Source organism: Trachurus japonicus, chromosome 7, assembly GCF_045865225.1.
Source record: "Trachurus japonicus isolate A0001 chromosome 7, Traja_1.0".
NCBI classification, from domain to species: Eukaryota; Metazoa; Chordata; class Actinopteri; order Carangiformes; family Carangidae; genus Trachurus; species Trachurus japonicus.
In genome coordinates, this window is record NC_140913.1 from 6576054 (window position 1) to 6719377 (window position 143324).

The window sequence follows — 143324 nt, forward strand, 5'->3', positions numbered from 1 at the left end:
GGGCCTGTGGTTGTTGTGATGATGTGAATAACAGGGTGTAAACAGGCTGACACCTGAGCAGTATTGAGCCATCTGACTGTGGCCAAATCTGATTCAAGGACTCTCACAGGAAATTTGAAGATTTACCATCTGGAAATAATCCCCAGGAGCAGCCACGGGTTACCCATCCTCACTGACCCCCCCCCTCCTCCTCTTCCCCCTCCTCCTCTTTACTGAAGTGCTTCAGACTCTTTGCAGTGGCATGTAGCTGTAGCGCACACGCTCTGGCCGGTGCTCCGTCATAGCTGCTGTCTGTGCTGTGTGAGCAGAGCTAGATGAACAAAATATGTGAAGACGGTACTGTACTGTAGATGGTTTACATGTCCCACACTCAGACAGATTGTAGCTTTCACCCTCCAGCACAGACCAGAGGAATGACCAGCACCTGCCTGTGGTTTCACAGCACTGTGCAGCATTCAGGTTGCGTTCAATGACTTGGCAGTAGATGTCGATTTCAGTCTCGAAAAACATCCCCCCTCTCTCTCTCTCTCTCGTCTTATTTTCTGATACTTCGCTTGAGTGGGAAAATACTTTTTTATCTGAACCGCCCTCCGACTGACTTTTACTTAACGTCAGGTAACGTAGAGCTGTTTCCTTTACACTGACCACATCTGTTGCACCTGTTAACATCTGTATTAGAGAGCCAGTCCTGCCCCACCTCCAGACTACATTCATATTGTTGTTATTTCTGCAACTACAGCTCCCAGCGGGTCGTAAAAGTCTAAAAGTGTCTTACCTGAAGCCTCAGCGAGTGCAAGCAGACTGGGGCTGATATTCATAATATTTAATGTGCGTGGTAACTTTTATAATTATTGAAAACTATTTTTTCTTTTTTAAAATGCAGTTTTTGCACAATCTGCCCTCTTAGCCTCATTTCATTGTACATTGTATGTTGGCATTTGACAAATACAATAATACAATTATGTATATCATTAAAAAACAACAACTGAAACATACAGTACCATAATGTGATTGTACATACAACTGGATCAGTGTGTGAATTCAGGAGGAGCTGCTTCCTAATGTTTCAGTTTGATTCAGTAACAGTCGCTGAGCCTGAAGGAGCTGTAGTTGTCGAATGACGGTGTTTTTTTTTTTTGTTTTTTTTTCTTTGTGTTAAAGGACGAATGTCGCACATAGAAAGTCTGTTATTTTCCTCCTGGGATGTTGAATCTCAGCAGTGTTCATGTTCAACCTACCTGTTTGTTTAGGAGTTTAAGCTAAGCATGGAGTGTGGCGTTGCCGTGTTGATAGAGCATAAGATACCCGAGGATCTCTACAGTCATCGTCACTAACCTTAGTCGTCCACTCCTCCGCTGTTACTGTGTTTCTGTACGAGCCGTTGATTTAGCTCTCTTCAGTCTAGTGAAGACTCCACTTGAAAACACTTTACACTATGCAAAATGTTTCACTGCCTCACTGTAAACACCGTACAGAGCCCACGCTCCCCTCTCCAACAGCTGGGTGTAATATCTCAAACTGTTATTTTTTTCTTAGTGCATATTTCCAGTGTGTACAGAGAAGCTTATTTCAAATGTGTTTAATAAGAACTGTTTTTGTTAATGAAGCTGACAGGAGCCATTAGATGTTTGAGGAAGCATCACACAATCATGTTATTTTTTTGCTGTAAATATGTTTGTCAACTTTTCTTGGAATAAATGATCAAAACTATATGATCTGGATCAGACTATTATGTGTGTGTGTGTTGGTGTGTGCATGTGTGCGAGTGTTTTAATCCAATCAAAACATTTTCCCTTAGCATTTAGTGCGTGGGATGAAATCATTTTGAAAAAAAGAAAGAAAAAAGAATTAACTGATGATTAGAAATGACTTCAGTATAAATAGAAAGTAAATTATGATCAAATAATTATTAAAATCAGTCTATTGCCACAATCACTGACTCATCCCACTGACGTTGTTATTCTAAAAAAAGAAACACTTGGCATAGTAGTATGAAAAATTATTATTTTTAATGTTGTTTTTTTTCTTGTTGAAACATCCCGAGAACGACGAATATTTGGTTGTTAATTAAAAAGATAATTATAAAATTATTGATATGTAATGTTTTTATAGGAGTTGATTACAGTACTTCAGAACAATGGTACTAAAATATTGTTTTCAGTTTTCATTCTAGGCTACGCACGTCTCAGGCCTGTTTCTGTACAGGACACAGAGAACAAACTGATATTGATTTTTCCATCTGGGTGCATCAAACCACAGTGTCTGGTGTCTCTTCACAGGGTGCACAGACAGGAAGCTGATGGCTGCAGTATGTCAGTATTTTATGATCAGATGTTACTGACCTATCTGCAAGAGCTGTTTGTCCTGTGTGTTTGATTCAATAGGCGATGCCCAGATTTTCCTCTGGTATGGTGATGGACATGTCATTGTTTGAGTTCTGTGGCCACGATCCAGACAGCATCTATGGGAAGTTGTTTTTCCCACAGTTGCCACTAATCCCCTGGATCCGGATCCTTCCACAGGGTTTGTTTCATCAGACCAGAATCACCAGACAGGCTCCGAGCTTTGATCACCACCCAAACAACAACCTACCTACTGGTGCTGGGTTGGAGGGAGGACTGTTACTAGGCCTACATCAATCACATAGCTCTGAATGCTGTAGGAAAGGTAGGACCAAACACAGTTAATTTCTTTCTAATTATAATTAAACAGTAATAACAGGGTATGTGTGTTTAAATAATAAATACATTTTGCATTAAAGGGATTGTTTAACATTATGGCAAATTGACCCATTGCCATAATCCCTACAGCAGTAGGTTTGTTACCTTTAATTGTCGGTGCAAGCTGCTCAGAGCTACGGAGGCTCATGGGATTTCTTGGTTTCCCTCATCAAACTACACGATCCAACAACCCCAAAACGCTCTCGTGGACAAGTTGTGACCTGCACATTCACCACGCTATGAGATAATACTCTGCTCCGCCATTCTAAAAATAGCTTGCACCGACAATTAAAGGTAACAAACCTACTGCTATGTATGTATGACTATAGGGATTATGGCCCTACACACCAACGCACAGTAGCTACAGGTATGGATGTCCTCATAGATGTCACATCACATCATCTGAATGAGTCAGTCGACAGTGAGTTGATGGACATGATGTCTGTTCGTCATGAGTTCCAGTGTTAAACTTATAATTATAAAATGATCATCAGCAACGTTTCCTGCACAAGTGCCACCCTTCATGCTGCAGCAGTGTACACTGTACACGTCACCTTTTTGCTGGTGGGACTTTTCAGTGTGACATAATAACAGTTGTCACAGCCTGGCTCAGTGAATGTGACAAGGAAGGAGACCACACAAAGTTAAACTAAAAGCGAACAATTTATCATACATAAGCAAATACACAATGAGGTGTGGAGGTCTGCAAGTTTCATCATTAATGCAGATGAGTGTTATGTGTGCTATATAGGTGTTGGATGTGCAAAAGCAAAAACCAAAAGGACATCACCAGATGGAAGGGAAGAAAATGAGCACATGGCCAAGTGTTTATAGTGTGGAAGGCCCAGGTGAGCAGCATCAGCTGACGACCCTCACGTCTGACGTTACTCTATTACTAATGTCTACGTATCTGTCAGTCTGCCCTCAGAGGTTGCCATGGTGATTTCACTCGCTTAGTTTTTACTAGCGTGCTGGAATAAGAAAACTACACCTTGCTTCCTGTTGACAACCTAGTTAGCAGAGAGAGGAGAATGTGAGAGAATTGCATTGAAATAAAATAGAAAAAAAAATACTCCAAGATGTCAAAAACAGCAACCAGGAAATGCAGGAATCTAAAAATAGCGCCAGAAGTTTGTTTACGTCCCTCGATAATCTGATTGGTTTGGATTCTGAACCAATAGAATATAGGCTACACGCAATAAAATCATCACGCTGCATATCAGGACACTTTCACGCAAGATTTCATCGCTGGTTAGCTCGCTCGCTGTATGTCAGGATGCGGTGGCCAACTTTCCACTTGACTACTGGGTGATGTTACTCTAGTTTTTACTAAATGAGTAAATATCCTAACTGTTATCACAAAGTTACCTGTGTGTGTCTCTGTGTGTGTCTGGTTGTTTCTCAGAGACTACCTATGGGAGAATGGAATCAGTGTAATACACGGTTGCCCAATAAGTTGGAATAATTTTCAGACACATTTCTCTTTTAATTCCTATTATAAAGGTTAATTGTGGTTTAATTTTCACAGTGATATGTTTGGAGGAGATTGACCAATTCTATCTATAAAGAATAAATCACATTGTCACAATCATTTCATAAGAAGAGGTTAAAAAAGACCATTTTATTCCAACTTTATGGGCAACTGTGTAGTTGATAAACTGCAGAGATATCAGAGGGTTGTCTAATTAATGAATGGGTCTCAGATGCGGCTCTGGCCTGAAGCTCAGACGTTGCCACGGTAACTCGAGGGGTTTGCTTTTTTGAGCACATTCTAAGAGATATGATAAGTTTGTCTGCAACTGTGTAAAACAGTCATGTGTGTATAGTTTAATTTGTGGCCGGGAGCAGTGTGTGAAGAGAAACTACTCCAACTAGTCCAACCCGTCCAACTAGTGCGGACTAGTGAGACTTGTTGCGTACGAACTGATGAAGCCCCTTGGATAAGAGGCGAAGCGTCTTCCCAGACAAATACAAGTCCAGTTGCCTAAGATTCAATTTGCCCAGAAAAGAATGTGAAGAGAAACGCTCTCCTTCTTAGCTGATGATGTCACCCACTCAGCTCAAACATTACACGCAATACACACCCATTATAATCTCAGCATTTATCCAAAAATGATCACAATCTTTGAACACTGATCAAAAACTATAAGACCTATCAAAACGTGCAAGTAGACTAGTCTTTTGTCTACATTTTAAAGTTTTAGTAAGAACAAAAACACGCACATCCCAAAAACGTGAGGCTAGGTGCAGGTCCACAAAAGGAGATACAGGTAGAGAAAGAAGAAGACCGCACACTAGTTTTTGCTCCCGTGACAATTTATCGTCACACACCAAGTGGTAACGTTTCGGGCATCTCAGCCCTTCATCAGACATGAAGACAGTAATTAACACACCTGCTTAAATAAATGCACAGGTCACCTGACATGTCATGTGATGATAGGAAAAAAACAGAAGAATAGAGGAGCTATATACACACACTGGGACTGAACAAACAGTCTACATTATACAAACAAATCACCAAATAGCACATGTCCACTAGAAAAATCACATGGCAGAAGCATCAGGCATCACCGTCATAATGCAATGTAATTTAAAGTAGAAAACAAATGTAAAAACAAGGAGGTGCCTAAACCATCCTGAAAGTGGTGACAAAAAATATAATGAATCAGGTATCCACAGCAATAAACAATAGAAAAAACAATAGAAAAAAATAGAAAATATATGTTTTTTTCTATTGTTTATTGCTGTGGATACCTGATTAATTATATATTTTTTGTCACCACTGTCAGGATGGTTTAGGCACCTCCTTGTTTTTACATTTGTTTTCTACTTTAAATTACATTGCATTATGACGGTGATGCCTGATGCTTCTGCCATGTGATTTTTCTAGTGGACATGTGCTATTTGGTGATTTGTTTGTATAATGTAGACTGTTTGTTCAGTCCCAGTGTGTGTATATAGCTCCTCTATTCTTCTGTTTTTTTCCTATCATCACATGACATGTCAGGTGACCTGTGCATTTATTTAAGCAGGTGTGTTAATTACTGTCTTCATGTCTGATGAAGGGCTGAGATGCCCGAAACGTTACCACTTGGTGTGTGACAATAAATTGTCATGGGAGCAAAAACTAGTGTGCGGTCTTCTTCTTTCTCTACATTTTAAAGTTTAAAAGGAATGTCTACAGTATGTGAAAGTATGTCTCCCATTCATTCTCAATGGGAAATTTAACAATGCGAAAAATGTATATTTTACCAAGAAAATGAATAGTTCTCCGATCCTGATCAATGTTTTGATATATATATTGCATGGGTTCTCTCAAAACTGATAGGAGGAGTAGCAAAAATCGAAAATTGGTACAGGAGATGAATAATAAAAAGAAGAAGAAAGAGAAGAATTAAAAGAAACAGGCAGGATAACAATAGAGCCTCGGAGCGGAGCGCCATGGCGCTAACAACAGTGCTACTGATCCTATTGACTGAGAGAAAGTGGGATACCCCCTGCAGTGATAAGTAAGCATGGAGCTGTAAACAACCCAGCGATCAGTGCTGCTCCCTCACAGTCGTGGTCCAGAGACAAAACCCTGCTCCGCTCTGATTAGCCTGCTGAATTCTAGGGAATGTGTAGATTAATGCTGAGTGGGGGTCAGGGAAGCCCCCACCGATACATCCAACAGTGTAAAGATGTTCATGCAGTGCCTCACACACACATGCGCACACACACGCACACAGCAGACAACAATATGTCAGTGTTCTGTGCTCCTTATGTTGAGCTGGGTACACAGTGTACTGAGAGCGGAGGAGCAGGGAGGGGGGAGGGGAGGGAGGGGACGACGGGAGCAGCAGCCATAGTCAGTAAAATGCATCTAAAAGAGGGGGGGGGGGGGTTAGGGAAGATGGAAACAGCTGTGACATGAGCACTGAGCGGCCAATCAGAGCGCAAGAGCCCTCGAATGCCAGACAAGACTGTCAAAGATCAGACTGCAAGAGTCAATACTCTATTATTTAGTATTGCTCACTGTGTGTGTGTGGTTTCATAATGACAGTGATAATGATGGATAATAAAAGAATAGTGTGTGTGTGTGTGTGTGTGTGTGTGTGTGTGTGTGTGTGTGTGTGTGTGTTAATTGAGGGTTATGGTAAAGGTTGGGGGGTAGGTTTATATACATATACATATAAATATAAATATAATGTATACATATATGTATACATTATACATACATGTATATTCCTCCCATCAATGTTTTGTTTTAACTCAGTTTTGTACTTTAAGTGTGATTCTTCTGACATAAACAGACAGGTTTTTTTGTTTTTTTTAATTCTTACTTGGTTTGACAAACTAAAATAAACACGTGTTTTTACCTGCCATCTGCTCCGTCAGGCCACAGAAGGTAAGTAACTGTAAGTGTCAGTTGAGTTCAGTGGGATCTGAGACATTTAAGACTTCACAGTCTGAGGACATGTTGACTGTGTTTTCAGGCGGGCTGCCAAAGAACAACATGTTCCTGAACATATAGAAGAACAGAAGCACAAGGCTCAGCCCACACGACCACGCCAACACACACACACACACACACACACACACTGTGGCAGTGGTGCCAAAACATAAGGCGGCATGTCTCTGACATGTTAGAACAGCTGACTATCTATATAAGGTTGTATAGTTGTATTCAGTTTTGCCATGTTCACTTTCTTAAAGGAGAATTCCACAATTTTTTCCCCCCATCAGTATGTACTCTTTTGTAGACATTGGACTTGTGTGAGCCTTTAGTCCCAGAGGGAGCTGTGTGAGGACTGATAAATGTCCCCACTGAGGACACTTGAGTCAGTGTCACTGGGTCTGAACACTGGAGGGGGAGGGGAAACCATGACCCCAATCCTGACCCCAACCCTTTTACTGAGGTAAAGATCTGAATGCTTTACACAGATTCTAAATGTAGTATATATTTACAACAGGGAGAGGGCGGGGTACTCCCTGGGCAGGTCACCGGTCTATTGCAGGGCCACATAGAGACAAACAACGTACACACACTCACATTCACACAATATGGGCAACATGCCTTTAACTGCATTACTGTGGGTTTTAGCCGTCTAGAAAATCTAAATGTATGTCATACTTATCATACCATCATTGCGTCCTCACAGCTTTGTTTAAAATCACTCGACTACTTGTAGCTGGATGTTCTTACACCACAGTTTCCTGTTTGCAACGGGAAATGTAGAATGTGCACAATCAGCTTTAGTCCCCCACTAAAATACAGCAGACTGCCGGGCCAACACAAGTATTTTTGGGGCCCATCTAAGGAAACCTATAACCCTAACCCTTTACCCTGGCCCTAACCCGGACCCTAACCCTCAGTTGAATATTATTAGCCAGGTGACAACCCTGTTTGACACCCTTGTTTAGCTGTTGGGTTGTCATGTGATTTCAGTTCTTGTGTTCAACTGGTTATTACTGTAATGTATTGTATTATTTGTTCACTGACCTGGACTGATTCAGACAGCTCTGAAATCACTGTCTTTTAGCTGATCACATATTTGTTGGTGGATATTAAGAAAAGTGACAGAAATTTGCAGGAATAATTTTTAAAAAACAATAGGTTATCATGTGCCTGGTTTTATTTTGTAGCTCCATCAGATCTAATAAGACTGGACTCAACAGAGTAATTGCTGAGATCTGGAGACAGGACAGGAAACATGTTGCCACACCTACGATGTTGATGTTAATCTCTGAGAGCAGATGAAATGTATCAGTGTACAGTAATAGCTGGACCAGGAAGTAGCTCCGTAAATTGCGATGGATATCAACAGCAGACAACCTCTGGTTCACCTTTAGCTTCTTAAGCTGATCGTGGCCTGTGGCTGCTTGTGAATTCACAAATTATCTTTAAAAATAAAAACTGAAAATGATGCTGGTGATGCAATTACTAAAAACAAAACGTATAATTATCAATTATGTATAGGTAATTACACAATCAACTCATGCACATTGATCCACTGCAGGACTAAATGTCAGTTTAAAAACATCATACTTGGTTGTTCATCATTCATGTGAAGCCATAAACTGTCACAGCATCAAATGATTTCTTGATCCTCAAGTACTCCATTAGGTCCTCTACTTTCAATTTCACCCCCTGATTTTCTGCTCAGTCTGGTCTCCAAAGCCAGAACGATGCTCTTAGTGTGCTGTTTGATGTAGTTGACAGGATAATTAATGGACCTTAATGGCTTCTCTCTTTCTATTCAGGCCACATCTCTTCATAAAAGAAGTATTGATCCAAACTGATGTCTTAAAACATATTCAAACAAAGCGTCATGGAGCCTGATGACAGCATCAGGGTGTCTAAATGACCTTTTTATGAGTCATTTTGTGAAAAGAGCCATTTGAGGGTTTTGTACATGAAAAACAGCTGAGTTCACATATGGATCCTTTATATCAACTTGAGTGTGGTAATATTTCCTAAAACCTATAGAAAATCAATAGAACTGCTACAAATGAAGGTGCTGGTCACCTTTCATTCGTAATACAAACTTCTGCTCAAATGTTACTGTACAATCAATAACATTTCATAACAACAGAGAAAATCAGAAATTTCAATAAATTATCTTAAAGCAGAAGTAAGTGATATATTTGTGTTAATATAAGTCTTAAATAGTTATATCTTCCGACAGCAATCACTTACATAGAGTGTTTGGACTGAAACACGGGTCTGTCAGTCACTCTGCTCTGCTCTGAGCCGAAGAGAAAACATTTATCGTATCCTACAGTTTTTATCCAATGAGGAGAGAGAACGGCATGCAGGGCTGTGTGTGCAGCCAAGGAACGCCGTGAATGTGGCGACGTAGGGACGAGGACTGTTATGGTGCGTTCAAGGAAACTCGTATTTTTCCGACCGTGAAGTGGTACCAGTTCGATCTGGTACGAGTTCACCGGTCGGAAGTTACGAGTGGCCGTTATAGTGACTTTCACCGGTAAAACAGGTCGGAAAAACACGAGTGGGTTGCCTGAAACGCTACAAAGTCGTAAGTTGTGACTTGAGGCTGTAATTTACGATTTCAAAAGCCTGCCTGGAACGCAGCATTAGCGAAAACGGCCGGACCACTTACTTCTGCTTTAACAGATAAAATGTTATTGATGTGTGCAAAAGGAGAAGAAAAATGAGGGACTTTGGTGATTAGACAACATCAAGATATCATCACTGTGAAAAGGGGGTGAGGCCGTATAAAGTACAGGAAAATCCTCAACCCTGCTGGTGGTCTGATAGAGAACTGGTCATGATGACGTCTATATGAAGAGTGGAGGTGGAAGAAGGAAAGTTTCACCTGGATAAGAAGACTTCAAGTCAAAGAGGAGGTCACAGCTCACAGCAGGAGAGAGGAGAGCATATTTCTGATCATGACAGACGGACAGATGGAAAAATCTGAATAAATGTGAATTGTCCATTGTCCAAAGCACAATGCAAGCTTCTTTGCTGACACAGTTGTCATTTTTCTGTCCAGCGCCCACCTTGTTTAAATAGAAAATACACTAACACCCATCTCAGCACCCACTGCTGTGTTGGTCTTGAAAGAATCACATTGTTGACGTATTATCTGAGCTCTTTAGAGGCAGCAGGAAGTGACCGACACACAATAACAAAGGCACATTATCCAGAGAGTGTGTCTACACAGTCGGATGCACAATGTGCCCGTTATGTAGTGCTGTGGTACTTGAGACTGGTCTTGGTCTCAAGACCGGCCTTGAGACCACATCTTGGTCTTGGTCTTGTCTCGGAATCGACTACGTTTTTACTCAGTCTTGTCTCGGTCTCGTTCGAGCTGGACTCTGGATTCTCAAGACCAGTCACACAAAATGTCTCTTTGTCACTTGCTCACTTTGGTTTATGTAATGTAAATCAATAATTTTAAGATTAAAAAATAGTTCCATTGTTCCAAATGTTACCATTTGAAAAACTTGGTTGCACCAGTGTCAAAAGTGGGAGATTTCAGCTAGTTCTGTGCTGTGTTATTCTGTTCAATCCAAACTTTGTTTAAATAAAATGTGGTATAATCTTCCATAAAATCATCTTTTCTTTTTAGCTGAGGAATAATGTAAATCAAGCCACATGATTATTATGAGCAATGGTACTGAATACAGTAATGGTCTTGCATTGGTTTGGTCTCGGTTCTGGACTTGGTCTCAAACTCCTCAAAGTCTTGGTCTTGGTATGCTCTGGTCTTGGTCTTGACTCGGTCTTGGTTTGGGGTAGGTGGTATTGACCACAGCGTTAATGTTATGTACAAGCAAAACATTAGACTATGGATGTGACTGGATCCATGAATGTGTTGAACAACCCAGGTCACCAGTACCCTGTCCTATTGGCTCCAGTTCTACCGCAGTCCTGCACAGGTAAGCTCTATAGCTAATGGATGGATGGATGGATGGATGGATGGATGGACGGACGGACGGACGGACGGACGGACGGACGGACGGACGGACGAATGGATGGATGGATGGATAGATGGACGGACGAATGGATGGACGGATGGATGGATGGACAGATGGATGGATAGATGGATGGACGGACAGATGAATGGATGGACGGACGAATGGATAGACGGACGAATGGATGGATGGATGGATAGATGGACGGACGAATGGATGGACGGATGGATGGATAGATGGATGGACGGACGGACGGACAGATGAATGGATGGATGGAAGAATGGATGGACGGACGGACGGATGGAGGAATGGATGGATGGATCGATGGATTGACGGATGGATGGCTGGTAGGAAACACCTTGGTCTCAGTGATTTGAAGTAAGTCGTTAACTTTTCAGGCCCAGGACTTTTATATTTGTCCCGCCACTGTTTGACCTGCTGCAGTCCAGAATTCTGGAGGGCTCAAGCACTAAAATGAAGCAATTTTGGACACACAGAAGCACTGTACTTCTTTGGCAGTGAGGTAGTCGAGTATACAGATACAGAGTGACAGAAAACACAGACTGAATCCAAAAATATCTGCACCCACACAGAGGCACAGACACATGGGTCAAACAAACAGGCTGCAGTGAGCTGCTGTCTCTCTCAGACCAGGCTGACCCACTTCCTCTGTGGTGCTGCCTTGTTTCAGGGCAGCACGTGGAGGACGCACACAGACAAACACAACACACACAGACACACAAACACACACTTAACACACACGGCTGAGCTCTGCCTTCTGTTCATCCAAATCTGCTGCATCCAAATCTGTGTGGCTCCTCCCTGTCTGACAGAAAAGTAGAAATCAGATGTTCTGTTTTAACATCAACGTGTCACTGGATGTCAGCTGTTCTGGTCTCTTCTGTTTCAGCTTTATTGTCACAAACTCTGATGGTGTTTCTAATGTGTGATATGTGAACTACGCTGCGCTCAGAGAACGTATGAATGTGCCCTTGCTCTTGTTTTCTATGTAAACAGCTCCAAAACAACTTTATTCACATCTTATTTCCTCTTCATTGAACAGATGTACAGTATATCCACCATGGCAACTCTCTGACACTATTAGGCTCTCATCCAGACAATATGAACAGTAGCCTACAACCCATTATAACAGGTTGTGCACAGAAACGTAACCAAAACATTATTATTAGCCCTATTGTTATGTCATCCTTTTTGGTTGCCTTGAAATAATTGTTTCTTTGTCTTATGAGCACATGATTGGCGGGACACGAAAAAAGAAGTGATGCAACTGCAAAGAAACACTCGATTGAGACATGACGGAGATGGAAATTCAAGTTAAACTGGATAGTTACCATGGTTACTAAGCAGAACTCTGACTTAACAAAATATGACAAGTGTTTACTTTATCTGGCTGGATGGAGCAGATTTGTGTCAAACCACTCTGCCTGGATGAGATGATCATTAATCACCAGTTTTATCATCCTTAGCAATAAAAGAGAGAAAAGCTGGATGATGTCAGTCTTCAGATTTGACCCTGAGTTGCCTCCCCACTTGCTGCAGACTGTGACCTCCGTCCTCTGACCAGGTCACTGCTTTATTTCCAACACTCTCTTCACTTCCTGACCTGGCTCTGTCCCACCAGCACCCAGGCTGGAAGTGTGCGCAGGTAAACATAGATTTGACTAATCCTAATCCACAGGTCTGTAATCTGCTGTGAGAACAGGCCGCAGACGCACTCGGCCTCAACATAGCCCGGGCCGGCCTGACCCGGCCTGGATGATGGGCCTCTGTAATCTTTCTGCAGAGGATGACGCAGCAGGAAAAAGGAGTCAGCACAGAGAGAGAGGACAGCTCAGACTCCACAGCCCTCCCTGCCATGCCGTCCACATGTTCTCTGTTGTTTACTGCTTTATTTTTAGACACACACAGCTTCATTTCTATTGTGTTGTCTTTTCCCTGTCTCTATTGTGTTGTTTTTCACGACATCACAGTTCTACTTGTCGTGTTCATTCAGCGTCACTCGTGCATTTTCATTGGTGCAAATGATTTAGCCCAGTTTACAATGACAAAAAAAAAATCTATTTCTTCTCATTCTGTCTTCAAAATCTCATTGCCAACAGCATAAAACAATCATTCCTATAATAATAATAATACATTTATTTGTATAGCACCTTTCACAGAAGTGTTCCACAAGAGATACATTTCAAAGAGCACTATACAAACAGATCCCACGCAATGACGACAATGTTAACAACAGTCAACAACCTCACCATATACCACAAGTAGTATTGAAAAGAACACCCACTTTCAAATCAAAGAGGACTGAATGTTTAAATACATAAAATCTGTATTTTCACAACTAAACTCTAAAAAATGGGTATTTGCCTTGACAGAAATCAGTATTTTGTATTCAACATTCAACCCTATTCATCGACATCTGTTTATTCAGCAGCAGTGGTGTTGCAGTCCCTTTTCCTTTATGTTCACAGTGAGAATCAGCTTCTGGTTAAACTACATCAGCTCCAGCAGTAAAATGCTGTTCATCTGCTGACTCATCAGTATCAACCATCTCATGATAAAGGTGGTGATAGGGTTAGGGTTAGGTTTTGCTGCACTGATGCTTTGAAGGCAACCCTGAAATTTTGACAGCAGTGTTTATTTAGACAGCGGGCAATACTACATTGACTTTGAGAGATCCATTGTGCCAGGTTTTAGTAAAATTAACATTCCCAACCTGTAGTACCTGAGCAGGTGGAGCAATGAATAAATGATAGAATCAAATATAAATGGAGAACAAAACACCAGCTCAGACAATTATACAAATCCCCGTGCCCCATGCCTCCTGATCACAATAATTCACAAATCTGTTGAATATAATATATCTATTGATGCCAATATCAGTTGCCTTGGAGACACAGCCTCTGTAAGAGCACATTGGGATTATCTAATGACTTCACTCAAATATTGATAGTTACATCTATTAAGGGACATGTGCTTACCATCCATATCCAAGCCTACAGCCTTCCTATAGACAAAGAGAGGAAAGAAGATTCTTCAGCAGAGACCATGGCTTTCTCTTTAGTCCATGTTTGAAGTCTTATAGATTAATAAAGATTCCTTTGATTTTGAATGTTGTCTGTTAACCACAATCTAAAAAAGAAAAGAAAAGAAATGGACAAAACCACACTCTTCTGTTGATTCAACCTTGTTTTCAAGTCCATTCAATTTTTATGGTAGGATAGAATACAAATCAAATACAATATGATATGATATATGATATGATACGAAACATTATGACACGATACAATACAATATGATGCGATATGATACGATACAAAATGATACTATGTGATACAATACAGTACAAAGTATCGTAACCCTTTAATTTACAGGCCGCTAATTACGTGATAATGTCAAGAAATAGCCAAGAAATAATGGCCAAGTAAAGTCATGTTTTTCATAAGGGCAAGAGATTAGTACACATGCTTTTCATGCTTTGAATTTTTTGGGAAAGGCCAGAATTTTCTCCACCAAGTCCTTACAATTGACCGATATTTCTGGGCTATTTCTATGCCATCAGTTGTTATTTCTTGGCTATATTTCTCAATTACTATGTAATTGACCATTATTTCTAGGCTATTTATAGACATTATGATGCAATTACTTGGTATTTCTTGGCTATTTCTTGACATTATCACTTAGCGGCCTGTCAATTAAAGGGTTACCCAAAGTACTTTATTAATCCCCTTGGGAGGAAACTGAATGGCACCAGTGTGGGACAGTCAGGACAGTGGAATGGGCAGGATAGCAGCATAAACAATACATAAAAACAATAAACAACAGAAGGTAGTAACCGTCAATGAGACTCAAGGATATAGTTTATATTAGTGATTGTTTCAGAGTCTTTTATGTGTTTAATTTTTAGGCATGAAAAAATAAAGATGTTCTTGTGAATTCTATACTGAATAGTAACGTCCGCTGGAGTCGTTTTCGACCACCAGGATCTGTGACAACTCATACAGTCACATAAAATCAACAGGATGAGTATCACCAGTGTGAGGAGAACATCTCAGGTCTCCATTCATAATAATCCTACTAAACCTAATAATGAGGGCTGAGGCCTACACATACTTAAAGCGTCAAGTACTTTCACATGAGGACGTCTCAGCTTTGAAGGAATAGTTCAACATTTTGGCAAACTGGCCCATTGCCATAATCCCTAGTCTAGTAGGTTTGTTACCTTTAATTGTCGGTACAAGCTGTTTTTAGAACAGCAGAGCAGAGCTGCTCAGAACTACGCTACAGAGGCTCATGGAATTTCTTGGTTTCCCTCATCAAACTCATCAAATACACAATCCAACAACTCCAAAACGCTCTGGTGGACAAGTTGTGACCTGCACATTCACCACGCTATGAGATAATAACAGAACGTTATGAGACAGAGTTGTTTTCAAGGTAAATTCATGCAAAACCTCTGATGCGCGTTCCTGTCGGGAGCAGTTTCTCGGGCAAGCAGTCTCTGCATTTGCCTAGAAAACAACTCCGTCTCTTATGGCAATGGGCCAATTTGCCAAAATGTTGAACTATCCCTTTAAGTTGTAATCCAGTACACATTCTGTTGTGAGACAGTTTTATGGTCTAATGATCTCTGCTGTGTATTTGTATTGTTGCTGAACTGTGTCCCGGCCCCAAAAATGAGCTAAAACTCAGTCCAAACCTCCTCGGCCTCAGGGTTTCATTACCACAGCGGCCGCGGCCTCTGTCGCATCGGTCGCCTTCCATCATCGAAAACAGTCAACATGAACATTTTCAGATACAGAAGCATGGGTTTTGAAGAAGTGTCACACAAAGCTGAAGTGGAAATAAAAACTCATGCATCAACAAAAACAAAATGTGACAAAATGCAATACACACACTTACTGTAATGAATAAACAATGACATCACACCACCTGTTCATCTGAATGAACCAACTCCTATTAGTCACACACTGGAAACTCACACTATTACGTCTTTCTCACAGCTTCATTTCAAACGCCATTATAAATATGCTTTAAAATGCAATGAAACCAAATGTGGGGTTGTGTTTCTGAGCATTTCTGAAATAGAAACGACTTTCCATATTTTGCACATTCTGTGACATAAACTGTAAACTGTTTTCTTGTCTGTATACAACATCTATTGCACGTCTGTCCGTCCTGGGTGAGGGATCCCTCCTCTGTTGCTCACCCTGAGGTTTCTCTGATTTTTCCCTGTTAAAAGGGTTTCCTGGAGTTTTTCCTCAGTCGATGTGATGGTCTAAGGACAGAGGATGTTGTTGTGATGCCATGTAAAGCCCTTTGAGACAAACTGTTTGTAAAAACGGGCTATACAAATAAAATTGCCTTGCCTTACATCTCTTCTCTGATTTAATCCCAGCTCATGTTTGTAGAGTAATATTATCTGCTGTAGTACAGTATGATGATCACCAACTCACACATGACAACAAATACATGTTTCAAAGGAAACTCAAGCACAAAAAAAACAAAAAAACTACACAAATACAAAGTGTGGAAAACCAACCGCAAAATATTAAATAGATATAAAATAAACATATTTCCAATGATAAATTACAGAAAATTGAACATAATGTTCAGTGAGTGAATATGACAACTGACTGGATTCCTTAAGTGCAGACACTCTCACGTGACAGCAGTCTGTCAGTCTTTGTGTGTGTGTTGTGTCGCCTGAGCACACAGCGTTCAGTACACAATGTCCCAGCACATTCACAGCTCTGCGTCCGCAGCCTCGAAACTGATGACTATGAATCTGTATGAAAGCTCAGCTCAGTTCAGCAGCGTGTGAGGAGCAGTGCTGCCCCCTGTCTGTCAGGGCAGGGAGGACCACGCCCCCACCCACCGGGCTGCTGCTCCTACTGTAAAACCCTCACTCAACATTTTATTGGCAGCTCCATATGAACGTTAAAGTGACATGAAAACCTAATGTGCTCACGACACAAACACTTATTCCCTGTGACCTTGATGGAATTGGTTGAATGACATAATTATTGCTTATTGTTTCCTCCGTAACTTATCTCTTGTTTTTGAATTTCATTGCTCCTGTTGTAACTATTATTATCAGTAGTTTTTATGTTATGTCAACTTCAATTCAATTTATAGTCAACAGGCCAATAAGCCACATTGCTCAAATTACAAAAAAAAAAAAAGAGTAAAAACATGCATTCAATTATTTATACATTAATCCACCTTAAATATTTAATGTGTATAATATGGTTGAAAATGGTTTGATGTGAAGCTCAGTGAGAGAAATTGTGCACCATGTATAGGCTGTTGTACTTGAACTTGTGAAAAATATCTACTACTTTTATGTTTCATTGCTCTTGATGTATGATGAGAGGGTGAGGATGTGTGTGTGTTGCTCTCTGTCAGTCTTACACAGGCTGCTGTTCATCTCCGTGCCCCTCAGTTCAGTAACCAGATGTTCCTAAAAGTGGTTAATAAGGAGGATCAGCCCCTCTGTGTTCTTTCAAAGAGTCCTCATAGAACAAACTGTTTCACCCACATGCCATTTGAGGCAGGGACACTGAATTACTCTGATAACCTGTCAGGAAAGACAAGAGCAGCTCAGTGGCACCAGAACCTCAGGTATACTGTGACACAGAGCAAACTTTAAAGGGATAGTTCACCCAAAATTCAAATTTCACTCATTATCTACTGCTGGGAGAAGTTTCAGAGTCCTCCGTGGCTTCTCTGAGTTACAGCGGGGCTCCGTGCAGCACTGCATGTCCATATGACGGTAGCGAACGGAGCTCACTTTTCTTCGTCCAAAAAGACACACCAAAAAACATCCAAATACCTCCATAGTGCTCGTCTGTAATGCCCCTCTTGTATTGAAGCCCCGACATGAGAAATTGTACCGAAAAAAATTAAATAAGTCTATGTTTTAAGCTTGTTTGTAGCGGAAGCTCCCAGTGTTGCTCTGCCGGAATCTCGCGCGATTTGCGGAGCCGTGAACTTTTTGTTTTGTTTATTATATGGATCACCATTAGCTGCGGCAAAGCCACAGCTATTCTTCCTGGGGTCCAGGAACTGGGTGTCAAATCGCGCGAGATTTGCACAGACACAGGCAAAGCAGTGAACTGAGACACTGGGAGGTTCCGCTACAAACAAGCTTAAAACATAGACTTATTTAATTTTTTATGGAACAATTCCTCATGTTGGGGCTTCAATACAAGAGGGACATTACAGACGAGCAATATGGAGGTATTTGGATGTTTTTTGGTGTGTCTTTTTGGACGAAGAAAAGTGAACTCCGTTCACTACCGTCATATGGACATGCAGTGCTGCACGGAGCCCCACTGTAACTCAGAGAAGGCACGGAGGACTCTGAAACTTCTCCCAGCCCTTAGTCCACATGAGGGTGAGTATAGATAATGAGTGAAATTTGAATTTTGGGTGAACTATCCCTTTAATGGAGGAACAACATGTTTAGAGTCAGTTCCCAGGTATTATATTGTTACTGAAGTGTCACTGATGAGCAGCAGACTTTCACATACAGGAAAGTTTTCAGTGCTCCCACAAAAACCATCATTATTTCCTATAATCTATCATGTATTTATATGAGCCCACAATAATATACAGACTTCCTCAACCCTAAACCTTAGCCTAACGCTGGCCTTAGGTTAGATAAGGAACTGCCTGACCTGTTTTCTAATGAAGTTATCCTTATTAATTTTTTTTCTTTTACATCTTGCATCTTTAATTTATACCAATAAATTCATGTAGGCTAATTTTAAAGATATTTTTTCTATGTTTTTCTATTTAATAAGAAACAAGTGCTATAAGAAAAAAGTATAGTTGCAGTGTTAATTGTTTGCATGTTTTTATGTTTGTTGTTCTGCATGTTTAATTTTTTTATATGCCTATGTATATGTGCTGCATTCTATATTGATATAAACATTTTTTTAATAAAAATCCAAGTATTAACATTTTTCTATATACATATTTTATGGTGTTTTATTATCCTGATTAATTATTCATATTAATATCCCTTACCTATTTTAACTGAGCACCGATGATAGGATGATGGGGAAAGCATTTTATAATAAATAAAACTCTCACTGCCTAAACTTTGTCTGGGTTCTGCTTTTAATTTATTTATTCTTGCGGCTTCTTTAGAGCTTACTATTTTGATTTATTTTACTCACAAAGGGGATTTTAACCAACACGTTTGGTTTTAATGAAGGACTCTAATGATCCGACCTTCTGTCGTACCTGTTGGTGACACACTGCCCCCTGGTGGCTAATGATCATCAGCCATCAGACAATCACTGCACATTGACCAGTCTGATGGATCAATAAGTGATTAAAAGGAACTTGTTGACCTCTGACCTCTGGTCATCGTCACTCGCAGGCATTTGCCCTGATGTCTGCTTCACTGACAGATCACCATCACTACCAGCTGTAAATCACGACTGTGCTGCACACGTTTAAATGATGAGACTGATGCCCAGTTCAATCAAAGTCGGAGTCACTGAAGCAGCTTATTTATGCAAATATTGTCATGACAACATTATTGTTATGTTTTCATGTTGTATTGTGAATGAAAGATGGTGTTGGCTCTTCCTGCATCTGACCATCTCCTCAAATTCTCCTCGACTCCTCTATGAGCTGGTGTTATATATTACTAATGCATATGTTGGTATCTCAGTTCAGTTCTGAGTGCATGATGTTATTTCAGATTCAGATTCAGATTCAGACAACTTTATTTATCCCCGAGGGAGTTATTTCTTAAGCAGAGAAAAACAATTGAAACCTCTATCAGTACAGTAAATGTTGTACTGTCATCTAGCGAAGGAAGAAAAAAGCAGTCGCTCAACTCGTAGCCTTGATGTAGAAAAAATATATATAATTTATTAAAAAAGGACCGACGTTTCGACCTGTGTGAGGTCGAAACGTCGGTCCTTTTTTAATAAATTATATATTTTTTTTCTACATCAAGGCTACGAGTTGAGCGACTGCTTTTTTCTTCCTTCACTGTCTTTGTTCCGGCTGTCAGCTCCTCTTCAATTCTGGTGTGCGCTCCTACCACGTTTTTTTTTTACTGTCATCTAGCAACAGTACCCTCAGCAAATAGAAATTCATCATTTGCATCATAATGAATTTGCTGCTGCTAGACTTTAGTTAAATTTTAGAAACGGTCCTGAAAAAGCTTGGTTTGAAGGTCTGTTTCCCTCCATCTAAGCCCCACCGTGTTCATCCAACAGGGAATCGGAACACCCCTACGCCCAAAATGGAGAGGGAAGAATAGGGACTGGTCCTGGGTGTGAATGTAAACCAATGCCAATTTCTGACAAAAATATTAACCAGTGCAGCTTTAATTGATCACCAAATATTGCATAAACATCCACAACATGTGCCACTACTCAGTGGTTATAATGCAAAAAATACATCAGATCCAGACGTGTAGTCCTGCCCTGTACTGAGCTCTTTAATAGGTGATAATACTCCCCTTCTATAGTCATTCTAACCTCCATATGGTTCATATACATGATAATAGAACAGTCATGGAGGCGTCCATTAATGAGAATTTCAGAATTGGTGGTTTAATCACCTCCCGGACAGGAATCCTGTGTTGGAGCGGTGTGTGTAAACAGACCTTTATGGATGTTATTTATTTACTGAGCTCAAGCAGGAAGTGGCGGTGGAAAAGAGTATTTTATAGGCCTGTATAAATTGGACAGAGCTGAGTCTTCCTGTTCTAATCCTGCCTGTATTGGCCTTTATCTCCAGAGCAAATTAAAACAATGCTTCAGACTGATCTGGAGAGACTAGGAGTCGGTTTGATTTAGGATGTGGCTAATCCCTGCAACAGCTCCCACTGCTGGATCTGTTTTACCCCTGAGCCAGGGGATATAAGGAAATGAATCTAGCATATGTTTTTGACATTATACTCTCCCAATTGGATTTACTCTCAGTTTGAAGTAGTTCATATGAATCCTATGTAATTCGAGACGTAATCATGTGTTTTCCCAACTCTTCATACAGATGGTGCTCACAGTGACCTCATACACTTATGCACGGTGACACTGGCAACCGCTCTTAACTTTCCTCATGGGACCTTACGTGATATTACGCTGTCAAGCTACAGCTGCTCCACTCGGCGTCTCTGCTCCACAGTCGAGGAGTTCAACAGGATTAAAGCTAAACAGATCGATGCAGCATGCATGGACCAAAAAACCAAAGCTCCAACACAACACACAACTCTCAGTCAGAGGCAGGCTTAGGCAAAGATAACAGACTTATTGAAAGTGTTAGCGTGGACTGTCATCTGAAGCATCCTCCTGATGAGCTGACATTGAGCAGGACATGAGCTTCCTTCTTCTGTCATTGTGTATGTGGAAATGAGAATAAAACCAAAACTTACAAACAGCCAATTGGTTATTTCAATCAGAAGAGACTAAAGGGAACAAGAGAGTATGAGACATATTGTAAGTGAAATTTATTGTTAATAGGGGGAGTAAACTTTGGCACTTGGACCCTGGGTGTCCGACGTGGGTCACCATGGAAACAGTCCATAGGTTTATAGGAATCTTCCCCTGGAGTGTAGACGCTGATTGGTGATATGGGATGGAGCTGTAGGATGGGACATCTTTATGTGCGGAACTTCTGATTGGATGGTTTGATTGGAGTTGGTCTGGTCACCATGGTAGCAGTGGAGGAGAGATGAAGGGGGGCCACAGACTCTTCACTGTACTAGTAAAACCATTTTAAAGTTTGACAGCTTACAGGTTGTTTGTAATCAGGGCATCATTGGAAAAGAGAACTTGCTCTCAATTGGCCCTCCCTGAATAAATAAAGGTAAAAGAAAGAAAGAACGGATGATTGGCTGAAGATTCCCGTCGGGGGCAGTTTTTCAGCAAGCAGTCTCTGCATTTGCCTCGAAAACAACTCTTAATGGTCTCGTAACGTTCCGTTATTGTCTCATATTTCATGGTGAATGCGCAAGTCACAACTTGTCCACAAGAGCGTTTTGGAGTTGTTGGATTGTGTATTTGATGAGTTTGATGAGGGAAACCAAGAAATTCCTCTGCTCCGCCGACAGATAAAGGTAACGAACCTACTCCTAAAACTATAGGGATAATGGCAATGGGCCAATTTGCCAAAATGTTGAACTATGCCTTTAAACTGGAAACGCATTTCACTTCATTACTAAAAAGCACTTTCCTTATTTCAAACCATTATCAGAGTTTACTAATTTCTAGACTAGAACCAGCCCATCTTAAGAATTCTTGTCAAGTTAAGTGATCTTGCTACATTGACAGATAATTTCACTACTAGACATTAGATCATTTAAAGTTTTGTGTTTCGTTTTTTGGGGGTATTTCTACTATGTGTTTAAAGACACAGGACTGGCAGATTGCGTTCTCATGTTGCAATGATGTGCTTGATGACATGTGTTATTGTTGTAACAAATACTCTACATGGTTCTGGTAGCTTTAAGTCTCTTCATAAAAAAATGAGAAAAAAACACCTGCACAGTCAGTTGCAATGTCCCTCTGATATCAAATAATTCTTCATTTGTTCACGAAGTGGAAACCAGAGGTGAATAGAATGTGATATTGTGTGTGTTGTCTAACTGTGACTGTTTGTCCAACTTTACACACATGTTATTAGGATTAACAGTCCTCCTGACCTGTCTGTGTATCACGGACACCGTGGACTGACGATCAACATCAAATGTCTGTTGCCACACTTCCTGTGTGTGTGTGTAGCTTTCAGGCCTCAGCTGTTAATGAATTTGTCTCATCTCACAGTGGAGGGCACCTTTACTAATTAACTTAAGCAAACGTCCTCCGTCCTTGTCAGCGCTTGAGAGTGCTGAGCTGTAGATTCACGGCCCTGACTGCGAGCGGGGCCACAGTCTCATCAGCCAGTCTGCTCAGGACATGAGAGGGACATTTAAATGGCCTGATAAGAACAGACCACTAGAACAAAGGCATGCTGGGAGTGAAATGATTGCAGCACGGAGGACAAAAACAGACGTTCAGGGCTGATGGATTATATCGTGATTGAGAGCAAGCTGAATATATTTAGGTGAATGAAGCCAGTGATTAAGGCTGCTGTCCATTCACTGATGTTCTTATTGAAGAGGCCAAATATAATTTAGATCACTGAGGGTGAAATGAGTCACATTTTACATGGCTTGGAAAGGAGGCTGATCTGTGAAAGCAGAGCAGGATGCACTGTTACTGCTGCTCATCAAGATGTAAAAGAGAAAAAATATGATTTTTTTTTTTTTTTAAGTACACACTTTAAAGATGTAAGTTTTTGTTTCATTTAGTGTCATCAAATGAGAGATGAATAAGAGACTTCTTTCTTGTGTTTCTGTTTCTGTTTGTTGTTTATTGAGAGCGAGCCAAACCATCCCCAGGACAGCAGAGAGCAAGGTGGGTGTGTGTGTGAATGTGTGTGTTTGTATCTGACACTTTTGGGGACTATAATTCCGACTAAAAACCAGAGAATTGGGGACATTTTGTGCAACTGGGGACAATTTCCCCAAATGGGAAAAAGAGTTTTATGTCAATGCTAAGGGTGAGAGTTAAGGTTAAAGTAAGGGTTAAAATCAAGTTAGGGCTCTCAGTATGTCATGAGGGATGTGAGATAGGCCTGGGAAAAACCTGTCATTTACTATGAATTGGATTTTTTCTCTGAAGTCTGGTGGATGTTGTTCGACACTGGTCTTGGTGGGGGTCTGTGCTCTGAGTGCTTGTTATTCTTATAGTCTTTACTTATAGAGCACTGCTGGGAAGAGCAGGGCCTGGTCCCACAGAGGTCATAATATTGATGAATGCGAACCCCTCTGTCTGCCTGCAGCATCGCCCTGGGCTTCCTGCTCACAGTTGTTTGTCTCAATCAGATGTGAGTTCATTTGTTGCTGAAAACTGTGTTAATTATTGTGATCAGAATAAATCATGAAGTCATGTAAGTGTCTTGATGTTATAGCTCAAATAGAACAGACGTGTGCTAACAATGAAACAGACCTCAGACCAATAGAATCAATTAAAATTTTACAATACAATAATAAAATAAAAGCTGTGAAACTGACGACAAATTAGCTTCTGAACTTATTATTCATATATGTAAATGTGCGCGTGTGTGTGTGTGTGTTTAATACACAGTCTAAACCTTACACTGACTCACAGACTGGATGGAATAAAATATGAAAGCGTGAATTGTGTAAATGTCAACAGGCCCCTTTAATTTACATATAATCTGATGTCATTGTTTGTTTGTGTCATCATCACAGTGTCATTCATGGGAAACCATAACACACTTCATATGCAAGCTTAAAGCATAATGTCACACTGGAAAGCCAGATGTGAAGTGTCTGGAATAAACAATATGATTGGTAGAGGAGTTCATAACACACACCAGGCAGTCTCTGTGGGTCGGCTGATTTACAGTCATTACGACAGATGCTGGTTTCAGCCCACTGACCGTTTCCCTTCACACTCTCAGACAGATGGATACATCAGTTATTTCAAAGTGCTGCTGTCTGAGCTGTGATGCAGTGGTTGTAAAAACGAGGCTTTAAGAATCAATCCTTTCTTCCATCACAACAGCCCCTCCTCATGTATCTCTCTCCTGTCTGACACTGCTTATTACACTGTAACGTCTGCTATGAAATCATGTCAGAGACATGTGTGTTAATGTGATGTTCTCTTTAGCTCTTTTTTTTTTTTTTTTTTAGTTTCTTTCCGCTCATTGTTTTGGTTTGTAAGGCAGCTACCTTCCTCTGTTTAGGTTCTGTCGTCATCCTGGTTTTTGCAGCAGTAGCAGCAGCAGCTGTAGGCTACTACACCACCTGCTCAGCACCAGACAGACAGAGACAACCTGCTGAACACAGTGGCACACACACACATACGGTGTACAGATGTGTGAAAAACAACTGTTTGCCACAGACGAGATGTCTGGAGATATAAATACACTTGGATATATAAATATTCTGAGTCATAAACAGTGACGCTGCTACATATTGTTTTTATATCACATTTCTTTATTTATTCTGAACATCATCAACTAAGTTGTGAAAGTTTTGACCTTTGTGATAAATGAGTTGGGCTGGAACTTGAAATACTGTTGCAATTAGTTTAAAATGAAGACAGATTAAATTTAAACCTCCCCATAAAGTCAATTTAGTTAAAAAAAAAAAAAGTAAACCAAGATTAAATTGTGCCAAAACTTTAAATTCCAATTGATCTACAGTTGGAGCTGGACAGGAGGACTCAGCCAACTGTTCAACATGACAGCCAATGAAGTTTCTCCCAAAGGAGGATACATTTGATCTCCTCTGTCGAATCATCACATGACACTTGTTTCAGAAAACCAGATAAATGTCAAGTCAGGTCATCAGTCACTGATGTGAAAATAGAAAATGACTCTTTTTGATTGTTGGCCTTTTGATCATTATGTAAGAAGATAGTTAATTCATTCAAAGGTTCAAAGGTTGATCACAGACGCTTTTCCATTTTAAAGCAATGAGACATTTCTCTTGTAACAGGCTCATTGGGAGAACACAGATCTCTGGGTGCAGGGATTTCTTTGTGAATGATGTTGGACATTGTGTTGATTACACCTTTCAAAAGGTTCATGTATTTTACACCTTCTCATGCAATGGACTCAGTGTAATATTAAAAAATAATCTACTATGTTTTTTAGAAGTTAGGCCAATTTTATTGGATTGAGTTAAATCTTCTGTGGGTCAGTGAAAAGAAAAAAGCTTGTCTCATGTAAAAACTATTATCTGTAGCTGTTATTGAGGAAAGAGCCCTCAGAGCATTTGAATAAAGGCTGAGGAAATCCCAATGAGTGTGAAAAACAGAGGTGCGAATTTGCTGCCGAATTTCACTTTGAATTAAATCTTTGCGTCTGTCATCTGATCGTAAATTTAAATGATGGAGTCTCTGCTGCTCGTTCATACCAGAGCTGGGTCACCCAGATCAGCTTAATTAAAAGCAAACTTCTCTTTATCTTTTATTGATTTCAGGGACATAATTTTTCTGCACTCTCACCTACTCACACAGCGTCTGTGTTTTATGAACTGGTTCTTATACACAGTTTGGATGGATTGGCGCTTCATGGATTCCAGCCTGCATGAGGTCAGTGGGGTGGTCGGCAGGTTTAAATAGGGTCAGGTTTGACCAGATGATGATGAGGGTAGCAACCAAAAACGTAATAACGGCCAATAACGTAATAACAGCCAATAATGTAATAATTTTAGCCGTAGTCCAACAAGGGTAAAAAAGTTGAGTTGATCAAGTGTTTTCTGACTTGCAACGAAAAACATGATTTATTCCTAAAAGCCAATAATGTAATAACGTGCCAATAATGTAATAAAACTTTTGAGGCAATAACGTAATAACTTTTTGCCAATAATGTAATAAGTTATTACATTATTGGCTGGTAATAACTGGTGTCGATAATGTAATAATACATAAATATGACTGCAGTTCTTGGAAATAAAAGGTTTTTTTTGCAGTTTTTGTGCAGTTTGCTAATCAAAAATAGGTATAGTGGATGACATAGTCGTCATATTTATTCATCCAAGATGTACTATCTTTCACCTCTCTCTCTCTCTCTCTCTCTCTTCTACCGTGCTTAATGATATGTTTGCAAACGGAATAAGTAAGCATTGTAGGCTATCAACAACCTCCAAAACATAACCAAACTTGTGTATTGAATGGTGTCTGCCAGCCAGTTTATGTTTCAGTCATGTATAACTTCCTGCCTCAGACAAACCATGTGAAATGTGATAATCCCAGCATGGCTCGGAGGAGCAATGGAGTTGATTTGGTTTTACCATTCTCTTTCTATTTGAATTTTTTTTTTTCAACACGTTGATCTTAAAGGTGTTGAATAAACTGACATGTTGATGGTTTTTTTTTGTTGTTGTTGTCTTTGTTTTTTACAGTGATAATAAAGCAGCTTGAGGTTCTATACTGTGAAAGTATAAAGGTAGTTTTTTCATTCACAAATGTAAAAAAAACAAAAAAACTACCTTTATACTGTATGGGGCAATACAAACATCTACCTTTAGACTTTCACAGTATTAATATAGAACCTAAAGCTGCTTTATCATCACTGTAGAAAAAACAAAAAACAATGAAATGCCACTTTATCCAAATGGGACCTTTAAGCTCAACGTTTTGATGTAGTTTTTAATTTTCAAACATGAAAATCAAAGTTAGACGTATGAAACCTGCAGAGATTTCATTTTAGATCTCCAACAGCTGGTTTCAGTAGTGATCTATTTGTTGATTGGTGCTGCAAAAGAAAACATCACTTGAGAAAGAGATTTCTGAATGTGTACAATTGTGCTGCCACTTCATTTGGAACTTCATTTGGGTGTTCTGGAGATAACGCTAACCAAGTTGGACAAATGATGGCTAAATATGTTAATAAAAAAAAAAAATCAATGGTAAAATCAAATCAACGCCATTGCTCCTCCGAGCCATGCTGGGATTATCACATTTAACATTACCTATTCCCAATGGTTTGTCTGAGGCAGGAAGTTATACATGACTGAAACATAAACTGGCTGGCAGACACCATTCAATACACAAGTTTGGTTATGTTTTGGAGGTTGTTGATAGCCTACAATGCTTACTTCTTCCGTTTGCAAACATATCATTAAGCATGGTAGAAGTGAGAGAGAGAGAGAGAGAGAGAGAGGTGAAAGATAGTACATCTTGGATGAATAAATATGACGACTATGTCATCCACTATACCTATTTTTGATTAGCAAACTGCACAAAACTGCCTTTTATTTCCAAGAACTGCAGTCATTATTACTTTATCGGCACCAGTTATTACATTGTCAAAGGTTTTTTTAATACTAGGCCAATAACGTAATAACCAGCCAATAATGTAATAACTTGTTACATTATTGGCAAAATGTTATTACGTTATTGGCTCAAAAGTTTTATTACATTATTGGCATGTTATTACATTATTGGCTTTATTACATTTAAAAGTATTACGTTATTGGCTGTTATTACGTTTTTGGCCGTTATTACGTTTTTGGTTGCTACAGGGTCATTTGTTGATGTAGTCCTATAGGCAGAGCTTGTGTGGTCGGTCACTCTAACAGCACAGCCCAGAGATAAAAAAGCATTTCGGTGTAAGAGGAGGACCCTGGACATTACAGTTCCATCATCAGGGTCCGAGCTGCGTGAAATGAAAAAGTCTGAAGTGCAAATTGATATAAAGCACCTTGAGGAGCTGCCCATCATGGTCCTGAACGCACATTTTTCAAAAGAAAATATTTTGTCCGAACATGTAGGCCTATAACGAAATAAAGTAAAGAAAGCACATATATTCGTGTTTGATGTTTAATAGAAACTGAGAAGCACTGAAACATAGAGCATCAGTTTTATCTCATGATGCATTACTTTCAGGCAAACACATAATGAAGCTCTGCTCGAAAAATCCCCGTCCTAACCTTCAAGACTTCCCTTCACACTAGATGAGGTGAGACTCTCACCGTGAGAGCCTCAGAGCTGGAGGGGAGGAAGAGTCAAAACTGGGGACTCTTTTTTCTCTCTCAGATCTGGCAACACATCCAAATGTAAACCCAGCCAACAGGTGTAGTGGCTGACAGCCTGGTTTAAAACCCCCCAGTCACCACCAGCCATAGATTCATTCAGTAATGAGCCTGCTCAGCTTTTGTTCCTGGGTTACATCACTGAATCATGGCCACAAGTGTTTGTCTCTGCAAAACCCAGAAGTTACAGCTCACCCTCTCCACGCCACTCGATAACAAACTGAAGAGGGAAAGGCAGCAATTCAATCTGAATATGATGCTGAAGACAAAAAAATAATGTGACCCACATCTACAATAGATAGGCTACCATTGGTTTTTTAATGTCCTCATAGTGGCTGTGTGTGGTTGTTTGAATGGAGACTACAGTAGACCAAACACACACACACACACACACACACACACACACACACACACACACACACACACACACACACACACACACACACACGAGTTGCAACACAAGACCATTATCGGTCTAATAGCGCCACCTGCTGGATCTCCAGATTATTGTGTGGCGACAGTAACAGGGACAAAATGAAAAGTTTGATGCTGCGGGATCTTTGTTCTATGTCATGGTGGTTTGTCATCTTTTCATCTATATTTTTCCTCCATTGTCATTTGACTATGTTCAAACCATATACAGTCATATATGGTTCAAACAGAGATGTTTTTTTCTCTTAAAAGCTCAATATCATCACTGAGTTGTATTTGTCCGTTTGACAAACTAAACTAAACTATATTTTCTTTTTTTTTCTTCTTGCTTAAAATTGTTTCTATTATGATCTGTTATGGTTTTAAATGGGAATTTCTGTAGCCTATTATTAAAAACTGTCAAAAAAAAAAAGTCCGTCATAAGATGGCACGAGCTAAGCCCCGCCCACATGTTTTGGTTCAGCGGCACGTGACAGATAAGAGACTGCCAGGTTTTATCCAGAATACGTTTTGAAATCATAATAACAATCTCCGTGCTCCTGTTGGGTCACATAAACGAGTATGACTCATTATCACTCATCATCATAACTGAGTTTATTCGCTAGAACAGTTTCTACTCACCTCGCCTCCGAAGCAGGAATCTTATTTTGAAAGGCCAAAGCGGAAGTGGGTGTTTTTCCTCGGGTCGTGTCTGACTCAGAGCTTCAGACCGGTGGTGATGAACCGTCTCGCTCCTTCACGGTAACTAACTAACCATGGACTCGCCAGAGAACCTGCCCGGCCAGGAGGTCGGTGTGGAGCCGGACGCTGCACCGACCTCCGTGGACGTGGACACCGCGGTGCTGCTGCTGGGGGCCGGCGTGACGGCGGCCACGCACCCGCTGCTCTACGTCAAGCTGCTGATACAGGTAGAGCTGCTGCTGCTGGAGCTGCTGGAGCTAGCAGGCTAACAGTAGCCACAACAGCTTCCACTCATGTCTGCACCGTATTTACAATAACAAGTAACGCAGAGACACGGCAGACATGTTGTCAGCTCTGACTGAGAGGACAGATGTGTCCACCTCTGGCCCTGAGCTGCTCTGTGTGGTGGACCGTGGTGAGGAGAGGACAGGTCGATGCTGCTGCTGCTGCTGCACACTGTCAGTCATTAGATTCACATTACAGTGTGTGTGCACGTTTACATGGTTATCTATGTATCATTTTAACTTTAAAATGTAAAATTGATGTTGTGATGTTTGTTGGCTCTAACCTTACCAACAGACATTAGGATTTTGACTGCATTGCGATTAGTTGTGCAGCCTAACACACACACACACACACACACACACACACACACACACACACACACACACACACACACTTGAATAGTCGATGTACTCATTTCAGACTATAAAAAATGTATTATGTCTTCATTTAGCATGCCTCTTATAGCTTCAGCAACCACTACTTTGGGTGGATGAGTACAGTTGCGTGCGACCTGTGTGTGCAGGCTGTTGTATCTGTTTTTCCACAATTCATTTATAATAGCAGTGTAATGTTATTACAGATTTTTCCTATCTCCAAGAAATCACAGTTCCTGTGATTTGGACATTGCTTTTTACTATTTTGCAGTTTCAATGTCATTCTTTCAAAATTCTGTCAGATTATCTAATTGTGAGGAAAGACCAACGCTGCTTCAGTGTCTACTAGAAACGCCTTTTCTAATCCCAGTTGTTGTTGTTGTTTCCAGGTGGGACATGAACCTCTCCCCCCGACTGTTGGCACAACGATGTTTGGAAGAAGAGTCTTATACTTACCTGGTTTCTTCTCTTATGGTGAGTGAACTGTGGTTATTCTGTGCCTGGTCGTCTCAGTGGTCCTGAGTGCAGAGCAGGTGACAGGTGATGATGGGGTTTTGTTTTCCAGCACAGCACATTGTGAAAGTGGACGGAAAGAGGGGACTCTTCCGCGGCCTCTCACCTCGTATCATTTCCAGTGCCATCTCCACCATGGTCAGGAGCAAAGTGAAACAGGTGAGGACCCTGATGCCAGTATAGTTTAGCACTGATGAACACGGGCTGTGTCAAAGTTATATGTTACATCTCAGAACTTGACTCGGCCTTGAACCAGGGTGAGTGAAGCAGAAAATAGAAACATGCATTACAGATCAGATTTATAAAATCATCTGTACAGACTGTAAATTGTAGAATCCTCTACCAGCATAACTGTGAAACTCGAAGAAACCACTTTATCTAAATGTCCCATATTTTACGCTTTTGGGTTTTGTCTGAAGTGCTGATGCATAAGAAGATATATTTATAGTGTAAGAACCAAAAACCATCTCAGTGTAGCTTTACATCTCCTCTGTCAGGCCTCTCTCTAGTAACAACAGGTCAGTGTCAGCCAATCAGAGGAGAGGGGGCTCTGAGGCACTGCTGTCTGAACAAGCAAATAAAAATAGAGCAGATTTCAGGTAAAACATTTGGAGAAACCACGGGGGTCCAGGTGGGCGGAGAGCACGACTGCTCTGTTGTGACATCGCAAAGTCACAGGAAGTCCTGATAGGCTGTTTTAATGCTCAGTTTCTGAAGACTGTGTGCATATCTTTCTGGACTGAGGCTTTGATACTTTAACTGTGTTAATATTACATTGATTCTTTAACTGTGTTAATATAGAACCTAGAGCTGATTTGTAATGAAAAATACACTTGGAAGGCTCACTTTAAAAAGACCTTTAACAGTGGAAACATTTATTTATCATAGGCTTTAAGAGGAACTATGCAGGATTTGTAGCTTAACTATGCTACATCTTTACCTTAATTAAACAGTTTTGGTGTAATTGTGATGGTTTAAAGGGACAATGAGGAGTTTCTATTCGGTTATAAAAAAGTCTCACGTTAATGGATGAATCTCCGCTACCCACACTTGTTAATGGGCCCATTTTCGATAAATATATCGTTTTGTCTCTATCGTTATTTTGTTATTATTAGTGGTGGTGGAAATGCTGGTCGAGCCGACCAGCATTTCCTTACTTTCGGTTTCGCGGCGAGTTATAACGCCGCCGAATCCCCGTCTATGGTCGGAACTACGATGGTATGTGATCGTCTTCGAACCTCTGACTTTAATTATTGATGAATGAAAACATGAGTCCGTCTCGGAGGCTAATAAATGTAGTGTGAAAACGCTTCGCTTTTCCAAAACTCCTCGTTGTCCCTTTAATAAATGACTTGTAACTTGTTACAGGGAGAATGGAGTCTCTCTGCCTTTCACGTGCGTGTCACTTATTGCGTTTCTGGGCTGAAAAACAACCTTGCGAAATCAGTGCCGTCGCCCCGGTGTCCCAGCTCTCGTCTCTGCGGCACCACGAAACACACGCGCCCCGTAACTCGAAACGTCTTGTTTATGACAGATAAGACTACACAAATATACAGGTTGTAACATCCTATATGATATATAACGTTACATACCGCTCTATTGATTGATTTCTCACCAGCTTCCTTATAAACAAATGCACATGGCCCAGAGGAGGGTTAGCAAAACAACGGAAAAGCGACTGGACTTGCATAGTTCCTCTTTAAATTAGTTGCTCAAAACGTCAGGACATTTAATTACAAAGTCAAACTATTTCTGGTCACCGGTTCTCTTAATGTGGTGTGTAGGTGTGTAATTATTACCAGAAGAAAATGTCTTTGGGTGAAAGGTTGTCACAGTAATTGTAGTCATTTATTCAGCAGGTGGAGCTTCTGTCCAAGAAAGACGAGCTGCAGACCTCGCTCAGGAGAGTGGTCAAAGAGGTGAGACGTCAGCTGAGCAACACAAACCCCAGGACTCAAGACTAGAGATGAAAATGGGACCTGTGCATTTCCTGACAGTTAGTTTGAACATTTCAGGTTTTATATATCACCATGCTCAGGGTAAATACAAACTGTGTTCATTTAAACAACAATAATAATTCCAAGCTTATTGTGGATTTTATCATAATTTTCTCTTCTGCGTTTATATAAAAAATAATCTTTATTGTGATACTGAACATTTTAATTTATTGTTTCTATATCTTTTCATCTCTTTCTCCACATTGTATCTGCAGACCACACATGAGATGATCATCCAGTGCCTGTCCAGAGTCGCCACTCATCCCTTCCACGGTACGTCCTCTTCCACAATTATGGCTGCGACTAAATATTAATGCTCCTTGCTTACTTTAAAAAGCTTTTTTTATGGATCCTTTAGTCTGTGTCATATCACACATTCAGGACTCCAGTCATGTGCTGAAATGCTGTATACTGTTGTGTTTTCCTTTGGCAGTCATGTCAGTGCGGTGTATGGCCCAGTTTATTGGCAGAGAGGTCAAGTACGGGTAAGAATTAAAAAAAAGCTCAGCATCATAGTTGAGCCATTTAAAGGAATCAAATGTTTTGTCTCTGAGAACTTGGTGTGTGTGTTGATGGAGCTGTTTGACCTTTCAGAGGGATGTTCGGCTGCATCGTCAGGATTTTTAAGGAGGAGGGAGTGTCTGGATTCTATGTGTGAGTCACGTGTTAACGTCATTCATTAGCCGCAGTCATACTCGCATGTTCACCTCGACCTTTGACCTCCAGCATCTTGAGCTCGAGTGTTTTGTGTGTTTGCAGTGGTCTCCTCCCTCACGTGCTGGGAGAGGTGCTCTTCCTGTGGTGCTGTAACCTCCTGGCTCACTTTATTAACACCTACGCCGTAGACGAGAGTGTAAGTGCAGTGTGACTGCAACAGGCTGTTGTCCTATATTTACACAATCATCTAATTACTATTTTAAAAACACTCAATGATAACAAATGGGAACATCTGCCTACAGACAGGTCGTCAGTCCACACCTCCTCCACAGACACCAGAGGCTTTAATTAAAGGGTGTGACGCAATGACGTCAGTTTTGTCTTGATACTTCCTACCTGTTTGTTTTTGTCCTGTTTGACTTTGTTTGTATTAGTTTTATTGATTATGAATGTATTAGTGAAAAACATCTGCAAATTTGACTGAGTAATCTGGTTCATTAAAGGGATAGTTCAACATTTTGGCAAATTTGTCTATAGTCATAGGAGTAGGTTCACTAACCTTTAATTATCGGTGCATGTTGTTTTAAGATCAGCGGGGCAGAGACGTGAGCTGCTCAGTGAACACAATGGAGATGAATGGTACAGGTCCCGTTTCCCTCATCAAACTCAACACAACACAATCCAACAACTCCAAAACACTCTCGTTGTGAAGTTGTGACCTGCACATTCACCACGCAAATAATCATGTATAATTATGTAACATTATGACACATGAAGCAAATACTCAGAACTACTTGTGCTTTTGCAATCACTCCGCCCAGCAGCCATGTCTGAAATGTAGTTCCAGCTGCATTTGCCTCAAAAACAACTCTGTCTCGTAATGTTACATGATTATCTCATAGTGTGGTGAATGTGCAGGTCATAACTTGTCCACAAGAGCGTTTTGGAGTTGTTGGATTGTGTATTTGATGAGTTTGATGAGGGACAGGGGACCTGTACCATTCACCTCCACTGTGTTCACTGAGCAGCTCACGTCTCTGCCCCGCTTATCTCAAAACAACATGCACCGATAATTAAAGGTAATGCTGCTATGACTATAATGATAGGTGTATTTGCCAAAATTTTGAACCATCCCTTTAATGAACAGCCACTGCCTCGCTGAGACAAACACACACATACGGTAGTCTGTATAAGAAGTGTTCTGTGTCTGTGTTGCAGTTCAGTCAGGCCTCAGCAGTGAGGAGCTACACTAAGTTTGTGATGGGAGTAAGTCCAACACTCACACTCTGTTTGAAAACATGTCTCCTGTGTTGTCACTCCTGCGCGTCGCTGATGCTGTGTGTTTTGTTTTTTCCCTGCAGATCGCAGTGAGTGTCCTGACGTATCCCTTCATGCTGGTGGCCGATCTGATGGCCGTCAACAACTGCGGGTGAGCCACACTTTGAAACGTCATACTCACATTCAAAGCTTTGCTGTTGGGGAGCAACATTTACAGGAAATAAACTTTCAGAACAGGGGTATGTGTTTGTGAAATCGTGGCTGCAGCCTTGATGCTTCATTCTGATTGGTTGTGTTTGTGCTGTCAGTCTGGCTGCAGGTCTTCCTCCTCACTGTCCCGTCTTCAAGTCCTGGCTGCACTGCTGGAATCACCTGAGCAGAAAGGTACGCCTCCCTGACGGAGGTTCAGCACAGTCTGGAATCTCTCTTTGTAAACCTGCCTCTTAGAGCCTGAGCCTGACACTGGTCATTAACAGTCAGCCACTCTTATAATAATAATAACAATTATAATAATGGTAATAATAAACTTTTGCTGTCAAAGTCAAAGTCAAAAATTGCACTTAAAGCAGAAGTAAGTGATATATTTGTGTTAATATAAGTCTTAAATAGTTATATCTTCCGACAGCAATCACTTACATAGAGTGTTTGGTCTGAAACACGGGTCTGTCAGTCCCTCTGCTCTGCTCTGAGCCGAGGAGAAAACATTTATCGTATCCTACAGTTTTTATCCAATGTGGAGAGAGAACGGCATGCAGGGCTGTGTGTGCAGCCAAGGAACACCGTGAATGTGGCGACGTAGGGACGAGGGCTGTTATGGTGCGTTCAAGGCAACTCGTAACTCCTGTTTTTCGGAACTGTGAAGTTGTACCAGTTTGATCTGGTACGACTTCACGGGTCGGAAGTTACGAGTGGCCGTTATAGTGACTTTCACAGGTAAAACAGGTCGGAAAAACACGAGTGGGTTGCCTGGAACGCTACAAAGTCGTAAGTTGTGACTTGAAGCTGTAATTTACGATTTCAAAAGCCTGCCTGGAACGCAGCATTAGCGAAAACGACCGGATCGCTTACTTCTGCTTTAATCATAAAGACTTGGGTTTTGTTGTCAGGTCATAAGAAATGTGCCTTTCAAGCTGATTTTGATGGTGTTGATGGTTTCAGTGGAAATCTGTTCTTCACAGCAGTGAATCTGAGTTTAAAGTTTGAAAAGTTAAAGGGATAGTTCAACATTTTGGCAAACTGGCCCATTGCCACAATCCCTATAGTTTTAGGAGTAGGTTCATTACTTTTAATTGTCAGTGCAAACTAATGGAATTTCTTGGTTTCCCCCATCCAAAACACTCTAATGGACAAGTTGTGACCTGCACATTCACCACACTATGAGATAATAATGGAACGTTATGAGACTGAGTTGTTTTCGAGGTGAATTAATGCAAAACCACTGATGCGCGTTCCCGTCGGGGGCAGTTTTTCGGCAAGCAGTCTCTGCATTTGCCTCGAAAACAACTCTGTCTCGTAACGTTCCGTTATTATCTCATAGCGTGGTGAATGTGCAGGTCACAACTTGTCCACCAGAGTGTTTTGGAGTTGTTGGATTGTGTATTTGATGAGTTTGATGAGGGAAACCAAGAAATCCCAGCTTCAAAACTCAACAGGCTGCATCTGAATGACACTTCACACCAGTCAACATCTCCATGATCATGCAGCTGAATCACAGACTGAGTTAAACCTCTCGATACTGTAGAGAAAATGAATGAAGGTCTGGTGAGTGAATGGTCTGGTCTTTGAAGGGTTAAAATTATGCTCGTCAACACTGAATCAATCAACATCACTGATGACATCATCACTGACCAGGTGACCAACTTCATAGCTCTGAGCAGCTCACGGCTCTGCTCCGCCGCTCTAAAAATAGCTTGCACCGACAATTAAAGGTAGCGAACCTATGGCAACGGGCCAATTTGCCAAAAATGTTGAACTATCCCTTTAAAACAACATTAAACAGTAGTGTTGGAATTAAAATCTACTTCTTTGTGTTGATTCTATATTAATTCTGTCTTTTTTATGTAATCATGATTAATCACAGTAAATTGTATGATGCTCTTCCTCCTCCTCTTCCTCTCAGGGTCACCTCTTCAGAGGATCCAGCTTCTTCTTCCGCCGGGTGCCTGTGACCTCCCTACCCTCCATCGAGGACTGACATTGTCATCATCGCCATCATCATCTTCACTTTCTGGGATGTTAGTCTTCCTCCTGCTTGGATACCTTTTCCCACCCCTCCCTCCCTCGCCAGCCTCTGATGTAGCAGGAGCGGTGGAGACCGGTGGCGGCTCAGCTCACGGTGCCAACAAACTTTTGGTTACAGGAGCTTTGGTTCAGTTTAGGATGAGGGAGGAAGGTTGTTACAGTGTTTTGTTCTCGACAGCTCTGATTTCATTACTTTGTTTCCATAGCAACAGCTGCTGAGACCCCTGGGTACTGCAGTAACTGATGCTGTCAAACGCACCACATACATGATAATTCCTGTTGACCTTATCGACCTCATGCAGCTACCATGATGATAGTCGTGATGTGATGGGCGGTGTCGGAGCTCTTCCTGTCTCTGAAGCTCACCTGGTCAGTGATGATGTCATCAGTGATGTTGATTGATTCAGTGTTGACGAGCATAATTTTAACCCTTCAAAGACCAGACCATTCACTCACCAGACCTTCATTCATTTTCTCTACAGTATCGAGAGGTTTAACTCAGTCTGTGATTCAGCTGCATGATCATGGAGATGTTGACTGGTGTGAAGTGTCATTCAGATGCAGCCTGTTGAGTTTTGAAGCTGCATGTTTGGATCAAACAGGAAAAACTGAAGCCTTCACTGTTTCTGCAAAGCGTTGTCTGTTTTAAAGTGTTGCTATTTTTTTAAGCTTAGCGATGATTTAAGATAATATATCTCGTTAAGAACCCTTTGTGTATGTACACATCCATATATATATTTATATGAATGTATGTGCGTATATATATGTGTATATATACATACAGATGTAGTTTATTTCTTAGATTTCACACCCTAAAATGTAAAGTTTTTGTTTTTCTAACATTTTTAATGTTATAAACTATTTTTTCTTCCATGACCATTGAACAGTGTGTGTTATTTACATGTCTGGTGTAAAACCTGCAGGTGCTCCATTGGACGTCTTTGTGTTCGCCCCAACAGCCAATCACATGCATGTTCATGTTCTGACTCCAGGCTTGTGGTTTGTGTTGTGTTTGCTCTGCCCACTCATTCTTCCTCAGTTGTTAAGAGTTGAATCTTTCCTTCTTCTCTCTGTTCTTTCTTTTTTACCAACATTGACATTAGCTTTTTTTGCGGTAGCATAAAATTACTTCCAGTTGTGTAGCATTGGAACATATTTAAAATGTGGGTTTCAGAGGCTGTGATTCAGTTGGTAAATCATTGTCATTACACTTCTTCCTCATTAAATATGTTGTATTTGTTATCATACCCGTCACTGTCCTTTTCTTTTGTGCTTGGAGGTAAATGTGGTTAATAGGTCTGGAGGTGGTGAAGTAAACCAGTCCTGACTCACTGTGACTGAGTGCTGCAGGTCCAGCCTCCTCCTCCAGGGGGCAGACCATTCAAAAAGACACAACACAGTAAGTGCAGAGTAATTCATTGTCAAATAGCAAAAAAAAAACAATACAACAGCCACACGCTACAAAGAGAACAGTGGTTTAAATAATGCACACACACCTTCCCAGAAACCCCTTCACCGCTGACTCTTAGGTCACATGTGGTGTGCGATGACACAAACACACATTCACTCACTCACATTTGAGCATTATCTATAGAAAACAACCATACAGATCTTCAAGCAGTTCAACATTGCATTGTTGTTACTGAGCATGATCACGACCTCACCCACACACACAAACCAATCAATCATCAATAAATCCATTCCACGTGCTCTATTGCTTTACACTGACTCGTCTGCTGGTCGGCAGAAACATGCGGCGCAGGAGCGACAGCAGACAAGTTTGTTTTAAAAAAAAAAGAAAAGAAAAAAAAAATTGACCCCTCCATAGAAAAAAGCTCCACTGTGTGCTTTAACTACAACATGTTACAATGTGCTGAGCTTCATCTACACACTACCTGAATACACTGAGTTTATATGACAGAGACAAAACCTTCAGACTGAACTGTGACATGTGGAGGCCCATTCCTCCCAGAAACAGATGAAATGAAGAAGTTAAAAGAGGGATTTTAAAAAAACAAAGCTGGTTTTCAAAGTTACAATCATAAAATATTTTTGAAATTCCACATTCAAGTCAAAATTGTGTATGTCGTACATAAACTAATGTGATCTAAAGTATGGTTTCAGTTTAAATAATTACTGTACGAAAATATTGATAAACCAATAACTCAAATTCTGTCCAAATTATGCTGCAAGTCTAAATGTTTGTCAAATGTAATCTTATGTTTCATTCTCAACTTTAATTTAGACCAAAAGGGCAAATTACAATACTGTAAAAGCCTAAATTTGAACCAAATCTAAATTATTTAACTTAACATGCCAATACTGTATATAATGAATCAGAATTTCAACATCTGTTCCTTTACTGTCACAAATGGGCTTCCATAGTTTTTACGTCACACGCAAAGATAAGAAATAAAAAGGTTCAGGCTACATTCACACAAACAGCATTTTGGAATTATTGTGGCAAAAAAGGAAAGAAAAACAAATCTCTGTGACTCGGTAAAACTTAATTTACATTCATTTTAAAATGACAGCATTTTGGATATTGTGTTCACTGGAAATCTTTTAGCCCTGTGCTTCCACACTGGATCACACTGCTGCGTCGTGGAGTTAGACTTCATGATACAGAGCGAGTGTCTGAGGAGAAAATAAAATAAACACACACACACACACACACAGAGGGACAACGAAGCAATGCTAAAAGCTGAAATTAACCTCAAAACATCTTGACCTCAGGAATGAACCACCACACTGTTCAACGTAACACACGCGCACGCACACACACACACACAAATCAATGGTCTCTTGAGTTTATCACCCAAACAAATCCAATGTGTTGTGATGATTTAAACAAACAAAAATAACCATCAGAATTGAAACAAAGTTTTATGTCCCCGTTCATCATGTGTGGCCGTTTATGTTGTTAAACGAAAATCTGTCACATCACATTCAGACTCAAACTGACATTTAAACAACTGCGCTGCGACACATCTCCCCCCCGCTCTCCTTGGTAACCCAACAACAGATATAATATGTTTTCAAGAGGAACGATTATCTACACCAGGTTCTCAGTTCTTCAGCTGGAACAAGCTGATGAGCCAAACAGAGCAGAGAGAGGCTGTTCACTAAGTCTAGACACTGCTGGTCAGCCTGATGTCAGCAGCTGCTGAGACAGCATCAGTTTAAGTCTGAATGTGAAGACGTTAATGTTAAAGGGATAGTTCAACATTTTGGCAAATTGGCCCATTGCCATGATCCCTATAATCATAGCAGTAGATTGTTACCTTTATTTGTTGGTGCAAGCTATTTTTAGAACGGTGGAGCAGAACCGCGAGCTGCTCAGAGCTACGCTACGGAGGCTCATGGAATTTCTTTGTTTCCCTCATCAAACTCATCAAATACACAATCCAACAAGTCCAAAACGAGAGTTGTTTTCAAGGTAAATTCATGCAAAACCGCTGATGCGTGTTCCTGTCAGGGACAGTTTTTTGGCAAGCGGTCTCTGCATTTGCCTCAAAAACAACTCTGTCTCGTTCCGTTATCTCATATCGTGGTGAATGTGCAGGTCACAACTTGTCCACCAGAGCGTTTTGGAGTTGTTGGATTGTGTATTTGATGAGAGAACCCAAGGAATCCCATTAGCCTCCTTAGCGTAGCTCTGAGCAGCTTGCGGCTCTGCTCCGCCGTTCTAAAAATAGCTTGCACCGACAATTAAAGGTAACTAACCTACTCCTTAAACTATAGGGATTATGGCAATGGGCCAATTTGACAAAATGTTGAACCATCCCTTTAAATGTGAGAAACGGTGACCTCGGTCTCTCTGTTACACCCACGACTCCACGTCTTTCCAGTCTAATAAAAACACCCAATCCTAACACAAACAGCTGGAGGCTGGCCCAAACATCACATTAAGGTGCTGAACGTCAAGTGGGTCATTGAGAAAATGTAACAAGACTCTTGTGTGTGTTCCACAAAAAAAAAAAGAAAAAAAGCATCATTCTCATATATTCACGCTTTTCGACGAGCAGAGCTGCTAATTTCAGTCTATAAAAAGGACAACTGTACGATACAAGATGAGACGTGACGGAGAGATCAAGCAGAAACATTCAGCTCACAGTCTTTGGTTGGGTCATCTGAAGAGGCCAGCAGCACTGTGGAGAAGCCTCAGAGTGAGCTCGCTTAGGAAAACGACAGGAAAACATTTGGACAGAATCCCTGAAGAGCACCTGATTCACTTCAAGTGACGACTTAATGCAAAGTTTGAGTTGAGAAGTCAACATTAAAACGGTGAGAGGAGTGGATGTTAGGTCCACAGACTGGTGCTGGTTTGTAGAGAGGGAATGTAGATGATGCTGGTGTCAGGAGTGAAGACGTCCCACCGTGGAGAACCACGACCACTTTAATCCCAGTTCGGTCCTGAAGTAGAAAGGTACCCTCGGAAGTGTCAGAGAAAAGTGAAGACCTGCAGAAGTGAAGGCAGCGGTTCCTATGGTGGAAAGCAACGGGTGAAAATAAATGAAGCCCCTTTTATTATTTGCAAAGTCCTGCGTGATGAGAATCCTCATCGGTCAGGCAGCAGAGAACAGGCGGCGTTCTCCGTTCAGGGCCCAAGTTCTTCAGACAGCAGGGGGTTTGGACGACTCGTTCAGGTTTCATGGTGCTGTTGCATAGAAGCCAGTCTGAAGGCGCTCATCTCTTCCCGGACTTCATGTAGGACGGTATCGCTCCCCGGGCCGTCAGGCCTTCGAAGCGTTTGTAGGTGTAGTTGATGAAGACCCAGTCCTTGTTCTTCAGGTCGGCCTCGGTGTGGTTGGACACCTGGGTGGCTGGAGGAGGAGGAGGAGAGGAGGAAGATGGGGTTTTAAGCATTTCACAACTGGTTCACAGTTCAAGTTAAACTCAGCTACAACATCCTGAACATCATAATCTGACACCTACATATTTTTTCAACCAACTACTAAATACCAGAGACAGACATAACCATTACAGCTCTGAATATCTGGTACCTCCAACTCTGAGAACAAATCTACTCAAACACTCAGTTATCTACCGTTCAGTAATGTCCTGGAACTCTTTACCTCCTCACATGTCTCGCTCACAAAACAAATTAACTTTTAAAAAATTACTTAAGGCTCATCTAATGCAGCAGACCATATGACTGGGAATGTATTACTGATAGTATCATTATAGTGTTATTAATATATTGTGATGTATATATAATTGATGTGTGTGTACATGTATGTGTATTATTGTTGTTATACGTGTAGTTATGCTAGGAATGTATGACTATGTATTTATTTTATGTCCTGGATGTTATCATTTATGTTATATATTTTATGTACTTTATGGACCCCAGAAAGATTAGTGGTCGCCAAGGCGGCAGCTAATGGGGATCCATCCAATTAACAATAAACAACAGCGGAGGCACAAAACATGGGAGGTGTTGATGGAAGGTGGGAGTGGGGTACCTGCTGGCGTGAGGATATCCGAGTCGGGGAACTCGTCGAAGTTGGAGGTGTCGTCGATGCTTTTGATCTCGATGGGGATGGCAGCAGGTCTCTCCCTGGACAACACAATAGTGACGTTACACAACACGGCCAGTCATGTCAGCCTGACAGCAGAGGTGGTCTCCATAGAGACGGACGTGTGGGTCGAAGGAGCTCATGAACTGAACCAGGATTTTAGCCACGCGCATATCACAGACTACATCAAATACCCAACTTTACAACAAAGTAGTGACAACCAGCACCTGTACGCACCAGAGGAGGTGCAGCAGAAGCTTCAGCAACCTTCAAGTATCAGTGAGATCACTTACTTCAGTCTTTGAAGGTCAATTACTATTATTATTCATTCATTTCTCTCTTTGTTACTGCTATCAGCACCATTGATATTATACATTATACCTGAATTGCACACACTGACGCACACTCTCTCACACACACCTTGTGTGTATATTTACTCTGTCTCACCATCTGACATAAAGTAGAAATATCACTGTCGTATCTGTTCATCATGTTCTGTTGACTGACTTTGTTTGACCTGGGAACACTGTAGGACAGTGGTCCCCAACCACCGGGCCGCGGACCGGTACCGGTCCGTGGATCATTTGGTACCGGGCCGCAGAAAGATGAAATGAAAATGAAAAAAAAAAAGAAACTGTTTGTTTCGTCTATTTCACACTTCCGGTCGTTTTATTTTGAAAATGTTGCCACTTCCGTTTGTGCATCTTCCCGGTGCTGCGCAATTGACAGGCAATTGACAGGCAGGCACAAACGTAAAAGAGTGAAAAACACACGTCGCCGGGCCGGGAAAAACTCAATAATGAGACGACAGAAGACCCGACGCTTTCCAACAAGAAGAAAGCTGTTCTAAAAGAAAAAGCACAAGTCCTGTTTAAATACGGGTTCATTGCAACAGGTGATTCACATGCTCCAAGCTCCGCAATGTGTGTGCGGGACCGGCTCTCTGCCGCTTCATCACTTCACAGAAAACTTATCTCCCTGCGTTCTGGATTTAAGCAGAATATCCTGAGATCGCCACAAAAGCACGGAAAACCTGCTTCCATTACAAACATATTACGTTTGTGAAACGGAGTTTTTTGCAGCTTCAGCAGCAAAACGAGATGACAGAGTAGACAGGAACCGAGATGACAGACGGAGCATCACCCTCAGATGACTGATATTATTATTGTGATAGCCTACTATATTATGGTGAGTTGTAACAAAGAACGTAAACGTAAGAGAAAACTAGGCTATGTGAACGTGTAGTCCTGTTAATACAGTAGGCCTACATGTAATGTAAACAGGAGAACGTACGCTACCCTCTGTACCTGATATGGTCGTAGTCCACCCCCTCAAAGAAAGGGTTGGACTTGATCTCCTCCACTCCTACAGCCCCGATCCTGTGCTCCTCCTCACAGCAGAACCTGAAGAACCATAAAAACAGAAAAAACAACACGCGCACTGTGAGTAAGGACACACGGTGACTCAGCGGCTGCTGTGTGAGCTCCGTGTGAGCGCGACATGTTCGTGCCTGAGGATGAGGTCTTTGGCCTTCTCTGAGATGGGGACTTCCGGAGGAAAGATGAGCGTCTCTCGCCAGTTCATCACCTTCCTGTATGTCTCCTGGGGCGTCTCCGAGCAGAAGGGAGGGTAACCTGCGCCAAGCAAAGACCAACCAGCGTTAAAACCAAATCGGCCCGGTCCAGACTGGTCTGGTCTGAAGTCCTGTCATGTCTCATGAGTCATTACCTATCAGCATCTCATACATGATGACGCCCAGGCTCCACCAGTCGCATAGTTTGTTGTATCCGTTCTGCATGAAGACCTCTGGGGCGATGTAGTCTGGGGTGCCCACTGTGGAGAAGGCCTGACAGGGAGGGAGCAACATGAAGTTAGTGAAACTTAAAGGGATAGTTCAACATTTTGGCAAATTGGCCCATTGACATAATGCCTATAGTTTTAGCAGTAGGTTCGCTACCTTTAATTGTCGGTGCAAGCTATTTTTAGAACGGCGGAGCAGAGCCGCCAGCTGCTCAGAGCTACGCTACGGAGGCTAATGGGATTTCTTGGTTTCTCATCAAATACACAATCCAACAACTCCAAAACGCTCTTGTGGAGCGTGACCTGCACATTCACCACGCTATGAGATAATAATGGAACGTTATGAGACAGAGTTGTTTTTGAGGCAAATGCAGAGACTGCTTGCTGAAAAATTGCCCCCGACGGGCACGCGAATCAGCGGTTTTGCATGAATTTACCTTGAAAACAACTCTGTCTCGTAACGTTCCGTTATTATCTCATAGTGTGGTGAATGTGCAGATCACAACTTGTCCACTAGAGCTTTTTGGAGTTGTTGGATTGTGTATTTGATGAGTTTGATGAGGGAAACCAAGAAATCCCATTAGCCTCCGTAGCGTAGCTCTATGCAGCTCGCGGCTCTGCTCCGCCGTTCTAAAAATAGCTTGCACCGACAACTATAGGGATTATGGAAATGGGCCAATTTGCCAACATGTTGAACTATCCCTTTAAACATAACAGAGATATTTAAATCTTGAAACCATGTTTGAGTTTTTAGAGTGTACTCATATTATATAAACAATTTGCACTTGCTTATTACTCTGCAGTGAGGTTAAGGTAAGATTTTGGTATTTCTGCCCATATAATATGTATTAAATTTCTAATAATTATCTGATTTATTGCATAATTTCTGTATGGGAGAATCCTGTGATCAAGAAACCTATTGTTTATTGTACCATCTGTATTCATATGTTCTATACATGATATTAATAAAAGCAGGACAAAAAATCCAGCTCTGATCACATGAAGTCAAAGTGTGACTGCACGTGGTTGACGTGTAGACCTACCAGCTGTCTCCTGTTCCTCTTCCAGGTCTCTGCTTTCCTCTTGGAGTTCATGTTCTGGAAAGCTGTGGAGACAGGACGGCTCAGGGTTAACAGACCATAATGTAACAAGCAGACTGAATTTCAAGCAATATGGAAAACGCTGCTGGTTTTACAGTAATCTATTATCAGCGAATATAAAGATGGCAGATTGGTGCTTTAGTAAAATGAGTCATAAACCATGAATAAATACGTTGCATGCAAACTGCAATGGAAATAAATAGAAAGGGTTGCCTGACTTTGCTTACTGAGGTCACTGGGCAGGCTGTGGTTCAGGTTTTTGTAGAACTCGGTGCGGTGAGCCCTCTTCAGCCCGGTGCACAGACCAAAGTCCGACAGCTTCACGTGCCCCTGGAAACACAAGACACGCTCTTCTAACTTCTGAAGTCTGCGGCACAGTCCAGGCCCACGCTGCACATCAGAACTGAAGCGTTTAACATATTTAACTGGTTTTCCTAGCAGTATGGTAGCTGTATTCCTCCTGTTTGCACCATGGCACTTTTTCGATGTTCTGAATGGACAAAGACCCTTCCCATCTACCAGAGCCCTTAGGATAGGCACGGTGGCAGCCAGAAAAATAATACTGTTAAATTGGAAATCCCCGGCCACACCATGTTTCAAAAGATGGCTCAATGAGATGCTTTCTGTTGCTAGAATGGAGCAGATTCACTATAGCAAAAATAACTCTCAAACATCCTTCCAGAGGATCTGGAAGCCATTTTTGGCAATGCTAGACCAGACGTCTTAAATAATTTCTCCATCTAGAAGAGTTGTTACTATGTTAAACCTATGCTTACACATATACTATATCTAAGTTGGAACTATGTTGATGGACTGCCCCCCTACAATTTGTTTTTTTTCTTTCTTTCTTTGTTTTTCTGTTCTGTTTTGTAACCATGAATTACTCTCTTACCAGGTAAAGATACCCTTACTTTTTCTCTTTTTTCTGTAAAGTCTTTGGAACTTTACATTTTGATGGTATGTTCTCTAGTTGACTCATACCTGCCAGGAAGGGCAATTTGTTTTTTTTTTAACTATAGCTACGGTTAAGAAGCTGAACATTTTTGAACACAGCTCACCCTGGAGTCCAGCAGCAGGTTGTCTGGTTTGATGTCCCGGTGGATGAAGCCCAGCTGATGGATGGAGTCGATGGCCAGCACCGTCTCCGCGATGTAGAACTGAGTGGCCTCCTCTGTCAGGGTGTCTTTCTTCATCAGCAAGGTCATCATGTCTCCTGCAGCACAACAGAAACCACAGAGAGTTAATGGAGCTTTCTGGGGAAGTGCAGCCGAGGGGGGGGGGTCTCCTTGTCTCGCCAGATACTGCGCTGTGGGGTGAGAGGGTCGTATGCACCTCCAGGCAGGAACTCCATGATGAGGTAGAGGTTCATCTTATCCTGGAAGCTGTAGAACATTTTGACCACCCACAGGCTGTCTGCCTCCACCAGGATGTCCCGCTCAGCTCGGATGTGACCCACCTGACAGACGGAGACACACAACAACACACCAACACGGTCAAAGGTGTTCACCAGCATGACTGCAGGTGGATGCATTAATATCTCTCATGACTAAACGTAGAGGAGAGGCTAAATTGAAATCCAATCCTGTCAGTTACGCAAAATTGAACACAGCAGCACACCTTTCTGTAGAACAACTAGTATGTACAGCTTTCTGTCATGTGTGTCATGCATGTATGAGCACTGGTCGTACAAACTGTTGAGATCTGTCTTTAATGGCACTTGTTCTGTTTGGATATACTCATCATCATCAGCAGCAGCAAAAGCAGATTTTTTTTCACGCTAAAGAAATGTGAATCTCTCTTTGATCTATAATATTCAAATAATGAATACATATATTTAAATGCTACTTTGATTTTGGTACTTTCTATTGTCTACATTTTCTTATTATTGTGCATTTCTGACAGAGTCACTATTATTTGATTTTAATAACTGTTTTATTTGTTGTTTGTGTGCGTGTGGACAGCAGAGAGACTAGCAGCATTGTGTGGAAGCTGATGAGGATCAATATAAAGAAAGACATTTGTGTGTCTGCATGTTCTGCTGCTTCACCTGCTCTTTCTCCAGCATGTCGGCTTTACGGAGGATCTTCATGGCGTAGACGTGACCAGTGTCTTTCTTCTGCACCAGACGGACCTGGAGGCAAACACAACATGGATCAAATCATGCAACCTGGCACAGGCTCAGTCTGAAGTAGCGCTGAAATACAGTCATGCTGGATTTTCAGGTTCAAATAGACTCGAGTGAGAAAGAGCTCCTCTGCTTTAATATGGTGAGAGAAACTTTACAACACACCTGCGCACAGGACCAATGATTGAGGTTTATAAGGTAAAACGTCTTTACCTCTCCAAAAGCTCCTCGGCCAATCACCTTCAGGGACTCAAAGTCCTCCAGACCCAGTCTGGTCCTTTTCAGACGCAGAAACTCTGTCTCTTTCCTCGCGTGCTGAGAACGCCGAATACGTTTCTGCAGAGAACAAACCCCACATTAAAACACACACACAATCTGCACAACACTTACACCTCAACATCATCCTTAACTGTACATTTTCAAAACATTAGATCCACTCCTTTACAGTCTGTTTTACAGCTCACAGTTCATCCTGAAAACATATTGAACTGGGATAATTAACTTTTTTTTTCTCATGTTTTCACTGTACAGAAATATTCAGGAGACTGTTGAACTCCCATGTAGAGCTGCCCCTGACCATAGATAAAGAGGAACTGTGTAAGTTTGGTCGCTTTTCCGCTGTTTTGCTAAACCTCCTCCCGGCCATGTGCATTTGTTTACAACGAAGCTGGCAAGAAATCAATCAATAGAGCGATAGATAACATTATATATCATTTACAATGTTAAGACGTGTATATTTGTGTAGTCTTATCTGTCATAAACAAGAGATTACGGGTTATGGGGCATGTTTGTGTGGCGGTGCACAGAGGCGAGAGCTGGGACACCGGGGCGGTGGCAATGATCTTGTTTTTCAGCCAAGAGACGCAGTAAGTGACACGCATTTGGAAAGCAGAGAGCCTCCTTTCTCCCTCGTAACAAGTTGAGTCATTTATTAAGCCGACGCAATTACTCCAAAGCTGTTTAATTAAGGTAAAAATGTAGCAGAGTTAAGCTACAAATCCTGCGTAGTTCCTCTTTAACTCATTTTCATTTCTGTGTCATGCCAGTGTGGCCCATCTCACATGGGATTACATCACCATCACACTGCAGAACATGCGTCATCTTCTGGTTTTACAAATAAAGGAAGATGCAAAACAGTGCATCACCAATTTTCTCACAAGAAGAAAAGAAAACATGTCAAATAAACAGAAGCTTCTCCTAGCTTGTTTTCTCATCTCCCATGCTTTCTCCAGACAATGAGCTAGTCTAAATGTTTATTGTTTGTTTCAATGTGTCTCATGGAAATAGCCAACTTCAACTTTGTGCATTATCTATATGCAATAAATCAATATCTGCTTATTATCTATGTTGTCTGTCTCAGGCTACGGTCTGGCTGAATTTCACCCCAAACAAACTTCAAAGTGTTCCACTCCAGGATGAGCATCAGGCTCTCAAAGAAAACTATTACTTAAAGGGATAGTTCAATATTTTGGCAAAGATTGCCATAATCCCTAACCCTAACCCATCAAACTCATCAGATACACAATCCAACAACTCCAAAACGCTCTTGTGGACAAGTTGTGACCTGCACATTCACCACGCTATGAGATAATAACACAACGTTACCAGACAGTTGTTCTAGGGGCAAATGCAGAGACTGCTTGCCGAAAAACTGCCCCCGATAATGGGAACATGCATCAGTGGTTTTGTATGAATTTACCTCGAAAACAACTCCGACTTGTAACATTCTGTTATTATCTCATAGCGTGGTGAATGTGCAGGTCACAACTTGTCCACGAGAGCGTTTTGGAGTTGTTGGATTGTGTATTAGATGAGTTTGATGAAGGAAACTCTGTTCCACAGGCTCAAAAACCTCACACAATGCTGGGACACGACTGAAAAAACCTCAGCTCCTTAGAGGGAATTTTCCATTGCATTGCATGCTGGGAAAACACAGCAGATGTGCATTCGTCACTCACCTCTTCATCAGCCAAGCCTTCCTGATCCATCACTTTCTCCAGCTTCTGCTGCCTGAAAAGACAATTTGACTGTTACTAATAACACTGTCACTGAACATTGTTTAAGTTTCTAATAACATGTGCTCTCACTCAAAACTAAGGATAAAATAAAATAAACGAAGAACCCAACCTCCAATATAATCAGGAGAGTGCTGAATATACATGATGTTACAAGAGGAAGTGGTCTTCCCTCGAATGAACTCTTGACATAAACCACACCTTTCACACGAAAAATACGGTTTATCTGATTATGTGTGCAGCAGAAGAACTCGTTTTTCGGTTTCAGAATGAGTTTCGTGTCTAACCAATAATTAAAACACCAAAGTCATCAACGTGTCAGTGGAAATGGCTGAAGTGAAATCTTCTATGACTGGATCTGAGACTTGGGTGTGTGTTTGGTTACCTCATCTCTCTCTCCTCATGCTGGGCGATGAGGTTGCTGTAGAAGTTCTCCAGGGTCACTTTGGCCATGGTGACCCGCTCCTTAGTGTGGTTACTCATGGAGGAGCACGAGCTCTGGCCGGTCATCGCCATGCTTTACCTGAAAACACAAAGAGTCCACACAATGAGGTGAGAACATTGTACACTGTTGCCGTCAGTCCACACCAGTGGACATCCAAGTCCATTTAGACCGCGGAGCAAAAAAAACACAACAAGGAAACAGTCGGAGGGCCTGAAGGAATCAAAGTGCAAAGTACATTTATAAAATGAACCTTGTCGTTATTCCAACAACAGATAATACAGAGTTGAGTTGAATACTTAAAACTGGAGCTGTGAAATAACAGAAGATAAAGAGGAAGGAAAGCTGCTGGCTCTGCTGCCGGAGCACAGCCACGTTGATTAACACTGTGACAGCGCGGTTATGAAGAAACCCTGACGAAATCTGATTTGTGCAAGCAAAGCGATGATGTTTGAGTATTTCTGTGACCTGGATGAGGCTGTGAGAAAAGAAAAGAGAGAGAAAATGAAAAGCTACTGCAGCCCAGGTGAATTTGTACCTGCAGCCTGCGTGGTTTGACTAACAACTGCTTTAAGTTTCACTTTCATTTTGCAACAATTTGGTGGGAGAGTGAGGAGGGTTTCATTCTGAGTTTGAATGAAGTTCACACGTCACTGCACAACTAAATCCAAAGGAGGACGGTGCTTTTGATTTCACACTGCAGTGATGATGGTACGTAGAACAAGTGGAGTAACTGTGGAAACTTTGCCCGGCTGAAGAAGAAGAGAGAATGCGACAAAAAAATCCAGCTCTGTCGACTTGGTCCTGCCTCATTGATTGTTTTTCTCTGTCAGCGGTCCCTCCACATCCTGCTCCAAACCAACATCCAGTTAATGCCATTTCTCCTTCATCGAAAAAGAAACAAAATCTGCAGACAGATTAATACCACTGGGTGTTTTACTGCCTTCCTATGTCAACTGAGGATTCCTCCATTTACTTCTTGCGGTGGACGGCACTACCGCTGGCAACACAAATTGATTTATTGATTTATTGTTTGCTTGAGAAAAATAATAAAAGCATTGTTCCAGGCGGCACAATGAGCGAAGCTTACTACATTCTTCTTTGTTTTCAGGTGTATCTTTGAAAAAAAAGACTGAATAAAACCAGCGAACCAAAGATTTAGTGGTGTTTACACAAAGGCAGAGTGAAAAAGTGAACGTCTCCACAGCCTTCCAGCTATGTGAACATTTGCCAGCGGGTACAGTGCCAAAAAAAGTGTGTGTATTGACCTGTTTTTACAACTCAATGTTAAACTGGCAAGCAGAGTCCACTCTGAGCACAGGTGATCTGTATGAAAACACTGTGTGTGTAGGGGAGAAGCAAACAGATACAGAGCTGAAACCAGTTGATAAATCACCTATGACCAGATCTAGACTCAGACCTGGTCTAAGTACATGAGTAGGTAGCTTCAGACATCTCTTTTATACATGCTACTGGATGTACAATAATAACACAGCTGTACACCATATGATGAGGTCACCGAAAATGATGTCATCTGTGTCATTTACAAAAAGTTCCTTTGTGAGTCCGTAAATAGACACCAATCGGGCACATTTAGACTTGTTACTGCAACTGTGTCTTGACACCATGTCTGTGGTGTGTTTTTCTTTGTTAGCAGTGTGTGTGGTTGTGAAATATGCGGTTAGACTGATACAAAACAGCGCAGAGCAGCTTCACGCGAAGCCTGGGAAAAGCAGCAGTTTTAGCTGAAAAGGATCACGACATGTGATTGGATGAGGAGGAGATACCGTCAAAAACAGACAACAGCAACCTTTTGATGACTGATGATGAACATATAGCTGATGATGATGTGTCTGGCGTTTGGGAGAAATGTTTCGTTAACGCTAACTTACGTTTGCAAAAGAATCAAACAACCATCGCTGTTATTATCGTGTCATTCTCCAAAAGTGAAAATAAACGAGAAACACAGTGTTGACGGTCACTCACTGAACACGACTGATTGACTTTGTCCGAGTTTCAGTGAGCTGTTGTCAGAAGCTGTCTCGCCCTGTCACTGTCAACAACACGTCGTCTGAAAAGTTCTTCGTCTCGGCTGCAACGTAGCCATCCATGCCATCAATTATCCACAGAGCAAAAGACTGGGTCTGGAGAGCACTTTAACTCCACACTTGGCGTATTTTAACGTAATATTGGTTTAGTTATACTTACAGTGTGAAGTTTGTGTAGTTTCCGTTAACCTAAAGCCTCAAAAATAAAAACTTTAACCCGCTAACATTAGTTAGCTTGCTAGTTAGCTATTAAAGTTCCTGGATGCGTAGAGCCAGAAAACAAAGTAAGCACAACACCGGAAGCTCATTTCAAAATAAAAGCATTCCGTCTAAGGATACGCTGTTTTCGTTCGTTCGTCACTCTCGTACATTTTATTTTGAGGGTTTTCATCGGAAGCTCTCGATTCTGCTTTCACAAACCTGACAACCCGAAGTTAACCAAACCAGATAGCGAAGGGAAAGTTAGCTAGTCAACGTTAGCTACTTATCTGCTAAAATACCTTGAGTCGGTTATTTCTAAACTCCGCAGTGTGACACAGAGTGCGTTGTCGGTTCAGTTACTAGGGTCATTTGTAAAGAAAACGTCCAACTAGATGCCTTTTGACCTTTCGGTTGTGTATTTCTGTAGTTGGTCTTTGTTCGCTTACCTTGGTCGAAGGTGCGGTGTCTGCCGTCTCTTCCTCTGCGTGCGTCAGCCACCGCTGCGTCACCGTCAGTCAGAGCTCAGCAGGACACCTAGTGGTCCAACTCACAGGTGCTGGTCTGGTGCTGGTGCTCCTCTTCCTCCTCTTCAGTTCCCGGTGTTGTCCGGTACCAGAGGCCCGCTGCCTCCCGCTGTTTGTGATGAGATGCACTTCATTCTATCAGATTTAATGCCCAGACGTGATATTGCAGCATACTGACTTTTATTCCAATCCACATATCCCACCTTCATAGGCCCACCCATGACAGTTCACAGTACCCCAGTCCCAGCCTTGACCTTTGTCTTCTTTCCCCCTGCATAACAATGTCCTTTGTCCACAATTCACTGTACAGCAAGTGATGAGGCTACTTCCTTTCATTTCCCACTATTCCTGGGTAATATGGGATATTGTACATTTGGAGGGAGCAATTTTGTTGCTTCTGTCTTTCTATTTTGGATCCGTTTATTTATCTGAAAGGAATTTTCTACATATTCATAGAGCGGTTTTACAGTTTTTCAATTAACTGGCCTGTATCTCAAAATCTGGAATAACTAGCTATCCCTTGTCATTTTTGAGCTGCTGCTGAAAATCTCTTGTGTGCATGGTTCTTAAATTATCAGAAAGAACAAATATATATTTAAAAGAACATAAGTCAGCAGAACTCCCAGCTCCCACCTTTCTTTTTAATTCTGATGTGGTCTAGGTCTAAACGAGGAAAAATAAAACAAAACAAAAAACTATGAAAGGAGTCTTTAAACATTTTAATCTTTTTGCCATTTTACAACATTTTAAACATTATTTCTATACAGTGTATATATGCATATGTTCTACAATCACATCTTTTCACCAAAATTGTACCATTTTGCCAGCCCCTTGCAATACCCTCACAACCCACCAGTGGGCCCCAGTCTACAACTTGGAAACCACTGATATATCCTCTGCGAGAGAACTGGACTGCTCAGCTACATTTCCTACATTTTTGTTGATTAAAAAGAACTTTGGTTACTTGTCAGTCACAAATAAATAAACAGAGTGGTAATCAGAAAGTATGAAAAGAAACCTCGACAGAGACGTGGATAGAAACCAACGCACATAAGAGGCGACCAGTCATCTAAAAATCAAGAGACTGCAGGTACGTAGACTTAAAAAACTAGTCTTTATTTGAAATGATTCTCCTGCTCATCAGCGACACATTCTGGCCACAGGCTGAGGACCAACACGTGGAACTGAAGTCTGTCGATCTGCCAGTGTTTCACAGAGTAGCAGCAAGATAGCCATACAGTAAGTCACACATTGCTACACATAATATTTAAAACCACACTGACACAGGACATAAAATACACAACATTCACATCTTGTCCTATGCACACCTCTATATACACCCACAGTCCCTGAGAGCTAGTGTTTCTTTGTCTTTTCCCTTTTCTTCTTCTCTTGGTATTCCAGGATCTTTTTCTGAAATATTCCTGCAGAGGACAGAAACATCAGTCAGTGCAACACACACACACACACGTTCATTTGTTTCAACAGATTCATGTGCACAACATGGGTCAGAATGTAGTGACATTCATTGTGTATTAACCAGACTTCAGAGCTGATTAGTTTTTATAATTTTACACATTTCACATTACACAAGCCCACAGCTTTGTGTTTGTTTCCCAGGAGTCCGGTAATGTTCTGTGAATAATAAAGCTACAAACCTCCCTGACAGGAAATGATGCAACACTGCTTCACCAATTTCAGCGAGCGCTGAACAACCAAATTGTTTATTATGGCATTTAATCAATGATTGATTTTTTTCCCCAGCAGTGAACAGACCCTCCAGCTCAACTGCTTAATATTCGGCATGCACTTTATGTCATTGTTTTTCCAATGTGAACACTTATCAATTATAACAATTATATTTTTATGAAGATATACAATAGAACATTTTTGAACTGATTCTTGGGTTGATGATCCGCATTAAAAAAAAAAAAACTGAGATACTGTGTAAAATCTTATCGCTGGATAGAAATGTGACTGCAGAATCTGGACCCAATAATCCAACTTTTAAAAATGTTTATTCATTCAAATTCAAATAGTGCATTCATGTGTGTTTGTGTGTGTGTGATCACCTGTCGGCTGTCGTCCTGGCTGCTGCTGCTCCACCTCCTGGATAAACAGGTCAAACATCTGTGTCTGGATGAAATTCTTGACATAGTGTCGAGTGGTCTTGGACTCGATGGCCTTGTAGAACTTCCTCTTCTCAAACAGCCCCTGACCCTCTTCTTTACTGTATTTCACATACGAGCCGTAATGGCCGACTGTTTTTACAAAGAAATGCAGGAAGGCCTCTGACACCACCCTGTTGAGCTCCTCCACGTCTGAAAGAAAGGGCAGAAAACACTTGTGGTGATGGAACTGAATGACAGTTTGTACCAATTCACACTTGTTTGGATGCAATTCACTCACTTGATGTCTTTTGTCTTGTACTTAGCGCCTCTAGTATTTCAGTCTGGAGCTTTGGAGGCAGAATAGAGCCTTCGTCGCCAATCTGAAAAATACGATTTTATACATACGTTGATTTCCTGTGAAGTTCAACATCACAAGTGATAACCAAAGGATTCACTTCATTTTCATACAGCACTTACTGAAACAATGAAAGTCTCCTTTTTATCCTCAGACAAGTCGACTACCAGCAACTGTGTGACAGAGAGAAGAAGGAGGCAGAGTGAGGACGTCATTCACTAACAAAGTAATTCAAACACAATGTTATTGTTGCTTTTAAGATGAGATTTGCTGTCGACGCTGACGTACATCACTCTGGTCAGTGACCTGGTCCAGCAGGCGTTTCTGAACTCCTAGCAGGTAGGGCGTGGGTGCCATCACTACATCGATCAGGATCTCTGGAACAATGGAGATAAAGGTGTGCTGCCAGGTGAAGGGGTAGAGCAGCGCTGCTACTGCGTGAATGACCTGGGATAACGTGCTGCAGAGAGACAAGAGAGCAGGAATTACAACTGATTATAAACAAGTTGTTCAGGTTTGATGAGCCTGTCTGACTGATCGTAAAAAGTCGTTACACTTCTTCTATATGTGCTCAAGAATTTAGGCTGCTAATTGATTATGAGCACGGGCTCATTCAATGCTGCCAACGGGCCAGAGAATTACATATTTTTAATTTAATTTAATTAATTTATTCGCACATGAGAGAAAAATATGTATAAAACAGCATGATAAAAGAGTTGAACAACAACAACAAAAAAAATAGATACAACATATCACAAATGTGCAGGAGAAACTAAAAGAACCCTTAAGGGCTTGTCAAGTGGTCCTCCTAGAGACAAACATTCAACATAAAAATAAACTGTCACCAGATCAGCCAGTCCCTTGTGCATGAAATCTGTAATAAAAGTCAGTATTTAAATAGTGACCATGTTTCCAATGAGAGGGGCTGATACAACATTCACAGGGGTTGGTTAACTGTGCTATAAGATAAATTAACTTTGCATAACAGTTATTCCACCAGTGCAACAGCACCCATGTCTCATTCATCAGTGAACTGGAAACAGTTTCTCTTTTTAACCATGAATGCTGCTTTCAATTTCACCTGCTTCTATTTTGCCCGTTCATTGGGCAAATTAAATGATGGTACTTGAGCCAATCAGGGTAGAGCTGCAAACCAACTCATCGGAATACAACTACCAAGCATCTCACAGAGAACTACAAACCAAATGCAGTTATAAACCAACTAATTCAGTGATATAATTGATTTTATTCATGAACAAACCAGAAGATATTAGTTTTTCAGGGCGAATGGTGACTGTGTCTTGTTTGCCAAACTTAGCTTTTTGGAAAATGCTTGGAACCATTGTCAATGTCGAATAACTGCCATCACTCATTAGGATCATGGTTTCCTATGATGTCAACATTGATGTCATTTATAAAATGACCATTTTCCCCCCAAAAAGCCCAGAGGAGTAAGTTCCGGTAAGACTGCATTAGTTGTTTATTGAATGATCCTGAGTATGACTCAGTGTGTGAGTAACTCCGGATTACCCCAGTTCATCAGCGATGAAAACGATCCGTCTCTCCAGCACTGCGGCAGCAAACACCACTAACACCTCCTTATCCGTCAGGCAGTCGAACAGCGTGGCGAAGTTGACGTGTTCCAGCCAGGAGTCCAGCGGACGGGTCAGACTGATGATCTGGAGGAGGAGAGCCAATATAATACTGTCAGACAAGTATGTCAACAGAGGTACCAGCAGGTCACGTCACTGACTTTCAGCTCTGACAACACAACACTGAGTGTGTGGAGGCACTCTGGACTTGTTGAACTCTAGTTTAGAGGTTAGTTTTGGTGCCTTTTCCTCTTCTACACATTATTGTAGGTACCTTTACTATCATTGTGAAAAATACTCTTCACAGTCAGTGCGTAGCGCAAACAATGGCCAGAACCAGTGAATACCTGAGATGACTGTGAGCTGTTGAAACATGGTATGTGGCCTGATGGGAGAGGTGAGGTAAAGGTTGGGTAAGACAGGACAGGTTTAGACACAGCTCCACACAAACACACCCACCTGGAGGATCTCACATGTCAGTGGGCTGCTCTGTGCTGGGCCGAGGTTTGTGTGGGTATTTGTTGTGCTCTTTTACTTTCTTCACAACCTCTCAGAGATTTGGCGGCAAATGAGTAATTCCATGTACGCTTATCAGCTGAGTCAGACGAGCTGGGGAACTTTCCAACTTCGCACTTCTTTGGAACCGGGTCCCTTCTACGGTTATTACTCTAATTTCATTGGCTCAATGTTTTCCTGTTGTGTCACCCAATGTAGTCATACTTCCTTACTGCAGCTTGGCTCAAGTCCCAGCTGACGGTCAGTGTGTGGAAACCCTCCAAATTAATGAGGAGGAAGTAATCCCATTTTCACTCTCTGGTTTCCTGTATGTATCAGGCCCACACATTTCTTCATACCGACAGTTGCACTGGCCCCAGTATGTATACTTTTTAAAAATATATATATTTCTTGCACTTTCCAATCATTAATTACACTATAACTATAATTACATTGATCTGCAAAACCTTACTTTAAAACTTTAATTATTGTTACAGTTTTTATTTATTCTTAATGTTTTTTTTGTTGTGGTGGTTGTTTTGTTTCTTGCCCCTCTCTCTCTCTCTCTTTTTTTTTTACTGGATTGGAGTGTTTATGTTTCCTGAGACTTTCATGGAAGCTTGATATTAGTTTTCTTGTATCTTAGACCACTGGCTCGGCTACACTGTAGAATGAGATGTCTACCCAATGGTATTCACAAGTGAAAATAAGGTTATATACATATATATATATATATATATATATATATATATATATATATATATATACACACATATTATACATATACACACACACATATACAGTATATATAAAAACAAGTGTCATGTCAAAGCAGTGTTGGGTGATAATTTTACAGTTTATCATATTCTCTTCCAGATAAGTTTGACCAAGTTTGCAAATGATTGAGTGCAAGACAGCGTTTCCTCGATGTCTCTAAAATACAGTGTTCTAAAATTATTGTGTGAATGCGTATGTATGTGTGTCTCCCAATATGAGTTCCCTATGTTCCTTGTTTTTATCATGTGAAGCACTTTGAGCTGCCGTGGGCGTGAAAAGTGCTATACAAATAAAGCCTGATTGATTGATTGACCAACCTGGAGGTTTGTTTCTAACCTGTCAACTGCTTTTGGGCCGAATAAGTTTGTGAGAAGAATGTGACTGAAACTGACTGTAAACTACAGTTAAACTGGGCTATTCCGATTTAAACCACATCAAATCCTGTTAAGCTGCCACCAACACAAGAAGACACATTTCTCCGTGCATCTGCGTAGCTTTTACTATGACAAAGAAGCTTTAAGTGGACAGTTGGGAGCATGAAGAAGGGGTTTTAGTCTGACCTCAGTGCCCGACTCAGGAATGAAGCTCTTAATCTCCACAGTGTTTCCCGGAGCTGGGAATGGGGCCTCCCGCAGCTTCTGCATGAATGGGTAGATCATGGCCATGGAGATCTGCCGCCGCTTCTCCACCTCATCGAATATCTGCACACACAGCAGAGGACACACTCATGATGTAGCATCAACAAATACCAATGATCCAACATGAGCTTTATAAAATCTCAAAACCCCAAAACTCTATAAGGATCTTTTCTTTCTAAATGTCCACTGATTATTCTCACAAGCAGTAGAGTAATGTGATCCTTTCTTTATTTTACCATGAGCTCCACAGTAAAATAGCAAGTGTTCAAGTAAGATTGAGTAAACAGTGGGAGGTGGTGCTACAAGTACAGCAACCATTTATTTCCACACCACTAACTCCGTCATACAGCAACAGTCTGCTGAAAACAGTCGCCCTACAAGCTGCTGGTGGAAGGTGTGTTACAATTACAACAATCTGAGCAATTTGTAATAGAGGTATGTGTAATAAAAGGGTTTAACTTCAGCTTTTGTTCTTTACTGTCGGACTGTTGTGAAGTAGCTCAGATAATGGCAGGTCCATTTTATTTATCCAATTCACTCTTCAGTCATAATTTTATATCCACCAGTGCCAGGAATAAAGTCACGGTGGAGAAATACATTAATACATATTTGTGGTTAAATATTCATCATAATTATTTATTCAAACATTTAATCAACAAGTTGCTGCCATGGAGCTCCAGGCTGCGTTCAAACAGGTGACTCACACCACTGAACAAACAGAAGAACACCTGATACAGGTGTGTCTAGTTAGTAGCCAGCAGGTAAGACGCCTTTGACACACTTATAGCTGTGTTAATATTCAGTGACCACAGGGCTCCTCTTTCATACAAAACTGTACATTAAAATCAATACAAATGTCGGCAGTGCAGCTGTACGGACAATGGAAGAAGAGAACTAAAGGACTATATTTACTGTGCAGGAAGGAGGGGCTGTGGCAGGTTCTCCCGGATGTCTGGACAGACCCACCTGACGACTTCAGCTCCTACGGCTGTTGGTAGCTGCACACCTGCCCGGCAGCTACACCATGTTCATATTAATGCTTCATGCCTGCTCTCTGGTTACAGCTCAACAGCATTTAGTTAAACCAAAACACAAAGCCTGCTGCTGATGCTGATGACACTAACTGACTTAAAGGGATAGTTCAACATTTTGGCAATTGGCCCATTGCCGCGAGCTGCTCTACGCTACGGAGGCTAATGGAATTTCTTGGTTTCCCTCATCAAACTCATCAAATACACAATCCAACAACTCCAAAACGCTCTGGTGGACAAGTTGTGACCTGCACATTCACCACTAACTGAACGTTACGAGACAGAGTCGTTTTCGAGGCAAATTCAGAGAAAAACTATCCCTGAAGGCAACGCGCATCAGCTGTTTTGCATGAATTTACCTTGAAAACAACTCAGTCTCGTAACGTTCCATTATTATCTCATAGCGTGGTGAATGTGCAGGTCACAACTTGTCCACCAGAGTGTTTTGGAGTTGTTGGATTGTATATTTGATGAGGGAAACCAAGAAATCCCATTAGCCTAACTCTGAGCAGCTCATGGCTCTGCTCCACCATTCTAAAAACAGCTTGCACTGACAATTAAAGGTAACGAACCTACTTCTAAAACTATCCACCTTTTTCCGAACGTCAAAAACGTAGCCTGTTTTGCCGGTTTTGGAATGTTATGTTTACGTTTCCATGGTTTCAGTAGCCGCGGTAAATGCGTGGATTTTTTTTTTTTTTCCCCCAATGAAAATCTGTAAAACGCATGGATCATCACAGCAGCTTTTAACAGTGGATATCACACAAATTGACATCTGTGTTAAAAGCCAGCGTTAATAGATCCATGCGTTTACCACAACTATGACAACGCCTGAAAACCATGGAAACGTAAACGTAAAATTCCACCAAACCGGCAAACCGGAAGCCAGTTTTGACCATAGATGACGTTCGGAAACTTGTGGATAGGGATTATGGCAATGGGCCAATTTGCCAAAATGTTGAACTATCCCTTTAATGACTCTTGTAATGCAGAATAAGCTTTTCTTCTCCCATTCCTCTTTATTATATTGATGTATACATATGAGATTGTTTCATCGAGACTGACTGTGTATCCCTCAGATCCTAAAGAGCTCACAAGCAAAACAAAGTCAGTGAATCAACACTGGAACTGTCTTTCTTCTACACAACGCAGAGACTGCAACTGTTCTGTTGAAAAAGAAATTCAACAGGCTACTGTAAAGCGTGTATTGAGCAGCAGACTGAACCCTGTTTCATCATAATATGAAGGATTGTTTAAGATAAACAATGTAATTTTGTAACATCAACTGGCTGGTTAAAAAACGCTGGCATTTATTTCCTCTTTCACATGCAGAATGGGAAGGACTGTGTATGAAAACAATACTGAACATATAGATATTCCAACGAACATGCATAGGGTGTGAAGCACAAAGAATGTAAAGGGCACGTCTGAGCAACAAAGCCCAGGCATGTACAGTACGGTGTACTGTCTGTGGCCTGTGACTTCACTAAACTCATCCCAACAAGTGGGTGAATGTTTCCTGTTAAACTGTCGCCTCCTCAACCACTTGTTTCTACGCTGCACAACACGCAGAAAACAGAGCTGACCGGCCTGCACCATGCAGCGTGGAACCTGTGTGGGTGACACAGCTAAGTTATTTTGATACAACTTATTTAATGACCTGGATCATGAGCACACGCTGAGCCGAGGGGGTTGTCGGATAAAAGTTCAAGATGGGAGAGAGTCTTCTCACTCACACAACACAAACTACTTTAATGTTTCAGCTGAAGTCCCCTCAGGATGACACAGCTTGAACCTACAGGGGACTGGGGAGGGAGCCCACAGACAGATGGTGTCTCCGCTCACTTCTTCTCACTAGTCTGCTGGAATCTAAACATAGTCACTAGGGCTGTCAAAGTAAAAGCATGTCAATGCAAATTCTTTTTTTTTGACATGATTCATGCACTTTCTGTTACTGAGAGTTTGAATCCGTTGCCAGAAATGAATCAGCTCAACCCGAGTGAAACCGTTGCCCACAGTTACCTCTCTGATGGTGCCATAGCTACAAAGTCCTGTTAGATGAGTCTGTCAGCAAAACTGTTATTGTGAAATACACTGATCAGGCCTAACATCCAGATATGAGATTTTTTTTTAAATATAAAATCTGACACCACATAAAAAATAGTAATGCAATGAAATCAATGTTGGTGCTAATTTTTGACATGTCCAAGACTCTAACAATTAGCAATGCCCCAACCCCCCACTATTCATAAAAAAAAAACAACATGCAACATGTCTTCAAACTGGCATTTAAAGGGTTAAAATCCCCAAAAATGAATGAACATTTGGTAGTTTTGAGCAGAGCTGAAGTGGTTTAAGAGATTTATGCAAAAAAAGCAGAAAAAAATATTGAATTATGATGATTTTATAGCAGTTCTTTTGAAGATCCATTTTTGGACACGAGGGACGGATGAAGGATGAAAATTGGAGGGATCAAGATCAGAACGATGATAAATCTGAACTGGTTTTGCTGACATCTGAACCAGCCTTTGACAAAATGCGCCTCTGTATTTAGAGAAGCGCAGCGGAGCGGAGCCATGTTAAGAAATAAACCGACACTAGCAGTGTTTCCCTCTTTCAGAAACGTCCGGTTGACTCACCTTGGAGAAGAGGCCGAAACACGCCAGACTGCTGATGATGCAGTACGCCTCAGGTGGGCGAGCTCCTTTCCCTCCAGGCTGCAGGAGGACAGAGGGATGAAAACAAGTGAATATTTAATGAGCCTGAGAAAATGATGACTGAGATACTGTGAAGGTTTCAGAGTAAACACTGACCAGTAACCTCCTGCAGTATCCGTTTCTTCTGCTGCCGTCAATCTCAGTCAGAACAAAGGAGAAGGTCTCGCTGTGGACAGAAGAGGAAAACTTGAAACAAGAGATCCACACTGATGTAAAGTTGACTATCAACTTTTGGGTTTCCCTAAGCAAATTATGTGGATTTTTTAAATGAATGTAAATGAAGTAAGTGAATCTCCTGCATGATGCTAACTGCTATATAAAAGATATCAAACCCTTCCAGCTTGAAATTTCCACTGTCTGACATGTCATTAGGTTAAGGAGACCTGTGGAAGTGAAGACGAGATAAAGCCCGAGTGGTTTTGGAACAAAGTGCCGTGTAGGCACAATCACCAAAGCGGAAACAGATAAGCGTAGAGAGAAGAATGGATTCCACTGAATATCAGCAAATATCCCACAGTCAGTGGAGAAACTGAAAATGAAATCCACTGTGAAGAACTTTAAGAAAAACAACAAGCGCCGCTCCTGAAACGACCCCCACAGTCTCCTGACCTGAACCAGCTTGTGATAACATGTTAGACCTGCCGTGTGAGCTGCAGCCTGAGGGGATCTACAGGAACACACTGAAAACCCCTCTGTGTGTGATGTTTAGTCCCCACTGAGTTAAGACACGGCACAATAACTGATTAACAATCCCCTAATGTTTTGTTTTTTTGCACTTTTCTATTGCATTCAATTTTCACCTGTATTATTGTAATTATCCTCTTTGAGAGTTTGCATCTTCAATTACTCAATAAAACAAAAAAAGGGGGGGGCAGGTACTGATTACTTATTACTACGGACCATTAACATTTGAGAAAAGGCTCATGTCATGTGCCTCAATATCTTCTGCAGGGCACACGGGTTCAATTCTTTTCATTTCAGCTCAACAATATGGAATTTGCCCTGGGATCAAACAAACCTGTGGTATTCTGTCAGAGGAGCCCAGCTGATGCCCTCTGGGAAACAGAACAGAGTGATTGCCTTCAGCGTCTTCTCCTCCTCCTCCCTCTGAGATCTCGCCATGCCATCTCTCTGAAAGTGTACATGCAAATTATTAGACCGACGAACTGAGAGTTAGGTTATTGTTTGAATGAGTAATGGTGCATTAAATTAAAGGGATAGTTCAACATTTTGGCAAAATGGCCCATTGCCATAATCCCTATAGTCGGTAGGTTTGTTACCTTTATTTGTCGGTGCAAGCTATTTTTAGAACGGCGGAGCAGAGCCGTGAGCTGCTCAGAGTTACGCTACGGAGGCTCATGGGATTTCTTGGTTTCCCTCATCAAACTCATCAAATACACAATCCAATAACTCCAAAACGCTCTGGTGGACAAGTTGTGACCTGCACATTCACCACGCTATGAGATAATAACACAACGTTACCAGACAGAGTTGTTTTAGAGGTAAATTCATGCAAAACCGCTGATGTGTGTTGCCTTCAGAGGCAGTTTTTCAGCAAGCAGTCTCCGCATTTTCCTCGAAAACCACTCTGTCTCATAACGTTCCGTTATTATCTCATAGCGTGGTGAATAGAGGATGACACGGGAGTGGATTTGGACTCCCGCATCTTCCCACTCCCACAGAAAAAAGCCCAGTCCTGCCCAATCCTGCGAGAGGGTTTCAAAATCAATCCCACTCCCTCTCACTCCCACAGAAAATAATCCCATCCTGTCCCAATCCCAAACCAAACCTTTAACACAATCCCACTCCCATCACGCACATGCGCATTGCAGTTTTCACTGTCATTACAGCAGTGGTTCCCACACTTTCTCTGCTGGGCCCCCCTTTGGCTGATAAAAAATGTATTTGTATTTTCAAGCACCTGAACAGTGTAATTTATTTTTTTATTTTTTTTATTTTACATTTATATGTGTTACAATATTCAACCTGACCGTCCCTGCTGCTCCTACTGTAACATAGCCTACAGTTCGTAGTGATTCCATCAACATCAGGACTAGGGCTGACCCAAAAGAATCGAAGCTTCGAAGCTTCGTTCGTTGCCATGGTAATCGATCATGAAGTCCGTGATCGATTTTTTTTTTTTCTCCCTTTTTTTCCTTTTTGACACCGGTTCTCATCGGCAATTGTTACATTAAAATGAGTAGGCGACTTGGCATCCTGGAAACCTGCCTGATTTTGGAGATGTGCAGTGTTTGTTTGCCATTACTTTCATTATTTCCGCTACTATCGCTTGCACCGACAATTAAAGGTAATGAACCTACTGCTATGACTATAGGGATTATGGCAATGTTGAACTATCCCTTTAAAGTGATGGTTTACTCTGACAGGCAGACTTCCTGAGTGTAGAGGGTGACTGACCTTGGGAAACTGGTAGGTGATCTGAGGTTCATAGTTGCTGCCATCCTTGGTCTTCTTCAGACTGACCACCACCAGGTACTCAAAGAAGTACTGACCGCTGACGTAGCGGTGCTGCCTGGATGAGTTGTCTGCCGCTGCTGGGCCGGGCGGCTCTGCAGGCTCAGACTCTTTGTCTTCTACAGAGAAATAGAGAGATTTAGGCTGTGTTTACACTACAGGCCTTGATGCCCAGTTCCCATTTGTTGCCTATATCCACTTTTTTTCGTCTATCTGTTTACATGTTCTATCTGATATCTGCATCTGCGTTGGCTGTGCGATACCGAAGAATTATATATTATATAATTATATTTTTTTATTTATTTGATTAGGACAATGCACATTAATCAACATGTCAGCAAAAAGCATTAATACAAAAATGCAGGAGTTAGCACAGTTGCTACAGTAAATTTCATCCGTTGTCCTAAGGCAGGTATCATAAAAAGGAAACATACAGACATTACACCATGAAAATTAGATAAAACATGTAGAAATCTTACACAAAAAATAAGTCCCGCTTCACATCAAGGTTAAAAGTCCATATGAAAAATAGAAAAGACGAAGAGGTTACCCATGAGAGCAGGTCTGGGTCGTTTTCAACCACTGTTTAAGGGTCTTTTTAAAAGGCGGTTTAATTGTCACAGTTTCTAACATGAGCTAGCAGTGTGTTCCAAGACTGTGTTCCTCTGATGGACACCACCATTTGGCCAAATTTAGTCCTGCGCCGGAGCATATCACAGTCTCCCCTAGTCAGTGCTCTGGTGTTTACTCTAGAGGATTTTTTCTTTATTAAGTCCTGTAATAGTGGAGGGGCTAGATGACATACGATTTCACTGCCAGGGAATATCCAATCTGTCTTTTTAGACTGCGTTGGCGCGGATATCGAATTTGTATCTGATTTATTTCCACATATAACGTGGGGCCTGAATCCGTTCTGGCAATATCCGGTATGTGTTTTTTTCCCCCCGTTTACACGTTCATGTTACAGATCCGATTTGTGTCACTTGAGAGGAAAAAATCAGAATTGGGCCATTTGAACCATGTAGTGTAAAATAAAGACAGCCTTATTGTCCTTTAGCATGGAGGGCTGCTTACTATAGTCCAGGCATAAAGGTTTAGAAGCCTTCTCTAGATCCACACTCTGTCCCTGACCCTGTGACGGCTCATATATCACAACAGTGCTGATGCCTTCAAGCACTGACTCACCGCAGGTCTGCGGCCTCACACAGAAAAGACAAGAAACACTGATCACTCCTGTGATAAACATCTCAGAGATGATCAGGACAAATGGGAACAAGAACCTGAGATAAATTCAAATGTCACAGCAGAGCATCTGAATACTTTTATCAATATGACACTTCAGTTTTCCCTCTTTAATAAATTACCAAAACTATCTAAAATGCTGTTTTAGCTTTGTCATTGCGGGGCACTGGGGTACTCTACCTTAGCACTCTGCTGCTCTGTTCAGAGACAGATCCTGTCTCCTTCACAGTCTGCCAGTCTGCTCGTGTGTTCTCTGCTGCATTCCTCCCTTTTTGTTTCAAATAAAAGCCCAGCAGCACACAGCTTTTTCTTATTTTGACAGCCTCTGTCCTCTGTGTGTTGTTGGTGCAACCAACTGGTGCAACCCCGACCTCACTTTATATGCACACAGACTTGATGTCGACTAATGTTTTTCTGACAATTATTAGACTTCCTTGGCCTCACAAAGGGTTTGGATTCGTTCCACCTGAAAAACTTGTTTCCCTGAAGGTGGTACCTAATACCCAGCTCACTACAAAAGCCTGTTCATTGAAAACACTGAAGAACTACAGCTGAAGCTTTTACAACAATCTGTTCCGCGATTTTTGATATGTCAGCTTCAGTTACTGTTATTCTAAATCACAATAAACAAAATGACGTTGACTGCTGAAAGGTTTTGAGGTGGCTTATTTGTCTCCATGAGCTGTAGGAGGCTGCGGCTGCTTTGACTGTGCTGATAAGCAGCCAAATTAGCAGTGAAATCACAACATCTGACTTCCTGTCGTTTTCACAACACCTACATCCACCTGTCCCTTAGACTTCATGCATGTCTCTCCTTCCTCGAACAATCCTGCACCTCACACTTTTCTAAAACATCTGCACTAGATTAAAAAAAACAAGAAATTTAACCAGCACTTCCTGTGATTCGTCAGTGAGGAGGAGGAGGAGGAAGCACAAATAAGACAAACAAGAAGCTGTGACGAGAGCAACCAGTGTGCACTCAACAGATCACGCAAGCAGAATCTGTTCACAGCAGAAAAAAAAAAGAAAAAAAAGTGACCTGTGACCACAGCCTCACCACCAACTGAACCATCTGTCTGCACGGTAATGCAGGTACTCACTATCTCTTCTGCCTTTGCGGAAGGAGGACCACATAGCGCTGAACCTCTTGAGGGCCCCCTGTTGTTCATCTTCATCTTCCCCCGAGGGGATGGCACCTGAAAAACAAAACAGCAGCAGTTCATTACTGAAACCTTCACAAGACAACATCAGCTTCCCCATACACTGTTTCTCTGCTGGTGTGAATGCGCTGCAGGACTCTGCTCCATGTCGCCAGCACCCAAACATCAACAATGGGCCTCCAGAAAGGTTTTAATATATTCTTTGACTAAGATGAACCATTGGAGGCTGCAAACGTTAAATGCATGTTTCAAGCCTATGGGTAATAGGACAGGACAGAGTTTTCTCCTGGACTGATTAGATGTAAAACAAAAACCCTGCATTTGACTCTCTAGTTTTAAACCTGTAAAGAAAGAAAGTTGTATCTTCTAGGCCAAAAGGAAATTGTGAATTGGAGAAAAACGTTGTAATCCAGTGAGTGTACTCACTATGTTTCTCAGCCACGTCAGAAATGAGGTCACCTTTGGGCTGCTCACCTGGACAACACAGAGAGAGTTTCTGATGAATAAACAGCTCTGAAACAAGGTCTCTGTCTATTCCTGGTTCACCGAAAGGGCTTTGAAGTAGGGCTGCATGATACTGGAGAAAACTAACATTGCGATTTTTTTTAATGCAATATAATTGAGATATTAAATAAGAAATACAATACATTATACATGTTTACATGACTTCCAATTGTAGAAATGAAACTGAAAACTAAAGCTTTAAGCCTCTGTGAAAGCATCCTAAATCTGACACATATTCTTTTGTGTGTCTGTGTCTATGTGTCTGTCCATAGATTGTTTTTAGATTGTGCCTGTTTTTAGTTTTTAGATTTGTTTACCTTTTATCTTTAATGATGTACTCTGGGCTGGGACCTAAGTACAAGTTTTGTTCTGTCATGTGCAACATGAAGTAGAATGACAATAAATGGAATCTTGAACCTTGAACCTTGTGTGCATGGGGCCAGATTCAGGCCGAAAATATATACAAATGACTCAGGTCGGGTTGGGCCTCCTTCATTTGGGGGGCAGGTTCAGGCCGAGAACTAATGCTGGTTTCAACACCAGCAGGTCGGGCCGGGTTGGCTTCTAATTTTCAAAATTGAGAACACTAAACGGAGCAATAAGCTGGTTCAGAGATGCTTTTCTGAAACAAAACAAAAGTTGGCGATGCTCAAACGATATATGGTGCAGCCCTCCTTTGAAGATCATTCACCAGCAGAGCTTTCACCATGGCTGCCATTGTGATACGGCACCATAATATCAGAACATCACATGGAGCACTGCTTAAAGGGGAACTATGTAAGTCTAATTTCTTTTTCCTCTGTTTTGCTAACCCTCCTCTCGGCCATGTGCATTTGTTTTCAACAAAGCCGGCGAAAAATCAATCCATGGAGCGGTGGACAACTATATTTTTCATATACAATGTTACGATTTGTGTAGTCTTATCTGTCATAAACAAGAGATTACAGGCGCGTTTGTGACTCTGTGCCGCAGAGACGAGAGCTGGGACACCGGGTCGGAGGCTCTGATCTTACATGGTTGGCATTCGGCCAAGAGACGCTAGGTGGACGGCAGAGAGCCTCCATTCTACCTGGAACTAGTTACACGTAATTTATTTAACCATCACAATTACTCCGAAGCTGTTTAATTAAGGTAAAATTGAAGCATAGTTAAGGTAAAAATCTTGCATAGTTCCTCTTTAAACCGTCAACATGAGGGTTACAACACTGACGGTGGGATGGAGTTTGAGATCAACAGGCAGTGACACATAACCAGTGTTGCTGGACCGCTGTGGTGAAGAAAGAACTGAGCCCTCGATTGGCTGAGAGATCTTCACCCTGTACCTCTCCTGTGGTCACCAGCTCTGGGTACTAGTGATCGAAAGAATGTGGCTAAAATGAGTTTCCTGTGTAAAGGGTGTCTGGGCTCAGCCGTGAAAGAAGGGTAAGAGGCGAGGACTGGGAGGAGCCTGTTGAGGTGGTTTAAAGGAGCTGTATGTAAAACTGTGGCCAAAACTGTTGCTGCAGTTGAATTCAAAAGCACATTGTTTCCCCTCCCCCCTCGCCCCCAGACACGAGCCAGATAGCCACACGCTATAACCTCTGCCCTGCTCCAGCTTTGTGGTTATGGTGCCCCGAGACTCACTCGCACAGTCTCAAAGTTAAGATGAGCATGCCTCTCTATGTTAGACTGCATTAGTTACTATGAAGCAGCAGCACATCTACGTCTGTTATCATCGTAAAATATCTCCCATGTATTTGTGTTTCTGTAGTTTGTGCAGGTTGTTGATGAATAATTAGCTTTTTACTCTGTTTTCTTGCTCTGACTCACAGAGCCGAGTTCACGTCAACTCAGGTGATCTGCAGGACCAGGTTATTGTTTATTGTGACACACACAGACACACACATTGTTACCCTGCATCTACAGGAGCCTTAGCGCATGTTCTTCACGCCGTAGATGAGCCAACATGTGAGATGTGTTACCGCAATCTCATTTGGAGGACGTTTTATCTCCCAGCCGCAAAATAAAAATGTTTAAATGCAAATATTCTGGCTGTACTATTGTTGTCAGTGAGATCAGTAATTCAAATTAACATGATTCCTTAGTCTCCAGTGAAATATGGGGTGGATTTTATGATGACTTGCCATGTATTTCTTACATATAGCCCCTTTAAACATCTGATTAGGATGCATCTTGGGTGTCTTCTATTGGGGTCTTCCAAACATGTTAAAGATGCAGGATGACTCGGGGTTGACTCAGAACACAGTGGAGGGATTCGAACACTTGGGGATCTTCTTAGGGGAGGAGGAAAATGGTGCTGGGGAGAAGGATGTCTGGACTACTTTGCTTGAACTCCTGCCAGTGCGACCCAACCTCCAGTAAGTGGAAGAAAATACATGGATGGATGAAAAATATTCAAGCTTGAGAATGAGAACTATGCAAAGAGGTTGGGAAATTAAAAAAAAGAATAAATGCAGCAGAATCACAGACTCCAGAACACAATGATCATGAATTGTTGAAGAATTTGAGGCTCTGACTATGAAAACCAAAGGTTTGTCACAACCCTGGTTGGGGTAAGAGACAGAAGTGATTCTGATATTGATTGAAAATAATTTTAATCTTCTACACACTAAAGCTAAATATAGTTTTTTGCCATTATGTGACACAATAAAGCTCATAGGGTGGAAATACTGTTTAAATGCCACCTGGGTGTCACATTTCTTTATATTAGTTTTGCTTACAATGACACTGGTAGCGGTCCACGTAATGGTGAGAATACTACATAATACTGTGGTGTCCTCACAGCCAGGCTGTTGCCATGAGTTACTTATTAGCAGTCAAATAGGCCAAAAGCAAATATTTACACAGCATTCGGGAAAACGGAGAGAGCAGGCTGGAAAAGTGGGCAGATACTTGAAAATGATAACGGTCTAAAGTTTGAACATGTCGTTAGTAGGGACTGAAACTGAAATTAAACTGCACAAAAGGTCATTTGAGGGACTACTTGCGATGAACTTAAGTTTAGAGTTCATTGTTTCAGTCCTGCAGGTTTTTTTGTAATGCTGGTCTGAGCCGCAGCGAAGCCTGAAAACCAGCCTGACCAGGACCAGACGTGTCTGGAAGACACCTTTAGACCTGCTTTGTGAAACACAGGCTTGAGTTAGCAGGCTTACTTCAGTTATCGTGCTCTCATAATCACACCTCAGATACGCAAATATGATAATGACCACCAACAGCACTCAACCAGCAGAGAGACGACGACGACTCCCAAGGCTCTCACACTGAAGCTGCTCCAGCACACACTGCTGTACAATATAAGCTGATGTATTTAGATTGCTAATCACAAAGTACTAAAGCAACCATCAATAACTTCCCCCTGTTGTCTGACAGTCCAATGGTACGCTGAATCATTTGTTTACTTCAGACTCTGAGGAAAGAATTTTCACAGTTGTGCTGCGTTCAGGCCATGTGGGATAAAACAGGTTCATACAGGAGAATCTGTCCATCCTTCATCTTACAGAAGGTAAATATACAGCAGTTGTGAAAAATATGGTAAATACTACTCAGAAATTTAATTTCAGTGTAACTATGTAAGTTCTCCTTCATTTTCAGACACTTCGTCTTGCTTGGGATCTCGGACTTTAGTGATGAACTGGTACTACAAACAAGGAAATACCACAGTCCCAACTGTCACTGCAGAGAGAGAGAAAAAAGCCAGAAAATGAGAAAAATACCTGTCTGGAATCTGGGACATAGAAAAGTGAAAGTGAACAGATCCAGTGTTACTCAGAATGGTTGAGATGTCTCATATTTGAGGCTCAAAAGTAAAAGTAAGTCGTCAATATAGAAAATCCCCATGCACATTTTTTCCACACTTAAGGGGGTAATCTTTCTGAAGCCAGACATTTAATAGAAAGTAACAGACCAGGTCTAATTGGTGACAACACAAAACCACCTAATCAATTTTTCAGTTCATTTTCTTAGGATGACAATAGTGTGTGTTTAAGTATAGAAAGATAGAAACAGGAAGTCAGAATCAAACACAGAGGAGATACCCAGTCCTGAGCCTTACTTACTAACAATGTTTGCGCAATATTATCTGGTAAAAAAAACAAACTTGTATTGGCTGCTCCAATAATATTAAACCTGTTCGATATTAAAATATGGACAATTATGATTTTAGCCGTGTCCGCATCTAGTGGCAGCATCCTTTGTAGTCATAACTGTGACAGTGAACAGTCAACTGAAATAAGATGGTCCATCCGCCGCCACCCCTGTTGCCTAGCAACCTTGACAACATGTATGTTTTTTTCCACAAAAAGTCCCCTTCGGGCATCTCTATCAGTGTGGTGAGCTGTGGTATTACTTTCTTTACTAGTAAGTCTTCGGATACGTTGGGGCACCAAGCATCTAGTAACTGATGGTGCATTCATGGCCGAGGTAAAGAGGGCCGCAGTCTTCTATCAAACTGTGAAAGCCTGATAATTAACACAACATCCAATTCGTTAAATCCTCAAAAAAGAAGAAAAGAGAAAGAAAAGAAACTGTGCTGCGTTCACAAGACTTCATGTTTATCATGTCAGGACTATATAAGACTAGATGACTCACCTGACGCTGCTGCCCAATGACACGGTGTCGCTACACGACCGCCATCTTGGCTCAGTCGACTCGCTCCCTCAGAGCATTAAGCCTATGGTTCATGGTCTACTAAAATAACCAGAACCTTTCAATTATTTTAATCATGTACTTTTCTATGAAAGTAACACTAAAGTAACATTATGCAAATAGTTAAATAGCTATATACGGACAGAATTTCACATACCCATCTGCTGCAGCCAGAGTCAGAGCAAGTTGCCTGACCCAATATGGCTGCCTGTGAGTTACATATGCGTGTAGTCTGATCCACCCCATTGACTATACTAGGCTACTGTAGGTGTGATCTGAAGCTAGATAGCCAGATAACCTAAACTAGCTACTGTTGTAAAATGGCACATGTGCAACTCACAACATCAAATATTTTGGGCTTATGATAGGTTTACCATTGCAATGGAGTAAGAACCAGTGAGAGATCAGCTTTAGATTGTTTTTAAAGAAAAACTACAGTGACAGAAAAGAAGACCATGGGTCAGAGAAAGGTAGCCTAATGTTACCTGGGAAAAAAATGTAATCTACAACAAATGTTGTTTTTGGTTTAAGTTCTAACTAACATGTGTCTTTGCTCTTCCCCTGTCTTCTGTCCAGTTCATCTTATTGTGGCTGATCATCTTGCTATGAACCCTGTCTAACCAGTCTGTCTCCCTTTTCTTCTTCCCTTTTTCTCTCCACTGACAGCTGTAAACAGTCCTACTTCCTGCTGCACAGTGTTGACCTGATGATGCATCAGAGGGTGTAACACACTCCGTTCACCTACTTTGTGTAGTCATCAACAAAAAAGTTAGGGCATCGACTTCTGTGATTGGTCCTGTAAGAACTGGTAAATTGTAAACACACTGCACTCTGTTTCTAGTCTAACTGACCACATTCACCCACTTACTCACACATTCATACAGAGCTTGTTCTGTTAGACACACAATCACAATCACATGCCAATGATACATCAGCAGCAATTTGGGGTTTAATATATTGCCCAAGGACCATAGGAGCAGGGGATCAAAACACTGACAGTCCGATTAGTGGGCGACGTGCTCTCCCCGCTGAGCCATAGACAAAAGCTTTCATTGCTAAAAGAAAACTGTAATTTTTTAACTTCCTGAAACAGACCTGTTTTCTATGTGTTTGCATGACATTTAGATTTTGGTGACCTAACCTTTTTTTTTTCTTACCTTGCACTGTTTACCATTTAAAGGGATAGTTCAACATTTTGGCAAAATTGGCCCATTGCCATAATCCCTATAGTGATAGCAGTAGGTTCGTTACCTTTAATTGTCGGTGCAAGCTGTTTTTAGAACGGCGGAGCAGAGCCGCAAGCTGCTCAGAGCCACGCTACGGAGGCTAATGGGATTTCTTGGTTTCCCTCATCAAACTCATCAAATACACAATCCAAAAACTCCAAAACTCTCTTGTGGACAAGTTGTGACCTGCACATTCACCATGCTATGAGATAATAACAGAACGTTATGAGACTGAGTTGTTTTGGAGGTAAATTCTGCATGTTCCCGTAGGGAGCAGTTTTTCGGCAAGCAGTCTCTGCATTGCCTCGAAAACAACTCCTTCTCGTAACATTTGGATCTCATAGCGTGGTGAATGTGCAGGTCACAACTTGTCCACCAGAGCGTTTTGGAGTTGTTGGATTGTGTATTTGATGAGTTTGATGAGGGAAACCAAGAAATGCCATTAGGCCATTAGCCTCTGTAGCGTAGCTCTGAGCAGCTCTGCTCCGCCGTTCTAAAAATAGCTTGCACCGACAATTAAAGGTAACAAACCTAGGGATTATGGCAATGGGCCAATTTGCCAAAATGTTGAACTATCCCTTTAAGGTTTTCCATTGACACAGGACTATAATCTCAAGAAAGACAATTTCCAAAAGTGTAGCCCCAGTCACGTACAGTGTATGTTAAGTTGAAACAGTGAGTGAGCACGTACAGAACACAGAGTGATTTCCACTGATGACCTACAGCTGGAGCAGACCAATAAAAAAAAGAGAGGAAAAAAACCCCCACTCTGCACATTGCCCTGGTTTCACTTTAAGTCTGACTCCCGACAAGAGCCCTACATCTAAACCGCAACTCATAACTCTGTTGACACTCCACAGTGTTTGCACCCAGCCGATAGCAACAGATGTGGTTCTCCACCTTGCAGTTGCACAACTTCACAACCAATTATGTGCTGTGAAGCACAAAAGCCGTACATGAACATCTATATTCTAGATTGTAAAGCCACTTTTACCTTTTGTCATGCACGATTACAGAGCCCACTTTTCCTTTGCTTACATGCTGGTAGTGCATGCTGCTGCACAGCACTGGTGTGGGTGTAAACAACAGTCCTGTTAAACAACTTTACACCCTGAGGCTCATGAACATGTTTCAACACTATGCTGACAAATAGGCAAAGGAATGACACAGTCACTGTAGCTCAGCTAAAACTATCTGAATCCTGTTAAGTTTCCTTTTAAATTCACGTAGGCTACACATGAAATCTGATTATCTAAAATAAAATATCTTCCTTGTGTGGATCCGGTTGTTCAGGTTTATCCAATCTACAGCAGTTTTTTTTTCTCTCTAACTTCTAATTCTTCAATTTAAGATGGCTTGGTCACACCAGTGATTTTCAAACTGACATTTTGTCATTTCCAACTTTTTACTAGGCTACCAACTTGTACAACTGAATCCATTCAAAAGACAAAAGTTAAAAGATTTAGATCTAAAGACAGGGTGTAAGTTCAGGAAACATGCTTTGATTTTGGATGATGTGCTGCTAAAGTGCTGATTCACTGGGGAATAACACCAGCTTCACTCTCACTTCATTACACAACATGAACTGAAAACCGAAAGCTGTATCTTATTCAGCTTTACATAACAAATCACTGCCTTATTCAGTTCACCATGCTTATAATTTAACCAACAGCACGATGATGATAGGGTATTCAATTCCCCATATTAGACCTAACCGGAAAAAAATATATAAAAATAAGATTAGCCCTTATAGGGCTGCGGTGGTGCAGCTGACCGTCCTGGACAAACAGGTGGGCGCACGTTTAGACAGGTAGGCTACACAACCGTTTGTTAGGCTATTGGTAAAAACAACCAACGATAAGACAACAAACAGTTTTTAATCCACGTGTACCGCACTGACTGCTGCTGTCTCCCGGCTTCAGATGCGCGTGTCAGGTGAGGTGAACTCCTTCGGTAATAAACGCTGTGAGCTCCTACTTACTCCATCTGTTCTTGAAAAGTCCCTTTCTCCTCTTCGTCACCGCTTCACTCATCGCTGCTTTAACTCCACAGACTGGCCGCGGTCCTCTCAACACACACACTCACTGACTCTGTGGCTCCGGACCTCCGTCGGCCCCATTTCGGCACGTAAACTTCATCCTGGCTCGCCTCGCGCTCACCGCTGCTCCGCGTGCATCTCGAGCTCAACAGCTTGTGCCGCTGCCGACAGCGAACCACAGCGCAGCGCTCCTCTGCCGCGTTCAAAGTCCGCTGCGTAAAAACCAGCTCTAACCGCTGTGTCGGAAGCTCGCTGCCTATTGTGCGCTGTAATAGAGAACGTGTCGCTGCCAGTAAACAGAAACGAGTCAGTCACGTTATGTTAAAAAAGAAAAGAAAACAATTAGACAGGCTCAGCAGACTTCCCTGTAAGCTCTCCAAGTTCCTATAGCTGTGTTTATCTGAAAAGTTCTCTCAGAGGACGATAACAGCCAAAACAGGGCTGAGTTGTGAGTTGGACACAAACGTTTTCATCTTCCTAGGAACCTGTTAAATGTCAGAGGGCTGAATCAGACTCGCCGGTACTTTAACTTTCCCTTCCAGTCTGACAAACTACTCCATGGGAGCTGATGATAACGGTAAACAGACTTCATTTGATTTCCAAGAAACACACGGCTCAACATCACATTGAAATCAAGTCATTTATGGGAGAGTTGGATTTGCGGGAACACCTCCATAGCCCAAATTGGTTTTACTGTAATAACTGAGCTCTGTTGTATTTATAATTACATTTTATTGTACTAGCAGCTAAATCCTTGAAGGTTTGGGATTGTCCAAGTCAATCATCAAGTGTATGAGGGCTCTCTAGTAGGTATTTTAAGTCCCTTATGCACTTTCTTTTTTACCCTAGAGATCTATGTTGTAGGCTACATGGCCTTACTATGGTAAAAAAGCGGAAGCTTCTATATGTCAAAAACAACAGCATAAAATGGAGAGGAAAAACACTGAACAAACAAGTCCCTAGAGCTTCTCACACTCCGTCACTTACAAGTTGAGGTCAGATAGATATATCTGATTGTTCTGTAGCGCCTGACTGATGGCAGGAGCTGAAACAGATGGTGGTCTGGTCTGGATGTGTAGCAGTTTTAGCCCCTCTGATGCACCAGTGCTGTGGGGATGTTCAAGTTGTTCAAGCTCAGGATGTTTTAGTCTGTGAGGGTTCAGGGCTCGGTGGATTTGGGAAGTGATAGTGGAACATGAATGAAGCAGCAAATCCAAAGTTTCAATTTCAGTGTTGCCCCTTAGGAAATAACATGGACCATTTAGTTTGCTGCGCTTTGCCTCATCCAATTAATGTTCACAGTACCTTGTTGCATACCAGTTCTCTTCAGCCGGTCCCGAGTCCTGTGTAGTTGTGAGGGACCGGCGTCATCTTGGGCCCACTCTACAATTACAAGGCAAAAGCAAAATGAACATGCAATGAGGTGTGCAATGAAAACAACATATCTGTAGTGGTTGTTGTCATCACCTTGGTACAATGACCAAAGCTGACAGAAGAGATTTATGAAAGTATTGCATCACCCTTTCTTGATGTCTCTCGGACTGATGAAAATGACAGCAAACCTCTCCGCCTCTGAAATCCAGTCTCCTCACAACTGTTGTGCCTCTCTGCAGGAAATCCACATTAGAAATAAGTGATGAAAAAGTTATCTACAACCTGTGTGTGTGTTATGTTGTTGGTCATCTTACTTTTGATACGGAAAGACGAGAAGCTAAAACTCCTCCTTGTGTTTTGAGGCAGTCGTTGCTCCAGATTCTGAGGGAAAGGAGAATAAAGATACATTTTCATAAAATATAATAAGAAAACATAGAAATCAATGTGTTGGCTGAGGAGAAATATTAGTATACAATTATAATTTTCTGTCTCAACAGCAAAAGAAATAAACTTGTTTGTCAACTCAGAAACGCTCTTTGTGGCCAATATGCATCAAACCACTGGCCCATGTTTGGAGGTAATAGGACTGTGAATGAGTACAAGTTTTTCCTTTATCCCAACACGGCCCTGTTACTCAGACTGTTATTGCAACGATATATTTGTCTTGAGTTTATCAGACCGTTCAACTCTTTCTTTGCCTTAATAGCTTGTTTACTCTGCTGTGACCTTTGAAATTCATGTCAGTGTCAAACCTCAAACTCAAAGCCGATATTAGATAGTAATGTGATACACTACTTCTGTTAATTCTGACTCATCTGCAATGAAAGTTATAGCCACTATTTATAGCCAGATGAAAAGACAGAACATGATGATTCCCTTCTTGGGAAACTCCACAGCAATTCGAGGCACCAGTGTTCACGATGAGAGTGGATCCAGGCAGGATTAGTAGAGCATAATGAAGTGTGTGTAAAATTATTTGTTATTAATTAGTAGTAAAACTGTTTGCTTTGTGTTTCTTGTCATGAGTGGGAGTTCCATTTCAGTTTCAGTTTCTGAAAGTTTTGAAGTTTTCTACAGGGTTAGTCATTATCTTCCCAACAAGAAAACATATCCTCTACAGGAAGTGATGACTTTCATGCATCTCATTTGTTTTGAATGCATTAAAGAGAAACACAGATGTGAGAATGTGCAGAGGAAGAAACTAGGCAAAAAGCGCCACCTACAGTGGTTTCAGACTAAGCCAAAGCTCCAGAACAGAAGATCCCACTGTTTCTGTCAGACCATTAGACTTTATTCTATAAAGACTTCACACAGATTGGTACGACAAAAACCGATTGTTTTAAGTTGTTAAAAAGTAAACATAGCCTACCTATGAATAGTCAGTTATGTTAACTTCACAGCCACTTGTTAAGTTACTTGAAATGTAATTGTTTACGAAGATGCTCTAACGTAAAATGTTTTTAAGTGTAGTGCTACACCACTTGTACTGGCTCTTCTGCAGTTCTTGTTTTTCTCCCTTGTCTTGCCCTTTGTTTCCTTGTTCTCCCTCATGTCCCCTCCTCTCCTTTTGTGTGTGTGTGTGTGTGTGTGTGTGTGTGTGTGTGTGTGTGTCTCACTCCTGACTTCACTCCACACCTGCGACCAATCATCTCATCCAGCTCCGGCTCAAGAACACGCCTCCTCCTCCACGTCTTCCCCAGGTTGTTCAGCTCTGATCTTGTTTCCAGACTAAAGTTGTGTTGTGCTGATCAGTGTCTGCCTCCACTTAGCCTTCACTCCCCACGCTGCAAACCTGTCAGCCTTCTCCCCTCCCTTCATCTCCAGCCAGCCATTCCCTTCTTTACCACCTCTGTCAGCAGACAGCTTCACCTTCACATTTGCTTTTACCCTGAAATACCTCACACACACATTGTCTATGTCTGCTTCCAAGTCCAAACACACCCGGCTCTTTTGCTTTATTACTAAGATCTGTTTTTCTGCTCACACACCAAAATATAGAAGTGACAGTGTGTTTGATTGTTTGTTTTTATTAGTATTCCCATTAGTCACTGCATAGCTGCCTGCAACTATTCTTCCTGGGGTCCGAAAAAGCATTAAAATACACCAAGAATACAAAACCTAACAACATAATTCAAAGAAATCACATAAATACACACATATACTCAGACGTAGGACACACATGCGTGCATGCACACACCCATACACACATTCATGCTGATTTACATGCATGATCTACATATATCTACGCACACTACCTATATATTCACCTACCACAACATTAGTAAGAATTAACACTGAATCATGAATCTATGTACGCACATTAGTTACAATTATGTACACATACACACACCCATACACATATATAGACACCTCTACATATACACTCTAGTTATTTAGTCAGGAATTGTATTTATAGTTATGTATCCCTGATATTTGTTCAGGAAATCCATTTTTATTAGTGACCTTAATTGATCTGTATCTGTAATGTGAGTTCTATTCCTTCATGGTTCTATAGATACTGTTCTTTTGATATTGTTTGTTCTCACTATTGGCAGTGTAAAATTTCCCTCTGTAGCCAGTCTCGTTCTGAACTGAAGGAGAGATTCTCAAACAGAATATGATTTTATTGAGAGAGATAGTCATATTAGACAACAGTTTCCATCCACTCATTAACATTGGAGTCTAATCCTGAACAGATTTTAAAAGGTGATGTGAAAAAATACTTTAGTTTTTAAAGACATCTGAGCTGATGACCAAGGCAGTGTGAATGTAGTCATTATCATTCTTACATTGTTTTACATTGTGTGTGTGTGTGTTTTTTTTTTTTTTTTTTTACATTGTCATACTTTCTGTAAATAATGTGATGCTTCAGGAGCGTTAGGCTTCCTGCTTTCAGACATCCTGACTCCAACTCTGCACAACTCAAGTATATCCCCAAAATGTTCAGCTACACCTTTAAAGCCAATATGTGTAGAGTCAGGTTTGGGCCTCTACACTGGTATAAATAGACACCATGTCAGACATCAATGCACACTACACACTATCACCTTCCAGATCCCAAATCAGACAATATCATTCAAATTAAACTGTAACCACACCCAAACTGCATTTATAGAAGACTGAAATGAAACCAGATCTACTGTTGTGTTCAAAACAGCACATCAGACCATTGATGTTATTTGAAGCCTCAGGTCAGTGGTTGCTGAGATGCTTTGAGGCCTGTACACACATGTCCTGCCTCTGGCTAATAATTCACTTCAAACAGCAGATGGCCTCAGGCAGTTACAGTGACCACGCCTGTGTACACACACCGAGTGTCTCTGAATGTGCCCACGAGGGCAGAAGAGACGGAGCATGAACACACCACGGTGGCACTATAACAAGGTGTGGTTCAGATAGTGCAGAGAGACAGGAAGCTACAGAATAGGAAACATTGAGAAACAAATCAATAGCGTAATTCATGACTATGTTGAAATATATGAAAATCTGTTCCCACCCAAACACCCAGACTTAAGCAGAGGGATGCAGTGAACACAGTGCACAGACAACAAAAACAAAACAACCACTTCATGGAATTTAGAAATATTTCTTTAGACATTGCATGTTATTAGAGGAGAAAGAGAAGGCTACAGGTGTCCATTCTGTTATTGATGGCCGTTACTAATGACAACCATGAAGGCCTCAGTCGTTTAAGGTCACATCATGCACAGGTGAGGTAAAAGGTGGGTCAGGCCCAGGCCCAGGCTCTTTTTTCCATCAGCTCATTCCTGTTCATCACCAGTCAAGTTGACCATTGGAAGTGACCAAGTATTTATATGCATCTCTGAACAAATTGCATTAAAAAAAAAAAAAATTGAGATATTCTTATAAGATCTTTTTATCCATAAATTTGCAGATAAAAAGAAAAAAAAACAGCAAAATATGTAAATTAACTGTTTGCAGCTGCTGTTTGAAACCAGAATAGTTAGTGACACATCCTGTGTGTCACTACTCAGGATATTAACATTATGCTGAGCTTGATAACATGATCATGACTTTACTCACTACTACATGTGCAGAAGAAAGTGAAAGTGGTAGAAGAACTGGTCGAGCTGCACCTGTTCTGATGCCCATGTGTTTCAATAGCAAACAATAAACTATGATACAATCGTACTGTGTGTTTTTATTTCATTTACGCAGCGATCTGGAAGGGCAAAGTGTCTGATGTAAATAATGAACAGACCCTGGTGAGTAGGAAAGCTTTTAAAATGAAGTGATAGAACTTGTTTTTAACAGTTTTCAAAGTGTGTTATCACTTTCAGACAACAACTGACATGTCATTGCAGAAAGACTTGTTTAGCTGAGGCAGGTGCAAAGGAAGTGATGGGGGCTGTGAGTTAAAGTAGTTCCACCACTGTTACAGGATGCTCAAAAAAAAATTTGGGTTTGTTTTGACATGTACCCCACAACCCAGACCCCACACCCCACCCAGAACAACTTCACTCTGGTGTGCACTTGTAATCCTCACCACAGGAAGTAAAAGTGAAGCTGTCAAGATCAAAGTTCTCCATTCCTCCTGTCATGTGATATTCACAGGAAATGTCAGTTTCTGTAGTGTTTTCCATGTGATCTCCTTTACATCTCACTCTGTTGTTCTGGTAAACTAATGACCGCCGTTGTAATGCACCTTCATCCTCTGGCCGCCTCAAATTAAGGCAAGTCTTTTGCAAAGACTTGCCTTAATTCGAGTGTAAAAGTGTGAAAGTGTCATGACGTGAACATATTCAAAGCATCAAACTCAAAACTCAAAGAACACACTCACCACCTGTGCCTGCTGGGCCATCTTGTCCAATTGTCTTGACTGAACCGGTGAAAGAAGTGGATCCACTCTCAGTGTGCTGGTTTTGTCATCACTTTTGATTTTCTTCCTGCGAATCCTCAGTGAATGCAGACTAAAGATTCTCACAGAAAATGCAGTCACCGCGTGCAGCTGTATTTAGTAACGGTGAAACAGCAAATGTGCATGAATGAGGAAGTGTACGTCTTGAAGTGTAGAGGATGGACTTCAGTCTCAGGCTGGGATTTCCTCTTTCAATGCTAAACCAAAGTACGGTGACGCAGATGACCACAATGTGGGTGGGTGTGCATGTGTGTGTGGGTGTGTGTATGTGTGAGAGTGAGTGTATGTGTGTCTGCATATTGTGTGTACAGTCAAACCTGTTCAACCATATATTACATAATATTGTATCATATTCACTCTATAAACCTGTGTTAGCAGCCTAATGCTTACTTTGCTAGGTAATTTAAGACTGCTGACTCATGTCAAGTTTATTGGGACATGACTGTTATACATAAACATATATTGAGTTAGGGGGGTGGGAATTACTTTAATTGAATGCATTAATGCTTTTGTAAACGGACAGTTCAACATTTTGGCAAATTCACCTTTTGCTATAATCCCTATAGGAGTAGGTTAATTTCCTTTAATTATCGGTGCATGTTGTTTTGAGATCAGCAGGGCAGAGACGTGAGCTGCTCAGTGAACACAATGGAGGTGAATGGTACAGGTCCCCTGTCCCTCATCAAACTCATCAAATACACAATCCAACAACGCTCTTGTGGACACATTCACCACGCTATGAAATAATCATTTATAATTATGTAACATTACGACACATGAAGCAAATACTCTGACTACTTGCGCTTTTGAAATCGCTCCGCCCAGCAGCCGTGTCTGGAATGTAGTTCCAGCTCGTGTCTCTGCTCCGCGGATCTCAAAACAACATGCACAGGTAACTCCTATGACTATGGAGATTATGACAGTAGGCGAATTTGCTAAAATTTTAAACTATCCCTTTAAAGACCATTTTGTTTCATATACCTGGAAATGTTTCACAATAAAAGCCGTGTAAAGGAATGAAACCCTGTAAGGTCTTTAATTTGAAAGATTAGTTTAGTTAGATGTAATTGCTGTGACATGTACAGGGCAACTGGTAGCAGATCAAAAGTATCCTGTTGTAACTTTTTTTTAAATGACATGTCAGTCAGAGTGAATAAGAAATAAAGACCTGCCTCTAATAAAAGCCTGTTACCTTCAGCTGATGTCCCCCATGAACTATACTACATATTTGATGGAGTGATGTACCACCAAAGGAGGCCAGTGAATGACACCAAACTTTGACAGTTTGTGCATGGGGAAAGTGGGGAAAACAGGAGCAAGAATCCTCTGATACAGGAAGAAAGACAGAAAAGACTCTTTCCAGGTCCCGTTCCATCCCCGTCCACAAAGCCAGGTTTGTTTTCTTTGGTTTAATGTAAAAGACCCTAATGTCAACTGTCTGCTCTTCTGCTGCTTTCAGTTTTTACACCTGTTAAAAAGAGGAACTGAATCATCTCCTACAGTTTGTACTGCAGAGTTTTCTGCTTTTGTTATGGACAAGTTCCTTGTTTGGTTTCAAACTTAGCAAGAAATTGGTTGTGGGCAGCTATTGGAGGGACTCTATTGTTCCCCATTTAAAAGATGGGGACTTTGCAAACTGCAGATGTGACAAAATAATACTCTTTTCCAAGGAGAATTGTGCTTTTTGTTTGAATTTATAGTACATTGCTATGCCAGATGTGTGTTGTTATTGAATGTTGAGACAGTTTTTCCTGATTAAAACTATACATTATAATCATTAATTGATAAAACATAAGATGCTAATTATCAATATGTTGTAGTAAACACATCATAAACAGAACACCAACTCCTTTGGGTTCAGTCTCCAGAACATCAGCAAACAATATTCCTTAATTATCAGACATTGCATTTATTATCAGTCAGTGGTTTCTTTATTAAGAATTAGTGACTGCACTTTGAAGTATTGATCGGGGATCAATTGAATGGAGAGGTCACAACATCTAGATTCACAGCTGTGAACTTGTCCCTAGTAGATGGTGGTGCTGCAATGAGACTTTTGTTTCTCTATGTCTCATACATGTCTGTTCCTGCCCTGTTTGTCTGTGTCTGTGTCTGTGTGTGACATAAACAGAGGACTGTACCGCAGTTGAAGAATAGCTACAAACACACCGACATAAAAGTATTGAAGCAGCAGGAAACGTATAAACCACAAGTCGTAGTATGGATTTTCAAAATAAAATCAGAACACAAACAGGATGCATATGGTGCATATTTTTGGCTGGTTTACCCACTCCCTCTATCACGAGCTGTTCCTTTTCCCACCTTACTTTCATCCCTCCATCATTTGATAGATGTTGATTTAATTCAGTCAGTTTTAATCCCTCTCCTGTGGGAATGAAGTTAATTCATCAGTAAGTAAGCATACCCGAGTATGCACCTAAACACTTATATGTAACCTAATTAATGAATTAATGTTCCCAGAGCTATAAGACTGGTCCCACCACACCTTTAGTTATCACACATGTCTGTAGTGTTCATGTCTCTCTACACGCACTTAATTCATTGGTCCAAATTCTGTGCATAAACAGCACGTCAGCTGTGAGATATTACACGTTTATCATTGACATCTGTCTTCTTCTTTTCTTAGAGTGTGAGTGCCTGCCCTTCTCTTATGATAGTGTGATGATAAGGTCTCTATTTTAGTGTGACTTTTGCTGTTATCCGGTGCAAGATCACACTGAGTCAGCTTCATTTTCATATTGTACATCTGTTTTCAGAGCAGATAAACTGTTGCAAATGTGAAGAGGGTTCATGTATGAACAAATTTGTTACGTGAGCCGAGATGATTGCACACTTCCCTTTAGCTCGCTGGCTGCTATTCCTCATGTTTACATGAACACACATCTGTAGCAGTGATCCCTTAGATATGGTTCAAATACTTATTTATACTTACTTATTAATACTTCAATACTTATATTCATATACTTTTTCAAACTCCATGGAAAATGTATTAAATGAATAAAATGATGAATAATTAAACACTTTCTTTTCACAAGCCCCCATCGGTCCTGCAGTGTTGTGTGGAGCATATCCACATAAATGAGAGAACCACAAACTGAATGAACAGAAAAATACAACAGTATTTTTCTCTAGTGGATCAACCAATAAAATGTACATACAGGTAATTTCTAAATGAAACAATTGAAAATAAAATTGTACCTGTACATTTTTCCTGAGTGAGTAATGAAATAAGATAATAATAAAAAAAGAAACAATCAGATCAGCTGACCAATCACTGATCAGCGTCACAGTGAGGGGCTGATGTAATTCTGTTCAGAGATGTCAGTCTGTTTAATGGATGGTGTTGTTCCAGCCAAAATTGGTTGTAATGACCATTGTTGTCACTAGGAGGCACCATCAGAGGATAAACTGCCAGTCTCTGTTGGACGAGAGCAGACAGGCGTTACAAATCCTGGAGATATAAAAACAGAACAAGCAGTGAAAGAGACTTCCTGTGGAGATAGACCGTTAGAAATCCAAAACAATGTGATTATGTAAGCGTCATATCTCTTGAGACATGGAGGTGTTCCTGCCTGTCACTCATCACTGGATCAGAACGTCACTCAGAGCCACACAATCTGGACATGTTGGAGAAATGGGTCACAGACAAGGACTAATCACAAAGTCCTTGTCCCAAAGGGTAGAGTCTCATTGTGTCTCTGGTCCAACCGCTCGACACTGAGTAATCAGAGATAAATCATTTACATAAGGCCAGCGGAGGCTCAGACACTTGAAGTGAGCAGACTTTGTGTTCTTTCTCTGCTCTGTTATCATCTTACATCACTGCAGATTCACTTCCACAGATATTTTCACAAGGAATTTTTGTTTTCTTGATAAATCTAATAACTGTGTCAGTAAATAAACAACACTGTCCAACTCCCTAATCCAGACAGAGACTTTGATGTAAATGCTGGTTTATGGCAACCATACACTCACCTGTCACCTGTGTGTAACTTTAAAGGGATAGTTCAACATTTTGGCAAATTTGCCCATTGCCATAATCCCTATAGTCATAGCAGTAGGTTTGTTACCTTTAATTGTTGGTGCAAGCTATTTTTAGAATTAGCGGAGCAGAGCCGCAAGCTGCTCGGAGCTACGATACGGAAGCTAATGGGATTTCTTGGTTTCCCTCATCAAACTCATCAAATACACAATCCAACAACTCCAAAACGCTCTGGTGGACAAGTTGTGAGCTGCACATTCACCACGCTATGAGATAATAACGGAACGTTACCAGACAGAGTTGTTTTCGTGGCAAAGGCAGAGACTGCTTGCTGAAAAACTGCCTCCAACAAGAACGCGCATCAGTTTTGCATGAATTCAACGTGGTCTCATAACGTTCCATTATTATCATACAGCTCGCAGCTTGGCTCCCATGTTCTAAAAATAGCTTGCACCGACAATTAAAGGTAAAGAAACCTACTCCTAAAACTATAGGGATTATGGCAATGGGCCAATTTGCCAAAAGTTTGAACTATCCCTTTAAGCCTTGAAGCCTGTGACCTCATAAAATTAATGTTAGGCCATACTCTAGCCTAACTCAAGAATTCGGAAAACATTACTAACAGTTTTACTGTTTAATGGGATAAGATGTGGATAAACAGTTTAATTTCAAAAGATCAAAGGTCAACTTCACTGTAAACTAAAAAATGTTCTGCAAAATACAGCACTGCTTATTGTTAGAGGCTGTGACCATAGACAGTAAATAAAGATGGACGTGGCGTCCATGATGTCACCTATACAGTAGGTTTCTGGAGGGGCTGTTCCACCATCATACACCATCTTGTATACATGCTGGCTTATGGAAACCAACACTCAACCAACTGTAACTCAAAGCAGCATGCACTCAATTACACAGAAGCTTTAGTAAAATCTTAAAACCTCATACAGTTGCCACGGAGAAGAAAAGAGTCTATTGGAGATTGGCTTCTGTTTGGCATCGCCTCAAGTGGCCGTTTGGAGAAGTGCAGTTTTTGATACTTTCATGTTTGGACCATGTATTTCCTGCATCTTAGCTGGTTGGCGGAGGAAACAACCATGAAAGTCTAATTCTAGTTGTCTGAAGTGTGTTTTATGGGGTTAAAGTCAGTTACTGTGTATTGGGCTCATTTTTGTTTCCTAAACTCTGACCAGTCCTTTAGAATAAGAGCTTTAGAACAAGAATATGGAAATGTCTTTGCAGTAGGGCCAGCATCACGTGGTTAAGATTTTGAACGGTTATGTCATATCTATTTTATTTTACAGAGATGTCTGGGAGAAGTTATGAAAGCAACAGATAAAATAAAGGTCAAAAGACCAAGTCACTAAAAAAGATGATCCGCTCCTTGCTCTTCACCCTTAATCATCTGTGTTACTAATCTTAACAGTGTACCCAAACACTTATCGCTATCAACTGTGCACTTGTGTTATTGTCATATTCACTACAACACAAAACAATGAAAGTAGATCAGGAGACAAGAGTTTGATAAGTGAATCTTGTTGGAGATGACTGGACGCAGTTAATAGACGTGTATGCAAACAGATGTCTATCAGAAGGATGAAATAGGTTTCCATTGAAGTGGATTAGAAATGAGATAAATGGCTGAGAGAAGAAGGAACAGCTGGATGACAACATAACTGTGTGTATCCTGTGTGATGCAACTAGCACAGTCCAAACTAGACCAGTCGACCACTTTCATATCTGTTGCCCTAGTTTCTGACTTGTCACACAGAGGAGCTTAGCATTAGCAAGCTCATGATGAAGCCACACCGCCGGCAGGTGTTGCTCCCTCACTGCAGCTGCATCACTGGCTGAGCTGCAGACATGTGAACACCACTGTCTGTCAACTTAGAGGTTGATGAAAAGTGCACTCCATTTACCATTTATAGCAAAAATGGTTATCCTGGGGGAGTGGAAATCAGTTTTCCCTACTTGATTTTTAACAGTGGCAGCCCTGAGTTTCTGATGCCACCACAGATTCAAATTGATTTCCCAAAGTTTTTAGCAAGCAAGCTTTATCTATATGGCACATTTGATTCCATGTGGAATGAAATGTATGCTCTGATGAGGGTCGTCTGAGACCGAAAGCTTAGCTTTTAATAAAATGAAATTGCATAGATCTAAGTGTGCAGAGATCTCTTTCTTCAGTTTGGACACTTTTGATGCCTCCAGCACCTTAGTAAAGAACCAGCCGGGTGAAGCGGCTGCCCCTTTTTGAATTCCATGTGGAAGCACAATGTGCTTTACATAACATTCCACAAGGCAGTTAAAACAATACAAACAGTAATGGGCCACCAAAAATCAAGATTGATAAAAAAATAAAAATAAAAACACAGTTAAAACAATAAAACGCTGTTATAACAGTGAAAATAAATAATTAAATAAAAGTTTTAAAAAACACAGCTAAAAAAGAAATGTTTTCAGGTCTTTCTTAAAAGAAAATAATGCTGAGGCACACCTGTTGGGTGCATCTTTTTGATGTAAATGATTGAGAAAAATCTTTGCAGCCCACTACAAAAGAAAAGCTGAGCCATTATTACAGGTGTAAACAGCTGCCAACCCTCATAGCATCACTATGGTTGTCTTGACAAAAGGCTGATGGGGTTTTTACATTACCTGTTGGATTAATATAGAAAATAAACAAAACTTTGAAGCCTAAATGCAGTTACCAGTATGAAAAAGTCAATGTCAGGCTATAAACAAAGACCATGGTCACATGACTTCAACATCACCACTACTAAACGTCCACTTTGTGGTTTGAATCTTTTGTCCTCTAAGAGTACTCAGGTTTCTCTGTTGAGGTGCGGTGAGGTGGTTTGTTCTGAAGCTGAACCCTGTTTGTGCTGCAGGTCTCGGACAGTTGAGGATCTGGTTGGATGAGGTCAGTCAGCTCTGTTGCTGATGTGTTCACACGTGTTGTCGGTCCAGGTCAGGTTGGCTGGCTGTTTGCCCGGCAGCTTGTCAGTGTGTGCGCGGGCCGCTCCGCTGCAGATGTGACTGTGCTGCTGATACAGCAGCAGGGAGAGGAGAGCATGCAGACCCGGCAGCAGCCTTGATAGAGTCAGAGGACACAAGCTCAGTGTTGCTCCTGTAGGCAGAGGCAGGTGGGCCTGTTGACAGAACAACAGGCCCAGAGCACAGACAGCTTTTACACTGTGAGCCAAGGAGGAACCTGAGTGCAGCCACAAGTGAAGTTTTGAAAATACTGACTGTTTTCTTTTTGCAATAACTCAAAACACACTTTCTCGTGGGTTTCAGTCATTAGTATTTTATTTTTGTGTATCTATGTTGTTAATTGGATCTTTTGTGTCTTTTATTCGCTATTTCATTAACTTTTTTTTAAAGGGCTGTCAAAGTTAAAGCAGAAGTAAGCGATCCGGTGGTTTTGGCTAACTTCTTGTCAGCTAATGGAGTTAGCAGTCCCCATCCTCGTCCCTTCGTCACCACATTCACACGCATCCCTTGGCTGCACACACAGAGAGGACCGCCCCTTTATGCCGTTCTCTCTCCTCATTGGATAAAGGTTGTAGGATACAAGGAAAGTTTTCTCCTCGGCTTACAGCAGAGCAGAGTGACTGACAGACCCGTGTTTCAGACCAAACACTCTATAGAAGTGATTGCTGTCGGAAGATAGAACTATTTAAGACTTATATTAACACAAATATTCGGCTTACTTCTGCTTTAATGCCAAATGCAGTGAGGGGAGATTTCTGCACAATATAAATAAGTGAATTAGGCTGGAGGATGTATACAAACCATCCTGTCAGATTTCACATCTTACAGCTGCAGGTGGGCAGAGGCTGAGCAGCACTGATATGAGAGCGAATGCATTATTTATAATAACAAACTTTCTCATTGGTCACAGTGTGAGACAGTGGAGACAGCTGCAGTGTCAGGACAACAAGTGGTCAGACCTTGAAGTCTGCATGAAAGGTGTATCTGTATACTCGATATGAGACTTGCTAGAACCAGTTGGAACAAGAAACCAATAAAGGTGATTATACTGTAAATCCGTCGTTCCTGAAGAAAGCTACATTGCTCCTTCATCACAGACGTTGTTAGTCTTGTCAAAAATACAGTTTGTCCAAGTACGCTACATTTTCCCTTTTGGTCTGACAACAGCAGCTCGCTCGCGACCATGAGAATAAAAGGAGAGAGGGGGCTTCCTTAGGGCAGCTCTGCATGGGAAGAGATGGGAGTGAATAACACTATCTGACTGACGCAAGTAGCCACAAGGAGAAAGCTCTCTCCTACTTCCTTATCAAGGCGGCTGTGAACAGCTGTTACTATGTTGTGGGTCAAAAGGCCAGAAATACCCTCCTGCCTGAGAAGAGTTTGACAAACCCACCCCCACTTCTCGTTTGTGTTTTGCCTTATAAAGCATTGTTTGATGGTAACATAGGCCCTACAGTATATTTTATTTAGAAAAAAAAAAAGATTTCCCCTAAAAATATTTTAGAAATCAGGGTGGCACAAAGGTTCTGGATTCGATTGAGTTGATTAGGCTTATTAGCTACTAAACTTCAAGTAGATATGAATGAAAGATTGTTTATTTTTGTTTGACAGCCCTGTGATCCGTGAGTCTGGTGACCTGTCACTCACTAAAGGCTTTTATGAATCACAATATAGACTTCTAATAAATAAATAAACATGCATTAAACTTCAAAACAACTCTGGAAATCATAATGTTGACACAAAAATCATCCCAATTCACACAATTCTTTAAATTATAATTGAAAACTCCTGTAACTGCTTCAGCTAATCAGATTGTCAACAGGATTTGTGATTACATAGTCTATTTTTAACTTTTTATTTTGACCCATCACAGTCAATTTAACTAGCGTGTATATATTTTCATTGCACAAGTGAACATGTGCAGATACTGTACCTGGCAACCACTTCCTCTACAACACAACACTTCCTCCCTCAATAAAAACTGAGATAATGCTTATGAAGCATAGAGAGGCTGAGGCCCTCTGTGTTATCATCTGCGGCTGGCAGGACAGAGATGGCCTTCACCACTCTCAGAAAGAGATGATACCTTCAGCCATGTCAAAGTCAAAATGAATCAGCCGCTTATGGTCACACTGCACGTCAAAACAAAAGGTTAAGTTGTTTTTCTAGTGTTATATAACTTTTTTGCAATTCAAAACAACTCGGCAAAGTAAAACAGACCAAGCCCAAAGTTAAAATGACATCCATTTATTTAGCATTTTTCCATATATGAATCTATCACAAACAATGAAAAAGGTTATTCATATTATTACAGTCATAGTCAAATAAATAATGTATGCATTTAAAGATTTTTTTTTTACATTAAACATGTTCATATTCATATAGAAATGAAAAACAACTTTAATACAAACAGGACATTCAGTTGGAACCATTTAAAATAAGTCCAAAAACATCTAAGTACATTCTGCTCTGCTAATGTCTGTATGCAAAACTCAGGATAAAGCTGTCATTCATTCAAAGTGCTGTAAAGACGTAAACACAGTGAATTAACACATAGGCACAGTGATCTCTTAATATTTTATAAATGTCTAAAAACATGTGTCTAAAAAGGCTAATGAGAAAATACCTTTAGTGACAGTGGCTAACAAGCTAACAACTGTCCAGTCCCTGCCCAGCAGCAGACAGCAGACAGACACAGAGACAACACAGTCAAGTGTTTAGCAGCTAAACAGTCAGATATTTTGGTGGTGGAAACCAAAATCAGAGTTAAAAGAGAGGAAGACGTTCGTCTGACACGGCTGCCGGTGGATACGCCGTCGCTGTGCAACAAGACAGCTGTTTGTTTCCATTCAGATCTGTTCATGATCTGATGTTTCCATCATTGTTACTTCTCAACAGTCAGCATCAGTCTTTCCAACTTGCTGGGTCCAGTCCAGTAACTATAAATACGCAGCTCCACATGAGGTCAGAGGTCACGACTCGCTCGTCACTCCTTGAGGGGGACTCCCAGAGGTTGTGGGAGGCCTGCTGGATGTGTTCACTATGTTACCCCTCCTGTTTGATGATTTGCGTTTCCGTTGGCCTGATACGGAGGGCTGTGTTTTCCTTCTATGAGCGTTCCTCTTCTGACTGTTGGGGCCCCCCAGGTGCTCTACAAGTCTCTTGTGAAATACTGCTTGGAACTGCTGTGCCTGCAACACAAAGATAAGAAAAACTGAGTTGCTTCAAGGGCATGTAGCCTGGATGGAGCAGGTAACCTTCAGCTAGGACTTATCCCTGATATCAGTTTATTGTGGTGTTTTGTTGGTATTCAAGTCACTACTTCTGAATCTTTACTCTTTACACCTCATTTTTCTGTCAGAAAACTGATTAAAACTTGCTGCAGCACTTCATATTTTAGCAGAACATCTCTCCGATTTTTGTGTCTTGAGGAGGTTGTTGCTTCATGCTAACTGGAGGACAAGTTTAAGCCTGTGCTATGTTTTACTTTAGACAGCAGTGGAGCTTGGCACCATTTTCTTAAAGGGATAGTTCAACATTTTGGCAAATTGGCCCATTACCATAATTCCTATAGTCTTAGGAGTAGGTTTGTTACCTTTAATTGTCGGTGCAAGCTATCTTTTGAATGGTGGAGCAGAGCCGCAAGCTGCTCAGGGCTATGTTACGGAGGCTAATGGGATTTCTTGGTTTCCCTCATCAAACTCATCAAATACACAATCCAACAACTCCAAAACGCTCTGGTGGACAAGTTGTGACCTGCACATTCACCACGCTATGAGATAATAACGGAATGTTACGAGACAGAGTTGTTTTCGAGGTAAATTCATGCAAAACCGTTGATGCGCATTCCCGTCGGGGGCAGTTTTCCGGTAAGCAGTCTCTGCATTTACCTCTAAAACAACTCCGTCTCGTATTCCGTTATTACCTCATAGCGTGGTGAATGTGCAGGTCACAACTTGTCCACCAGAGCGTTTTGGAGTTGTTGGACAGTTTATTTGCAAAAAATACAATGCAAATTTAACAGCAAAGCTGCTAGCAAAGACACCAAAGATTCACCACTGACAGTCAAGGCTGATGATTCCCACATCTTCACCTGTCCAGTAGTCTGTGTTTTTTCCCCATCCAGATTGCAATGCAGCATTGAGTTGTCACTCTAAAGAGTCTTGAATATTTATTGTAAAAGTGATGCACTTCAAAAGTAGAAACAATCCTAACTCAAGGTGGGCTATGGATGTTAAAGGCCTGATTACAAAGAGAAGCCAAACCACTAACTGCTGATGACCATGAAGCATGTTTGGCAGTTACTGAAAAAGTTATGAAATGAACATTGTGCAAGCTCTTACCACATCCATCTGTGTAGTGGTGTGTTCTGTTATTGTTGCTGTTGATGACGTTGTTGTTGGGTAAGCTGTGGTGTGCTGCTGGACCTTTGGTTTGGCACAGTACATCTCCAGATGTTGAAGATCACAACCGGACGGCCTGCAACACTGTTCCACGATCCCCTTCCCCCGGGGCCGAGCACCGTAACCGGACCACGAGCCTTTACCTGCAGAGAGAAACAAAGAAGCTCAGGTCAAACCTTTGTTGCTTTAAGAAAGAAAAAAAACTCATTCATGAGGTCATCAAGCCAAAACATGCTTTGTTTTTGATAAAGTCTGCAAACCATTCACACTGATGCTTTTCTAGTAAGAGAATTAAAGTGAGATCTGCAAGGTGGCACTGAAGGAAAGTTCATCACCATCAACAGGGTTCATCCTCTGCAGAGTCTGAATGTGATCAACAAACCCAGACATTAAATTCCATTGTCCAACTCCAGAAAAGATTGTTTTTTGATGGTGGCAGTGACTCTGTATGTTGTAGGTGCCATCAGATAGTTTTATATTGTTTATGACCTTTTTGAAAAAGATTATCTTCATATTATACTTTTTTACAGTAGTTTGCTAACTTGTTATTTTCAGCTATGCTGCAATGTTCCAGGGATAACAATATCCAAACTAAGACTGATTGGAGTTTTCATCGTGTTAATCTTAAATCAGTTGATCTCAAAACAGCTTTATTTATAAGACTTTGAAGCGTAATCTTGTTTGCAATCTGTATGAGACAACCCGTAACGTCACAGGAGAATACAGTCTGAGATTTATCTTAAATTCCACTGTTTGAGTGGCTCTGCTCCTCCGCTACCATCCCTCCCTTTCTGCACCTTTCTCTGTTATTAATGTGAGAGCTGAGCTCCTCTCAGATAACAAGTGTTTTAACAACAAAGCTATCACACACCGAGGCACAGTGTTCTGGTTGGTACACGGCCATTTTTGGTGTATTGCCACCGGTCTGATAGCAGATGGAAGAGTCGGCCTTGATCAGAACAGGGGAGAGGTAATAAGGTGAAAGGGCATCTGGGTAAAACTGAGTGCAGAAGGAGAAATTATATTCTAATAATCATAACAATTTCAAACTAAAAGTTGAAGTTTGTAGTCTGCTGTGTTCACTAGCACGCATTAACACATTTCTATCTTCAAGCTGATAACCTGCTCAGAATAACTGCAGTGTTTTCATGTGGATATGATGACCATGACCATATCTGCACTGTCAGGCCTCTGCTGGAGAAAGCGTTCCCTCACAGGGTAGACTAGCCTTGATGACATGTTGACATGTCACCTTAGATCACTATCCACCACACAACACTGTCAGGGAGGTGCCTGATGACTCATTCATTCTGCAGCAGGATGAAAGTGAATATACATTGTGAGTGTAGGACTGAAAGAGCCTTGACAGCTGCAGGAGGAGCCACATGTTGCAATCTATGTTACTTTCGATCTCATGTCTGATGTGGCGTTGCGTCACAGTCAGCGAACACAGTCAGATAGTCCGTAGGTTTACCAACAGCTGACGAGAGATAAATTATCAGAGTGTTCCACTGGATCACATTGACATCCTCTGTGTATGGATGTAATAGGAAATATAACAGGAATAATGCTATAGTTACATTTTCTGAATGTATTGACGTTCAGCTGCTGTCACGTTTAATGCAGGCTGCAAATTATGCATCATGTTTACAGCTGGAGAGTGAAGGACACCAACAGACTCAACAAGAGCATCAGAAGGCCAGCCATGTTGTGGGGGAGGAACTGGACTCACTGACAGTGGTGTTGGAGAGGAGGATATTGTCCAAGATGAGGGACTTTATTGGACTCTCCTTCACACCATTCCTGCACTGCAAAAAAACTCAAAATCTTTCCAAGAATATTTGTTTTATTTCTTGTCAAAATGTCTAATTTCTAGGCAAAACTAATCTCATTTCACTTATAATAAAACTCATCACCTAAAAATTAACTTGTTTTTAGATCATTTGCACTTGAAATAACTACTTATTTTTCTACTTATTTCAAGTGAAAATATCCTTGAAAGAAGTAAAAAGTGTCTAAAAACAAGCTACTTTTTAATGTGACGAGTCTTATTTTAAGTATAATGATATTTGTTTTGACTAGAAATGACAATTTGACTAGAAATAAGACAAATATTCTTGGTAAGATATTTGAGTTTTTGCAGTGTGCCTGTTGCTATCAAGCTGTTTAACTCTAAACTCATCTGCCCTATACTGTGAACACTAAATATAAATTACTCTTATGTTTTTTTTCGTTGCTTTTCCATTACTATTCAGGAGCTTTTTACCCAATGAATTTCCCTAAAGTAATTCTGATTCAAATTCGGATACGTCAGAGAAATGTAATCAAATGTGATGTGGATGAATCAAACAGAACTGAACAAGGATATGATTAAGAGTTCTTGATGCTGATTACAAGACCAGAAGCTGAATGACATGAAAAATAATGATACGTTTTAGATTAAAGCAGAAGTAAGTGATATATTTGTGTTAATATAAGTCTTAAATAGTTATATCTTCCGACAGCAATCACTTACATAGAGTGTTTGGACCGAAACACGGGTCTGTCAGTCACTCTGCTCTGCTCTGAGCCGAGGAGAAAACATTTATCGTATCCTACAGTTTTTATCCAATGAGGAGAGAGAACGGCATGCAGGGCTGTGTGTGCAGCCAAGGAACGCCGTGAATGTGGTGACGTAGGGACGAGGACTGTTATGGTGCGTTCAAGGAAACTCGTAACTCGTGTTTTTCCGACCTGTGAAGTCGTACCAGTTCGATCTGGTACGAGTTCACGGGTTGGAAGTTACGAGTGGCCGTTATAGTGACTTTCACAGGTAAAACAGGTCGGAAAAACACGAGTGGGTTGCCTGGAACGCTACAAAGTCGTAAGTTGTGACTTGAAGCTGTAATTTACGGTTTCAAAAGCCTACCTGGAACGCAGCATTAGCCAAAACGACCGGATCGCTTACTTCTGCTTTAATATGAATTATCATTGTTTACGTCATCAAATCCTAATAAGGAAATTATCAATGAAGTGGGAGGAGGTCCTGCTAAAATAGTCCCTGAATGCAACTTGTTTTTGTGTGCAGTGTGAACTTCAACATGGGATTGTATCTGATGTTTCTAGAGGATGAGATGTCGGTGACCTCCTGACCTTTCCATTTTGAGGCAACAGTTTCAACTTGTAGAGTAGAAAAGTCTGAATCTCGTTAGCAGGATTGATGGAGATCATGATAGACTCACCTAAATAGATCCCACGATCCCCACACACAAAGATGAGGTCGCTGAGGAGATCGGTGCCACAGCGGAGTCTGGCTGCCTCCGAGCAGAGCGGCCAGCTGGCCAGGCACACCACAGAGTAGATCATACACATCTGCACACACAACACCTGAGGACGACAAGAACAACTCTGAGGATGCATCTTAACTCTTGTTGCATGTTATCATCCAATGAAATAGCATAAAAAGCATAGTTTTGGGGAAAATATGTAAATATAGATATAAATTTAATGTTTTAAATATTTCAATACAAAATTGTCTTGAAATTATTTGCAACCTGGCATTAATTAGTCTCCACATTGTTACAGGGTTGGATGTAGGACACAAACATTTGTCAGATTTTCAATGAGCCCTGAGTTGGAAAAAGTTTGGGAACCAGTGATTTAAACATTCATCTCATTCATCAAACACACAGTTGTCTCCTCCTACGGTCTGTAAAAACTGCACTCATGTCAGGTAAATAACTATAACACAATGAAGAAGTTTTAAATGGTGGTGATGGTTTGGGACAAAAACATAAATATAAAGAAGTGATTTTGCCATAAGTGTCACAGCCAGAAGTGAGACAGTCTGGGAGTCCAGAACAACTTGACCCCAGTGTTTCTAAATGCTCGGCCTTGCCCTTTATAATGTGAGTCACAATCAGTGGTAACTAATTGATTTTGTTCAACATTCAGAACATGAATTTATCTTTTGATAACTAAAGAAACACTATGGACATGTTTTTATTTAATCATGTTGAATTGGATGTGAGTCCGGCCTTTTTCTCACCTTTGACCCTGTTTTAGATGTGAAAACTGACCCCATCCAGCAATTAGACTGGTGTCATGTTTTTAAAATTCTCTTTAAAAAAATCATAGATAGAGGCTCCATGGGCTGAATAGACATTTAGTTGGTTTGAAATATGACAACTCAGCAAATCCTGACATGCCATCCAATGGGAACACGGGTTTCAGCCTTTAGACCTTAAATGATCAATTACTTATTTTACTAAAAAGATATTCAAGAATAATATTGTTATATTTGGCAAGTAGTAAAAACGCTTCAACCATGATTCAATGCCCATTAGAAACATAAAAATAGTAATACATTTACACAACTCATTTTGGTTATAAATTGGTTACAGAATAATGAAGAATAATGACCTAAAACCATTTGGTTCAAAGTTCAAATATAAGTATTAGAAGAGAGATGAGGTACGGCTAAGGATTTCCTAATCATTTCCCCAACTATTATGTATACAATAATCAATAAACAGAAATACAGGGCACTGCATTCAGGTGGTCAGCAACAATCCATCGATGCTTCCAATGCACAGGGAAATATTAAGACACTTGAGCGTTCATCACTCAGTTATTGTTGGAAACTAATCCTGTAGCTACATGTAGAAAGGTTTTGTCCATTTCAGTGTTTTGTAAATCTGTGAATTTGCCTGTTTAGCTGCTGCGCTCAATGAATTAGAGGAAACTCTTGCGTCCAATGAGTAGTGTGTTAGTGAGAAAAGCAAAAATCTTCATTTATCATCCATTCATTTCAACGCTACCGTCTACACTACATCAGCTACGTGTGGTCAGTCTCAGAGTGGACGAGTGCAGAGAGAGCAGGTCTTACCTGTGGTCTGGAGGAGGAGCAGCATGAGGAGTGCATCCTGTCTGAGTGGACTGACTTCAGCACAGCTGCAGTCTTATACTGAGGCAGCGGGAAGGAGGGAACTCCTCACAGAGGTTTCCTCCCTTCACCCCTCACATATTCCCTCTCATATCTCCTATCAGACAATTTGACAAACTGTCACTGTCACTGTCAATGTTCCTACTGTGTTTGACTGTCAGATCCTCAAGAACGTCTCTATAACTTCATGTTATGATAAGGAACCATGGGATTTTTACATGTTTTGTTTTGGTTGAACAGATAGTACATTTTATTTTAAATTCCTAAGACAATAACGGGACATTTTTTGAATTTAGATTAAAGAACATTTATTTGCTTCATGTTCTGGATGGTTTTGGTTTTCTAGCTCGCAAACTGAATTTAAGAAAGACAAACATGTTCAAATTCAACAAACAAAAAAAAGGTATATACCGGTAATATACCAGTCCATAATAATATTTAGAATATTGTATAATATTTATTGTATATATTTTAACACTGTGATGTCATGATTCAGATATTGTGTGTTTGAACTTGTATGTTCGAAATCAGTATAATGCTAATCACAACATTAACACATAACGATATACCACACCTCTTCATTTACATCTAGATGAGTATTATTTTTTCCATGTGCCATTTTCCATTTGGTGCTTTTTGACTTTTCTCTAGATGTTGTACCTATACGTTCAAATTGATGATGTTTTTCTCTGGGCAGCAGCAGTATCAGATTGAAAGTTTCATATTTTTAATAGCTCTGGGAAATTCAGAAAACGTGTTACAATTTGAACAGGTGTTAAACGTACTGCATAGTGTGCTCCTGGCTTAAACAACTTAGATGTGATTATCAGCAGGATAAATAATTGATAGATGACAGCATTGTAATTTGACTTTCAGCTGTAAATTCAATCATCATTTAAATCGTGGCTTAAGTCACAATGCTGTGACTTGTGTGACGTAGTTAAAAATTAAAGATAATTTTAAATCTTTTTCAGTCAGTCTAGTTTTTGTTTTCAACAATTCTGTTGGACCTAAACTTTAAACCCAAATTTAAACTGAAGGCCTGACCTGCCAGTTCAATGGTTACAGTAGCTCTGTTTTTGAGAAAGCTATTTTGTTTTGGAAAAGCAGTCATGTTTTTCAATTAGCATTCATATTGATAGTCACACTTGTTCCAATTGATGATGCGAAGCCTGCGGAGCTAGTTCAGGTAGACAACTCAAGCTGCGCCCATCCTGACCAGCTGATCAGTCACATGCCCTCCTCCTCCAAATAGAGTGGGCTACTTAAACCCCCCAGTTTACCTGCTCATCCCTGGTTATGCTGCTACCGCTGCTATTTCTTGCTCTGCTGTCTTGCTGCTGTTTCTGCATATACATCTTGCTGCTGCTGCCCATGAGGTTTTGCAAACCCACCTCCTCCCCAGCATCTAATCCACCTGTAGGCCCTGTCTCTATGATCCCCTGTGGGGGTCTGCTTCATTCCCTGTAATGTCTGGCAAACCAGATCATTCAGGGAACGAATAACTGAGACAGAGCCTGACGCCAAACCTGCTGCAGCCATGCTCAAGGATACCTATGCTGTGCTTCAGCTTGCAATGCTTATACTCAATAAATGATTTGTTCTCATTTCAGAGTTGTCTGACTGAATTGATTTAAGTTTAAATAAATAACCTCTGACGAGGAGACGATGTGAATCATCTGGGAGAGAATCTAAGATGGTTAAGTGCTGCTTCACTTTAGAAACAAAGAGTCATGGTGCTGTTCAAACCCATTTCTTTATTTGCATTTACAGAAATCTGACATCTCCCTTTAAAAACAACAAAAAACAAACTCGGCCAAAAGTGATTGTGTCTGTTGGAACATAAATTACATTTGAGGCACGAGCACTTAGCAGCTAGATTTTAAAGTCATGGTGAAGAACACGTCGACAGGTTGAGAACAGACGACTGAAGGGTACAGTAGATTCATATCTGGCCTGAGGTTGAGTCACCGGTTCAACAGATGAGAAACCACTTTCAGGCTCTTTGATAAAAAGTTCGACAGGTACAGAACTTGTTTACATGAAACAATGAGGAGAGAAGCAATAAGGGAGCAAATGAAGGACACATGGTAAAACAAAAACAGCAACAGTGCCACCGGAAAAGATTTCTAAACCAAACATTATCACATTATTATAATGATCCTAAAATAAAGATTCATCTCAGCCTCACAGTAACTCAATGAGTGAGCTCAAACTCACCTCTACAGCTTCACTAAACTATATTACAACAGAAAACACAAGCTTCACTATTTTCATGTGCTCATCACACAGTCCTTATTGTCGAGCAGGGTTTTGAACGTGTGATCATGACAGTGGGTTGGTAAACAGTCCACTCCTCTGGTGACACCTGCAGGCCCAGATGAAAATAAAGAACTTTACACATCAAAGTCTCCAAGTTTCCTCGGGGTCGGGAGTTCTGCTGAGTCTGTGAAAAAGAGTTTGTGTCCGACAGTGAAGTCTGATGAACAGTTCGTCCTCTAGAGACATCAGCTTCGGTTGGAGGAGGACAACACGTTTGAAAAGTTAAAATCACAGGAGAAAAACGTTAACAGTTAAATGTAGGCAGTGGGTTTTGACAAGAGAGGAGAATGCTTCATCAGCTTTTGATGTTTCTTTAAACAGTAAACAGAAATTCTGTAATTGATAAGTAGGAAATTAGCAACTGCAGAGTTGCTTTGAAGGATTTACAAGTTCAGTTGTGTTTCAGTTTCCTCAGCGGTCAGTCTTCCTAATGTTTACAGTAAATAATCACGTTGGCAAGCTGCTATTGCTCAGGGTGAAACTATCCATTGATCTGTGCTGGAGAAAGGGCTAGGCTAAAGGCTATCAGGTGGCAATGTGGAAGTGACTTATATGTCACTGGCTGAACCTACTAATCATCACTGATCTGTATTTGGTTTTGTCATTGGCCTTTGTGGTATTCTGATAGTCAGGAATAATGTTTTTTGTTTATTTTTCATATAAAAAGAAAATCCTGTCCAATGCAGTAAAATGTCAGGTTAAGAGAATATCTATACATCACACTGTGGAACAAATGTTATGGGAATGTGTTGACTTCCATCCAGTGCTTTTACATGCTCAGCTTTCTCATTCCTTTGTTTCAATCGCGTGCTGGGAGTCACGTTTGTATTCAAACATGAATTTCCTAGTTCATATCGAAGATACGACTCTTAGAAGTTCATGCTTGAAAACAACTCATTCATTAACTATGGGTCATAATAATCTGTTGCACAGATAACCATAGGCTTCATTTTTAGAGGACAGTTTCAGTGTGGACATAATATACAGTAGATATGAATATGATGCTGATCTGTAACCTCACAAGGAAATGGGAAAGTGATGCACCAGTGAACAAACTCATTAAACAAGAATAACTATCTACATTATCTATATCTCTGGATTAAAGTGCTAAATGCACAGACTGATGTTTGATGTCTTGATTAATCTTCATCTTTTGGCCTCTCAAAAAGAAAATAAATGCTTTCTATTAAACTTAACCTGAGTTTACATTTAGTGGAACTGGTGTATCATCACTTTGCTTCTGTCTGATGAGTGTGTCGTTATGAAGAAGAGTTGTTGGGAACAGTTTCTTTCATTCTTGCATTTAGTCTTGCATTTATTTGAGCGATCTTCTCCTCTTTCGCCAGGCCGTCATAGTCGCAGGCTGTGCCTCCAGGCTCTGTGGTTTGCATGTTAGCGTCCATGTCGCTGTTCTCATTGGTGCTCTCGGCTTCATCGCCTTCGAAGTTTTGCATCTCGCCTCCGGAGCTGTCCATGTTGGCCACCGCTGCCTCCTGCTCCTCCTCGGGTTGAAACCACACCGGCTCCTCTGCTGCCTGCTGGCCTTCAGCGTCCTTGTGACAGTGGCCGTCCACCTTGTGCACACCACTGGTGGACTGAGGGACAGAGCGAGTCGTTTTGGAGGAGGATACTTCCCTTACCTTGTGTCTAACGCCCTTCTTGTTTTCACTTTGTGTCACTTTGCATGTGGTTTGTTTCCTCTTGGGCCTGTTGTTATTCAGCAGCTCCTGTACAATATGCAAAGACATATCACGCAGGGTTCAAACTCAGTTTTTGGGGATTCATAGTCATGGTACATGATTAAAAAAGGCAAAAAAACATCCCGAATCCCTTACTTGCAGCCATATATACTATTTCCATTTACTTGAGATAACTTAAAGGGATAGTTCAACATTTTGGAAAAACATGGTAGAATTTAAAAAGTCATGCTAACAGTCACTGTGAGCATGTTAGCAAGCTAGCAAAGTCCCACTACAAGTCAGTACTGCCTCATAGAGGCCTTAAAGGGATAGATCAACATTTTGGCAAATTGGCCCATTGCCATAATCCCTACAGTTTTAGGAATAGGTTCGTTACCTTTAATTGTCGGTGCAAGCTATTTTTAGAACAGCGGAGCAGAGCCGTGAGCTGCTCAGAGCTACGCTACGGATGCTAATGGAATTTCTTGGTTTGCCTCATCAAACTCATCAAATACACAATCCAACAACTCCAAAACGCTCTCGTGGACAAGTTGTGACCTGCACATTCTCCACACTATGAGATAATAATGGAACATTACGAGACAGACACACACAACATACACTATACCTCGGAAACAACTCCGTCTCATAACGTACTACTACTCCTAAAACTGTAGGGATTATGGCCAATTCGCCAAAATGTTGAACTATCCCTTTAACTGTCAACTCTTGAAGGGTCTTCAGCTGAAGTTATAACGACCTTTGACCTTAGGATTTATACTTTTGTGTTGTTGCTGTGATTGTGATCACCAGCTGAAGCGTGACATTACCTTCCTCTGGCCTTTAGATGATGATGTTGAAGGAATGGAAGACTGGCCAGTCAGCTGCGTCTGCTGTTTCCTCTGGCTTCTATTGGGCCTCCTGATGGACAGGTAAATGTTCCCGTGATAGACGACTACAGCAGAGTGGTAGAGTCGAGGTGCAGACCCTTGAGGCAACAGAGAGGTGTGAGATCTGTGTGTGGAGAGCCCTTTACCAGGAGTGACATCTTTCAGCAGCTTGTACGCCGTGTGGTTATTAGACACGACCGTCATTCGGTGAGGACCCGGTGCAGGCTGGAACTCTCTGCCCAGGACTGAGGACATGTTTTCTACTGCTTTCTGCCCTTTCTTCCGCAGGGTTACCGGACAGATCCATACGCCTTCTGGAGAGCCTGTGAGGTTCATGGGGCTCTTAGAGTCAGACAGATGGTTGTTCATTCTCCTGAGCACCGAGTTTGGTAAACTCCTCAGAGGGATGCTCTTCACCTCAGCCTCTGCTGGGATGTAGATTTCCAGTCTGCCAAGGAGATCCATGTTCTGTGTGTTTTTCCTGAGAAGACAGAGTTTAACAGTTTAGGTGCTGTCCACAGGTAGGTCAGTTTTAGAGCCCAATGTCATCATTTCCTCCCTGCTAAAACATCATGCTTTGAATGAAATCTGACTGACACCCCATATTAGCTGAATAAACCAAAGTAAACACAGTTGTTGAAATTTTCAGTTTTCAAGTTATGATGAATGTTTATCATGATAAGCTGCTTCATTATCAATTTTGCACTTTTTCAAAGACAATTTCCCGCATACAGACTTGTGTTTCTATGATTGTTATCAGAGCCACAGGCTAACGCACTGAGACACTATTGTTATCCTGCATGTTTCTTCTTCTTATCTTTATTATTATTCATCTTCCAGCTAAATTTCAGTTTGCTACTTGTCTTCCACCTTTGACAGGACCTTGGCTAATTATACAGCGGGGAAAATAAGTATTGAACACGTCAATAGACCTGCATGGTGAGCATAGGGGCCATGGCGGTTGAGTGCATTACTCATTCATTACTGGACCTGGTCGTGGCCAGTTTATGGTGAAATGTTGTTCTTTTCAGTTCCAGATAATAGCACAAACGGATAAAACGGTGCATTCAGACATGTCTGTAACTGATGCCATCAGTATGTTCTGCAACGTTTCTGAAGGTTCTTTGCCTTTACCCATCATGAGATGCTTCCTGTGACACCTTAGTGATGAGAAACCTTTTTATAGGCATTAATTTGGACTAAAGCAGTTGATATTACTTTGCACTGACAGGGGACAGGATTACTTTCTAAATACTGACAGACTCCAGCTGCTTTCTTGGTTTTCCATACCTTTTGCACCTCATTTTCTCCATGTGTTCAAAACTTATTCCCTGTGTCATTTAGCTTTATCACACATTACTTAATTCATGGACATAAATGTTTGGATTTCTTTGTATGTGTGTATTACTTAGGCTGTTGCCGACATCTGGTGAAAATGTCATGTCAATAGCTCTATTACAAATATATTTTCTGAGAAAAATGTTGAAGCGTTTAATACTTATTTTCCCTGCTGTATATCTAAACATGTGGCTTTTCTCTACAGAATATGAATACTGCAACAAAAAAACAAAAGAAAATTCCAATAAAAATGAATGGGAGGCCAAATATCAATATTAGTTTTAGATCAATCACTGTTGTTCAATGATCATGATCAATTGGAGAAATGTTGAGATTATCAGGCTAGAGTGGGTGACATTATTGGCCAGAGTAGGAGAAACTGTCTGAAATTTTTCTCTTTCCACACTGCTCCTGGCCACAAATTACATTCTACACACATTTTTTTCCCCACTGTTGTAGACATACTCGTCCTCTCACTTACAATGTGCTCGAAAAAGCAGAGAGGCCTACATAATTTGAACTGTGAGACTCTGAGTGCAGCCAGGTCTCTGAGACAAGCAGGGACTACCATTTTTAACTCACATGGGTTTCAGAAATATTTACTCTAGAAACGCCAAAAACATATCAACGTGTTCAGGAAGGTCTCTGGCTGTTCATGGTCTGCTTATTGCTCTGATAGGAGCTACTGTTTTGGCACAAGTAGCCCAAATGTCAGACCTGCACCGAGGCAGAAAAATCACCCTCTTTCTTGACTTTTCTGCCTGCCTCTGCCACTAGTGTGTTGATCGTCATGGCAACCTCCTCAAATTGCCATAGCAACGTCTGAGCCTCAGGCAAGTAGGACAAGAGCCACAGCTGAGACCTATTCAGTAATTAGGGATACATATGAAGTGAATGTGTTAACATGGAGTTGTGCAACAAAGCAGCCTCCCAGTGAAGTGTTCTCATTGTGGACTAACCTGTGTGTGAGTAACTCGTATGATCATGTCTGATTAGCTCTGTCTTGCTCTGAAGGTCGTGGGTTTGATTCCCATGTTGACAGAGATCACAGCCCCAGCAGTGACCCCAGAGTGGCTCTCTTAACATTTCTCACGAGTGAAATAATACAATAATAATAATAAAACTGGATGTTCGAGTTATTTTAATAAGCCTGTGCAGCAGGCAGTCAGCCATCATAATAGCGGATAGAAAATAACAAGGACAAATGAAACTGCCCGCGGTGATAAAGGTCGACATGATGAGACACAGCTCGGGCAGAGGAGTATCTCTCCTACCTGAACCAGTCAGTCCTATGGTCCTAACCAAGACACTGAATGAACCCTGTGCTTTAAAATGTCTCTGGGTTTTCTGCACAGAGAATGTGTCGAACTGTCTCGTCTAAGATTGAAGACACACATCACAAAACCTGGTCGCATATCCCAAATAATTACCTCAAAACGACTGAAAATGACCAGCGACGAGGAAAATAGACGTTTTTTATTGTTGACACGCTACTAAATTACGTCGGAAAATGTTTCCTAAAGACATAAATACGTCAAACTTAAAAGAAGAGCGTGCATTGTTGCTCCTACCTTGGACGAAACAGTCGCATCCAGCTCTACAAAAGCCGACTACAGTCCAGTAGCATTTTCATTTCATTGTAAACTCAACCGGATTTCCGGGTGGAGTTCTGCAGTATGGCAAGCCGAATGGGTCAGAATCCGCCTCCTCTATCACGTTTCAGTAACACCGTAAAAGAGAGGTTCAAAACGCCACCAGGCGATTAATAAGCGCTTGGCGCCGCCTGGTGTTAACCATGGCAACATTTTGGCATAAACACCTGTTTTACATCCGATTCATAATGTCCTTCATAATAGTTCTTGTACAGAGACTACAGTGAGGCATAATTTAAATAATTTGTATGTATGTGCGCAGTATTTTAATACAGCTACAATAACCATGTTTCAGTAGGCTATTTGGTAATGGGAAGTGCCAAGTTATACTTTTATTTGGGAGACAAAAAAGGAACAGTGTTTTGTCACCATCATCTGGACCAAAATCCTGTATCTGATCTGATATGTCTCTTCAATTATAAGTAAAAATATAAATTCATCCATCACAAGTTGTATAATTATTTCTTCTCTAGTTCTTAATAGACTAATAAAATCAACATACAGTAATACATTTCAAGACACACGATGACATGAAACTTATAATCAGTCTTTATTGAAATATATATAGTAAAAATTATGCACATTAGCTTTACAGTGAGTAACAAATAGCTTGTTTTGTACATTTCTGTTGATACCATAGACTGCCCACATAGACCATTCATTCTTGAACTCAGAAACAGTATGTGTGACATTAATAATCTTGAGTAAAGGTCCACTTCAGCGCTTTTACTTGCATAGCACAGACCATCACCCGTACTTTGGTTTATAAGGGTGAGCGTGAGGATATGTATAGCAAGCTATGGCGCAGGCATTTATTTAACACCTGTTGGTGTTTATTAAACGCCTGATCGCTTAAGCATCAGATACATTCTGACTCTCTGCAGGCACATTAAAGGAATAATAGCTATGTAGCTGGACTTCATCTGAATGAAATACTTCTTTTAGGATTTTCTTTTATTTTGATGGTTTCATGCAGTTGCATTGAACAACTGAGCATATCTCCTGCAGCCTTTGTGGTCCGTATTAAATATAAACAATAAAACAATACAGGTTCAGGCTGGCTATTTATATGCAAACTCAATTTCCAAAAGTAAAAAACTAAATTTGTCACGATTTATTTTGTTTATGCTGGTCATTACGCAAGCGTAACTCTCAAAGACACTCACTCAACTAGTTACATTCACATTGCTGGAAGTTGCTGAAACTTATTGTGAGATTAGTTTTTGCAGAACCAAAGTTTCATTGCTGTCGTTCAGTCCAACTACTGTATTCATCATATACCATGACCATTAGCTTCCTCCTGTCGGAGTTTGGCCCTCAATTTGCCGATCTTCTCCTCTTTAGCCAGCTGCTCAAAGTCCACCTCCATCTGCATTGATGTGGAGGCACAAGCTGCACCCAGGGGCTCACTGCTGGTGCTGCTTTGGTTTCCTTCAGCGCTGTCGATTTGCATATTAGTGTCCATGTCTGGCTCCAGGGTTGTTGCTCCCTCTGCTGCCTGTTGTCCTTCAGCATCCTTGTGACTGTGGTCGTCCACCTTGTGCGCACTCCCAGTAGACTGAGGCACGGAGCGAGCTGTCACTTCACATGTGATGTGTTGCTTCTCCTGCGCAAGATGCAAATATGTGTTATGTAATGTTTCTGCTCATTTTTATAGTCATGGTACATGATAATCAAAATACACTGCAGAGATATACACAACAATGAGGTAGAACTGTAAACATCATTCATGCTAAACATCACCTTAAGGCGCTTATTTTGCTTTTCCACTAGCCCTAGTACCTGGTACCAGGTGCCATTTTTAGTACCTCCTCGGCCCTGGTTCCAAGTGAGCCGAAGCAATACTAAAACGTGACGTCAGCCGACTGCCTTCTAGCCTCGTAAACCAGCCGCTCCCGGAAATGCAATTCATTTCATTTCTGAGGGAGAGTCTGGCCTCATCCCCGTTGTAAGCGTTTGGGGTGGGCGGGACCTGGGTGGGAGTAGTAGCGTTGACAGACAACCCCATTCAGCCAATCAGCAAGTTGGTGTAGTGACGGGGCTTTGCACCAGTCGGTCCATGATTGGCCAACGTGCTGTGTCAATCACAGCGGCGACGTTGATTGGCTCGGCCTTCTGAGGGTTTCAGGCCAAACGCTTACAACGGGGATGAGGCCAGACTCTCCCTCAGAAATGAAATGAATTGCATATCCGGGAGCGGCCGGTTTACGAGGCTAACTGCCTTCCACTGATTGGACAGAGCGTCCTCACTGGGAGAGTGTGAGCGCTACGTCCTACATGAGAATCAAACCCGGAAATTTCAAAAACACAGCGACAACAGCGCTCGCTGATCTGTACCGAGTCAAATGATGCTGTGTGTAAAACCACGCTGTGGTCTGTAATCGAGGTGCAGACGAGTGAGTTTGGAGCTGACGAGCGGATCGAAAAAAGAGAAGCGGACAATGCGGCCCCGCGATCGCCTCCGCGATCCCCCCCTGTGCCGCCCCTGCCCCCGCTGTGGAGGTACTAGAAGAACTCAGCTGTAGTGGAAAAGCACCTTTACTGAGCCGAGCCGTGCTGTGAAAGTGTAGTGGAAAAGCGCCGTTAGATGCCCTATTTTAGACTGTAATTGCTATGGACAGTATCATGTTTCCTGGACTATTGTACATTATACTTTTTAAAGTACATTTTCCACATTTTGTTTTCACTGTGTCTCATGTCTTATCAATGTGGTGGCCATTTTCATTAAGCAAGGTATTAGTTAGACAGAAGAAGTCGCACCACCTTGAAGTTGAAAGGGATAGGGATATTTTGCAAATTCACCCATTGCCGTAATCCCTATAGTTTTAGGAGTAGGTTCGTTACCTTTAATTGTCGGTGCAAGCTATTTTTTGGATTGGTGGAGCAGAGCTGCAAGCTGCTCAGAGCTACGCTACGGAGGCTGATGGGATTTCTTGTTTTCCCTCATCAAACTCATCAAATACACAATCCAACAACTCCAAAACGCTCTCGTGGACATTGTGACCTGCACATTCACCACGCTATCAAATAATAATGGAACATTACGAGACAGAGTTGTTTTCGAGGTAAATGCAAAGCCGGTGTCGTACCGAAAAAGAGACTGCTGGCAAAAAAACTGCTCCCGACGGGAACGCGCATCAGCGGTTTTGCATGAATTTTCCTCGAAAACAACTCTGTCTCGTAACGTTACATTATTATGTCATAGCGTGGTGAATGTGCAGGTCACAACTTGTCAATGAGTTTGATGCCAAGAAATCCCATTAGCCTCCATAGCGTAGCTCTGAGCAGCTCGTGGCTCTGCTCTGCCGTTCTAAAAATAGCTTGCACTGACAATTAAAGGTAACAAACCTACTGCTAAAACTACAGGGATTATGACAATGAGGCGAATTTGCCAAAATGTTGAAATATCCCTTTAATTGAACTGTGACTGAGAAAAACCCTGTGTCAGTGTACCCTCATCTGACTATTAACGCAGAAGAATCTTATTTTTAAGTTATTTTTAAGGCTAAATGTAATGTGACATTACCTGGTGCTGGCTTTTAGATGATAACATTGATGTTTGTGGCTCAGGTGTCTGTTTTTGCCTCTGGCTTCCACCGGGCTTCCTGATGGACAGGTAAATGTTCCCATGATAGATGACCACAGCATCCCGGTGCTTCTGGGGTGCCAAGGCCTGATCTGATGATGATGAGTTGGGGGATCTCTGTGCAGAGACCGTATTCCCGGGCATTTCCTTCAGCACCTCATAAGCTGTGTGGTTAGAGGAGACAAAGGACATTCGTAGGCTACCTTGTGCAGGCTGGAACTCTCTGCCCAGGACTGAGGACATGTTTTCTACTGCTTTCTGCCCTTTCTTCCGCAGGGTTACCGGACAGATCCATACGACTTCTGGAGAGCCTGTGAGGTTTTGCGTGGGGCCTTCAGAGTCAGACAGAGGGTTGCCCATTCTCCTGAGCACTGAGTTTGGTAAACTCCTCAGAGGGACGTTCTTCACCTCCGCCTCTGCTGGGATGTAGATTTCCAGTCTGCCAAGGAGATCCATGTTCTGTGTTTTCCTGAGTAGACAAAGAAGTTGTCATTTTAGATGCAGCCTTAAAGGGATAGTTCAACATTTTGGCAAATTGGCCCATTGCCATAATCGCTATAGTCATAGCAGTAGGTTCATTACCTTCAGAACGGCGGAGCGGTGCAGCAGGCTTCTCAGAGCTACGCTATGGAGGCTAAAGGAATTTCTTGGTTTCCCTCATCAAACTCATAAAATACACAATCCAACAACTCCTAAACGCTGTCGTGGACAAGTTGTGAGCTGCACATTCATTGTAAATTCATGCAAAACCGCTGATACGAGTTGCGTTCAGGGACAGTTTTTCAGCAAGCAGACTCTGTATTTACCTCGAAAACGGCTCCTGCTGCTCCGCTCCGCCGTTCTAAAAATAGCTTGCACCGACAAATAAAGGTAACGAACCTATGACTATAGCGATTATGGTAATGGGCCAATTTGCCAAAATGTTGAACTATCCCCTTTAACAGAGACAGTTTTAAACACACGGGTTCCCATCACAAATATTTATGAACATGTATTGTTTCTACCCCGGGTAACGTTGCCTAGTTTCCCCCTAACTACCCGAGACCTCGGAGTTTGTCCCCTGATTTCAATGTGTTCTGCGTTTACACTGCGACCGTGACGTAGCTTAGTAGCCTAAAGGCGGAGCGATGTTTCTTTTATCACCAGCCGAGTTAATATCAGACAAAAGTTGTTACTTTTGTCAATATAGCCTACCTCGAAGAGTCACGGTGTCCAGATTTAAAACCCACACTCGTAGTTTCGTTTCTAGGCTTGTTTCTTTTCCCAGGAAGTACAACCGGATATCCGCCGCCGAGGTTTTCAGAATAAAAGCGACCACGACAAATCTCGGAACTGCAAATACAACAAGCTTCATGTTATTTTCCTGAATGAAAATGCAACTGAAACCATCTTAAAGACGACACCTCTTTAGTGTTTTTTGTTGTTGTTTTTTTTTACTTTATTGAAGAATATAGGCAGTACCCAAGACCAACTCAAATCTCTGCTTGAACTGTTCATAACGTGCTGATCTAAAACCAAAGCAACAGATAAGTTTGAAACAAACAATAACAGTCTTGTATGATTATTAAATGTGATAAACTGAAAATAGACAAAGGTTGGCAAACATTACAATATTTTTAGGCTGCAATGCAAAAACAGACAAGTATCAATATGAAATCAATCCAACACCTACACAGTAATGATTTCTGCAGTCTATATTTTACAAGACTTGTTTCAACCACAGGATTCATTTGCACCAGTGACTTGGTCAAATCTACATCTTCAAACATGGTATGGCATTTATGACATGTCCCTGTTTTACACAATTTTAAACATTTATAAACCATAGCTTTTCAGTGACGGGGAAATAACTTATTTGTAAACTTCTCTTGTGGTCCACACATCAGTTGTTAAGTGATAGTTTAACATTTTGGCAAATTGGCCTATTGCCATAATCCCTATAGTTTTAGGAGTAGGTTCATCACCTTTAATTGTCGGTGCAAGCCGTTTTAAGATCGGCGGGGCAGACGTGAGTGTGAATTTGCCAAAATGTTGAACTATCCCTTTAAGTGCATAGACCAGTCTGTGAAGACTGTTTGCTCTGCTGTTTAAGTCAGGTGAGGAGAGTTTGGTTTGTCTGTGACCTTTCAACATATTGAAAGGGGAGGTAGGTCGTGTGCTTTGTATGCTGGGACGTACGGTGGCCCTTAGAACTTAAATGCAAACACACGAAAACACAAGGTATTCTGTAATCTTCATCATCAACATATGCGCTGCAAATAACACATTCCAGTGTGCATGAATGTATTATATCATAGACAATTGAGTATCTTTGAATATAAAACATCCATGCATGTCCTGAATTTGTTTTCTGCATTTAATTGTGTTTTGTCTTTTGCATGTATTCTTGTGTGATGAGCTCTCAGGACCCCCATGGGTATGCTTTCATTGTTTTATTGTGCCACTGACACATCACCACACTATTAAATCATATTTTCAATCAACATAATCCTAAAGGAAAAGGGAGTCAACTTATAATTAGGTATGTTCTGACCCCTGTAGAAATATCAAAAGAAATATATTAGACGATTTAAACTATTCTTTTGTCCCATGCAGTCCGGCTGAACAACAGAAAATCTCCTGCTGTCTTTGAGACACGTAGTGGACACAATAAAAAGGGTTTAATGTTTATATTTTAAGCCACTTGAGTGAAAAGAAATATTAATATTTTGCATTTTTTGCATTTCCATTGAGCAAGAGAACAAAGAATGAGAGTTGGGTCCACAGGTGCTTTCAGTAGTAGTAGTTTTGGATTTCAGTAAAAAACTCAACTTTGACTGATAAATGTTCCACAGCCGTAAAACTGAAAAAGGAATTTTTGATCATACCATGGCCATTGTAGATGTAAATGAAAAAAAGAAAAATTCACAATTACAAGTACACAAAACTGTGACGTGATCACAGGCCTCTCACAGCCATGCCCCAAGCCCCACCCACATGGACACACCAACCAATTTGCAGGATTTGGTCAGTCACTTAAAGGTGTACAGAAAAGAAAACTGAATTTGAGCCCACTCTGGATCATAAAATTAATGTGATAACTCATCTTTCAGACGATGTAGGCCAAACTTTGTGCAAAATTCTATTTTTGAGTAAATCCGGGATGAAAGTGTGTTTTTTTTTTTTCGCATTGGATAATGCAGGCGCACGGATTATACCAGCCTGTACACGATTCATCAGCCACTGATATTGATCCGTCATCCGTCATTCAAACGTCTGAGACACGCACACACACGGAGCTCGGGCTCGCCCCAAGCTTTGAATATCCCGCCCGCTCGATAACGACCAATCAAATTCATTTTCCTTACTCGGGTAAACTCGTGTTGCAGCTTGTGACAACTCGGCGCGACAAACAGGACAAACGGCCATTTCTGTACACCTTTAAAAAACAGCCAGCCAATAACAGGAGAGGCTTGGAGTCTCACCTCAAATGAAACACTGTTAAAGTGGACAATAGAGCAGACCTGATTATCATATTTTGATAATCGAATATTCACGGACATAAAATTGATCATAATCGAAGCTTGGACGGCCAGGGGGTGCGGGATCGTAACGTCTGACAGGGGGGCGGAAATAATGAAAGTAATGGCAAACAAACACTGCATATCTCCAAAATCAGGCAGCTTTCCAGGATGCCAAGTAGCCTACTCATTTTAATGTAACAATTGCTGATGACAACCAGTGTCAAAAAGGAAAAAAGGAACAAAAAAAAAACAATCGATCACGATCAACGAACAAAGCTTCAAAGCTTCGATTTTTTGGGGTCAGCCCTAGTGGACACTATGGGTCCTTTCATTGTAACTGGTTAACAGGTGTAGAAAAACTCACATCAGTAATTGAACAATATGATGCTGTTGTGAGTTAAAATTCAATGTCAGTGTTAAAAAAAACAGTAATTAATTGAACAGTTTAGAGAAAGGGTTATCCTAAGCAGCAGTAATATAATAAAGAGATTAGAACAAAAGTTTTATGTTAGAATATTAGTTCAAATATTAAGTGTTTCTTGTCTCAGCTCACGCTGTTGTTCATCAATTCTAGCGACACCTCTTTCTCTATATGTTCTTAGAGTCTTTAGATGTGTTTGTGTCTTTTCCGTTCAGGAGAGTGTAGCGATGTTGTCATTGAGCTCTTACAGGATGGAACCTTGCCCTTAGCTGTGACAAAGCTGACGGTTGTTTTCCCATCTTTTCTTGAAATCTTTGTTTTGATCCATTTTTTGCTTGTGTGCTCCGTCATCCACACCCCACCGTCGGGCTCCTCCAACCTTGCGCTGGACTTTCCTGCAGGCTCCAGAGAACCGGGGACGCAACATGGACACGTCGTGCGTTTCCTTGTCCTTCCTATTCTCGTGACGTTTGTGTTCAGATCAGCACAAGTCTGAGTATGTTGCTGGACGTGTGTGAGCTGTAACTCGGGGATACTGCTGGCATCTGTGCTGGGAAAATCCTCATCTATTGGTTCTACGTAGCCAATCATTGATGAGTTTTCAGAATCAAGTGATGCTCCGTTGAGTGGACTCTGACCCAAGTGGCACTCATCTGTCAAAGCAGGGGGAGTTTGTTGTTTGTTACCAGGACTACAAAGCTCCTGTGAACAAAGCTCTGAGCTCACGGAGTCGCTCTTTAGAGGCTCTGCGGGGACAGTCCAGGCTGCGGCTTCATCAATCCTCTGCAGGCAGATTCTCACGTCATCTGTGATACCGAACATCTGCCTCAGCCGATGGTCAGATATCTGACAGGGTTCTGGCGCCGGTGAAGACGTCCAGCTGGGTGCAGGGTCTAGAACACACTGCAAAGAAAAGATGCAATACATAAGAACAGTGCATAAAGATCTAATGATGGTGTAACGTGTCTTGTAGACGAGGCTGTGGCTCAGGAAGTTGAGTGGGTTGTCCACAGAACACAAGGTTGATGGCTCAATCCCCAGGTTCCTCCTGTCCATGTGTTAATGTGTCCTTGTATGTGTGAATGTGACTATTAGTATTTGAGGGGTCACCATCACCCCGTTTACACCTGGCATTAACATGCGTTTTCAGTGATCAGATTGCAATCAGACAGGGCTTGACCACATGAAAGTACAAGTGTAAACGCACCCAAGACACATTAGCTGCATTTACATGCAGTGTTTTCCTCAATCTGATTGAATAAGATTATTTTAATCTGATTGAATAAGAATCAGAATGAATAATCCACTCTATCAACCCAATCCACTCTATTCATCCGTTTATATGCAGCATCAAGCTGATTATCAATCAGCGTAGAGTACCTCTTTCTATCCGATCGGAAATTTGATCAGATCCAGGGGTGAATCAGATCCGCTAAGGTGTTTACATGAGACACTTTGAATCTAATTGACCTATTAATCTGATTATAAATAGGATTTTTGGATTTATGTAAATGCAGCTAGTGAGGACAGATTGTAATCCGATTGGCCAAACCACCTCTGAAGGTGGTCAGGGACGCATTGGGACCTCAGTAACACAAGGTTATGTGTCCTGTATCCGCATACAACTACGCAGGCGGAAATACTTATACTATTTTTCTTTTTTCCTGTTTAATTTACCCACGCAAATATGTGATTGGATCTCAATGTGGACACTGGAGACGCATGTTAATGCCAGGTGTAAACAGGGTGCAAGACTGGGAAAGACCTATAAAAACACAGCCCTTTGACCACTGAAATAAAAGGTTTAAGTTAGAAATAATTGTTATTGATTTTAAAGCAGAAGTAAGCGGAATGTTTGTGTTAATATAAGTCTTAAATAGTTATATCTTCTGACGGCAATCACTTATATAGAGTGTTTGGTCTGAAACACGGGTCTGTCTGTCACTCTGCTCTGCTGTAAGCCGAGGAGAAAACTTTCCTTGTATCCTACAACCTTTATCCAATGAGGAGAGAGAACGGCATAAAGGGGCGGTCCTCTCTGTGTGTGCAGCCAAGGGATGCGCGTGAATGTGGTGACGTAGGGACGAGGGCGGGGACTGCTAACTCCATTGGCTGACAAGAAGTTAGCCAAAACCACCGGATCGCTTACTTCTGCTTTAAATAACGTCACCCAGGTCTATCTGCTCCACAGTAGCTCTTTAGGTTAAATAGACTCTTTCTCTTGTTGCAGTTTCTCTAATACTCTCTATTTTATGTCATTGTAAATGAAGATATTTGGGTTTTGAACTGTGAGTCAGAGAAAATAAAATAAAATTTAAATTGTCACCTTGAAATTCTAAAAAAAAACTGTGTTACAGCCCTCACCTCCATTTTGTGGGAGTCCTGTTCCTGGGGGGGTGCTCCACCGCTGTGGTCAGAGGTGCTGGGATCTACAGGACTATCTGTTTCCATGTCAACTTTCATCATCTCCACCTGTTGGGTGGAGTTGGTCTGTTGAGCCTTGGTGTTTGAGCCCACATCAACATGGCTGTTCATCACTGCTGAACCATAAACATCCTTGCCGTCGCTGCCACTTCCACCCCCCAGCCTCCGCTCTTCTGTCCCGCAGTCTGAGCTGCTCGGTCCTGCATCTTCTATTTCCTTCTCAGGAACCTTCTGAGTCTTTAGTCTCTCGTCTTGTGTCGACGCTGCCTCAGACACGGGTGGAATATACGACACAAATATGACATTGTCATCATCCTGCTGACAGACAGTTGACAACTTAACTGATGCCTGATCATCATCATCATCATCATCGTCACAAAGATCTATCACATCTGCCTCATTTGGATGAATGATTCTGACATCCTGTTGTGTTTGAGCTGCATTTGGCTGCCGAGACGGTTGTTTTGTGGCTAAGAGGCTTTTGATGAATTGATAACTTTCTGTTGCTGTGCTTTTTTCCATTTCAACTGGTCGGCTGCATTTTTTGGCCTCGAAAAAGACCTTCCCGTCGCACACGACCACAGCGTTGTCCTGCCCTTGTCCGCTTCCTTGACTTGTCTGAGAGCTTTTTTCAATCCTGTCATGGAGCTTGGTTGTGCTTTCTCTGGCTGCCAGAGTTCGAAGTATCTCTGACATGACAGGATATGGATCACATGGTTTCAGAATTGGAGCCGATGTGGTGTCCTCTTCTTCAATAACCCACTTTATAGGGCTGTTGGGCCTTTGTGAGACCCTCGGAACCAATTTTAGCAATGATTTTGATCCTTTTGTCGGGAGCTCACATGAAGTCTTGGGAATTGGGTTGAGTGAGGGATGTGTAGAATGACTTGGTGGGGTAACACCTTGTTTCGCTGTAGTAGTAACACCTTGTTTCGCTGTAGTAGTAACACCTTGTTTCGCTGTAGGTACTCGCAGCACATAAAGCGTATGGGATGGTCCTGAACCTGAGGAGGAGCCAGCTGACGATGTAGAAATCTGTTTCTTAATCAGCTCAGACAGGCCAGATGCTGGGACTGTTTGGACTTGTGCCTTTGGCGGCGTCTGGAAGCGTTGTCCACTAGGGAGTGTTGGAGATTTCAACATCACTGGGACCTGACTTGGAAGTCTTACTAAGTTTGTTCCAGGCTTTGGTAATACAGGTACACTGGTCCGTACTTTTACAATCTTTTGCTGTGGTGGAGCCTGTTGCTTTGGTGGAGCCTGCTGCTTTGGTGGATCCTTCTTTATCAAAGTACAAGGATCCACTCTAGGCAAGATTTTCACAATGGAAACCTGCTTCCTGACCACTTGCTCTATGGTAGAAGGACTTAATGCCCTTTTTACCGTCTGTACAGGAGCTGAGGGAACATTTGTAGTAACAGCTTTCTGTGCCGTACAAGCAGGTCTGGGTTTGTTTGCCTGATATTTGAAAAACTGCCCGTTGACCATGCGTACAGGAACGAGTTTCATAATGTTTTTTCCATCGGCTCCAACAGCAGGCAATGCCTGATAAAAGACACCGGTCCCACTGAAAGAAAAACAAACAAACAAACAGAAACAGAAAACGTCAGGTGAGAGACTGTCTGAAAATGACAAATGGCAATATTCCTAAATAAAACAGGCCTGGATCTTTACAGTACTGTGGTAGTGCAAGGAGAAAAGTACAACATTTGGGGAAACACACTTATAATGCTGCAGGTATAATGATGAAATGAATGGATATAGACCCTGCTTGTGTATCAACACAGCACATATGTGGGTATGGTTTCTGTCCAGCTGAGTGGCAATGTTATCCAGGTTATTTTGGATTTCCAGGTCTTGTCTTAACTGCCATAGTTTAATATAGACTATGTTTACATGCAGTCAATAACATTTTTATAACCGGAATATTAGCAACCCCATAACCCAGTTGCGCACGGCCAATATGCTTATATTCCGGTTTTTAAAAACTTGGAAATGACCCCTGGGTTACTCTTTTTCTAACCTGAATATTTGGTCATGTATACACCTATTGGGATATCCCCATCGAAAGGAACATTAATTTGTGTTCTGCGCATTCTATTCACAATTTTGAGTACAGGAACTACTTGTTGTAAACTATACAAATTATACCTGTGCCAGGAATTTAATCAGCACCTTTTAAACTTCTAATAAATATATAAATAAATAATCTGTGCCCATCGCTTTTATTTGAGAATTCACAGTAGGCTAACTAACTATTCTCTCGATCAATGGAGGAGAGTGTGGTGAAAGCCAATCTCCGGATGCGGGTGGAGGAGTCAAGCGTTGACCTAAATAAGCACACTTTAACAACAAAGCCCAAAAACCCGCAACCCACGACTACCAACATTTATAAGCAACTTCACAGAAAAACAAGCCCAAAGTCGCTTATAATAAGCGGACTTGGCAACTGTGCTGCTGCTGTTGTTGTTGTTGTCCGTACGTTACTGTTTTGATCAAGATATCCCAATTGATTACAATTACCATGTATACATACAGGAATAACCCTGTTTGCTCACGCATGTAAACGGGTAATTCCGAATCTTTCAGAAACCGGAATATTGACTGCATACAAACATAGTCATAGTTTTAACAGGGTAACTAGATTCATGGTGAATAGTAACTGCAAGAATATCACACTGAAATTAATCTTAATTTGGATCAACTTTCTCCATGATTCATGAACATAACCAACTGAAATCAAATGAACTCCAGATTTAAAAAAAAAATAAAAAAATAAAAATTACAATTAACAACAATGGTTACTGCTATAAAAAAGAGTGGTGCCAAAACAGGCAGTACACATTTCTGACTAACTGTTGATTGTTTTGTTTGACTATATGTATCTACTTTTTCATGTTGCCTCTTTTTAGACTACGGTATAGCCTACTGTATGGCACACACACTTATACGTGCACATTTGCGGGTAAGAATCAAACCCAGGCAACTGTGGTACCAACTACACCTAAGTGGAATGGAGTGGGCCACAAAAATGCCCATAACATGCAGATGTATGGGACATATTAATGCAATGGTTATAATCATAACTATTTAACGTGTATGTTTTTATATAGCTGCAGCAATCAGCTCCTTTCATTGTGCTGCAGAGCAAAGCAGTTTTTTTTTTTTATCACACCTCCTGATGCAATCATTTACACATGCACACCCTGACACACCCTGCTGGAGGTGGAATGGGTGGAAGAATGTTGTTTCTGCTGGACGGACTAATTTTCCTTCGGCTGTGAATTTAGTAATCTATCTATCTATCTATCTATCTATCTATCTATCTATCTATCTATCTATCTATCTATCTATCATGCACAGATATTAATTGTATACATTCTATTTGCATCTGCAAAATATATCTGAACAACTAAATTAATTTCAATGTTAGCCTAAAAAGTGCAGTGTAGGTTGCACGGTCTAAAAACATGGCCCCAAAAATGTCATAATGGTGGTAAAAAGTTTATACAGAAAATAGATGGCTTTATATTTAGATGGCCAGTCTAGGATGTTTTGATACAAGACTCTGATGATGCACTGATGACCATAAACCCAAGTGAGGGAAATATGGACAGACTGTGTTGTATGATATCCATATGATAGAGATTAGAGACCAGCTACCAATTTTAAAAAGCAGCCTACAAACTTTGGGGTCATTTAGAAGATTGTTACAGACCTAGTATTGTGGGAAGCTGACCAAAGTTCCTAACCAACAAAAACAATAAAATATTAAACTGCCATTGCCACAAGTCGTTTTGGCTAACTTCTTGTCAGCCGATGGAGTTAGCAGTCCCCGCCCTCGTCCCTACGTCACCACATTCACGCGCATCCCTTGGCTGCACACACAGAGAGGACCGCCCCTTTATGCTGTTCTCTCTCCTCATTGGATCAAGGTTGTAGGATACAAGGAAAGTTTTCTCCTCGGCTTACAGCAGAGCAGAGTGACTGACAGACCCGTGTTTCAGACCAAACACTCTATAGAAGTGATTGCTGTCGGAAGATATAACTATTTAAGACTTATATTACACATTTCGCTTACTTCTGCTTTAGCGGCAGCAGGATTATAATATGTCAAGACATTACTGCACATAGACATGTTAAACGTCCATATAACTGCATCCTACCTGGGAACTGGCTCCATGTTTTCAATGGTGGGTTTCTCAGCTTGTAATGTTCCCACTCGGCTTTTTAGACGTTGCGACGGTGAACTGGTAAGTGTTAACGTTAACTGGGCTTACATGGTGGACATGACAGAGTTAACCTATGGTAACGTCACGGCGCAGCTGTTATTTCCGTCGTTACTTCCGTCGTCACAGCAGCACATTAAACCGTCTGCTGCCTCGCTATGCTCATTATCTTCGAATAAATAAACTACGTTTCATTCGCGTCGATTGAATGTTTCAGCTCTATTTACTTGGGCTCTGCTTCGGCCATTTGCCCTCTCGGCTCCCGTTTCTATTAGGCGTTTGTTACACTGAACTTCCGGTCTGTTACACGGGTTGTGTTCAATGCATCAAACGGTTCATATGTTGCTTTTAACGTTGAATTCGCCAAACTGTGTCTTTTTTTTAAGCACACGGGTTTCTTAAAGAGAATAATATTTTCTCGTGTTTCTTCCAATGTCGTCTGTGTTTACTAACGCCACAGAAAAACCCCGTTTTGTACTGTTACCAAACCGTGATAGTCTCTGAACCTTCCCCGCTGCCAACTTCCGCCCAGCCATTGCATGTTCCGCTTCCGGTCTGTGAAACGTTTTGTTGTTTGTGTGATTGTTGTGACTACACCGCCACCACAGATCCTTTTATAGACAGCTGAGGAAGAATTTCTCCCTTGGGCTGTAGTTGAAGCAGCTCTACGTGTTATATTTACAAGCATATCTCCCACAACCATAGATGAGACTACTTGTGTAATCATTTCCATTGACAATTGCTTATTCTGAAGTAAAATGCGGAGCATGAGACAGTGACAGTCCAAAAGTGGCTTCCTCTGACAGCCAAAGCAATAAGAGTCTAGGCTGAAAATCAGAATTTGGGCTTTGTTCTTATTCATGCATATAAACATGGGTAGGCCTATATTAAAACGCCACGTTTAAATAGATAGATAGATAGATAGATAGATAGATAGATAGATAGATAGATAGATAGATAGATAGATAGATAGATAGATAGATAATCTGTCTGCCCCAAAGGGTAGCAGAAATTTGTCTTTGACAGGGCTCATCACTTTACATATACTCAATAGTTTAAATTCCCATTCAAGTCCCTGAAGCTTATTAATGAAAATAAAATAAATGTGGGTAGGCCTATTTTAAAAACCCCATGTTTCAATAGCAGTTTAAATTCCCATTCAAGTCTCTGGAGCTTATTAATGAAAAGAAAGGATTGGTTTCTTCACTTTATACATTTACTGTAAAATAATGTGAGATGCACACACTGCTGCTGAAAACCAAACCTGCACGACCAGAACCTCAGACCCGGTGTCACGTACAGCTCTCATCTCTGTGGCACCACAAGTCCGTGACACAAACACACACACACAGAGAAAGTAGAATAACAGACACATACTTCCACCATTTGTGCACAGCTGGAAAACCTACAAACAGTGACATTAAAAACATTATGCATCACAATAACAGGTAGGCTACCTGTCATATTCTGGGGGAGAGACATGGAAGACACAGCAAGAAAATGCTGCATTGAAGAAATGAAAAAAAAAAGCTTGTTGTTCCCCCATTTTTATTTTTGTTTTAATGCTCGATAAATGAATGAAATAAACTAAACTAAACTAAACATCTTGGTGTGTCAATTTATGGGATTGTGAGCTGTTTATGTTGTGGGAGGGGAACACTGAAGATTAAATGCCCATATATAGATAAGATAAGAATGTGCCTTTATTAATTAATTAATCCACAAAGAGAAATTCATTTGTCCATCAGCTCATCTACCCTTTGCAGCATGAAGGATCTTCTGTGTCCCTCCGTCCTGCAGCGGAGAGGAGCCATCCACCACTGCTGTTTTTTTTTTTGACCCATCAGTGTGTTATCAGTGGATGATCTGAGCTGTTCAGAATGGCCTCTACCACATCTCTCCACCACCTCCCCCAGTGTGTCCAACCTGGCTCCAATCACAGAGCCAGCTTTTCTAACTAGTTTGTCCAGTTGCCTTGGATCCCTATGTCTGATACTGCAGCACAGAACAGTGCACTTGCCACCACAGACTGGTAAAACATCTGCAGCATCTTACTGCAGATGTCAAAAGATCTGAGTTTTCCTTAACAAAAAAGAGAGGGACTAACCAGATGCAATGAAGACCCTAACCCTCTCTCTTCTCCTAATGAACTTATAACTAAAACACATAACAGTCAAGGAGTTTTTGTTGAGATACACTACACCATTGGTATGCTAAAATGATAGCAAACCAGAGAGAAGGTTACCTGTCCGTCCTGAATAATGATAACCATGATCAACATCTGCTATGGCTTAAAATTTAATGGATATACACAACAGCCTGTCTTATCTTTGTATATACACACTTCTGTGCTCAAATAGTCACCTTGAATGTTATATAGATGCTAATTAAAGAAAGACTGTCTTCACGTGGCCCACACAGGTAAATGAAGTCAGAGCTCCTGAGGCACCGCTGCCTGCCCTGCACGAGTTGCAGCAGGTATGAATGAGTGGCAGGTGCACTGAAGAACGACCTGTGACCTCTGGTGATATCACAGCTGTCATGTCTGCTATAAACGCATTAAAGCATCTTTATATAATTCTCAGGTCGTCCCGTCTTGAGTCCACAGGGACGTCTGGCTCCATGTGGATCTTGTCTGCAGGGAAAGTGGATAATTATGTTAAGTGTCTGATCTGTCTCAGTGGACGGCTCGTCTGTCTTCTTTCTGATCTTCTAACGTAGTCTGTGTCTAAGTCGTCTCATCCGTCTCAGTCTTCTTTCTGATCTTCTAACGTAGTCTGTGTCTAAGTCAGTGTCTCATCCGTCTCAGTCTTCTTTCTGATCTTCTCACGTATAGAGCACTGGAAAAGAGAGTAACGACACGCATTGGTTCAATGGAAGCGCCTCCTGATGGAGGAATATGGGTATTGCAAAAGCGCTCAAGAACTGACATCTCTGCATTATTGGTGAATGAGCAAGTGTGGTATTTTCAATCATTTAAAAGTGTGTGTGCATATGTGTCTGTGTATATTTTTTCACAGTCATGAGACAGCTGTTTTTTTGTTTGTTTTTTTACACATAGTGGTTATGATAATATAAATACTTTTATTGATTGTCCAATGATTACATATCGACTGTATGAGCAGAGACAGTCTGCTGTTAAACTGCAGCTGTAACTCTACTGCAGCAGCTCCACCTAGTGGCACTTTTAATGAATAACATCAGGTGTGTCAATAATAATAATAATAATAATAATAATAATAATAATCTTTATTTATAGAGCACTTTTCATGCATAAAAGCAGCCCAAAGTGCTTGAACAAAGCAGAAACAATAAAAACCAACAACAACAGTTTAAAACACAACACGTCATCAACAAACAAAGCCAAGCAATAACAGTGATAAAAGATAAGATCAACCCCTATTAAAAGCCAAATAAAAAAGATACGTTTTCAATTTCTTTTTAAAAATGGCTAAGGAGTCCGCTATTCTCAAGTCCAAGGGTAGAGTGTTCCGGAGTCTAGGACCATTAAAACAGAAAGCAGCTTTGCCAGTTTTCTTGGACACCAATGGTTAAAAGGCAGTGGAGGACCTGAGCATTCTTATTGGGGTATAAAAAGAAAGCAAATCGCCAATATGGTGCTAGGTTATTAAAACTTTATAAATGAGTAAAAGAACTTTAAAATCAATCCTAAAAGAAACAGGCAACCAGTGCAATGTAGCAAGCTGAGGAGTAATGTGATCTCTCTTTTTTGTATTGTTAAAATCCTGGCTGCCTCGTTCTGGATAACTTAATTAATTTCTTTAGTGACTTTCTTGGGAGACCAGTAAAAAGAGAATTGCAGTAATCCAGGCGACTAGTTATAAAAGCATGCACAAGTATTTCAGCATCATCCTGATTTAAAAAAGGTCTGATTTTGGTGATGTTTGCAGGTGAAAAAATGAAGCTTTTGCAACACTGTTAAAATGGCGAATAAAATTAAGATCAGAGTCTAAAATCACTCCTAGGGTCGCAACATGTGATTTGATCTGTTGGGACAGACTGCCAAACTTTGACTGAAGTTTCTGCCTATAGGCTACCTTCTAGTGGACCAACAAGTAAAATCTCAGTTTTCTGCTTGTTCAGTTTAAAAAAATATATTAATATCTGTGATACAGGAAAAAAGATGACTAGGGTCCTCAGATGAAACTGATATATATAATTGCAAATCATCTGCATAATAATGATAATGTACATTATGAGAACTGATTATTAGTTATTTATTATTTATTTTCACGGACAGAGACAGTGACGTCACAGGGAAGTCCCATGGAGGCGGGGTCTGTTGCTACGTCAACCGGAGATGGTGCAATAATATCACCATTAGAGAAAGAACATGCACCCCCGACATTGAATTGCTGTCCGTGTCAGTCCGTCCCTTTTATCTCCCCAGAGAATTCCCCCCATTTTTTTATCAGTGTGGTCTACATTCACCCTAAAGCCAACACCAAAAATGCAGCACACGTGATCAGACAATCCACAGAGAGACTACAGTCCCTGTGCCCGGATGCTCCTGTTTTTATTCTTGGGGATTTTAATCAGTGTAAACTGAGATCAACTCTGACCCATTTTTATCAGCATGTCACCTGCCCTACTCGTTTTAACAAGACACTTGATCTCTGCTGTGGGTCCATCAAAGACGCTCTTAGATCATCCACACTGCCTCCCTTAGGATCCTCAGACCACAACACCATACTGCTGGAGCCTGTCTACAAGACAGTGTTAAAAAGGGAGGCTGCTCAGTTTAAAACTGTGAAGGTGGTCCCCGGACGTTATCAGTGCTTGCAGGGGTGCCTGGACTGTACTGATTGGTCTGTGTTTACTCAGCCAGATGGACCCCAGAGTTCTCCAAGTGGCATGGGCATACATACATTAACCTCTACTGTGTGTAGTTATGTAACTTTCTGTGAAGAGTCCTGTATTCCTATATGGCAGATTAAAATCTAACCAAATAATAAGCCATGGATAAATAAGTCTTTAAAGGAAACAATAAGAAGGAAACACGATTTATTTAAAAAGGGTAATGTTGAGGAGAACAGAGAGGCAAAAAGGTTGGTCAGAGCAGAAATTAAAAAAGCTAAACTCAATTATAAAGACAAAATTCAACAGTAAGGATCTTAAAAGTGTCTGGAATGGCATGTCTTCAAAAGTTGAAGAATAGTAAAGTAAGATTAGATGGTTTTAACTCAGACAAAGAGCTAGCCGATAATTTTAATCATTTTTACCTTAGGTTTGACACAGATCATGAAGGCAGAGCAGATCAGACAAGGTTTGACACTGCCTCTACCACACTGCCTGCATGGTTTTAATCTTGATTTTGATGTTGAAGATGTGAGGATTTTATTTAGTAAATTCAAAACTAACAAAAGCCCAGGTCCTGATAACATCTCAGGTCACTGCTCAGATCAACTGTCTTTTATTTTTCACCACATATTCAAGAGCTCCTTAGAGCAGCAGACGGTCCCTGAACTGTGGAAAAGGTTGACTGTTAGTTGTGCCTGTGGCTAAAGTTAAATCACCAAAGACCATCATGAAGCCCTTTATGAAGGTATTCGAAAAGATCATCAAAACAGAGTTGGTGGAGGCTGTGGAGGACATTTTAGACCCCCTACAATTTGCATAGGAGTAAAAGAGGGGTGGATGATGTGGTCTTAACCCTTCTTATCTTTGTTTTTAAACACCGTGAAGGCCCAGCCACCCATGCACACTTATTGTTCTTAGATTTTACTTCTGCTTTTAACACAATTCAGCCACAAATTTTAGCCTCTAAATTATTATCAAACTTTAAGCTGTGTCTTAGTATTGTTGGGTGGATTTTAGATTTTTTAACAGACAGATCACAATGTGTCAGAGTGAACAGTGCTCTGTCTGATGTCCTCCTCTCCGCCACTGCTTCTCCACAGGGATGTGTCCTCTCATCCATTCTATATATCCTGTACACTGATGACTGCAGAAGCTCACATCCAGATAGACATGTACTTAAGTTTGCTGATGACACGGTCGCAGTGAGTCTGTTGCAAAGGGAGGACACAGCCCCGGGACCAGTGGTAGATAATTTTATCTGCTGGTGTGATGATTCCTTTTTAAACTTAAATGTGATAAAAACTAAAGACATGTGCATAGATTTTAGAAGAAATTCTAACCCTCCACTCTCAACAGTAATTAGAGACTGTGGAGCGCGTCACAACCTTTAAGTACCTTGGTGTGGTCGTTGACAATAAGCTGTCTTTTAATGAAAACACAGACATTGTGTATAAAAAATTGCAGCAGCGACTGCATTTCCTCCGGATGCTTAACCGTTTTGGAGTGTGCAACAAATTGATGACTATTTTTTTTATCATTCTATGGTTGAATCGGTCCTGACCTTTGCCATCATCTCTTGGTTTGGCAGTCTCAACTTGGAGATAAAATGAGGCTGGAACTATTGTCAAAGTAGCCAGTAAAATTATCGGAGTTACATTACCTGATCTGTCCATAGTTTTTCACAGGAGGAAAATCTCTATATTCAGTGTCCTGACCATCCTCTTCCCTCTGGCAGGAGATTCAGATTGCCAAAAGCCAAATCAAATAGACTGAAAAACTAATTCATAACACAAGCCATTACCCAACTTAATTCAAATACTAAACAGTTTTGATACACTCCATTGATTATTTCCTATGGAACAGCTCAGTTTTCCCTCTGGGATAGTCTACTTGTCATTTCAATGTTGTGTAGAGTTTGTGTGTATGTGCTCTATATGTTCTGTGTGGTTTATTTTTATTTTTATTTTATTTTTTTTTTACCTTTCTGCGACATGAATTTCCCTCTGGGTACAATAAAGTTGAAGTTGAAGTTGAAGTTGAAGAAGTTCCGGTCAGACAAGTAAGACCGAAACCAGTGCAGCAACAACACCAGAAAACCCTCCCATTTCTCAAGTCGATAAATTAAAATGGAATGATCGACAGTATCAAACGCAGTCAAGCAAAAAGAGGATAACGTTGTTCAAGTCAGCTGCAACTCTGAGGTCATTAACTACTCTTAATAAGGCCGTTTCTGTGCTGTGGTTATAGCCAGATTGAAATTTATCCAGTTATTAGTGTTAAGATGATTAAATAGTTGATTGAAAACTATTTTCTCTAACAGTTTACCGATAAAAGGAAGATTAGAAATAAGTCACTAGTGTCGAAATTTCTCGAGCAATAGCTGTTTTAAAAGCAGCAGGGAAAATGCCAGACTGCAGAGAGGTGTTGACGATTCTGGTGGTGTGTCCAAGCTTCAGTACATAGAGGAGCTGTGCAGCCAGCCGCGCGTCTTCTCTGTAATCTGACACTCTGTGGGAGTTGCATGGATGTATTATAGATCCATGGGGAGTTGTGCGTTTTCACTTTCTTTTGAAATCGAAAGTAAAAAGTTCGTCGCTGCAGAGGTCTGCTTCAGTCCGGTCGCAGTCCAGGAAGAAGCGGCATTACCGGGAAGTGTTTTTTTTTCCTTAGAGAAGATGAAGATGTTTGTGGTGTTTGTGACGCTGCTGTACGGTGAGAAAAAACTTACATCTAACTAACTCCATTTAAAAAAAAAAAACTACACACGGACTCTGGCTGTGTGAACCATGGTTTCCTGATACTGTAGTCGACTGTTAGGTGTAAAATAATGTTAAGTTGTGTCTCTGGCATCTGATTTTTAAACTATAACAGTGATTAGTAAATAAAGTTAACCTTTGATTATTCTACAATTGCTTTTTTTTTTTTTTTTTTTAACAGCCCAACCAGATGGGGTCTGGCTGTTTAAAATTCATTGAAGAAGAAACAACAAAGAGCACGGGGAGGGGGGGGGGTTATACCCCCCATTTTCAAATAAACATACTTTGAGTGACCCCATGCTGCGGTTTAACCTGTTTTTCTTTTTAAAAAATCTACATAGCCTTCAGTGTGATACACAGTCCCATCTAGAGCACTCATTATCTGGATTTGGTACAGTAGGGGAGAGTGGGGTATATGTGCCATGGGGCCACTAGTTCCACCCCTGTTATCTAGAAAACCATAAGAAGTTGGTCATGTGACCACATGTTTTTGAAGGGGCATCCATTTCACTCATCCTATCAAGAAGGGAGACACATGGCTTGAGAGGAAAGCACATTTATGTTCAAAAAACAAGTTTTTGCCCTCCAAAGTAAAATTTCTATGATCAAGGTTTTTTGATTGCCATGTTTGAACAATTATAGATAACTTTGAAAACAGTTCACACGTGTTTTAGTGCTTTATTAAGCTACACCATGAGTCTATACAGTTAGCATGATGCCAGCTCAAAACAGCTGGGGAATCCTTTTTTCTCAAAATGCTGGGCTTGGGGTAATTTGTGCCAAAGGGCCTGGGTTAAGTTGTGCCAGTGGCAGTGCTGTCTGTGTGTAGGAGAAACATGGCAGTGGGCACTGATTTGTCCCTCATCACATGGACCGCCCCTGAACACACCTGCCCAGTCTGGTTGTGCTCGTAGCCTGGTGGATGAACAAAACATTGCGTTTCTTTGCGCCACAGCCCCCAGCGTGCCTCAGGCCTCCACGACTGCATGGGGACAAGTGAAGGCCTGATCATCGCCACTTCTGGCTTTAATTTTGTATTGAATGTCTTGCTTTTATATAGCATTAACATTTGTGAGATTAAAATGATCTGTTTTACTTCAATTATCAATGGCACAATATACCCCAGTGTATTCTCTCTAATGGCACAATTTACCCCGCACCGGGGGCAAGTTGTGCCAGATTTTTTTTTTTTTTTCTAAAGCTATATTTCTGAAACAGCTGATTTAAGATTCAAAGTGATTGTTCCCAGGGATGCACAACATCCTAAACTATATGTACATGTATTAGTTGGGGGCATTATTATAATCCCCTTGCTTTAAAGGCAATTTAAGTAAAAATTGGCACTACTTACCCCGCTCTCCCCTAATCTTGAAAAGTCTGGATCTGGATCAGACTGATCTAATCCAACTTTGCTATGAACAACTGAGATAAAAGTAAGACGGATTAGTGATCCTGGATAGCAAAAAAAAGGGATTTCAAAATATGGATAATTTTGATCCAGATTACACCTTTTGAACAACTGGGCCCAGGGTTTTTTGCTCACCTCTGTCTGTGTCCTCAGTTTCCCAGCATGCCTCAGCTGTGGAGACATATGAGGGGGAGGAGTTTGTCCTGCTGCCCTGTGACTTTTCTACGTTTGACCTGGACCAGCCTTCAGTGGTGTGGAGCCGCTCCGACCTCCGTCCTTCAACCGTCCACCAGCGTCAGCCGGACGGAGACCAACTCAAAGACCAGAACCAGGACTACAGAGGAAGGACGTCCATGAGGACTGACGCTCTGAGGACCGGAGACCTCAGCCTCACTCTGAGGAGACCCACCACCAGAGACAGTGGCAGCTACACCTGCATCCTCAGAGGGAGGGGGGGAGAGGAGAGGCAGAGACAAGTACCACTGAAGGTCAAAGGTCAGAGGTCATGGACTCATCAGAAATGTCTTTTAATGTTTCACATCATTGTTTATAGTGATAGTTTAATCTCATGTTGTTTTTTGTGTCGACTGCAGGACATCCTGAAGAGTCGGTCTACATTCTCTTTGGTGTCTGTTGTCTCCTGCTCTCACTGACTGCTGCTGTTCACACTGGCATACTGTATACAATGACAAAGGAAATAAGTAAGTTATCTGTGTGTGTGTGTGTGTGTGTGTGTGTGTGTGTGTGTGTGCATCCAGGAAACTAATGTAAGTCAGTGTGATGTCAGAGCTGTTAACTGAGGTCAGGGGTGGAAATAAACTCTTTGTTGGTATGAATTGCTCAGAAATGTTGTGTTAATGTTTATAAATGTTCTGATCTCATGTTGTTGTTTGTGTCGACTACAGGATCTCGACCAGTCAGGATCAAGGTTCTCCAGGTTCTCCAGGTTCTCCTGGTTGCTTGTGGTGTTGGTGTATACATTTTCTTTCTTCGTAAAGGGACTGAGAACAAAGATGGTAAGTAGTGTGTGTGTATGGGAGGGGGGGGGGTGAAGTCACTTCTCTGTTCACTGACAACAACACTAACATCTAATCTCATGTTGTTTGTGTCAGTTACAGAACCTGCTCCAGACTGGATCGCTGGTCTACTGGGTCTAATGTTCATCCTGCTTCTCCTGACTCTCCTGGTTTATTGTGTCTGGGTCCGCACACATTTAGAAAATATATTGTGTATATTTGGTTATTTCTCAGGTAAGAGATCACAGTGGAACTGAGAAAAAATGTTTGTTTTTTTTAAAATGTTTTTTTGTTTATTAATATTTGAATCTTATATTGTTGTTGATTGTGTCGACTACAGGACGTCATCCAGGTTGGGTCAAGGTTCACCAGGTTCTGCTGGTTCTCCAGGTTTTGCTGGTTCTCCTGGTTGCTGCTGCTGTTGTTCCTTGCTGTATCATTCTTCACAAAGGGATTAAGAACACAGATGGTGTGTGTGTGTAGATTAGCCAGTATAAATTGTCTCTTTGTGTCCTGCCCCCCCAACACACACTCAACTCACACACTCAACTCAAACACTCATTTGGGTCTCATTCATGAAACGTGAGCAGCACAAATTTGTGTGTAAACTGTGTGCAGGCATACTACCATGTTCTATGTTCCTGTCTCTGTCCTCAGTGTCCTGGCATGGAGGCATTGTGGAGCTCTACAGTGGGAGGTCTGTCCTGCTGCCCTGTGAGGACTCTCCTTTACCCAGAAACCCCACAGTGATGTGGAGCTGCCACGACCTCCGTCCTCCAACCGTCCACCAGAGATACCAGCTGGATGACGACCTCAGAGACCAGAACCAGGTTTACAGGAGCAGAACGTCCATGAAGACTGACGCTCTGACCACTGGAGACCTCAGTCTCACTCTGAGGAACCTCCACCTCTCTGACAGTGGAAACTACACCTGCATCATCTCAGCGTTTGGAAATAAACGAACAGTGAGAAACATACAGCTGAAGGTCAAAGGTCAGCAACACACCCTAACTGTGCGTTCACACCAAAAGCGATAAAATCGCTTGTAGTCGCTCTGGTCGCTCCTATCGCACCGGCTGCCAGCTCTAGCAGGCCCTTGCATCAAGCGACCAAAGGGGCGGGACTTTCAAGTTGTGCTGTAGATGTGTCCATTCAGGCTCTCTCAATTTCTGCCGCTGTGAGAATCCCAGTCCGCAATTGGCTGTCGCCGGACGCTCCGGTCGCTCATCGTCGCCAGCGTACATTGAAAATGAATGGCAGCTGGTTGCCGCGGTCGCTCAAGTTGCTTTTGGTGTGACCGCACAGTAACACCCACAGTACAGGATACAGGTCAGAGGTCAAACGTCAGAGCTGTAGAAACAGGTCTGAGGTCAGATCTGGTTGGAATTTGAACCAGCGTCACAGAGGTCATGTAAAGGTCACGTTGTTGTTTATGTTATCTCATCCACAGAAAAGTTCTCTGTCGATGCTGAAGTCTCCGTTGTGTGCAGTCTCCTGGTTCTACTGGTTCTAATAGGTGTTTCTCTTGGTGTCGCCTGGTGGCTCAAAGTTCATAAAAGGCGATTAATCAAAAAAGGTAGGATGTGGATGTGTGTATGTGTGTTTGAAAGAGAGAGAGAGAGAGAGACTACAGAGCTCTTCCAAAAAAATCTTCCATTATGTGTTGAGAGACAGAGACCATGAACGGCTGCACACACATTTACTCACATCAACACCTCATTGACTGTGGCCCAGTTCCACTCCCTCCTCTAAAGACTCAGGCCCTCACTGACGTAACTGACCTCAGCTGTAGCCTAAGTCAGTGGTTCTCAAACTGTTTTACATCAAGGACCCCTAAATTGACACAAATTAGACCACTGACCCCCACTGGACAAAATTTTGACTGAAGAACGTTGCACACAGTTCTGACAAGCAACGTAAATACTGACAGTAAACATCTCTCTCTCTTTTTTTCTTTTTCTTGCTTCGTCCATTAACAATAAAGAAACCTGGGAGCTCTCTCTGTCTATGTTTGTGGGCTTTCAAACTGAAATACTTATGCAGATGGTAACAGTAGTACTGGTTATGTTAGTTATTCAGTTAACAAAGACACATTTCTACACCTCAGCCCCAGGGTGGGAGATTGTGTGTGTGTGTGTGTGTGTGTGTGTGTGTGTGTGTGTGTGTGTGTGTGTGTGTGTGTGTGTGTGTGTGTGTGTGTGTGTGCGAACCAACAAAAAAAACAGACAAAACTAAACTCTGATTGTGTCCAACACCTTCAGTAAAGAGATTATAACCTGCTGCTGCTGTCTGATGACATCGTCATGTGGTTTGTTATCTCTCAGTCCAACAGGTGGAGGAGGTGGAGGGGGCGGAGTCTGTCCAGCTGCCCTTCAAGACCACAGCTGGTCTGTCTGAAGACGTCAGAGTGGAGTGGACGGACGGAGACAACAGGAAGGTCCATGTGTATGAGAAGAACGGTTCTAAAGGACAGGACCAGGTTTACAGAGGACGAACAGAGATGAATGAAGACCCGCTGACGAATGGAGACCTCAGTCTGACCCTGAATGACCTCATGGGGATAGACGTAGGAAGATACACCTGCAGAGTCTACAACAAGGACGGAGACTTAATGAGAGAGAAAACTGTGAATCTCAGGGTCAAAGGTCAGAGTTGTTTGTTTGTCTCTGTCTCTGGTTTTGTCTCCTCTGCAGAGAATTCATGTCAAAGATGAAACAGTTGAAATCAGAGCTATAGATTCAGGTGGTAGAGGCCTGTACCATGAAGCAGGATCACCGTCTTACCGAGGTGAGTTACCATGGTAACTTACTCTGAACGGCTAACCTGCTCCGGGTCGGCGTAGCTTTCAGGATTGATCTGAATCCAGTAAAAGGTTCCACCCACCAGCCAATCAGGAATAATGACGTATCCTCTCACTGATAACCCGGAGCCCAGATAGTGAGAAGAGCGTTACGGCTGTAATGTTTTATGATGCTCAGAACAACGTATGCCCTTGTTTTGAAATCCCTGTACCGTGGGTCACTGTTTCCAAGGAGACGGAAATAAAAGTAGCGAAGTTCCGGACAGAGTTGTGGTGATTGTATCCAATTTATGATACATTATGAAAAAACACATGCGTCTCACAACAACAGATAAAATGATTTTCCAGGATCGATCAAATCCGTTGTTGTTTCTGTTTTTTTTGAGGATGTGTGTGTGTGTGTGTGTGCCGAGCAGACCGTCTTATAGAGACACGCGTCTATATGGGACAGGCTTTTATTTAATTTAGAACAAACCTTATGCTCAGCAGAGATGGAAAATATATAGTCTAATATAATAAAATGGTTCTGTTGTTTGGCCACTGTTTTAAAAGAGTCAGAACAGAAGGAAAGAATCGGATCCAGAGCAGCATCACTTACAAGTTTAATCAGCACCCATTCAACAACTAATAAATAAACATAATCATTTAATAACTCGGGTCAGGTCGGACCATAGACTTCTTTCTTTTTTCTTCTACCTCGCAGGAGAAATTAGGTGTTCGCTCACCTCTTCTCTGAGGCGTCAGTGCTCATGGTTGTGATTGGTCTGCTCTGCTGCCTTGAACCTGCCCTCCATATGTGCGCGTTCACCGATTCACAATAAGACAAACGATCAGCTGGATAGGCTGAGAGGAACCCTCACTTCATGGTACAGGCCTCTGCTGCTGCTGTCTGATGACATCATCATGTGGTTTGATGTCTCTCAGTCAAACAGGTGGTGGAGGTGGAGGTGAAGGAGGGGGTGGAGTCTGTCCAGCTGCCCTTCAAGACCACAGCTGGTCTGTCTGAAGACGTCAGAGTGGAGTGGACGGACAGAGACGACAGGAAGGTCCATGTGTATGAGAATGGATCTAAAGGACAGGACCAGGTTTACAGAGGACGAACAGAGATGAATAAAGACCTGCTGACGACTGGAGACCTCAGTCTGATCCTGAAACACCCCACAGTGAGAGACAGAGGAGACTACACCTGCAGAGTCTACAAGGACGGATACTTACTGAGAGAGACAGAAGTGACTCTCTGGGTCAAAGGTCAGAGTTGTTTGTTTGTGTCTGGTTTTGTCTCCTCTGCAGAGAATTCATGTTCAGTGTAGGGTGTAACTTGTTACAAAATTAACGAGTGATAGTAATATAAAACATCTATACAACGTGCTACTTATTATATTTTTTGTAATATTTTTACAGTTACTCCGTCCGGTAACGTGTTACAATCAGAAATAGGTTGAATTACCACCTCAGGCTCCACAGCTGCAGCAACTCTTGACTCCCAGGATGCATTGCTGGCTGCTGTCTCTCTGCCCAAGTTTCAGCTTCACTGGATGAGTAAGAAAACTAGAAGACAACATCAAGTTCCTGCTCACTACAGAGTGCAGCTCCTTGTCAGAGGAGTCTGCAGCCCAGATGCCAGATCCTCATCCAGTTGATGACAGATTATTGTGTGCCTCCATATCGTAATATCTTGTCCTCAGTGTTTATTTTGGTGAAAGTAACTAAAAAGTAATCAGTAACTTATTACTCTCTAGGAATATTGCAAAGAAACGTCTTACTTCCAAATGCAAGTAACTACTGTTATGTAATATATTACATTTTGGAAGTAACTCAGGTCAGAGATTAAAGCTGGGTTCAGACTACACAATTTTTTGTCTTTCACGATGGTCTCCATGTCAGACTAAGCGATCACAGTGGCATAAATTCTTACCGTATCTTATTTGGGAGACTGGCAACACTACAAGTATCACCCCGACTAATCATGGTTCACGACCGATCACGACCCTGTACGAGTTCATAGGCCGTCGGAGAGGCATCACAACAAACTGTCAGTCATGGATACTGTAGCACTGTGTTATAGCTGTCTTTTGCTCAGACACGAAAATTAAAAGGAAGAAAAAATGATTGTGGAGCCGTTCCTGGGTCTGGTGAAGAGGACAGTCTGACTGTCTGTCCTTCACAGTGAACGTGGGGGATATTAACAGATATGTAAACCTCAACGTTAAAGGCGATAGCTACAAGTTTAATTCCTCCTGGCCAGTAGGTGTAGAACTCACTCTGCTGCTCTCGCTCCAACCTTCCGTTGTAGGCTACTGGTTGCCAGTTACAGCAGTAGCTAAAGTTCTAATGCTGTTGCCACAGAGATCATTCCATGCAGACGTTGCACACGTGACCAGATGTAAATATTTACATATTTCGGACCCGCAAAATTTATTAAACAATTATTGATATACAATTTTTTTTTAAATTCAGTAAAATTAATACTTTTATTCTGCACCCCTCTAGACATTCTGTGGATGCATTATTTTTGAAAAATGTATCCTTTTGACGAAAAAGTTGTAGCTATGACCTTTAACTTATATTGCGGACATGAAGCTTTTTTTTCCAGCTTTATTTAACACTCATTTACAACATATAGATAGTAGTAGTGCAGTAATCATAGAAACAACATTGTAAACATTACATTAATAATAACTGAAAAACAAATAAATGATACAGAAAATAGACGCAAAATCGCTGGTCATCAATTACTGTATGTCACACTACACGTCAGTTTGTCGTTTCCGACACTCATAATCGGGCACAACACTGGAAATGTGTCGGCCACGACGAAATCGTGTCAAAATCGGCCTGAAATCGTGTAGTCTGAACCCGGCTTAAACCTGCTGCTGCTGTCTGATGACATCATCATGTGGTTTGTTGTCTCTCAGTCCAACAGGTGGGGGTGGAGGAGGTGGAGGGGGCGGAGTCTGTCCAGCTGCCCTTCAAGACCACAGCTGGTCTGTCTGAAGACGTCAGAGTGGAGTGGACGGACAGAGACAACAGGAAGGTCCATGTGTATGAGAACGGATCTAAAGAACAGGACCAGGTTTACAGAGGACGAACAGAGATGAATGAAGACCCGCTGAGGAATGGAGACCTCAGTCTGATCCTGAAACACCCCACAAGGAGAGACACAGGAAGATACACCTGCAGAGTCTACAACAAGAACGGAGACTTACTGACAGGGACAGTAGTGTTTCTCTGGGTCAAAGGTCAGAGTTAGTTGTTTGTCTCTGGTTTTGTCTCCTCTGAAGAGAATTCATTTTCAGTGTTGGAGGTAACTCGTTACAAAATGAACAGGTTACAGTAATATATAACTTTTAGGCAGTAACAGAGTAATACAAGGCGTTACTTATTATATTTTTTGTAATATTATTACAGTTCCTCCGTCCGGTAACGCATTATAATCAGAAATAGGTTGAATTACCACCTCAGGCTCCACAGCTGTAAGAAGAGAAGACAGTTTGCAGCAACTCTTGACTCCCAGGATGCATTGCTGGCTGCTGTCTCTCTGCCTAAGTTTCAGCTTCACTGGATGAGTAAGAAAACTAGAAGACGACATCAAGTTCCTGCTCACTACAGAGTGCAGCTCCTTGTCAGAGGAGTCTGCAGCCCAGATGCCAGATCCTCATCCAGCTGCTGACAGATTATTGTGTGCCTCCATATCGTAATGTCTTGTCCTCAGTGTTTATTTTGGTGAAAGTAACTAAAAAGTAATCAGTAACTTATTACTCTCTAGGAATAATGCAAAGAAACATTACATTCAAATGCAACTAACTACTGTTATGTAATATATTACAATTTGGAAGTAACTCGGGTCAGATTAAAACCTGCTGCTGCTGCTGTCTAATGACATCATCATGTGGTTTGTTGTCTCTCAGTCAAACAGGTGAAGGTGAAGGAGGTGGAGGGGGCGGAGTCTGTCCAGCTGCCCTTCAAGACCACAGCTGGTCTGTCTGAAGACGTCAGAGTGGAGTGGACGGACAGAGACGACAGGAAGGTCCATGTGTATAAGAACGGTCCTAAAGAACAGGACCAGGTTTACAGAGGACGAACAGAGATGAATGAAGACCTGCTGAGGACTGGAGACCTCAGTCTGATCCTGAAATACCCCACAGTGAGAGACAGAGGAAGATACACCTGCAGAGTCTACAAGGACGGAGACTTACTGAGAGAGACAGTAGTGACTCTAAAGGTCAAAGGTCAGAGTTGTTTGTTTGTCTCAGGTTTTGTCTCCTCTGCAGAGAATTGTTGGGGGTAACTCATTACAAAATTAACGTTACAGTATATAACTTTTAGGCAGTAACAGAGTTCTACAACGCGTTACTTACTATATTTTTTGTAATATTATTACAGTTCTTCCGTCCGGTAACATGTTACAATCAGAAATAGGTTGAATTACCACCTCAAGTTCCACAGCTGCAGCAACTCTTGACTCCCAGGATGCATTGCTGGCTGCTGTCTCTCTGCCCAAGTTTCAGCTTCACTGGATGAGTAAGAAAACTAGAAGACGACATCAAGTTCCTGCTCACTACAGAGTGCAGCTCCTTGTCAGAGGAGCCTGCAGCCCAGATGCCAGATCCTCATCCAGCTGATGACAGATTATTGTGTGCCTCCATTTTGTAATGCTTTGTCCTCAGTGTTTATTTTGGTGAAAGTAACTAAAAAGTAATCAGTAACTTATTACTCTCTAAGAAATATTGCAGAGAAACTTATTACTTTCAAGTAACTACTGTTATGTAATCTATTCTTCTTCTAATCTTCTCTTTTGGAAGTAACTCACGTAAGAGATTATAACCTGCTGCTGTCTGATGACATCATCATGTGCTTGTTGTCTCTCAGTCCAACAGGTGGAGGTGAAGGTGGAGGTGAAGGAGGGGGCGGAGTCTGTCCAGCTGCCCTTCAAGACCACAGCTGGTCTGTCTGAAGACGTCAGAGTGGAGTGGACGGACAGAGACGACAGGAAGGTCCATGTGTATGAGAACGGATCTAAAGAACAGGACCAGGTTTACAGAGGACGAACAGAGATGAATGAAGACCCGCTGAGGAATGGAGACCTCAGTCTGACCCTGAAACACCCCACAAGGAGAGACAGAAGAAGATACAGATGTAGAGTCTACGACAAGGACGGAGACTTACTGAGAGGGACAGTAGTGACTCTCAAGTTCAAAGGTCAGAGTTGTTTGTTTGTCTCTGGTTGTTTGTCTCTGTCTCACTGTCTTCTGTCTCTGTCTCACTGTCTTCTGTCTCTGTCTCACTGTCTTCTGTCTCTGTCTCGTCCACAGAGAGAACTCAGGTCGGAGCTGAAACTCCTCTGATGGCTGATCAACCAGTCTGATTGGTCTGTTGATCAATTTGTGATTGTTATTGAAAGGATCTGACTTTGGACCAGAGAGAAGATGGAGGTGAAGCAGCTGATGGACGATGGATGAAGACAGGAGGACGCTACTGACTCACATTATGCACATAGGGATGGGGGTTTTCTGGTCTGGTTGCTGGGAGCAGGCCTTGTTGAAGAGTCTGACAGCAGAGGGGAGAAAGGACCTGCGGTACCTCTCAGTTGAACAGCGCGGGTGTAGAAGCCTGTCACTGATGGACTAAAGCTACAGTATGGTCCACGATCTGAAAGATGATGAGAAGAATTTGAAAAAATTGTGCTGGATCGCCCGGCACGACCAGTTTCCCTCCAGCTCTAATGGCGGCGCCACCAGTACCTGCGGTCCCGTTGCAGCCGCTGTGCACCAGCTGCCGGTAATGACGGCAGTGCCAGTTGCCGTCGGCGGTACGGGCACCGCTGCCTTTAGCGGTGCCAAGGAAAGCTCCAGAGCTGGACTGAGGCTGCTCGCCGCGCGGCCCAGTACAGGGTGCTGTGTGGCGGTGCAGTTTGCAGAGCGACCCCGCTCAGGCTGCAGCTGCGGCTGGAAGCGGCTGTGTGTCGGGGAGAGGATTAGAGAGACTCGACGCAGCACCGGTACCGGTAATAACCGCGGCAACACATTCTGTGCTTCTGTACTGTGCTTCTCTGAATCCTAGTGGGGCTTTCAGCGGCAGACCGGCCGGGGGTGGGGGGCCAGAAGGCACTGAATTCATGGGTTCATGTGTGTGTGGCTGAGCAGCTCAGGGCGGTTACAAACTACTTGTAGTTTCTAAGCAGAAGGGGGTGGGGACAAGGAGGAGCAGGGGAGACGAGGCGATTGGATGGAGGGTACGAGCCAAAGGGAGCCTTCCGTGACGTATGGATAGCATTGGTCAATTTCTATGCAGGCCTACAGCTGATAGACTGAATGGGTTTTTTTTGGTTCTTTTTGCTATTCATATTGTGTAGATCGGACTACAGGACCATAATCACCATATAGACGATGTTAATACTAATTACTAATCTTCCAAATGCTAGACCATAGCTTTAATATATGTAATTATGTTTTTATTCACTATTATTATTATTATTATGATCTATACATATGAATCACAACTCACTCTTATTGTACACTGCTGATATGAATTTTGTTTCATGTGTCAACATGCAAACTGCAATAAACTGAACCTTGAACCTTGATACTTAAGATAATGTCGACTTTATGACAGGGAACTGATGATAGTATTTTTGACCCTACAGGAAATAAAATGTTCATCGCTGCAGAGTCCTGGTTCAGTCCGGTTCATGGTTACTCAGTCCAGGAAGAAGCTGTTTTAACTGGACTGTGGTTTTAGAGAAGATGAGGATGTTTGTTGTGTTTGTGATGCTGCTGTACGGTGACAAAAACTTCCATCTAACTCCATTTAAATAAACTACACACAGACTCTGGCTGGGCCATGTTTGAGAGGAGGTGACCTGATACTGGTCTCCTGCACGGCAGGCGACGACGGGGGTGGAGTGAGTGCACATCTGTTACACTCACCCCCGCAGTGGTGTCGCAGCCGGGTCACGGCACCACTGTAGCCGATGTCATATCTGGCCCTCTGCATTGTGTTCCTCACGGCCTGCCCTGGGTGGGGTTCGAACCCTTGTCTCCTGCACGGCAGGCGACGATGCTCTTCGCCAAGAGGTTGACAACTGCTTGGCAAGTTGGTTAGCACGTCCTTTATGGGTGGAGTGAGTGCACACATCCGTTACATAACCAATAGATACCATATATGTAATGGGTGATCCAGCAGCAGGTGAACCAGCAGCAATTGCAGCACAAAAGACTCGGAACAAATGGAGATAGTTCAACAGTTTACTGAAGCTCTGGCAGACAGGCAAACAGTTCAAGGGCTAGGTCAAGGCAGGGTTCGGTACCAGAGAGACGACAGCACAGGCAAACAATCTGACGAGGAGCAGGCAGCAGGAACAATATAACCAGGCGATCAGTCAGAAACCAGAATTCTTCAAAACCCGAGGACTCTCTGTCCTAGGGTTGGGAGGAGACTGCCTCCTCCTCCGACAGGGAGTCCTCCCACAGGTCCGGTGCGGTGGAAGGGTCGGCAGCAGGCGTCCTACTGCGAGGGCCTCTGCTGATGTTGCCGACGGAGGGCTGGTCTGGATGTTGCTGGTGGAAGTCTTGGATGAGACCCAGGTCCACAATGTGTCGAGCAGGAACCCAGGATCTTTCCTCTGGACCATGATAGCCCTCCCAGTCGACGAGGTACTGGCAGCCTCTTCCACGTCGGCAAGAACGTAGGTGAGTCCCCCATCAATGGGGGTGGAGCGGCAGGCACCAACGGGCTCTCGCTGACCGGCTTGACCCTGGACACATGAAACGTCGGGTGAACCCGCATGGTCACCGAGGGAGCTTGAGCCGGACTGCCACAGGGCTGATGACCTTCTCGATGGCGAAGGGCCTGACAAACTTGGGAGCCAGCTTGTTGGACTCCACACGCAGAGTAAGGCCCACTGGAGAAACCGGATGGTCTCATGGTGGTTACTGGAGATCAGCATGTGGACAGGAGAAGTCTGGTGAGTGACAGTCCCCAGAAGATGGCCATCAAGGGCTTTGGCAGGTATAGGGGTGTTAAGTGGAGCTCTCTCCAGTCCCAGTTGTGTGGCCAAGCTCTCAGCCATAATTTTGGCATCTGCACCTGAGTCTATGAAGGTGGGCAGGGTGTGTGCACCACCAGGCAGGAGGAGCTTGACTTGAAACAGGGGGCGTAAGCTCGAGGAGGAAGACTTTGCTGCCATGTGACTCACCAGACCAGGACTTCCCCATTCACTGGTGAGCCCTGTCTTTTAAAACTTAGGTGTGCATGTAGAAGGCACAATTTGACATGTCTTTTTAATGTTTTACTATGTACGATGAGGGAGGGATAGTGTTTCACCTGGGATGGAACTGATGATTTCCTCTACGGGCTACAAACATGCAGCCAGGTGAAGTGGAAAATACAGGGCAGTCATGTTAGGTGTCCTCTTGTAAACTGTCATTGAGCAGCTCACAAATCCATTACATTTAGAGTAGTAACAATAAAAACAGTAGTAAAGGAAAAAAAAGGGGGGGGTGGAGAAAACATGATCGAGACTGACCCAGAAAGGCATCTTAGATTAATATTGACACAAACTACCACAGGTTCCAGAGGACAGTGTTCATTTTGTTTTACAGCAGCACTATTCTAATATAATATGCTAATGAATGTATGAGTTGCTCAGTGACAGGAATTCTTTCATTAGATTAAAGTAACTTTATTGAAATGTGAAATGCACATGTGAAAATTTGTGCATTTCTTCTTTATAACCTGATAATTGTAGTTTGACTAAATCAAAGTCAGTCCCATTATCATGAAATTCCTGTCAAGATGTTTAGTCCTTGTTTGCCAGCAGGCCGTCCAGGATACGTTCACACATGTACAAGCAGCGAGGCACATGGAAGAACCCTGAAGAAGATGAGAGGAACACAGTTATCTTACTAATCCTGTTAGAGACCGTTGCATGTACGTAAGTTAGAACAGTAAGGAACCGACCAGATCTCTGTGCCCCGATCCTCATCTCTGCTACAGGCTCCAGGTTACTCTAGCTATTAAACTGCAACTTAAAGTCAGGCTGCATTGTGGGTAATGCAGGCACTAAGATTTGTTTCTGTTTTGGTGACTTTGATTTCTATTCTTCTTATTCATAGTGAGTCTAACATTGTTATCTGATCACTTCTGTTGCTCATTTGATGTGCTAGTTAATGGCAGAAAAACGTAAGGACACAGATAAACCAAAGAGTACTGCACTGATTTAGCACTAATACTGCAAGATTCATGATGGAAACCGGGTGCTTTTGTTACCCACAATGCATCCTGACCACCAACACTGTGATTAGAGCTACAGGTGCGTTAAGCTAGTGGTAGCTAATGTAGCCTGGAGCCTGGAGCAGTGATGAGGTGTGCATTCATGACTTACTATATGTTTCATTAAAGTAATTTGACTGTTTTTTCCCCTTTTGCTTACCTTTAAAGGGGCCTCCTTTAAAATCCAGTGCAACTTTCCCTTCTTGTGTCAAATAGCCAAACCACTCGCCACCCTTAGCATCAGGAAACTGCACAAAATCAGACACATATTCACCATTATTAATAAATATAAAACTGAATTATAAATACCAGTGTGCTCATAAACTGCTGTATGTAGAATATGCTGTTTTTTTGTTCTGTCAAAAAATTTTAAATGAGTGGACGGAAAATGTTAATTTAGGCAGGGTAGGCAAAATAAACTGATGCTTCAGCCTACACCTTTTCAGTGAAAGGTTGTGTCATTCACATAAAGAGTACATTATCTTGTAATGATACATTAGGGCTGAAAAGTTCATGAAATATTATCAAACAAGACAACATGTGACTATAAATGGAGAGAGGCCGTGCCCCCACGCATCATCATGACTTGATAACTGATGGTTGGTAATGCTCTACTCTCCCAGAGCATGGATAAACAAATACTACAAGTAAG

General features: G+C 41.6%; 9 protein-coding genes across 18 annotated transcripts in view; 3 read left to right on the top strand and 6 right to left on the bottom strand.

The window, feature by feature from the left end:
- The window catches only part of stk35 (serine/threonine kinase 35), a 16583-nt gene extending 14871 nt beyond the window's left edge, over nucleotides 1-1712 (top strand). Inside the window, exon 3 of the mRNA XM_085780962.1 lies at nucleotides 1-1712. This exon is cut by the window's left edge and continues 945 nt beyond it. The gene's annotated coding sequence lies outside the window, so the exon portion shown is untranslated.
- Nucleotides 1713-29815: 28103 nt separating this feature from the next.
- On the top strand, nucleotides 29816-37226 carry LOC146984096 (mitochondrial carrier homolog 1-like). 3 transcript variants are annotated; one of them, XM_085780965.1, is made up of 12 exons: nucleotides 29816-30083; nucleotides 30905-30989; nucleotides 31081-31187; nucleotides 32873-32947; nucleotides 33241-33298; nucleotides 33459-33510; nucleotides 33620-33679; nucleotides 33785-33878; nucleotides 34901-34948; nucleotides 35044-35111; nucleotides 35269-35344; nucleotides 37080-37226. In XM_085780965.1, exons 1-12 carry the CDS (start codon nucleotides 29931-29933, stop codon nucleotides 37152-37154), a joined length of 951 nt encoding a protein of 316 aa, XP_085637091.1. In that variant the 5' UTR covers nucleotides 29816-29930; the 3' UTR covers nucleotides 37155-37226. The 3 variants fall into 3 exon arrangements, with proteins under 3 accessions (XP_085637091.1, XP_085637092.1, XP_085637093.1); XM_085780966.1 differs by having other exon boundaries at nucleotides 32885-32947; XM_085780967.1 differs by having other exon boundaries at nucleotides 32888-32947.
- Nucleotides 37227-41625: 4399 nt separating this feature from the next.
- LOC146984097 (serine/threonine-protein kinase 38) lies at nucleotides 41626-52967 on the bottom strand. 2 transcript variants are annotated; one of them, XM_085780964.1, is made up of 14 exons: nucleotides 52901-52967; nucleotides 50149-50286; nucleotides 49707-49758; nucleotides 47962-48084; nucleotides 47671-47754; nucleotides 46956-47079; nucleotides 46682-46836; nucleotides 45851-45953; nucleotides 45567-45628; nucleotides 44452-44569; nucleotides 44234-44357; nucleotides 44031-44126; nucleotides 42670-42764; nucleotides 41626-42027 (listed from the first exon to the last, which is right to left on the bottom strand). In XM_085780964.1, the coding sequence occupies exons 2-14, from the start codon at nucleotides 50277-50279 to the stop codon at nucleotides 41891-41893; spliced, it is 1404 nt and encodes a 467-aa protein (XP_085637090.1). In that variant the 5' UTR covers nucleotides 50280-50286; nucleotides 52901-52967; the 3' UTR covers nucleotides 41626-41890. The 2 variants fall into 2 exon arrangements, with proteins under 2 accessions (XP_085637090.1, XP_085637089.1); XM_085780963.1 differs by having other exon boundaries at nucleotides 41627-42027; nucleotides 45842-45953.
- Nucleotides 52968-54075: 1108 nt separating this feature from the next.
- Nucleotides 54076-82357, bottom strand: dennd2da (DENN/MADD domain containing 2Da). Of its 4 annotated transcripts, none has more exons than XM_085780969.1 (17): nucleotides 82159-82357; nucleotides 77672-77738; nucleotides 77504-77590; nucleotides 77301-77366; nucleotides 67998-68045; nucleotides 67512-67607; nucleotides 65113-65288; nucleotides 63713-63825; nucleotides 62791-62860; nucleotides 62617-62694; nucleotides 58869-59009; nucleotides 56975-57123; nucleotides 55733-55904; nucleotides 55567-55617; nucleotides 55388-55469; nucleotides 55051-55299; nucleotides 54076-54402 (listed from the first exon to the last, which is right to left on the bottom strand). In XM_085780969.1, the coding sequence occupies exons 1-17, from the start codon at nucleotides 82177-82179 to the stop codon at nucleotides 54335-54337; spliced, it is 1734 nt and encodes a 577-aa protein (XP_085637095.1). In that variant the 5' UTR covers nucleotides 82180-82357; the 3' UTR covers nucleotides 54076-54334. The 4 variants fall into 4 exon arrangements, with proteins under 4 accessions (XP_085637095.1, XP_085637094.1, XP_085637096.1 ...); XM_085780968.1 differs by having other exon boundaries at nucleotides 77289-77366; XM_085780970.1 differs by lacking the exons at nucleotides 77301-77366; nucleotides 77504-77590; nucleotides 77672-77738; nucleotides 82159-82357 and adding an exon at nucleotides 75927-76138.
- Nucleotides 82358-92003: 9646 nt separating this feature from the next.
- On the bottom strand, nucleotides 92004-106506 carry LOC146984099 (uncharacterized). Of its 2 annotated transcripts, XM_085780973.1 has the most exons (5): nucleotides 106358-106506; nucleotides 103389-103929; nucleotides 96855-96999; nucleotides 93574-93776; nucleotides 92004-92421 (listed from the first exon to the last, which is right to left on the bottom strand). In XM_085780973.1, the coding sequence occupies exons 1-5, from the start codon at nucleotides 106375-106377 to the stop codon at nucleotides 92203-92205; spliced, it is 1128 nt and encodes a 375-aa protein (XP_085637099.1). In that variant the 5' UTR covers nucleotides 106378-106506; the 3' UTR covers nucleotides 92004-92202. The 2 variants fall into 2 exon arrangements, with proteins under 2 accessions (XP_085637099.1, XP_085637098.1); XM_085780972.1 differs by lacking the exons at nucleotides 92004-92421; nucleotides 93574-93776; nucleotides 96855-96999 and adding an exon at nucleotides 101749-102606.
- A 581-nt stretch (nucleotides 106507-107087) lies between these two features.
- Nucleotides 107088-111289, bottom strand: LOC146984100 (uncharacterized). Its single transcript, XM_085783069.1, has 3 exons — nucleotides 111219-111289; nucleotides 109965-110493; nucleotides 107088-108044 (listed from the first exon to the last, which is right to left on the bottom strand). Exons 2-3 carry the CDS (start codon nucleotides 110478-110480, stop codon nucleotides 107712-107714), a joined length of 849 nt encoding a protein of 282 aa, XP_085639195.1. The 5' UTR covers nucleotides 110481-110493; nucleotides 111219-111289; the 3' UTR covers nucleotides 107088-107711.
- A 2656-nt stretch (nucleotides 111290-113945) lies between these two features.
- lrif1 (ligand dependent nuclear receptor interacting factor 1) lies at nucleotides 113946-121282 on the bottom strand. Its single transcript, XM_085780976.1, has 3 exons — nucleotides 120539-121282; nucleotides 116313-117939; nucleotides 113946-114851 (listed from the first exon to the last, which is right to left on the bottom strand). Exons 1-3 carry the CDS (start codon nucleotides 120553-120555, stop codon nucleotides 114135-114137), a joined length of 2361 nt encoding a protein of 786 aa, XP_085637102.1. The 5' UTR covers nucleotides 120556-121282; the 3' UTR covers nucleotides 113946-114134.
- Nucleotides 121283-127983: 6701 nt separating this feature from the next.
- Nucleotides 127984-138897, top strand: LOC146984102 (uncharacterized). Of its 2 annotated transcripts, XM_085780978.1 has the most exons (14): nucleotides 127984-128134; nucleotides 129740-130081; nucleotides 130180-130287; nucleotides 130492-130602; nucleotides 130699-130836; nucleotides 130943-131071; nucleotides 131260-131595; nucleotides 132053-132178; nucleotides 132927-133247; nucleotides 134327-134650; nucleotides 136318-136641; nucleotides 137311-137631; nucleotides 138272-138601; nucleotides 138715-138897. In XM_085780978.1, exons 1-14 carry the CDS (start codon nucleotides 128098-128100, stop codon nucleotides 138765-138767), a joined length of 3000 nt encoding a protein of 999 aa, XP_085637104.1. In that variant the 5' UTR covers nucleotides 127984-128097; the 3' UTR covers nucleotides 138768-138897. The 2 variants fall into 2 exon arrangements, with proteins under 2 accessions (XP_085637104.1, XP_085637105.1); XM_085780979.1 differs by lacking the exon at nucleotides 136318-136641.
- Nucleotides 138898-141634: 2737 nt separating this feature from the next.
- renbp (renin binding protein) overlaps nucleotides 141635-143324 on the bottom strand; it is a 12102-nt gene continuing 10412 nt past the window's right edge. Inside the window, exons 10-11 of one of the 2 annotated variants that reach the window (XM_085780981.1) lie at nucleotides 142833-142920; nucleotides 141635-142273 (exon numbers count right to left, since the gene is read on the bottom strand). In XM_085780981.1, coding sequence (XP_085637107.1) covers nucleotides 142200-142273; nucleotides 142833-142920 — 162 coding nt within the window. In that variant the 3' untranslated portion in view covers nucleotides 141635-142199. The remainder of the gene's footprint in view (nucleotides 142274-142832; nucleotides 142921-143324) is intronic. The other variant, XM_085780980.1, reaches the window with a different exon arrangement.

What these genes read in the sequence shown, in the direction of transcription:
- LOC146984096 (XM_085780965.1), top strand. Translation starts at nt 29,931, where the DNA reads ATGGACTCGCCAGAGAACCTGCCCGGCCAGGAGGTCGGTGTGGAGCCG. An exon ending in CCTACGCCGTAGACGAGAGT is followed by an intron (nt 33,879 to 34,900) that starts GTAAGTGCAGTG and finishes TCTGTGTTGCAG; the next exon opens with TTCAGTCAGGCCTCAGCAGT. An exon ending in ACACTAAGTTTGTGATGGGA is followed by an intron (nt 34,949 to 35,043) that starts GTAAGTCCAACA and finishes TTTTCCCTGCAG; the next exon opens with ATCGCAGTGAGTGTCCTGAC.
- LOC146984097 (XM_085780963.1), bottom strand. Translation starts at nt 50,279, where the DNA reads ATGGCGATGACCGGCCAGAGCTCGTGCTCCTCCATGAGTAACCACACT. An exon ending in CATGTATGAGATGCTGATAG is followed by an intron (nt 44,358 to 44,451) that starts GTAATGACTCAT and finishes TGCTTGGCGCAG; the next exon opens with GTTACCCTCCCTTCTGCTCG. An exon ending in GGATATCCTCACGCCAGCAG is followed by an intron (nt 42,028 to 42,669) that starts GTACCCCACTCC and finishes CTCCTCCTCCAG; the next exon opens with CCACCCAGGTGTCCAACCAC.
- dennd2da (XM_085780968.1), bottom strand. Translation starts at nt 82,179, where the DNA reads ATGGCCCAGCAGGCACAGGTG. An exon ending in AGGTCACTGACCAGAGTGAT is followed by an intron (nt 55,618 to 55,732) that starts GTACGTCAGCGT and finishes TCTGTCACACAG; the next exon opens with TTGCTGGTAGTCGACTTGTC. An exon ending in AGGAGACTTTCATTGTTTCA is followed by an intron (nt 55,470 to 55,566) that starts GTAAGTGCTGTA and finishes CGTATTTTTCAG; the next exon opens with ATTGGCGACGAAGGCTCTAT.
- LOC146984099 (XM_085780973.1), bottom strand. Translation starts at nt 106,377, where the DNA reads ATGCGACTGTTTCGTCCAAG. An exon ending in ATGCGACTGTTTCGTCCAAG is followed by an intron (nt 103,930 to 106,357) that starts GTAGGAGCAACA and finishes CTGTCTTCTCAG; the next exon opens with GAAAAACACACAGAACATGG. An exon ending in GGATCGTGGGATCTATTTAG is followed by an intron (nt 93,777 to 96,854) that starts GTGAGTCTATCA and finishes TTCTCTCTGCAG; the next exon opens with GTAAAGGCTCGTGGTCCGGT.
- LOC146984100 (XM_085783069.1), bottom strand. Translation starts at nt 110,480, where the DNA reads ATGGATCTCCTTGGCAGACTGGAAATCTACATCCCAGCAGAGGCGGAG. An exon ending in CATCTAAAAGCCAGCACCAG is followed by an intron (nt 108,045 to 109,964) that starts GTAATGTCACAT and finishes CATCTTGCGCAG; the next exon opens with GAGAAGCAACACATCACATG.
- lrif1 (XM_085780976.1), bottom strand. An exon ending in AGGACTCCCACAAAATGGAG is followed by an intron (nt 114,852 to 116,312) that starts GTGAGGGCTGTA and finishes TTTTCTTTGCAG; the next exon opens with TGTGTTCTAGACCCTGCACC.
- LOC146984102 (XM_085780978.1), top strand. Translation starts at nt 128,098, where the DNA reads ATGAAGATGTTTGTGGTGTTTGTGACGCTGCTGTACG. An exon ending in CATACAGCTGAAGGTCAAAG is followed by an intron (nt 131,596 to 132,052) that starts GTCAGCAACACA and finishes TCTCATCCACAG; the next exon opens with AAAAGTTCTCTGTCGATGCT. An exon ending in TGTGAATCTCAGGGTCAAAG is followed by an intron (nt 133,248 to 134,326) that starts GTCAGAGTTGTT and finishes GATGTCTCTCAG; the next exon opens with TCAAACAGGTGGTGGAGGTG.